Source organism: Microcaecilia unicolor, chromosome 8 (genome assembly GCF_901765095.1).
Source record: "Microcaecilia unicolor chromosome 8, aMicUni1.1, whole genome shotgun sequence".
NCBI classification, from domain to species: Eukaryota; Metazoa; Chordata; class Amphibia; order Gymnophiona; family Siphonopidae; genus Microcaecilia; species Microcaecilia unicolor.
In genome coordinates, this window is record NC_044038.1 from 225,587,043 (window position 1) to 225,722,325 (window position 135,283).

At 43.9% G+C, this 135,283-nt stretch overlaps 1 protein-coding gene and 1 long non-coding RNA gene across 2 annotated transcripts; one reads left to right on the plus strand and one right to left on the minus strand.

Annotated features, from left to right (window-relative positions):
- Window positions 1–35,457: 35,457 nt before the first annotated feature.
- LOC115476402 lies at window positions 35,458–39,546 on the minus strand. Its single transcript, XR_003943174.1, has 2 exons — window positions 39,490–39,546; window positions 35,458–35,917 (listed from the first exon to the last, which is right to left on the minus strand). It is a non-coding gene; the product is annotated as an uncharacterized LOC115476402 (long non-coding RNA).
- A 147-nt stretch (window positions 39,547–39,693) lies between these two features.
- ZNF335 (zinc finger protein 335) lies at window positions 39,694–110,205 on the plus strand. The gene is given in 31 exon segments (XM_030211343.1): window positions 39,694–39,758; window positions 47,442–47,655; window positions 57,477–57,723; window positions 62,300–62,570; window positions 62,681–62,758; window positions 65,590–65,946; window positions 68,830–68,976; window positions 69,058–69,210; window positions 70,745–71,003; window positions 71,271–71,448; window positions 74,447–74,559; window positions 74,954–74,972; window positions 76,393–76,509; window positions 76,617–76,693; window positions 82,163–82,323; window positions 84,292–84,521; window positions 84,768–84,876; window positions 86,944–87,038; window positions 87,874–88,151; window positions 95,006–95,141; window positions 95,472–95,672; window positions 97,500–97,642; window positions 101,757–101,893; window positions 102,899–102,999; window positions 103,784–103,861; window positions 105,240–105,323; window positions 107,485–107,550; window positions 109,659–109,724; window positions 109,726–109,741; window positions 110,009–110,046; window positions 110,048–110,205. Coding segments are annotated over 29 exon segments (4,002 nt in total). The 5' UTR covers window positions 39,694–39,758; window positions 47,442–47,655; window positions 57,477–57,507; the 3' UTR covers window positions 110,126–110,205.
- Window positions 110,206–135,283: the final 25,078 nt, after the last annotated feature.

Genomic DNA, 135,283 nt, shown 5'->3' on the forward strand with positions numbered 1-135,283 from the left:
ACTGTAGACTAGTCTCATAAAGATCTTGAAAAATTAGATGTATGAACAAGAAAACTCCTCCATACCCACCAGGTAATCTTTAAGACAGGGGCGTAGCCAGACACCCAATTTTGGGTGGGCCTGGGCCCAAGATGGGTGGGCAGAAGAACCCCACCCAGTCCTACAGGTGATTTGGTCTCTCCTTCTCTAGTCTGCATGCCATATTGTCTCAAACATCCCCCCCTCTCCCGCATACCTTTTAAATAGCAGATTTTCACTGGCAGTGAGAAGCAACTAATACATACTGGCCATGTTGGCCCTACAGCCTTCCCACTGCTGCAACTTCCTGTTTCCGCATAGGCGGGAATACATCAGAGAAAAGGCTAGGGGCCGGTGTGAGCAGTATGTATCAGTCGCTGCTTGCTGCAGGTGAAGATCTGCTGTTTACAAGGTATGCAAGAGGGACAGTTGTTGGGAGTTTTCAGCTAGTGGGGCTTCGGAATCCCTGCCAACCACATCATGGATGTGCTGCTACTGGGTGGGCCTGAGTCCAAAGGGGGTGGGCCTAGGCCCACCCAAGCCCACCCTTGGCTACGCCACTGCTTTAAGAACCAGGGCATACTGCAGTTGTACAATGCAAGAGCTGAAGCTAGTATGAGCTTTAAAGAAATAAATTAGACATTTAGGGGGGGGGGATTCTATATATAGCGCCTAAAAAATCCATGCAGAAAACATTGCCACCTAAGCAGGGGCGTAGCTACGGGTGGGCCTGGGTGGGCCCAGGCCCACCCAATTCCAGCCCAGGCCCGCCCAGCGCCAGCTCCCATTGCCGCGGCGCGCAGCGCTACAAAAAGAAGAAGCGCTCAGCTGACTGAGCTGAGCGCCAACGCATCGCTAAGGAAAAGAAAAAATGTTTTTAAAAAAATGCGGCACCGCAGGCAGCCTCGAAGCATTGGCTGCTGGCTCTGTGCAGGCTCCTCCCGTCTCTTACATCACTGCCCCTGTAGCGAAGCAGGGGCAGTGACGTAAGAGATGGAAGGAGCCTGCAGAGCCAGCAGCCAATGCTTCGAGGCTGCCTGCAGTGCCGCGTTTTTTTTTAAACATTTTTTCTCGTCAGGTTAACGACGCGTTGGCGCTCAGCTCAGTCAGCTGAGCGCTTCTTCTTTTTGTAGCGCCGGCCCTGCTGCTCATCAGGAAAAGCAGCAGTGGCCGGCAATGGGAGCTGGGGCTGGTGGGCCTGAATGGGAGAGGGAAAATGGATGGCAGGATGGGGAGAAAGAGGAAAAATGGAAGGATGGGGAGAGAAAGAGGGAAAACAGATGGGAGGATGGCAGAGAAAGAGGGAAAATGGAAGGATGGGGAGAGAAAGAGGGAAAACAGATGGCAGGATGGGGAGAAAGAGGGAAAATGGAAGGGTGGGGAGAGAAAGAGGGAAAACAGATGGCAGGATGGGGAGAAGAGGGAAAATGGAAGGATGGGGAGAGAAAGAGGGAAAACAGATGGCAGGATGGGGAGAAAGAGGAAAAATGGAAGGATGGGGAGAGAAAGAGGGAAAACAGATGGGAGGATTGCAGAGAAAGAGGGAAAATGGAAGGATGGGGAGAGAAAGAGGGAAAACAGATGGCAGGATGGGGAGAAAGAGGGAAAATGGAAGGATGGGGAGAGAAAGAGGGAAAACAGATGGCAGGATGGGGGAGAAAGAGGGAAAATGGAAGGATGGGGAGAGAAAGAGGGAAAACAGATGGAAGAATGGCAGAGAGAGGGAAAATGGAAGGATGGGGAGAGAAAGAGGGAAAACAGATGGGAGGATGGCAGAGAAAGAGGGAAAATGGAAGGATGGGGAGAGAAAGAGGGAAAACAGATGGCAGGATGGGGAGAAAGAGGGAAAATGGAAGGATGGGGAGAGAGAGGGAAAATGGAAGGATGGGGAGAGAGAGGGAAAATGGAAGGATGGGGAGAGAAAGAGGGAAAACAGATGGGAGGATGGCAGAGAAAGAGGGAAAATGGAAGGATGGGGAGAGAAAGAGGGAAAACAGATGGCAGGATGGGGAGAAAGAGGGAAAATGGAAGGATGGGAGAGAGAGGGAAAATGGAAGGATGGGGAGAGAGAGGGAAAATGGAAGGATGGGGAGAGAGAGGGAAAATGGAAGGATGGGGAGAGAAAGAGGGAAAACAGATGGGAGGATGGCAGAGAAAGAGGGAAATGGAAGGATGGGGAGAGAAAGAGGGAAAACAGATGGAAGAATGGCAGAGAGAGGGAAAATGGAAGGATGGGGAGAGAAAGAGGGAAAACAGATGGGAGGATGGCAGAGAAAGAGGGGAAAATGGAAGGATGGGGAGAGAAAGAGGGAAAACAGATGGTAGGATGGGGAGAAAGAGGGAAAATGGAAGGATGGGGAGAGAAAGAGGGAAAACAGATGGCAGGATGGCAGAGAAAGAGGGAAAATGGAAGGATGGGGAGGAGAAAGAGGGGAAACAGATGGCAGGATGGGGAGAAAGAGGGAAATGGAAGGATGGGGAGAGAAAGAGGGGAAACAGATGGGAGGATGGCAGAGAAAGAGGGAAAATGGAAGGATGGGGAGAGAAAGAGGGAAAACAGATGGGAGGATGGCAGAGAAAGAGGGAAAAGGGAAGGATGGGGAGAGAAAGAGGGAAAACAGATGGAAGAATGGGGAGAAAGAGGGGAAATGGAAGGATGGGGAGAGAAAGAGGGAAAACAGATGGCAGGATGGGGAGAAAGAGGGAAAATGGAAGGATGGGGAGAGAAAGAGGGAAAACAGATGGGAGGATGGCAGAGAAAGAGGGAAAATGGAAGGATGGGGAGAGAAAGAGGGAAAACAGATGGCAGGATGGGGAGAAAGAGGGAAATGGAAGGATGGGGAGAGAAAGAGGGAAAACAGATGGCAGGATGGGAGAAAGAGGGAACAATGGAAGGATGGGGGGAGGAAAGAGGGAAAACAGATGGGAGGATGGCAGAGAAAGCGGGAAAAGGAAGGATGGGGAGAGGAAAGAGGGAAAACAGATGGCAGGATGGGGAGAAAGAGGAAAATGGAAAGGATGGGAGAGAGAGGGGAAAATGGAAGGATGGGGAGAGAGAGGGAAAATGGAAGGATGGGGAGATGAGAGGAAAATGGAAAGGATGGGCGAGAGAAAGAGGGAAAAAGATGGGAGGGATGGCAGAGAGAAGAGGGAAAATGGAAGGATGGGGAGAGAAAGAGGGAAAACAGATGGCAGAGAAAGAGGGAAAACGGAAGGATGGGGAGAGAAAGAGGGAAAACAGATGGGAGGATGGCAGAGAAAGAGGGGAGATGGATGAAAGGATGCAGAGAAAAAGGGGAGAGTGGAAGGATGTGGAGAGAGAAGGGACACTGAACAGAAAAGGGTAGATAGATAGACACTGGTTAGAAGGAGGAAGAGAGACATTAGATGGAAGGATCAGGAGAGAGGGTAGATGGGTGGAAGGATGGGGAGAGAAAGAGGGAAGACGCTGGATGGAAGGGTAGGGAGAAAGTGGTGACACTGGATGGAAGGATGCAGAAAGAAAGAGGGGAGACTATTGGAAGGATGGGGAGAGAGAGGGGAGACACTGGAAGGATGGGGAGAGAAAGAGGAGAGCTGCTGCATGGAAAGGGGGAGTAGTGAAAGATTGGAGAATAAGAGGAAGGGCATGGGGAGAACAAGGGTGAGAAAAGATGAAAAGCCATAAGTAGATGAAGGAAATTAAAGAATGGATAGTAAGAATGAATTAAATCTGGACACAGAGAGAGGCAGAAAAATATTGAAGAAAGCAAAGAAAAAGGAGAGAAAAATGACAAATGGCCAGGAAACCCTGGCAGAAGAGTCAAGCGAAAACGAAGGAAAGCAGAATCTAGAGACTGGGAGCAACACAATGAGAAAAAGTAAATGGCCATACAAGAAAGGTAAAGAAAATAATTTTATTTTTAATTTAGGATAAAGTAATATGGTGTTAATAAAGTTTCAGAGACCAATACTTCCTTCCTTAGGTCAGGAGAGGATACCGTAACAGCATTATACTGACCTGAGGCAGGAGCTCACTGAAAAGGGTGTTAAGGCTATTAAATAAATTGTCTGAAATCTGATGCACTGAAAAGCAGCACTTTACCCTGTGTGACAAATGCATCTGAGTGTGACTACATTTTGCTGAGGGGGGGGGGGGGGTAGAGAGAAAATTTTGTGCCCACCCACTTTGGGTTCAGGCCCACCCAAAATTGGCAGTCTGGCTACGCCACTGCACCTAAGTGTATTCTTTGCGATGCCTAGATTTAGGCGTGGTATATAGAATACACGTAGTTGGTATCTGGAGCTGGTGAGGAGAGTCCAGATAGCAGGAAGTTTCCCTCAGCTTCTGAGCACATTGGCAGTGACACATCAGACTCTCAAAACAATATCTCATCTGTGGGAGGGAATAAAAGAGCCGGAAATGAGGAGTTTCTTCTCCTGATTAGATCGTAAGCTCTGTCAAGCAGGGACTGTCTCTTCATGTTCAAGTGTACAGCGCTGCGTACGTCTAGTAGCGCTTTAGAAATGATAAGTAGTAGTAGTAGCAGACTGTGGGATTCTGGAATCTTGCTACTCTTTGAGATTCCACACAGAATCTTGCTACTGTGGGATTCTGGAATCTTGCTACTCTTTGGGATTCCACACGGAATCTTGCTACTGTGGGATTCTGGAATCTTGCTACTCTTTGGGTTCTACACGGAATCTTGCTACTCTTTGTCCTTATCCCTCATTTGTCCTGTTTGTTTGTCCTAATTAGATCGTAAGCTCTGTCAAGCAGGTACTTTCTCTTCATGTTCAAATGTACAGCACTGCGAACGTCTAGTAGCGCTTTAGAAATTATAGTCCACTGGAGGGAGAGGTCAGGCATATGGTTCTTTATGGAAGCTGTTTGAGGTACTGTATTCTGCAAAGAAGGAATCTCCAGGAGCGGGGAGGGGGGTGGGGGTTAGACGGGTATAAACTAAAACGTTAGAGGGAAGGGCAGAGGAGATATATTTATGTTTAAAATGGCCTCATTTTGAAAGTTGTATTATGTTAAGGTTATACAATAAGGTTTGTTAGCTGACACATGTAGTCAATGTATTCATTGTATTCATAGGTTATTATCGGCTGCTAGATATTGGAAATATTGGAAATAGTTGGCTTCATTGAGCCGGAATGTGATGCTCAAATGTTACTTGTCTTTTCTTCTAATAATAAAGATATTTAAAAAAAAAAAAAAGAAATTATAAGTAGTAGTTATTATTATACAGACTACCCTTTAAGTAGTAAACATCTCAAGTTGGTGGGGTTGAGGCAGAGGTATAGCCAGACTCAGTATTTTGGATGGGCCCAGAGGTAAATTGGATGAGCCCTTCCACGTGCACATGCCCCTTCTACCCCCCTCCCCCCTAATCACACACCACAAATATCTTCCTGGAGATATTTTTTAAGAATATCAGAGGGTTTTTTTCACCTACCACACATCTTCTCCCTCTCCTCTGCAGCGTCCTGGCATCTGCGCTCCCGTCTCTGAACTCCGTCCCTTCCCAAAGTTGGTACAGGCGTCCTCGGCGCCTGCAGCGATTCATTCTCGCTACTTGCGCGGGCCCCACAGGCCTCCATCTGCCATATCCTGCCCTCGCTGATGTCATTGCCTGTTTCCTGTCTGGCGGAATGCAGCAGATGGAAGCCTGCGGGGCCGCCGCAAGCACAAGAACGAATCACTGCAGGCGCTGAGGACACCTCTACTGACACCGGGGAGGGAATGGGTTCAGAGACCAGAGCGCAGATGCCGGGACGCCGCAGAGAAGAGGGTGGAAGAGAGCAGTGTGGCACTGCAGCTGAGCGGGCCTGAGCCAAGATTGGGTGGACATGTGCCCACCCAGACCCACCCGTATCTACGCCGTGCATGCTCTCATTTTAATGAAATTGAGCATGCTCGCGCATGTTCAGTTTCATTAAAATGAGCGTGCCGTGCACGGCGCACTGAAAACAGGAGAGGAAGCAAGTGCGAGACCAGCGCGGGACAGATAAATGCTTCAGCTGGTGGGGGTTTGGACCCCCACCAGGAAAAGTACCTTGCAGCGGCAGCAGGGGGGGGGGTCGGAATTGGCAGCGGCAGGGGGGGTCAGAAGCGGTGGCGGTGGTGGCAGGGGGGTCAGAAGTGGCAGGGGAGGGGCAGCAGCTGGGAGAGGCAGGCTAAAATGTGCCCCCCACCTTGGGCTCTGGCCCCCTTCCACCAAGGTCTGGCTACGCCCCTGAGATGGACAGATAGGGAGAGGGATCTTGGGTTGATAGTATCTGAGGATCTGAAGGCGATGAAACAGTGTGACAAAGCGGTGGCTGTAGCCAGAAGGATGCTAGGCTGTATAGAGAGAGGTGTGACCCAGTGGCGATCCTAGGTCGGCTGCCACCCAGGGCGGATCGCCACTGCGAACTCCCCCCCCCCCCCCCGGTGCACCGCTGTCCATCCCCCCAGGGTGCAGCACGACACACACACACCCCAGCGCAATGACACCCCTCCCCCGGCGCATCAAGTCCCCTCCCCCCCCCCCCCCCGGGTGCATTCTTGGCTGCTGGAGGGTGCAGAGAGCAGCCGCGCACCTGTCGGCTCCACTGGCTCCCTGCTCCCTCTGCCCCGGAACAGGAAGTAACCTGTTCCGGGGCAGAGGAAGCAGGGAACCAACGGAGCTGACAGGCACGTGGCTGCTCTCTGCACCCTCCAGCAGCGTGCACTCGGGGTGGACCTCCCCCACCGCCCCGCCCTTGCTATGCCACTGGTGTGACCAGCAAAAGAAAGGAGGTGTTGATGCCCCTGTACAAGTTGTTGGTGAGGCCCTACCTGGAGTATTGTGTTCAGTGTTGAAGACCATATTTTGCTAAAGATGTAAGAAGATTTGAAACAGTCAAGAGGAAGGTGACAAAAATTATATGGGGTTTGTGGCAAAAGACATATGAGAAGAGACTGGAAGACCTGAAAATTGTATATCCAAGTAGAGAGGCGGGACAGGGGAGATATGACACAGATGTTTACATACTTGAAAGGTATTAATAGAGAAACAAATATTTTCCAGAGAAGGGAAAATGGTAAAACTAGAGGACATGAATTGAGGTTGCAGGGTGGTAAATTTAGGAGTAATCTCAGAAAATTATTTTTCATGCAGAGGGTGGTTGATGTCTGGAATGCTCTCCCGAGGGTGGAGAAAAAAAACTGGCAGAATTCAAAAAGGCGTGGGATGAACACAGAGGATCTGTAATTAGAAAATGAATGGTATAAAAAAACAAAACTTAAAGGGTTGCATATGTTTTTGCATGTCAAGTGGTGCTTAGATGGCAGCTCTGGCTGTATCAACTAAGGCTGGTGCTGGGCTGGTTTGTACCATCTGAGTCCCACATATAGCAATCTGGTTTAGGATGGGTTGGAGAGAGCTTCAATGGAAACTCAAGTAACTTGGAAAGCGAGGACAATGCCAGGCAGACTTTTATGGTCTGTGTCCCACAAATGACAAGATGGATTCGGATAGGCTGCGATGGGTTTTGACAGCAAATCCAGTAGTTAGAATATAAGGACAGAGCTGGGCGGACATCCTGTCCCAGAAACAACAAAGAAAGACCATGATCAAGCAGAGGCGTTTCTGAACTGCGGCGGTAGGGGGGGGCCAGAGCCAGAATGAGGGGGCACATTATAGCCCCCCCCCCTGCCGCCGTCACCTACCTTTGCTGGCGGGGCACCCCAACCCCCGCCAGCCGAGGTCCTCTTCCTCCTGCCGCTGCCTATAAAAATATTCCTTCAGCTGGCGGGGGACCCCAACCCCCGCCAGCCGAGCCGAGGTCTTTGAAGTTCTTCTTCGTCCTCGTCTGACGTCCTGCACATACAACGTGCTGCGACGTCAGACTCCGAAACTGGATTCAGCAGCTTTGAACAGGGGTTGACGGCGGTAGGGGGGTCCAGGGCAAAATCTGCGGGGGCCCAGGCCCCTGTGGCCCCCACACAGATACGCCCCTGTGATCAAGTACAGTAATACCTCGGTTTTCGTTGACTTTGGTTCTGGTCGGTTTCGGTTTTCATCGATTTTTTCCGCGAAAAATTTGTCTCGGATTTCGTCGGCGTACCCACGTGACCTCGCTGCTAATTTTGCGAAAACAAAGGGCGACCCACGCGTTCTCCTGCTCATTGATTCATATGGAAATAATTGCCTCGGTTTTCGTCGGTTTCGGATTTCGCCAATTGTTTTCGGACAGACTATCGACGAAAACCGAGGTATCATTGTATATAATATCACATTCATTGTTGATTTAATCTTGAATTGATAATGAATGTGACTGTTGGGCAGACTGGATGGCCTATTCAGGTCTTTATCTGCCGTCACTTACTGTGTTACTCTGTTATTATGTAACTATTTCACTTTGTTCTTATGGACTGCTTACCTCATTGTTTTTCTATCCATTCTTTTGTATAAATTTGCACAGTTTGGAGACCTCCAAACTTGATTCTTCTGTACCTAAATATGAGCCTCGCAAAATTGCTTACGCGTTAACATTTTTGCAAAGTTCGTGTTTAGGCGCAGAGCAAGCACCGATGTGTGCTTTCACTTTACGTTTCGTTCTGACACGCGCCCATGTTTGTTACTTTCCATCCAGACTTACTGGATAATGCAGAGTTAGTGCAGGAGCACTTAGGACCAAATTCTATAAATGGCGACTTAAAAATCAGCGCTGAAAACCCACACGCTTAGTGCGGTTCTATAAACTACGCCTACAGTTAGGCTCAGTTTATACAACATACTCATGTGCTGTTTTTGCGGCTAAAATTTAGGTGCACCTATTTAGGCCACCAAAAATCCAGGCCTAAATACCTGTGCCTAACGCGCATATCGGGAGTATTCCACAGAAGTGCGCATAGTTTTTTGAAACACCCACAACCCACCCATTCCACGCCCATGACCTTGCCTCCTTTTCAGCTGTGCACATTATTTACACTTGCCACATTATAGACTATACCAGGGGAATAGCTACATGGGGCCACGGGGGCATGGACCACCATAGATTTGGCCCTTGCCCCCCCCCCGCCGCCAACCCTCTCGACCCCCCTCCTGCCTCCAACACTCCCCCACCGCCGCCGTTGCTGTCAGGTACCTTTGCTGGCGGGGGTCACCCCGCCAGCCAAAGTCCTCTTCTCCAGCACAGCCGCATTGCTGATCTGTACGTGCAGGACGTCAGACTCACAGAAACAGAAGCCTTGCTTGCAGATCAGCAACGTGGCCGCGCCGGAGAAGAGGACTTCGGCTGGTGGGGGGTTGGGGATCCCCGCCAGCAAAGATACCCGATGGCGGCGGCGGGGGAGGGTTGGCAGCGGCGGGAAGGGGGGGTCGAAAGGGTTGACGCGGGGGGTCAAAGGTGGTGGTGGCGGGGGGGATCAAAAATGGCAGGGGGGGGTCGGCGGCACCAGAGGGGGCTAAAATGTGCCCCCTCACCTCGGGCTTTGGACCCCCCTCCCGCTGAAGTCTGGAATACGCCAAGAAAGTTGTGAATGTAAATTCTAATTAAAGCCAATTAATGCTGCTAATTGGTTGTTCAGTACCAATTATCGGTGCTGATTGGCTTGTTAATCAATTAAGTTTTGAGTGAAATTTGGCCAAGTGGCCGAACTATCGCGCACAATTTAAGGCACCATTTATAGAATTTGGGGACTAGTACAGCCTAAATAGGATGCAGGAAGTGCTCCCGTGTTATTATTATTATTATTATTTTAATTGCAAGTCCTGCACACTAATGGCAATATGAACGCAGGACCTGCCGTAAACAAATTGGAAAAATCTTTCATCTACTGTCGTGGTGAATCTGGGCTTAGCGAGTGGGAAAGTCCTGCGTTGGATGCGCTAGTCTGCTGCACGACTAATATTCTGTCAGTGTCGTTATGCTCATATTAGCCCTCTCCTCATATCACTTCACTGGCTTCCTATCCGTTTCCGCATACAGTTCAAACTCCTCTTATCGACCTATAAGTGCATTCACTCTGCAGCTCCTCAGTACCTCTTCACTCTCATCTCCCTACATTCCTCCCCGAGAACTCCGTTCACTGGGTAAATCTCTCTTATCTGCACCCTTCTCCTCCACTGCTAACTCCAGACTCCGTTCCTTTTATCTTGCTGCACCATATGCCTGGAATAGACTTCCTGAGCCGGTACGTCAAGCTCCATCTCTGGCTGTCTTCAAATCTAAGCTAAAAGCCCACCTTTTTGATGCTGCTTTTAACTCCTAACCCTTGTTCACTTACTACTACTACTACTACTACTACTACTACTACTACTTAACATTTCTAAAGCGCTACTAGGGTTACGCAGCACTGTACAATTTAACATGGAAGGACAGTCCCTGCTCAAGGAGCTTACAATCTAAAAGACAGGTGTACATTCTAAAGACAAGTGTACAATCTAAGAGACAAGTGTAGAGTCGATCTGATAGGGCATACTATATTTCTCGAAAGGTTAGGTGTCGAATGCAGCATTGAAGAGGTGAGTTTTAAGCAGAGATTTGAAGATGGGTAGGGAGGGGGCTTGGCGTAGGGGTTGAGGAAGATTGTTCCAAGCGTAGGGTGAGGCAAGGCAGAATGAGCGGAGCCTGGAGTTGGCAGTGGTGGAGAAGGGAACTGAAAGGAGGGATTTGTCTTGTGAGCGGAGGTTACGGGCGGGAACATAGGGGGAGATGAGGGTAGAGAGGTAGTGAGGAGCCGCAGACAGGGTGCATTTGTAGGTAAGGAGGAGAATTTTGAATTGTATGTGGTATCTGATTGGAAGCCAGTGAAGTGACCTGAGGAGAGGGGTGATATGAGTATGTCGGTTCTGGCAGAATATAAGACGTGCGGCAGCATTCTGAATGGATTGAAGGGGGGATATATGGCTAAGTGGGAGGCTGGTGAGGAGTAAGTTGCAGTAGTCAAGGCGAGAGGTAATGAGAGCGTGGACGAGAGTTTGAGTGGTGTGCTCAGAGAGGAAAGGGTAAATTTTGCTGATGTTGAAGAGGAAGAAGCGATGTTGTTCAGAACCCTTATTTTATCACTTTAATATTCCCTTATCTCTTATTTGTCCTGTTTGTCTGTCCTAATTAGATTGTAAGCTCTGTCGAGCAGGGACTGTCTCTTCATGTTCAAGTGTACAGCGCTGCGTACGTCTAGTAGCGCTTTAGAAATGATAAGTAGTAGTAGTAGTAGTAGATTTTGCTGTGACTTATTAAAAGAGCCCTAAACTTAACTGAAAGAAATCAAGAGAAAGCCAGGGGTATCTGAGGCTACAGGTGCTATGAGAATCTTTTCTTTGGATTCTTAGTCATGGGGGGGTTGCCAGACTGGAGAAGTACCTCTCTCTCCTTCCCCCAAACGGTCTATGGCACTACAGATACAGCCACAAACCCATTCATGTCAGCAAATACTTAATTTCCTCAATAAATACACACCCAGCCACCCACATTCACCCCGGAAGGTCACGTATACTCACTCAGTGTATCTGTATGTATTACTCATTTCTCATAGATTTGAAGTTTATTGCCTTTTGTGTGACCAACCAAACCCTAGATAATCAGCAACAAAGCTTAAGCTGAGAGAGGCCATTAGCCCTTTCATTGACATAGGCATCCTGGTGACCTGATTGTTCATGTCTGACTCAGCAGCCAAACAACAGTTATGCCAGTCATTGAGCTCCCAGACACAACAAGCCAGCTTTCGGCTTTCAAGCGAGGCGTAGTGCCTGGCGGTGCACGGAGCCAAACATAACATGGCGCCGTGCCCCAACGGGCCTGCGCAAGAGAACCCAGCAGGGGGGGAGGAGGAGGAGGGGCCGAGCAAAAGGGGGAAAGGTTTCCCGCCGACACCGGGTACCCCGCTGGGATGGGAGGAGACAGGGCAAGGGAGTTGATAACTTCCGGGCCAAGCCCGGACACCATAGTTTCTCGGCGTCCGGGCACCAGCATGCACCCGCCCACCCTCCCTAATGATAGATACGAACACCCATGTATTTATGTCGCAGCTTTGGCAGGTACCCAAGCCTGATGGAGTAAGCTAGGCAGCTAGGACAGCTGTGCTTACGGTTGAGCTCCCTTGCTGTGCGGCGGGGAGCTCTGTATATGGTTGGTCAGTCTTGCTAATGGCGGCGGACTGTGTGGGCTGTTAAGCTGGAAGGTTTCGGTTGGCTTGAATATACCTAGTGCAAATTTTGATGGTATGAAAATAAAATAAAGCTGCAGCCAAGTTGTGCCATGATAATAAACGCATTGTCTCCTGAATTTATTGCATCATCACGATTACTCAGCAGGCACGAGGGGTCTCGGCTGCCTATGTCATGAGGTTTTAGCTTCTGAGGGCACAAGGAAAAGAAGCAGAACAGAAATGGGCTGTTGTTAGCAGTTCTTTGAGAACTGAACCAAAGTTTCAAACATAAACAGCTGATCCTAATTACCTGACTATTTTTCTATGTGCCCCTCCTCTCCTTATGTGGGTGAGTTTATCCTTATGGACTAGACCAGCATACTGCACTGGACGGTCTATAATGCAGCTGGACCATCTTTCAAAGAACGGATAACCTATAACCTTTTATATGAAGGAAATGATAAGATACTGACAGGAGAGCTTTACATTGTATATAGTGCATTGTCGTGTGAATGTTGTGATACCTCATTTCAGTTTTACTGGACTGTGAGCAATTTTTGATATGATAAACTTCACACCAAATATGCAACTTTGCTACTTAAAATGCTAAATTTGTATTGGAAGCTATTTTTCATACTCACTTGTTTTGGATACCGATAGAAGTGTGTGTTGCTTTCATTTTTCTACTTTGTGGCATATGTTGAAATCTCAACGTTAGGAAATTCTTAGTAGATGCAGGAAAACAACCCTCTGCCCACTATTTATTGTATGAATTCTTTATTATAACTTTGCAGAATAATCCTTGTGGCTCTGGGCAAGTCACTTAACCCTTCTTTGCCCCAGGTACAAAATAAGTACCTGTATACAATATGTAAACTATTTTGATTGTAACCACAGAAAGGCGGTAAATCAAGTCCCAGCCCCCCTTTTTTGGTGACCCTGTAGGAATCCATGGACGCTACCGTACATACTGTCACAGTGTCATGCAGCCATGTCATCACTTTCTCTGTAATATGTCATGTAGAGTCTTCTACACCATAGTATGTAGTGCTTGCAACATGCATCTCTTTCGATATGGCATGCCACACAGTGAGGCAGATCCAAGGAGGATAACAAATAGTCTTTATTGGAAACAGCTAAAAGACAACCCGACACGGCCGTGTTTCGGCCCGAAGGCCTGCCTCAGGGGTCTGATGTTATGGCGGAAATGCTTAACAACGAGAGTATAATAAAAGTCCTGGCTGTAAAATCCTTGTGATATCCTCAATTTGACGAAAGCGCTGAATTGCCGTGGCCGTCCAACCGGAGTGCTGTTCTATATCATGCCATGACGCTGCAATTCAGCGCTTTCGTCAAATTGAGGATATCAGAAGGATTTTACAGCCAGGGCTTTTATTATACTCTCATTGTTAAGCATTTCCGCCATGACATCAGACCCCTGAGGCAGGTCTTCGGGGCGAAACACGGCCGTGTCAGGTCGCCTTTTAGCTGTTTCCAATAAAGACTATTTGTTATCCTCCTCGGATCTACCTCACTGTTTTGACTTTTTGTTTGATGCTACACAGTGCCCATCTTTCCCTCTATATCATGCCATGAAGTTCTCACCTCTGTTCCTACACAATGCACAAACTGCCTACTTCTCTCCCTCCACTGTGTCATACTGTGGTGCTCATTTTCAAAGCACATAGACATTTCAAAATAGCAAAAAAAAAAAAATTCCCATCTCCTGAAAACTTCTAAATCTTGATTTTCAAAATGCAAAATTAGGACCTTTTTCACTGCGGTTCATCTCCAAATAATAAGGGGGGCGTGTTGGAAATGTCTTTTGGGTGGTACTAGGGCAGGCCCAAAGTTTAGACATCTTTCAGCGTAACGGAACAGGAAGAAAAGTCCAAGGCAAGAAAAAAGGACATTTTTATCTAGACCTATTTCAATCACATCTAACTCTGACTGACTAGCGTAAGGATTAATGCCTGATCCCTCCTTAATCTCCCAGTGGATGCTGTTTCCCCCTCCCCCCCCCTAAGAAGTGAAACTGAAAGAGGATACCAAGCAGTATGACAGCTGCAGGTATTATGGGCGTACCCAAACAGAGCAAAAAGCAGCTTCCAGGCAAGGTTGCCAATTGGGCGGTTTTCCGCGACCCGCAGGGCTGGTTTTTTGTTTTTTTCGGTGGTTTTTGTGCGGTTTTTTGGGTCGTTTTGGGCGGGGCTAGTGACGTTTTGGGCAGGGCTAGTGACGTTTTGGGCGGGGCCTGTGACAGAGGAGGTGGGGCCGATGACGGAAGAGGCGGAGTCGATGACAGTGGAGGCGGAGTCGATGATGGCGGGGTGGGGTTGATGACGGCGGGGGTGGGGGTGTGAACTTTTTGGGCGGGTTTCGGGGCCGAGTACCTGGCAACACTGCTTCCAGGAGAAGCCTAGTGGTCAGTGCAGTAGACTGTGAGCAAGGGGATCCAGGTCCAAATCCCACTCTACCTAGTACATTTGTGGTGGAAATCGTGAGCTCTCCAAAACCACCAAATTCCCTACTGTCCCTAAATATAGGAGACACCTGCAGGATGGAAGGTGATTTTAACAGTGTACAATTAGATACCGTAGGTTTTATTCTTTTCCTGGAGGGCTTACAATACAAAATAAAAGAGTTATGGTGGAAATCATACCTGGGTGCCATTGTTTAAAGTCCACTGCACAGACCACTAGGCTGCACCTCTCATCTGCAGGGACTGTGTGGCCATTTCTCTCAAAATGATGCCAGACAGACCTTCTTGTTCCTGTTTTGTTAGTGTTCATAAGTTGGATGTTTCAGTTTGGAAAATGGCTCTTATTTTTGAAACATCTTCTGTGCAAAAACATCCATCTCTGAGCTATTTTCGAAAGGGAGACTGATATTTTAAAAATGGCTCTAAGATGGACTTTTTTTTTTGGACGTAATGAGGAAAATGTCCCAATTCAGACTTATTGAACATGCATTTCCCAGCTGTCTTGCCTCATGTGCCCTGTCTTCCTCCCTTTATGATACCGAGGTACCAAGAGTAAGGGCTCAAAATTATAAAATCATCTTTGGGAACATGCATTTCAGATGTTCCCTTTGAAGATCTTTACAGTATATTATGTTCGGGGATACTGCTGACTGTGTAATACAAGCAGCTCTTGTGAAAAATACTCTACTGTACTTCCTGTAGTACTGGCTGTTTTGTTCAGTGTTTTACAGAATGTCCTGATATATAATGTTAGCTTTGCAGGCATATGAGATGAGAATTAACTTTTTCTGTCTGCATAGTGGTCGATTATTCATGAGAATGCTCAGGCCTCCTGTCACAAGTTTCCTTTGGGGACAGTGTCTCCAAATGAGTTAGTTTTGAACATCCAAAAACCAGTGCATTTTTTCTAGCAAAAAAAGGTGCCAGTACTCAAATGCTAGGCCACCCTTCAGGGGTGAGGTGATCACTGAGGGACCTACTCCACAATAGCCAGGCCCCCTGCAACCAGTCACAGAATCTATGACAAGGCAGAATTGGTGTGTAGAGCCTGAGCTCTTTCATTAAAACTTGGGGACCATGGGTCAAATTTAGCAGACAATAGAAAAGGTGCCAGTGGTGCCGGTACTCATTACCCCCAAGCACCCCCTCAAAAAAAGCCCTGCTAAAGAGTGACAAGATTCCATGCAGAATTTCAGAGTAGCAGCATTCCATATAGAACCCCAAAGAATAGCAAGATTCCATGAAGAATCTCAAAGAGTATCAACATTCCATATAGAACCCCAAAGAATAGCAAGATTCTGGAATGTTAAAGAAAAGTATGTTTTTTTTTTCTAGCGAAAAAGGTGCCGGTACTCAAATGCTAGGCCACCCTTCAGGGGTGGGGTAATCACTGAGGGACCCACCCCACAATAGCCAGGTCCCCTGCAACCAGTCAAAGAATCTATGACAAGGCAGAATTGGTGTGTAGAGCCTGAGCTCTTTCATTAAAACTTGGGGTCCAATAGGTCAATCTTAGCAGACAATGCACAAGGTGCCAGTACTCAGTATCCCCAAGTACCCCTTCAAAAAAAGCCCTGCCAAAAACACATTGTTGCTAAATACAAAGATCACATGAGTGTCCTGTGGAGAGCAATACCTGCTGTACTGTATAAGATAGAGAAAAAAGCCTCAACTTAAGTAGCAGGCCACTAGACTGATAGTACCGATGACAGCTTAATTCTATCACAGGCAAAAAAAACAAACTCCATCTATCACAATTAAGCAGTTCAAGCTCACCCATGGTCAACAATGAGGATCATGCACCTTGGTATGAACAGAATGCACTTATCTGCAAAATTCCTTGAATCAAGTGCCCTGAATACATCACTTCAATATGGCAGGTACCGAGGCGAGCCATTCTTCCATTTGAGTCAGACGCCAATGCAAACATTATTTCACAGTCCCGACAAAGATCTCTGTTTCGCTGGGTGAACTGGATCAAGCTTTGATGTTATCCCCTGGATTAGCCAGCTGAGCTGGCGAAACAGAGATCTTTGTCGGGACTGTAAAATAACGTTGTTTACATTGGTGTCCAAAGTTAATGTTGTATGAACAGCCCATAACAGTGTGCTTAGAAATTGCTTTTAATGAAGCCTATGGCACCCAATACAATGGAAAATATTTCGGTATCTTTCTGCCACAACATTGACCAGAGATGAGGGTCAGTCCAGCAAAGGGGGGGGGGGGAAGTTACTAGATAATTTGGGTGGGGTAGGGAAGATATTGGACACCTTGCACAGTAGGCTAGGGGAGATGCTGGATATAAGGGGGGAAGGGAATTGGAACACATGCCTGAAGATTCACTAGAGCATCAAATACCTTGGGATGGCCCTGGGAATGAGCAATTTACTTTTTACTTCTCCACTACTCACTCATGAGTTATTCATACCACATGTATATGGATTTTCTTACTCTTCCTGTCACCTTTTATACCTGCAGCAGCAGCTGACATCTGAAATCTCTGATAGGCATTCATCTTCAATGGAGCATTGACCATGTCTTAAGATGGATTCATTGTCTATCAGTCTTCCGAGCTCTCCTGGGACAGAAAAATACCTAATGTATCTGAATGTACACCACTCTGATGGCTTTGCAGGCAGTGTATAAGAAATTAAAATAAATATGCAGTATTTTGTCCTATATCCTTTCAATGTCATCAGGATCTTTAAAAGATTTTTTTTTAAAGGATCAGGATTTTTTTTTTTGTTAAACCATACTTGGTATACATGCTACATGCCAACAACAAAAAGCTCTGGGAGCACTTGACAGCATAAAGTGGGAGGTATGTATCCTAATCTATTGAAATGTGTTGAAAGAAGGAGGAGACAATAGTCAAAGGGAAATTTGTGAGCTGGAAGACCTCCTCAGTCCTCTACATGGAAGTTCTGTAATTCCTTTGGCGCCCTCTGGTGGATTTGTTGTCAGAAGCTCAAAGAGAAGTACTCATGTCTCTCTCAAAGCTACCTGCTGGTTTTGAACGCGCTAATTAGGAACATGTGCAGGTCTTGCTTTGAAAGGTCGTCCATCCATCACAAGATTTCCTGCTTATTTAAAATCAACAGGCATCTTCCTTGGCGATGGTACGGACAATTTCAGTCTTTTCCCCTTTTTGTCACACCTTTCTTCATGTTCCTTAGTTTGCAAGTCACAGGGTTCTATTTGTGCCCTGGAAAAAGAACTCTACCTGTTTTTAGACACAAAGCTATTAGGCCAAGTAAATGGTTTTTTTTTTTTTAATTGATCTCAAAATTGCCCACTGTCCATGCTGTTAAAACTACATGTGGTGTTCCAGAGCACATGTATTATTAGGTGCATTAGAGAATGGTAGTCCTGGCAGAAAAATAACCCCAGGCAGTAGATTGCATTTTTTTAAATCTCCAAGCATTATTTTCATGAGATAAGTATTCTCAGGACAGGCAGGTGCAATGGTTTGCAAATATTTTGCAGATTTGAAACTTGGTGGAAAGCCTGGGGCTAAACAGCCAGATTCTTGCCCCTTGGGGGTTTAAAGTGAGCATTACTTCTATTAGAACTAGGAGATTCCCACCTAAAACCCAAAATACAACGGAAGTTCTATTTAATATGGGGAAAATATATTAATATTCTGGCTCCCCGAGCTCACAGTTCTATTATTAACCAGTTGGGGAAGATTTAGAGGACGAGGTTATCAGATGGAGTAGGGTTAATTAGGGTCTCAGTGTATCATTATAGCAGGACACAGAGTGAAGATTTGGGGGGGGATGAGGGGATGGGGAGTATCAATAGAGGGAGGAAGGGGTGAATGGGAGGGGGAACAGGGTAAAAGGGAGAACAAGAGTTGGGAGGAGGGCTCGGTGGGAGGGGGTGGGGGGAATAGGAGATGGCTTGGGGGAGTAATTAGACTCTGTTAGTCATTATAGACAAAACCTATTTGATGTTCATAAGGTCCTATAAGGACACTGTATGTACATTATCTGTATGGATGTGTGCTGAAGGAGCAGTTGTATTGATTATTTGAACATCAATACAATTGTTGAAAAGTGAACATAGTACATAGGGCTCATATTCCAAAAGTGTCCTTGTAATTCACAAAGAGACATTTTACAGTTCTCAAGATCTTTTAACTTGAAATGATGAAGTCCAATAGAAGCATAGGTTATGCTAGTGATAATATCTCATCTAAACTCTGCCATATAATGATGTTGCTGGATTTTCTTTGCAGAAACATTTCTTTTCTGTTATCTTTGCAATTTGACTTACTATTTTATTTGACTTTATCATGTCAAAATTCCCATTTCCATTTTTGTATTTTTAAGACCTTAGAGTCTAATCAATATAATTAAACTGATAAACTGCATCCCTCACAATCATCAAAACAAAAGCACATTCAATAATCTTGTTATTTATTAATATTTTAAGAAAGCTATAATATCTAGGGCCCTGTTTACTAAACCTCTAGCACGCGCTAGGAATTAGCATGCGCTAACCGTGTAGATGCTCATAATATTCCAACAGGTGTCTACATGGTTAGTGAACACTAATTTTTAGCATGCACTACAAACACTAGCGCAGCTTAGTAAACAGGGTCCTTAGGTAGGAAAGGAACCATTGCATTGCAAGCCTGGACAATCTGAAACGCTAGACTCTGTACACCCTGATAGAGGCTGCTGGATAAAATAAGTGGGCCTTAGTTATCATCTACCATCACATAAATTTAGACACAAGATTCTCTTGTAATGACCCTCAATGACAGATGCTCATTCATTATTGCACAGTCTCGTGCCTGTGCAGTTATTCGGCTGATCTGGAACGCTCTGCCCTGAAGGGAGCATTCAGAAGCAAAACAAATCACAGGGATCATTTTGTTGCTTCTCACAGCAAAATCAAGTTCCTGACTGTGGCAGAAGCTATCATATTCACTGCTTATTTCTAGGATAAACAGCATAAAATCTGTTTTATTGTTTTGGGATATTGCCAGCTCCTTTTGACCTGGATTGGCCACTGTTGGAGACAGGATGCTGGGCCTTGATGGACCTTCGGTCTGTCCCAGTATGGCAATGCTTATGTTTATGTAACATTACCCAAGGAAGAGAGAATAAAGAGAACATAGAAGCATGTGTCAATGAAAGACACAAACATAGTAACATAGTAACATAGTAGATGACGGCAGAAAAAGACCTGCACGTTCCATCCAGTCTGCCCAACAAGATAAACTCACATGTGCTACTTTTTGTGTATACCTTACCTTGATTTGTACCTGTCCTTTTCAGGGCACAGACCATATAAGTCTGCCCAGCACTATCCCCGCCTCCCAACCACAAGCCCCGCCTCCCACCACCGGCTCTGGCACAGACCGTATAAGTCTGCCCAGCACTATCCCCACCTCCCAACCACAAGCCCCGCCTCCCACCACCGGCTCTGGCACAGACCGTATAAGTCTGCCCAGCACTATCCCCACCTCCCGGGCTAAGTTCCTTAGGATCTATTCCTTCTGAACAGGATTCCTTTATGTTTATCCCACGCATTTTTGAATTCCGTTACCATTTTTGTTTCCACCACCTCCCGCGGGAGGGCATTCCAAGCATCCACTACTCTCGCCGTGAAAAAATACTTTCTGACATTTTTCTTAAGTCTGCCCCCCCCCCCCCCCCCTTCAATCTCATTTCATGTCCTCTCGTTCTACTGCCTTCGCATCTCTGGAAAAGGTTAGTTTGCAGATTAATACCTTTCAAATATTTGAACGTCTGTATTATATCACCCCTGTTTCTCCTTTCCTAACAATCAAAAATCAGATCACTGTCAAAGAAGCATCACTAATATGTCTTTAGGCTTATGAAACAATAGGACATGTGAAGAGTATGAGGACGTGGAGTGGGAAATGGCCAGGGAAGGGGAGAGAAGGGCTCCTTCGGGGTGGCCTGAGTCCGCCCGTAGGGGTGGTCGCCATAGATTCCGGTCCCCAAGGATCCAGCATGTTAGGGACAGCCGTTGGTCTCCTTCCTCAGAGGAAATAGTGAGAGCCAGGGACTACCCTTCCCAGCAGCCCCTGAGGGAGACACAGAGTAGAGCAAGTAAGAATTATTCACACTACCAGTCCCAGAGGGCTAAGGGGAAGTAGGAGACAATGAGTAAATTCAATCAGGGGAATGAAGAGCAGCTGGGAGAGGGCCAGGTAGAAGAACCCATGGATTGGCAATCAGGGGACGGTGGGGAGAAAGAGAGAGAGGAGAACCTGGAAGAGGAACCCATGGATATCTCAGCTCTTGCCAAAGCTAAAGGTAGAGAGTTAAGAGGGCAGATGGTAACCTGGTTCTCATGTCTTGATGCAGGGGTCAGAAGGTGGCTGCATCAGAAGTGGGATTAAGGAACGAATGTTCCAACCCGGGTCAAGTGGGAGGTTGTCGGAAGTTGGTGCTGACAGTGAAAGGGCGGGACCCTTACATTCCCCTGGCCTGGTAATAGGTGGACAGGGGGGAAAAGGTTGAAGTGGAAAAGTGAACTGTTTAAATTGGGGTTTGTGCTGCAACACTGACTCCCTAATCAGGAAACTTGAAGGAACCTGAGAGAAAAGGGGGGGAGAAGGGAGCGCACAGAGACTCTCCTTCCCTTCCGTAGGAAAGGAGAAGGGCGAGAGAGAGGGATTGTTTCAGTGGGAGTTTAGAGCTGAGTGGGGGAAGTGGAGGTGGAATCTGGGACGCACTGGGGGGGCACACCCACCTAGGAGTCTTAGTCTCAAGCAGGGGTCAGCTAAGGGGGAAACCTCCAGACTGTAAAAGCGAAGAGGTTGAACAGGATAGCCCTGACTGTGGATTACAATATAGCTCTCCCTGTGGTCCGGTGGATTGCAAAGGACCTTGTGGAATTCCAAACCCCCAGAACGTGGAGGGTAAAAAAAAAACTTCCAGACTGTAAAAGTGCAGGGATCGAGCAGGGCAGGACATAGGCTGTGGGAGCCTTATCATGCTCCTCCATGGTTGGGAATTTTACAGCGGACATCTTAGCATTAATAAGCATAGTAAATATATAACATAGTAAATGATGGCAGATAAAGACTTATACGGTCCAACAAGATAAACTCATCTTACATGGTATGTGATACTTTATATCTGAGTTTGATTTGTCCTTGCCATTCTCAGGGCACAGACCATAGAAGTCTGCCCAGTGCTGTTCTTGTACTAAGTTCTGAAGCTAACGTCAAAGCCCCTTAAAATTTACACTCCAGCCCATCCCTATCTATTCAGTCACGATCAGGGCGTAGACCGTAGAAGTCTGCCCAGCTCCCATTTTGTTTCCAATTACCGGCATCACCACCCAATCACTGCTAAGATTCCATGGAACCATTCCTTCTAAACAGGATTCCTTTGTGTTTATCCCACGCATGTTTGAATTCCATTACCGTTTTCATCTCCGCCACCTCCCACAGGAGGGCATTCCAAATATCCCCCACCCTCTCCGTGAAAAAATATTTCCTGACATTAGTCCTGAGTCTGCCCCCCTCAACCTCAATTAATGTCCTCTAGTTCTACCGCCTTCCCGTCTCTGGAAAAGATTCGTTTGCGGATTAATACCTTTCAAATATTTGAATGTCTGTATCATATCACCCCTGTTTCTCCTTTCCTCCAAGGTATACATACATGTTCAGGTCAGCAAGTCTCTCCTCGTATGGTTTGCAACGCAAATCCCATACCATTTTTGTAGCTTTTCTTTGCACCGCTTCCAGTCTTTTTACATCTTTAGCAAGCTACGGCCTCCAAAACTGAACACAATACTCCAAGTGGGGCCTCACCAATGAATTGTAGAGGGGCATCAACACCTCCTTTCTTCTGCTGGTTATGCCCCTCTCTATGCAGCCTAGCATCCTTCTGGTCATGGCCGTCGTCGCCTTGTTGCATTGTTTCTTCACCTTCAGATCCTCCAACAGCAACACCCCAAGGGCTCTCTCCTGAGTCGAGCTTACTAAACTCTCCCCTCCTATCCGGTATCTCTCTTTTGGATTTCTGCACCCCAAGTGCATCACACTACACTTCTTGGCATTACATTTTAACTAAAATAATACTGGGGTAAATACTAGCATCCTGGTTTCCAAAACAATGTGCTTCTTGACCTAAACTACAACTGCCGATCTCCGAAACTTTAAAAATCCTAGGAGTCACAATCGACCGCCACCTAACACTTGAGACTCACGCAAACAACACAACCAAAAAGATGTTCTACTCCATGTGGAAACTGAAAAGAATAAGACCATTCTTTCCGAGATCTGTCTTCCGCAGCCTAGTGCAATCACTCGTACTCAGTCATCTGGACTACTGCAACTCACTATACGCAGGCTGCAAAGAACAAATACTGAGGAAACTTCAAACAGCCCAGAATACAGCAGCCAGACTCATCTTCGGAAAACCAAAATACGAAAGCGCAAAACCCTTACGTGAGAAGCTGCACTGGCTCCCACTCAAGGAACGTATCACCTTTAAAGTATGCACCTTAGTCCACTTGTGAGGCATATTTTCAAAGCACTTTGGGAGGCTAAGTTCCATAGGTTTCTATGGAACTTTGGGAGGCTAAGTGCTTTGAAAATATGCCTCACTAAAGTCATCCACGGTGAAGCCCCTGCATACATGTCTGATTTAATAGACCTACCACCCAGAAATGCTAAAAGATCATCCAGAACCTTCCTCAATCTCCACTTCCCTAACTGCAAAGGCATAAAATACACGCATCAACCTTCTCTTATATGAGCACGCAACTCTGGAACACACTACCACGCAACCTGAAAATGATCTACGAACTGACCGACTTCCGCAAACGATTAAAGACTCATCTCTTTGAGAAAATTTATTGCAAGGATCAAAACACATGAAGTCCATGCACACTAACAGAAATGCATCAATACACTTTCTTCTATATTCCCTTACCCCGAATACTCCACCCACATATAAAATTGCTATACCTTAAGGTTTTCGTGCCATTGTTCTATCGCCCTATCTTTTCCCCATTGTAACATTCCATAGTTTCTACGCTCCAAATGTTGTTCTGACTTGACTTTGTCTTCCCATAACCCCTCATAATGTAACCCATAATTGTACTGTAACACATTGTATTTCCATCATTCACAATGTATTGTAAGCCACACTGAACCCGCAAATAGGTGGGAAAATGTGGGATACAAATGCAATAAATAAATAAAAAAATACACAGAGAAACCGTTGTATTATTCTATTAACATATTTTTTAATTTTTATAATTGCTCTGAAACTTGCATCAAAAAACTCAAGTTCCTCAGTTCCCCAGGACCAAAGTCCACCACCCTAACCACTAGGCCACTCCTCCACTGTTGCTACTATTTGAGATTCTACATGGAATGTTGCTATTCCACTAGCAACATTCCATGTAGAAGTCGGCCCTTGCAGATCACCAATGTGGCCGCGCAGGCTTCTGCTTCTGTGAGTCTGACGTCCTGCACGTACGTGCAGGACGTCAGACTCACAGAAACAGAAGCCTGCGCAGCCTTCTACATGGAATGTTGCTAGTGGAATAGCAACATTCCATGTAGACTCTCCAATAGTAGCAACATTCCATGTATGTAGAATCTCCAATAGTATCTATTTTATTTTTGTTACATTTGTACCCCGCGCTTTCCCACTCATGGCAGGCTCAATGCGGCTTACATGGGGTAAAGGAGGGTTAAGTGACTTGCCCAGAGTCAGAAGGAGCTGCCTGTGCCTGAAATGGGAATCCAACTCAGTTCCTCAGTTCCCCAGGACCAAAGTCCACCACCCTAACCACTAGGCCACTCCTCCACATGTTGTTAAGAGTGCTCAGTATAAACATGCTCCTACAGCTGGGCTACTAGAGAGCAGACATAAAGAAATCCAGACATCGTTGCACTCTTGCACCAAAAAATAATAAAAGTACTTGGAAGTTCTTTACACTCAAGCATATATTAAATCAGTGCTTCAAAATATACAGATGATTTTCACTTAACTTAGGTTTGTGTGGAGTCGAGCAGGAATTAATATTATGTTCATCAATAGTGCCACAGCTCTCACTGACGTGTTCCGTGCTTGTGCCCTTTTACTAAGCCGCATAAGCGCCTATGATTGCCCAACGCGCCAAAATGGAGTTACCGCCTGGCTACGGCGTGGCTCTTGCGGTGATGTCATTTTTGGCACGCGTCTGATACGCGCAGCCAAAGAAAAAAAACAATTTTTATTTTCGGACGCGCGCCAAGTGACATTTGACTCGCGTAGGTAATTACCACCCGGTTACCGTCTGAGACTTTACTGCTAGGTCAACGGCTGGCGGTAAGGCCGCAGACCCAAAATGGACGCACGGCAATTTTGATTTTGCCACGCATCCATTTTCGGCAACGTTTTTTTTTTAAAGGCCTTTTTTTTTTTACAGGTGCGCTGAGAAATGGATCGGCGCGCACCCAAAACCCGCGCCTACACTACCGCAAGCCGTTTTTCAGCACGCCTTAGTAAAAGGACCCCATAGATCAGCTACATCAGCTGCCTCTGAAGACTTTAGAAAATGCACCGGCAAAACATCCCTGGGAGGTTTAATGAGAATCCACATCCCTTCTCTCCAGAACAAAAATATACAATTTTTGAACGATCCTTGCATTTAAAGCCCTGTCTTCAGGCTGTCAGGTGAGAGTACATGCTGCCAGCTAATTCAGATCAAATGTTATGCTCATAAAAGGCCTTTATTAAAATGCTCATTAAGCTAGGCCACTGCTACCATGTTTCTCTGTCAGTAATGGTTCACTTGGTTAAGACCTTTATTGTTCATTTCAGCTCAGTTAAAAGCATACAGCGACTCAGGCGACTCATGCCCTGTGTTAACAATGCACAGCTTCCAAAATATTACAATAGTAACGCAGGCAATAATTTTATATCTTTCTAACACACTGAACAGATGATATCTCAAAGATATGACATATTATTCTGTTAAAAGAAAGTGAAGTGGTACTGTAGGTAACTTGCTGTCCCTGGTGGGCTCACAATCTCAGCTCATTCCTGAGGCAACGGAGGGTTAAATGACTTGCCTGAGATCACAAGTAGCAACAGTGGGGTTTGGACTGGGTTCCCCTGGTTCTCAGCCCATTGCTTTAATCATCAGGCTATTCCTCCACTCTGTTACTACAGCTGTAACTCTAAAGTTTAGTTTACTTGACTGAGGGGGTCTTTTACAAAGGCACGCTAGCATTATTAGCACGTACTAAATGCTAAAGATGCCCATAGGAATATATGGATGTCTCTAATTTTTAGCGTATGCTTATTTTTACGTTTAAATTATTTATTGAGTTTTTTATAACAAGCAAAAACAAAATTTCTCTTGTACAGAAACACAGAGCCACATTATTACAAGAATTAATATAGCAATTAAATATTCTCTCTTCCTTAGACCACAACCTTGGTTGGGGGGGCGATAGGTAACAAAGGAGATTTTATAAGCATCAATTAAACAGAAAACTCGGCTTAACCTGATAACCGTATACTATTTATAACTGAAAGTTGTTATTTCTCTAACGGACTGCTTAGTTTTTTCTGGTCCAAGAACAGCTGTAGCTGCGATGGCTCTAGGAAAATATACTTATTCGCCAAATATGTGATCTTACATTTACAGGGATATGCCAACATAAATGTAGCTCCCAAATTTTTTAACTCATTGCGCAAGCTCAAAAACATCTTTCTTCTATCTTGAGTAGACCTAGAAACATCCGGGTATACCCAAACTTTTTGTTAGCGTATGGTTATTTTTTAATTTGGTTCCCAGGATGAAAGTCTGCTGCATTAACCACTAGGCTACTCTTCCATTAGCAACATTCTGTGTAGAATCTCAAATAGGGAAAGGGAAGGAGACAATATACCACCCAGGGGCGTAGCCAGATGGTCAAATTTGGGTGGGCCTGAGCCCAAGGTGGGTGGGCATGGAATTCACACCCCCCCCCCCCAATCCCCCTCTGGTTTGCTCCTCTCTCCATCCTTCCCTGCCCACAGACTCCAAATATTAAATACTTGAGCAGGCGGGGAGGATCCCCAAACCCTGCTTCCTGAAGATTTCCTCCGCCTCCTTGAGGCAGCCGGCAGCACTTGCCTCAAACTGATGCTGCTGCTACCGGCTTGTCGTGCGTGCTCAGTGCTTATGCATGTGCGAAAACTGAGCATGTGCAGAAGGGCCGGTCTCCAGGCAAGTGCCGCTGGCTGACATTTGGAAGAGCACTGGTGCCCAAGGAGAGAAAATCTTCAGCTGGCAAGTTTTGGGGATCCCCACCAGCCACAGCAAGAGTGTCACAATTTTGGGTGGGCCTGAGTCCAAAGTGGGTGGGCCCTGGCCCACCTGTGGCTACGCCACTGATACCACCTTTCTGTGTTTACTTTCAAAGCGGTTTATGTAGACACAGGAAACAGACCTGTGTCTAAATTTGTGGTAAATACACGCCTTGATACAGCGATTTTTTGCGAAACTGAGGCCTGAGTGGGTGTGTTTGGAACGCATGACACTTCTTTATCTATACCTGCATGCTTAAAAGTTAAGTTCAACTTGTTATTATTAGTTCTTTTGATATGGATCCCCTCCTTTTTTGATTTTGTGGATTCTTTTAGTATCCTTTACCTTTTGAAACACAAGGGTTTTTCTGTCTGTGATGAGAACCCCCTCCGATGTTAGAACACTACGGCTCTCAATGTGAAGCCTTATATATATATATAGGTTGGAGGTTGGGGAATTCTGAGGCTTTTCCCTTGTTGTATTTTCAAAATTAGAACAGATAACACTCCACAGAATCTTTAGTGGGATAGATTCAAGTACTTTTTTCTGTGCCACAGCTATTTTGAGAGCTTTTTTTCTTTTTTTTGATTACTTGGTAGTATTGCTCTCTTTCGCTTTTGTGATGTATACAGGTACTTCTACGTACAAAGCAGTTTACATAGTGTACAGGTACTTATTTGTACCTGGGATGATGGAGGGTTGGGTGACTTGCCCAGAGTCACAAGGAGCTGCAGTGGGAATTGAACCCAATTCCCCAGGATCAAAGTCCACTGCACTAACCACTAGGCTACTCCTCCACTAGCAACATGCTATGTAGAATCTCAAATAGTAGCAACATTCCAGAATCTCAAATAGTAGCAACATTCCATGTAGAATCTCAAATACGGAAAGGGAATTGGGACTTGATATACTGCCTTTCTGAGGTTTTTGCAACTGCATTCAAAGCAGTTTACATATATTCAGGTACTTGTTTTGTAGCAGGGGCAATGGAGGGTTAAGTGACTTGCCCAGAGTCACAAGGAGCTGCAGTGGGAACTGAACCCAGTTTCCCAGGATCAAAATCCACTGCACTAACCACTAGGGTACTCCTCCACTCCACTTGAGTTTTAGATCGGCAGGTCCTGGCTCTGACATATGGGACTCCAGACACTGATGCAAGATAAACGTTTAAGTGCTGGTTTGTGCATGTGTCAAACACAAATGGGGCTTGAAAAATGAAGGTCACGCGCGTGTACTCAGCAATGGACGAGACCAGTAAAATTCACGGCATATAAAACCACAAATGAGACAAAGCCTCAGAACTTTTCTTTTAAATTTGGTTGTTCTTGCATCTCCTTCATTTCCATAACAATCGCTAATGCGTATTTTCTTACACTTTACTTCTGGATTGAGTTACTATGGCAGCAACTACGTGTGGTTTTCCATATAGGTCAGTAAACCTCAATCAGCAGCATCAACGGGAGGGAGGAAGATCCTGCTGTTCACCGTTCTTTCGACATGGTTTTTTTTTTTTAATGCCTCTCATGAGCTGTTTTGTTATTTCTTTTCATTTACCCTTTCTCTGTTGTTTTCATTTGCTTTGTTTTCCAATTTATTTTATTTTCCATGAAAGTCAATGGGAAAAGCCATTTTTACTATTGCTAACACTAGAGTGAGAAGAAATGGCATGAAGAATGACTTGAACACCCCCCATGAAACAGTAAGAGGGGCAAAGTGACAATACTGGCAAAGATGCTCCACTGTACAATGAGGAGTGGCCTAGTGGTTAGGGTGATGGACTTTGGTCCTGGGGAACTGAGTTGGATTCCCACTTCAGGCACAGGCAGCTCCTTGTGACTCTGGGCAAGTCACTTAACCCTCCATTGCCCCATGTAAGCCGCATTGAGCCTGCCATGAGTGGGAAAGCGCAGGGTACAAATGTAACAAAAATAAAATAGATACTATTGGAGATTCTACATGGAATGTTGCTATTCCACTAGCAACATTCCAAGTAGAAGGCTGCGCAGGCTTCTGTTTCTGTGAGTCTGATGTCCTGCACGTCAGTCTCACAGAAGCAGAAGCCTGTGTGGCCACATTGGTGATCTGCAAGGACCGACTTCTACATGGAATGTTGCTAGTGGAATCTCAAATAGTAGCAACAGTGGAGGAGTGGCCTAGTGGTTAGGGTGGTGGACTTTGGTCCTGGGGAACTAAGGAACTGAGTTCGATTCCCACTTCAGGCACAGGCAGCTCCTTGTGACTCTGGGAAAGTCACTTAACCCTCCATTGCCCCATGTAAGCCGCATTTAGCCTGCCATGAGTGGGAAAGCGCGGGGCACAAATGTAACAAAAATAAAACAACACACCAAGCCACCAAAAGACATGCAATACTGTAACACCAGCTGCAGGAAGGCCCCATGGCATTGAGAGGGGGACAAAGCAGGATAGCAATATGACTGCCTCTTTGCAGATGATACCAAAATCTACAATAGGGTAGACACTCCTGATGGTGTGGATAAGACAAGGAAGGACTTAACAAAGTTAGAGGAATAGTCTGGAATTTGGCAGCTTAGATTTAATCCTAAAATAAATGCAGGGTCATGCATTTGGGCTGCAAAAACCCGAGGGAACAGTACAGTTTTAGGGGATGAAGAACTTTAGTGCACGAAAGAGAAGCGAGATAGGTGTGATCATACGCAGGGCTTTTATTTTGAGGGGGTACTGAATACCGGCACCTTTTCCATTGCCTGATAAAAATTGACCCATGTCCCCAAGTTTTAATGAAAGAGCTCAGGCTGTACACACCTATTCTGCCTTGTCATAGAGTCTGTGACTGGTTGCAGGGGCCTGGTTATTGTGGGGCGAGTCCCTCGGTGATCACCCCACCCCTGAAGGGTGGCCTGGCATTTGAGTACCGGCACCTTTTTTGTTAGAAAAAACGCACTGATCATACGTAAGATCTTAAGGTGGCCAAACAGATTGAAAAGGCAACAACGAAAGCTAGAAGGCTTCTTGGGTGCACAGGGAGAGGAATGGTCAGTAGGAAAAAGGAGGTAATGATGCCCCTTCTATGAGATTCTGATGAGGGACCTCATTTAGAATAGAGTGGAGGAGTGGCCTAGTGGTTAGCGTGGTGGACTTTGGTCCTGGGGAACTGGGTTCAATTCCCACTGCAGGCACAGGCAGCTCCTTGTGACTCTGGGCAAGTCACTTAACCCTCCATTGCCCCATGTAAGCCGCATTGAGCCTGCCATGAGTGGGAAAGTGCGGGGTACAAATGTAACAAAAATAAAATAGATACTATTGGACATTCTACATGGAATGTTGCTACTATTGGAGATTCTACATGGAATGTTGCTATTCCACTAGCAACATTCCATGTAGAAGGCTGCGCAGGCTTCTGTTTCTGTGAGTCTGACGTCCTGTAGGACGTCAGACTCACAGAAGCAGAAGCAGAAGCCTGCGCGACCACATTGGTGATCCGCAAGGGCCGACTTCTTAGTGGTCTAGTGGTTAGGGTGGTGGACTTTGGTCTTGGGGAACTGAGGAACTGAGTTCGATTCCCACTTCAGGCACAGGCAGCTCCTTGTGACTCTGGGCAAGTCACTTAACCCTCCATTGCCCCAGGTACAAATAAGTACCTAAGCCGCATTGAGCCTGCCATGAGTGGGAAAGCGCGGGGTACAAATTAAAAAAATATATATTGTGTACAATTCTGGAGACAGCACCTTCAAAAAGATATAAACAGGATGGAGTCAATCCAGAGGGCAGCTACTAAAATGGTCAGTAGTCTTCATCATAAAGCGAATGAGGCCAGATTTAAAGATCTCAATATGCATACTTTAGAAAAAAGGCGGGGAGATACGATAGAGGCATTTAAGTATTTATGTGGCATAAATGCACAGGAGACGCGTCTTTTTCAATTGAAAGGAAGCTGTGGAATGAAGGGTCATAGGATGAAAGTGAAAGGGGACACACTCAGAAGTAACCTGAGCAAATACTTCTTCATGGAAAGGGTGGCAAATTCATGGAACAGCCACCCAATGGAAGTGGTGGAGATGAAAACAGTATCTGAATTCGAGAGATTTTGTGACAAGTACATAGGATCTCTAAGGGAGTGATAGGGAGAGTAGACGGGCAGACTGGATAGGCCATATGCTCAATATTTGCCTACATTTTTCTATGTTTCTAATGAGCGGTAAAGTGGCATCAACAGCTCAGGCAGCACACAGAGTGGCATGAGCAGCCCAAATTCCGAGGCAACATGAGAGAGGCAAAGTAGCATAAAGAGTGACAGGAGCAGCCAGAGATCCCAAAGCAATACGAGAGAAGCACAAGCTGGAAACAGTACACTGCTCAGGCTAGCACTCCGGCGCAAGGCCTCTCCCTAAATGCTCGATGCCCAAACCATGATGTCACAGAAGGGGCGAGACTCACGTTAGTCCGGGGAGAGCAACCCTGAAGGTTCACCTGCTGGAGAAGTACACCCATTCTGGTAGCTACTGTTACTGTGCAGCTATACAAATATGCTAGTTCCCTAGTATAAACTACAATAAAATGATTGCCTATTTGCAGTCAGATAAACCACACACTATACAGTGGCGTGACTAATTATTGTTGTGGTACTCGCAGAGAAGAGAAGACCTCAGAGACCTTTATCGGGTCTGACTGCACATGCAATGGCAGGGCTGGTGTGTTGGCAACAAAAAAAAGAGAACGGTAACGGTGGCTCTAAAAAAATCAAGTCAGACAAAATATTGAAGGCAAGATATATATCACTACTCTTGCTGAAACGAGGAAAAGACCTCAATACACCCGAACACCGACTTAGATTCTAGCGTCTTTCACTGGGGTTGTGGTGATCATTGGTCTAAAACCCTCGTCGTATATTTTTTCAATTCGTTTTTATTAAATGTTAGTCCTTAATTTAAAACATATACTTGTTTCTTATATATGTTTCAAATTTTCTTTTACTGAAAATAGCTTTAATTTATTGTTTATTTCATAATCACTTTATATTGAATTTATTTCTAAAAGAAAAAAGTCGAGCACTTAGCTAACACCGATGATGATCACCACAACCCCAGTGAAAGACGCTAGAGTTTAATTCGGCGTTTGGGTGTATTGAGGTCTTTTCCTCGTTTCAGCAGGAGTAGTGATATATATACTGTATTGCATTAATACTGGACTCGTCAATATTTTGTCAGTGCTGGTGTGTTACTATAGGCAGCCAACTTTTTAATCACTGGTCACAAAAAACTCATTTTTTAAATTTTGTTTTTTCTTGCTAAGCGTCAACAACTTGATTGAGGGACACCTGAACAGTGCAGCACTTATCTTAATGTAAGCCCGACGGGGCCACCGTTTCACTCCCTTATCAGCTTCATCAGGGGCAGTGCCGATGGCTGCAGTGTCATGGGAGTAAACAGGTACGCCACTCCTGTTCTCAATATGGCATCCGTGTTACAAGCTGGAAACGGCACACTGCTCAGGCTAGCACTCAAGAAGAGTGTTTGAAACATTACCCCACAGCCGTATGAGCAAAATTACGCACACGTATCTTTATGACATAAAGGAGAGAAATAAAACACAATCTGGCTGATATTTAAAACTATTTAACAGGCCAAGAATGGCTACTTAACCAGCTATTGCCAGTTATTACTTAGCAGATAGGCGGTTATATCACACGATATAACCAGCTATCCACTGATATTCAGCGCATTGCCTGCTAAGTCTGGCTGCCAAGATAGAAGATATATCTTTGGTCAATTTAAACTTAACCGGCCAGTGCTGTTCAGCTTACCCAGTTAAATTTAAACCAGCCAAAATACACTTGGATATCCAGTGCCGGTCACCAAAAACACCCTGGCATTGAAAATCCAGGCTCAATGCCGACCACAGGAGGCAGCCCAGCTACCTCTCGCAGTCTGAATAAAAGGAAGATGCGGCAAACCTTTTTTTTTGAAGGAGAAATGTTTTATTTGTATTTTCTTATATACCACCTACAAGCCTGAAAGCTATCGAAGCAGTTTACAATCAGGTACAGTATCTTTCTGTCCCTAGAGGGCTTACAATTTGAGTTTGTACCTGAGGCAATGGAAGATTAAGTAACTTACCCAAGAGCACAAGGCGCTGCAGTGGGATTCTGAACGGTGTTCCCCTGCTTCTCAGTTACTGGACTTCAATATCACTCATGATGGTGAACCTCATTTTTGGGGATTAGGCCACCCTAAGTGTCTGCTGCTGTTCTCAGGTTTTATGAAACTACTAAGTAGAGGAAACTACTTATCATTTCTATAGCGCTACAAGGCATAAGCAGCGCTGTACACCAAACATGAAAAGACAGTCCCTGCTCAAAAAGCTCACAATCTAAAAAGGACAGACAAACAGAACAACTAAGAGGTAAAGGAATTAAAGAGGTGGGGATAAAAGGGTACATGGCAAGTGAGTAGTGGTTAGGAGTCAAAAGCAGTGTCAAAGAGGTGGGCTTTTAGCCTGGATTTGAAAACGGCCAAAGACGACGCTAGACATACAATCTCGGGAAGTCTATTCCAGGCGTGAGGTACAGCGAGATAAAAGGAACGGAGTCTGGAATTAGCAGTAAAGGAGAAGAGAACAGACAAGAGAGATTTATCCACAGAATTCATCATATGTACAGATTACTTCACAGATGGAATACATGAGAGGCACCCAGTTGTATTGGGTCTTATTTATCTACTTTTGTCTTTACTCCTTTTCTTGCAGTGGGCTAAGCTGGAGGATTATCTTCTCTGAGGTATAGCCTCAGCACCAGAGTATTCGCCGAGACCTTCCCTCCCAGTATGACTTCTTCCCGCACCCCCAGCTTAAGAACCCCTGATCTAAGTAGTTTACACTTCTACCAAAAGGAGGGAAAAGAGAAAAAAAAAAAACACCCAGATCCAAATGGCTGGGCAGGGGTTCCAAACACAGAACTGTTATGCCAAAGCTCACAACAGTCTAACCAGAGCCAGGCACTGGCCCCCGTTTTATTCAGATCTGAAGGTAGGGCAGCCAAGTTATATAGGGCAGGACTCGAACCTGTGAAACAGCTGCCATGTTCCTCCAGATTATGTGAGAGAAAAACTGGAAAACAACATTAGCTTTCAGAGATATTTTCTGTCCAGGGAAAAGGTCTGAAGAGGAGCCTCAAGTGATACTAAAAGCTGCTGGCACTGGAACAGAGATTTTTTTAAAATATTAAGGGCTCTGTAACAGGAGGAGCAGCAACTAAAATCAATAGGCTTTGTGAAACAGCAGTGGTGTGCAAAGGATATGGTACATAAGGTCCTATAATATAAAGTTTTTATAATTCACTACAGTTCAGACATATAAGACTGAAGGATACCTGTCAACAAGTAAAAAAACATAGTAACATAGTAGATGACGGCAGAAAAAGACCTGCACGGTCCACCCAGTCTGCCCAACAAGATAAACTCATATGTGTATACCTTACCTTGATTTGTACCTGTCTTTTTCAGGGCACAGACCATATGTAAGTCTGCCCAGCACTATCCCCTCCTCCCAACCACCAGCCCCGCCTCCCACCACCGGCTCTGGCACAGATCATATAGGTCTGCCCAGCACTATTCCCCGCCTCCCAACCACCAGTCCTGCCTCCCACCACCGGCTCTGGCACAGACCACGTAAGTCTGCCCAGCACTATCCTCACCTCTCAACCACCAGCCCTGCCTCCCACCGCTGGCTAAGCTTCTGGGGATCCCTTCCAGTTTACAGACCTTGAGTAGACAGCTGCAACTATCAGAAATATCTGTCTCATTTGTGACTTAAGGAAGGATGAGTTCTAAACATAAAAGATCCAAGTCAGAAGTTTACAGACTTAAAATACGATGTCCTCTCAAGTGAGAACTGCTCTATCCATTCCAGATGGCTACACAGTACCTGTGTAATTAGCCGTAGCTGGTGTAATTACAAAAGCTTCCCAAAAGCTGGTAAAGGGCCACAGTAACCAGCTGTACCTAGAGAATCCTCCCTGTAGTGATGATAAATGTGCCATGTGAATCTAACTTGATAGAAGATTCTGTAGCAGTGTAGCCAGGAATCTAAGAGTGGAAGCCTCTCCCGCACCCCCTCGGTACCTTAAAATCACCTCCAATCTTTGCCTGGACAGCGGCACTCATAGGCTGTCTGCAGCCTGCACCAGGACGCTCTCTCAATAGTCCTGCCCTTCACAAAACAGAAGTTGCGTCACAAGGGGCGAGATGTTCAGACAGAAAGTCCCAGTGCAGGCAGCCTATGAGTACCACTGCCCAGGCAAAGACTGAAGCAGAGATGATTCAAGGCACAGGCAGGGAGGCCGGGTCTGACAGGGGGTGTGTATGCACATTGAATAAATACGCCACTGAGATTTTACACAAGGCTCAGCATCCTTTAAACGTCTGTCAAAACCATTGTACAATTGCCATGTATGTGTGTACTCAAAATACCGTTCTGTGGAATATATTTTCAAACTTCCAGTCACCTTTATTACTAGTAGAGAGAGCTTTGAGTGTAGGTCCTGTATAAGATTTATGTCTGTTGTAAATCTGGAATATAGTGCTTTTTAGCTACTTTTTGTTAGTTAATCATTGACTTACTTCTTAATTTTCTGTCCTTGTCTTTCTCCTATTCTGGGCTTGGTATATGCTACTGTGGTACTTCGATTTCTTTATTATGTGTAATTTCGTTTAATGATAGTTTATATCTTTAGCATTTTTCAGTACAAGTTTAAATTGTAATGCTTGTAAATAACAAATATAAAATTAAATTTAAAAAAGGTAAAAAAAAACACAACACGTTGTCCAACTCTGACAATTGGTATCCATCACTTCCAGAATGTTGATCTTTTCACCAAGTTTCTCCCCCACTTTTTCCTGTCCTATCTGCTGCTCTTGCTCATTGGCCAAGTTCACCACATTGACCTTGATGGTCCACACCACCCAAGGGATGCACTCATCTCTGAGAAAGGCCAACACATTTAGGGATATCTATCCTAGTCCATCACTTCCAACATCCCACAGGGCATCCTGGAAAAGAAAGAAAAATAGGTCTTAGTATAAACATTGCTAAATTTCTAGTTAACTACATTAAAAAAAACCTACAAAATAATCAAAACATTGTCATCAAATCTGCAGACAAAGGAGATTCTGTAGTGATTATGGACACACAAAAATATATTGAAGGACACAGACAGTTCTCAGACAACACATATGATAGGAAACTGACTGAGGAACACACACAGGATTATGCAAAACTAGGGCTGTACCATTGATTAAAGTTTGTAATCACATGATTAATCGCATAAAGCGCCCCCTCACATTTTCTCCTGTATAGTGCAAGATATTGACAGCAGATGTAAATTCTCAAAACTGACATATTTCAATTACTACACTAAAAATAAAATAATTTATCTTACCTTTGATGTCTGGTGACTATCTTTCTGATCATCTTGTTCCCTGTCTCTGGTTCCTCTTTCCTGTGCTCGGGGCTTCCTGTCTATTTACTATTTCTTTTTTCCTCCTCTGTCATTTTCTGCCCTATACCCATTTTTCTTTCTCCATCTCAAATCCATCTCTTCTCTCCCCTTGCCCTCCTCTCCATTACACTGTCACCATCTCCCCTATTTCCAGCATCTGTCCTTCTCAAACAACTGCCTCCCCATCCGCATCTCTCCCTCATGGCATCTCTTCCCGCACCCCTGAACCCTCCCTCCCCTCCCCCCAGTCTACATATATCTCTCTTTCTTTCACCTAGCACCTCTTTCTGCATTCCTGAAACACCCCTTTCCCTCCACCGTGGTCCACATCTCTCTGCTGGCACCTTTTTCTGACCCTCTGCCCCCTCCCACCCACCTTTCTCCTTCTGACCTGCAGGTGAAGCATGCTAATTCTCTCCAAGTCTCTCTGTAGCGTCCTGCCCAGAAACAGGAAGTTCTGTCAGAGAAGGTGGGACACTACAGAGAAAGGCCTGGAGTGGGTGAGAGAAGCAGATTGCCTTCAATGCTACAGCGGGCGAGAGAAACTGCAGAAATTTTTTGTACAGTGGGGGAGTTAAACAGAGCAATAGTGGATGAAGGTGAGACCTGCCCCGCTAACATGTGTTAAAATTTTTAATGCACATTAAACATTTAACACATTAATTGTTTTATTAGGATTTATTTACCGCTTTAAGTTTACAGTCCTATACAAAAAGAAAAATCTTATCATAACACTCCCAAAGCAAGTACAACCACAGCTAAACTAACTCATACCAAACCACTCTTCTGTGTGCACATTTTACATGCTACTTAAAATCCACAAAACCTGGAAACCCTGGCAGACCAATCATACCTAGTACTGGCATACTTACAGAGGAAATATCTGGTCTTATAGAAGGGATTCTTAAACCTTTCGTGCACAAGACAAACAGCTTCATACCAGACACCACAGACTTTCTGAACAAATTAATCAACATCAAGCAGCTACCACAGGTTGCTCTTCTGGACACAATGGATGTAGAATCAGAGACATTTTGCCCAGTGGAAGAATATCCTTTATATATTCAGATAACTTTATAGCTAATAAAAAAAAATCAACCCACACTACTGTTTATAAAGACAAGCTATGTGTTTAGCTACCTTTATACAAGGAGTTACTACAATAATGTCCCCACACAAATGCAACACCTGTTTAAAGGACAGTGCAACTGTGTGCATGTACTCCAATGTAGGAGGCATGGCTATTTTATAAAATAAAATCTGCAGGAATACAACAGCTCCACCCAAATACAACTTTCAAGAACACAAGCTCCATATGGTTACACATACAAATATCCATCCACACAATTTCCACACATACAAAATGCCAGACTCACACACAGAAGATACTTTATGAAGTTGCATTCAAAGTGGTTAAAAGGTTTTTTCAAAATCACAACAACACTAAAAGAAAACTACAGGGCATAGAAAGGTCCCGCATTTACAGATGCAAAGGCAGAAGTGTGAGAACGCACAGTGCATACGCAAGTCCATGCAAGCGCGCGTAAACTTCAGTGCAACACAAGAGCCCACGAGACACTCTGCAAGCTCCTACTACTACTAATCATTTCTATAGCGCTACTAGACTTACGCAGCCCTGTACACTTGAACATGAAGAGACAGTCCCTGCTCGACAGAGCTTACAATCTAATTAGGACAGACAAACAAGAGATAAGGGAATGTTAAAGTTAAACAGGGCCTTTAAAAACAAAAGGGAACACAGTTCTTTCATTAAAATATCCTTTAATAATAGACTTTGATTGAAGAGAGACCCGACACGGGCCGTGTTTCGGACCTACCGCACCTGCGTCAGGGCCGGGGTCTGCATTAAACACATTACAATAAACAATCAAAAAATAATGAATAAACATAAACAAATAAAATATTTAAAAAATCACTTTTGATAGGAACCAAAGAAACATTCATATAAATGAAATTATTTTGTAAAACACTAGATGCATATAAAAATAAAATATTATGCTAATACTAACACATTACTAAGAAAATTGAGTCATATATAAATTGCGCAAGGCCGGTGTCAAACTGCGATTCCATACGCCAGGCCCCTTCCCTGCCCATCTTTAAATCCCTGCTAAAAGCCCATCTCTTCAATGTCGCCTTCGGCACCTAACCACTATTCAAGAAATCCAGACTACCCCAACTTGTCATTTCGTCCTTTAGATTAAGTAGAGGAGTGTGGTAGCCGTGTTATATTGGAGAAACAGGCCAGATGCTTAAGACAAGATTCAATTTACATAGACATCACATGAACAATACTGGTGCCAGTAGGGTTCCCACGCCTGTTGGTCAACATTTTACAGGACCAGGACACTGTACCAGTGACTTCACAGCGAGAATCCTGAAAGATAACTTTAAAACCATACAAGAACGTAAGACCTTTGAAGTCAGAATGATTGAATATTTTAACACCCAACAGAAAGGACTTAACAAGGATCTGGGGTTCCTAGCCCATTATAAACCATAAAGCTGTATGTCTCTGTTGATCACCCCACCCCTCACCTATCCACACCCATCCTGTTAGAATATCAATGATATGCTTTGATGTCCCCATGCATACCTCCGACCCACCCCCATCCTCCCACCCTGTCAGACTGTCATAGTAATGCTTGAATGTTTTCACTTATATACACTGTCAGCTAGCACATTTGCTTATTTCCGATCTGACGAAGAAGGGCGACCTTTGAAAGCTAATCAAGAAATGTATTAAGTTATGTCCAATAAAAAAGGTATCATCTTATTTTCTTTTCCATGTTTTATTTTGTTTGATTTCTATTGTCCTTTAGATTGTAAGCTCCTTTGAGCAGGAACTGCCCCCCCCCCTTTTTTTTGTTAAATTGTACAGCGCTGCGTAACCCTAGTGGCGCTATAGAAATGTCAAGTAGTAGTAATAGTAGATTCCGGGCAGAACGGGAGCTCTCGCCTCAGGGATTCTCCAAGGACATCTGCTGCTGCACCCAACTTCCGCACGATCCCAACACAGAGACGTCAACGAGGCCGACCCGATGCATCGATATCTCATTCGCCAAGTACAGTGAGAGGCAAAACGGAGGCAGCAGCACATACTCAAAGTCCCTCTGCTCTATCCAGTACGTCTGACGTCTCCTTGTCTTTCAAGCCCCGGCCGGAAGGAACTTTCCTTCTCCAGCGTCCCGCCCACCGCTGACGTCACGCCTTTCCCTCGGCAGTGTCTCGCTCTGCCGGAAACAGGAAGTCGCGCTGGAGGGAGTGTGGGAGGCGGTCGATGGGAAAAGAAGTTGCGTCAGAGGGGGCGGGACGGAGGAGAAGGAAAGTTCCGGGGCCGGTCGCTGGCGACCTCAAAGGCAAGTTTAAAGGTAGGGAGCGGGGAGTTTAAGCCTGAGGGAGAAATGTTGGAGCGCTGGCGGCGGGCTAGAGGAGTAGAGGGAGAGATGCTGAGCCGCGGACGGGGAGGAGAGGTGGGGGAGACAGGCTGGACTGGGGGGAGGGCGGAAGACAGAAGGTGAGATGCCATATCGCGGGGGAGGGGAGGAGAGAAGAGAAGGTGTCCCGGGTCCCCGAATGCGTGAGACTTGATATCTCTGTATTGACACGCACCCATATTATTTTGTATGTGTGTGTATTTGCATACATACTTGCACAGGCACATATAGACAGACAGACATGGAGCTTGATACATGTGTACCCAGACGTGCAGACATTGACACACCCGTATATATAGACACACAGATGGACACAAATTCGTGTAGTCTGATTTTTAAGCACATGCTTTTGTTCAGTTATGTAACAGCAAATGTTCAGCGTATTAAAATTCTATTAACTTTGTATTTCAAATTACTATGTAAGGCGCATTGAGCCTGCATTATGTGGGAAAGCGCGGGGTACAAGTGTAATAATAATAATAATAATAATTTAAGGACATGTTTTTTGTTCAAATATGTAACAGCAAATGCTCAGAGTATTAAAATTCAATTAACTTTGTATTTCAAATTACTATGTAAGCCGCATTGAGCCTGCATTATGTGGGAAAGCGTGGGGTACAAGTGTAATAATAATTTAAGGACACGCTTTTGTTCAATTATGTAACAGCAAATGTTGAGCGTATTAAAATTCTATTAACTTTGTATTTCAAATTACTATGTAAGCCGCATTGAGCCTGCATTATATGGGAAAGCGCGGGGTACAAGTGTAATAATAATAGTAATTTAAGGACATGCTTTTGTTCAATTATGTAACAGCAAATGCTCAGCGTATTAAAATTCTATTAACTTTGTATTTCAAATTACTATGTAACCCGCATTGAGCCTGCATTATGTGGGAAAGCGCGGGGTACAAGTGTAATAATAATTTAAGGACATGCTTTTGTTCAATTACGTAACAGCAAATGCTCAGAGTATTAAAATTCTATTAACTTTGTATTTCAAATTACTATGTAAGCCGCATTGAGCCTGCATTATGTGGGAAAGTGCGGGGTACAAGTGTAATAATAATAATTGATAGAATTGAAAAATGAACATGCAGAACTATTGTTAATAATATGTAATTTCTCTTTAAAATTGAGCATGGTACCCGAAGATTGGAGGGTGGCCAATATAATGCCGATTTTTAAAAAAGGGTTCCAGAGGTGATCCGGGAAATTACAGACCGGTGAGCCTGATGTTGGTGCCAGGCAAAATGGTAGAGACTATTATAAAGAACAAAAGCATGGATTAATGAGACAAAGCCAACATGGATTTAGTGAAGGGCCTCACCAATCTACTACGTTTCTTTGAAAGGGTGAACGAACATGTGGATAAAGGTGAGCCGGTCGATATTGTGTATCTGGATTTTCAAACGGTGTTTGACAAAGTACCTCTTGAAAGACTACAGAGGAAACTGGAAAGTCATGGGATAGGAGGTAGTGTTCTATTGGGGATTAAAAACTAGTTAAAGAATAGAAAACAGAGTAGGGTTAAATGGTCAGTATTCTCAATGGAGAAGGGTAGTGGGGTTCCCCAGGGGTCTGTGCTGGGACCGCTGCTTTTTAACATATTTATAAATGATCTAGATAAGGGAATAACTACTGAGGTTATTCAAAGTTGTTAAATCGCAAGAGGATTGTGAAAAATTGCAAAATGACCTTACGAGACTGGGAGACTGGGCATCCAAATGGCAGATGATGTGTAATGTGAGAGTGCCAAGTGATGCATGTGGGAAAGAGGAACCCGAACTATAGCTACGTGATGCAAGGTTCCACGTTAGGATTCACGGACCAGGAAAAGGATCTAGGAGTCATCGTTGACTATACTTTGAAACTCTCTGCTCAGCGTGCAGTGGCGGCAAAGAAAGCAAATAGAATGTTAGGTATTATTAGGAAAGGAATGGAAAATAAAAACAATGATGTTATAATGCCTTTGTATCGCTCCATGGTGTGACTGTACCTTGAATACTGTGTGCAATTCTGGTCGCTGCATCTCTCAAAAGATATAGTGGAATTAGAAAAGGTTCAGAGAAGGGTGACAAAAATTATAAAGGGGATGGGACGACTTTCCTATGATGAAAGGCTGAAATGGCTTGGGCTCTTCAGCTTGGAGAAAAGACAGCTGAGGGGAGATATGATAGAGGTATATAAAATACTGAGTGGAGTGGAATGGGTAGATGTGAATTGCTTGTTTACGCTTTCCAAAAATATTAGGACTAGGGGGCACACAATGAAGTTAGAAAGTGCATCTCTCAGATGCAAATGTGCACACAATGATCAGTTCAAGCAATCCTTCAGTTTTGTGCAGTTTAAAGAAACGTGCTTCTCTTGCAAAGGATCAAAACAAAAGATCGCGTGATCGTTGTGTACAAATTTGCATTTGAGAGATTGCAGACCACTGATACAGGCGACACATGTCAAAACACGGTTGTGTCGGGTCTTTTATATTCCAGACCTGTTGATAGTTTACAATAAAACTTTGGACTGATATTGTCCAATAGATCTGGTATATAAGAGACCTGACATGACCGTGTTTTGATTGGGATTTTTAATAGGAGTCATTTGATGAAGTTCCTCATGAGAGACTCTTCAGAAAATTACAAATTCATGAGTTGGGAAGAAGTATGTTATGGACTGATAACTGGTTAAATGGAAACGAGTACAACTGAATGGTCAGCTTTCCCAGTGGAAATCTGTCCCTAGGGAACATGGATTTGATATATTGCCTTTCTGTGGTACAAAGTAGTTTACATTTATTATTATATACAGGTATTTTGTCTGTCTCTAGTAGCCTCACAACCTAAGTTGTTTTTTTTTGGGTGGGGGGGGGGCATTGTACCTGGGGCAATGGAGGATTAAACATTTTGCCCAGGGTCACAAGGAGCCACAGTGGAAATTGAACCCAGTTCCCCAGGTTCTCAGCCCATTGGGCTGCTACTCCACTCCAGTCCAAGAGGTCCTTTTACTAAAGTTTGGTGTGTGCACTGACGGACATTAGCATGTGCTAAGTTCCACGTGACCCATAGGTATAAAATAGGACATGCAGCATTTAGTATGCACTAATGTCTATTAGCACATGATAAACTTTCGTGAAGGGGCCCTCTAGTTTCTGTATTGGGGCTTGTGCTATTTAATTTATTCATAAATTATCTGCAGAAAGGAGCAATGCATGAGGGTTTTGGGAGATTGGGCATCTAAATGGCAGATGAAATTCATTGTGGACAGTTTCAAAATGACACATAAAGGAAAAAAAATAATCCCAGCTGTAGGTATAAAATGCTGGATTTGGAATGAGGTGACACCAACCAAGAAAAAGATCTTGGAATCATTGTGGGCAATGTGTTTGGGATTATCTGAAAAAACAAATCTAGAATTTCATTATATCTCTAAATAGACCATTCCTTGAGTATTGTGTGCATTCCCCATCTTAAAAAAAAAAAAAAAAAAAGGATATAGCAGAAGTAGAAAAGGGGTGGAGCACTTCTTCTCAAACAGGATAGAGAGAGTTCATCTTGAAAAAGAGATAACATAAGGATAGTCACACTAGCCCATCTAGCCCAATAGTCTACTTCCAACAGTGACCAATCCAGGTCAAAAGTACCTGGCAGAAACCCAAATAGTAGTACGATTCTATGCTACCAATCCAGGGATAAGTAGTGGCTTTCCCCATGTCTACCTTAATAGCCCTTTATAGACTTTTCCTCCAGGAACTTGTCTAAACCTTTTTTAAACCTAGATATGCTTACAACTGTTACCGTGTCCTTTGGCAACAAATTCCAGAGTTTAACTATTTCTTGAGTGAGAAAGTATTTCCACCTATTACCGTGTGTCCCCTGGTCCAGTGTTTCCCAAGTCTGTACCTTAAGTACCCCTTGCCAGTTGACAATGAATATGCATGAAAGAGATTTGCATATAATAGAAGCAGTGTATGCAAATCAGGTTTATGCATATTCATGTGGATATCTTGAAAATCTGATTGGCAAGGGGAACTCCAGGACTGAACTTGGGAAACACTGCTCTAGTCTTTGTACTTTTTGAAAGAGTAGACAATTGATTCATGTATACCTCTTGTACTCCACTCAGGATTTTGTAGACTTCTGTCATATCTCTCCTTTGCTGTCTCTTCTCCAAGTTGAAGAGCCCTAAGCCTTTCCTCATATAGGAGTTCCATCCCCCTTAATAATTTTGTTTGTCCTTCTTTGAAGCTTTGCTAATTCCACTGTATGTTTTTTGAGTATTGTGTGCAATTCTGTTCGCCGTATCTCAAGATGAGGTTGCACCATAGAGCAATACAGAGATTTTATTCTTTATCTTATTTTCTATCCCTTTCTTAATAATTCCAAACATTGTTTGCTTTTTTTGTCCACTGTCACACATTGAACAGAAGATTTCATCATATTGTCAACAATGACACCTAGATTTTTCCTGGGTGGTGACTCCTAATGTGGGACCTAACATCAAGTAGCTATAATTTGGATTACTTTTCCCAATGTGCATCACTTTGCATTTGTCCACATTACACATTTCATCTGCTGTTTGGATGTCCGGTCTTCAAATTTCTTAAGGTTGTCCTCCAATTTCTCATAGTCCACGTGCAATTTAACAACTTTGAATATTTTTGTGTCATCTCATTTCCAGAGAATTTATAAATAGGTTAAAAAAGCCCCCGTCCCAGTATAGATTCCTGTGGCCTATTCTATTATGTAGCTTCCCACTATTCCAGCACCTGTGGACATCAACTAGCAGGTGGAAATATAGAACTGAAAACTGAGCTGAGACATATCTCTTTTGGCATCCAGTCCTCCATATTGTTTTCTATCTCCAGTAGGTGGATGGACACACTTTTCAGCCTCTGGTTCTGAATGCTTTGCTTCTAGTCCAGTTGGTCAGCTGGTCCCCAGTTGAGCTTTGCGGGTGGCTTGAGTCTGCAGAGTCATATCTGGAGGTCTTTAGAGCCCTGTCTCTGATTCTCCATGCATTTCCTTCTTCCCTCCCGTCAACTCTCCCCTGTTTCCTATGGAGCTCTTCTTTTCCAGCTGTGACAACGGACGCCAGCAAGTTAGGTTGGGGAGCTCATTACAAGTTCCATCTGGCACAAGGCACCTGGGCAGAACAGGAGTCTCAGTGGTTGATAAATCGCTTGGAGCTCAAGGCAGTGTGGAATGCCTTACACGACTTTACTGTCTTTCTAGCGGAGGCCCTAGTCCGAGTTTTCACTGACAATGCGATGGCTGTGGCTTATATCATCAAGCAAGGTGGAACCTGCAGTCTGATAGTGGTGGAAAGAGCCTTTCCTCATGAATTGGGTGGAGAAAAATCTTCTCTGCTTGTTGGGAGGGTCCTTGAATGTGGAGGCGGATTTTCTCAGCTTGCACTCCAAGAAACTGGGAGAATGGAATCTATTCAGCCTGGAGTTTCAGCTGATAGTGGACCAATGGGGTTCTGTGCTTCTGGACGATGGAGATGAAAGGGAATGTTAAAGTGCCCAAGATCTTCTGCCGTTAGAAAGAACCGTGCTTGATGGGGATCATTGCCCTGTTGCTGCCCTGGCTGGAGACAGATCTACTGTATGTCTTCTGTACTTGACCCATCATAGGCTGCATGTTGAAAAAGATCATATTACACTGGGGTTGAGTAATTAGTTTAGCCTCGGATTTGACATGGAGGCCTTGGTGTGCGCACCTGATTCGCCTGCTAGACAGGGGTCGTCTCCGTCTTCCACAGGTACACAACCAACTGTGCCCCTTTGGTCTTATGGCTTGCCATTGAAAGGGCTCAGTTGAGAAGGTTACCTGATTTGGTCGTTGCTTCCTTGCTTCAGGCTCAGAAAGGCTGTACATCCATGGCGTATGTGAGAGTGTGGAAGATGTTCAGTGCCTGGTGTATCTCTTCTGTGCTCATATCGCGCACATCTTAACATTTCTCCAAGCAAGTCTTCAGAAAGGATTGATGTTGGGTTCTCCAAAAGTTCAGGTTGCGGTTTTGGCCTGTTTCAGCGGCCAACTACAGTAGATGTCTCTTGTTCCTTGCCTGGATATCATCCAATTCTTGCAGGGAGTGGGCTGCTTGCGGCTTCTCTTTCTTACTCTGTGCCCAGAGTGCAACCTTAATTTAGTCCTTTGGGCTCTTCAGAAGCCTCCTTTTGAGCCACTCCAGAAGGCCTCCTTGAAAGATTTTATGCTTAAGACAACGTTCTTGGTGGCTGTTGTGTAGGCACGTAGGGTTTCAGAGCTTCAAACTCTCATGTCGGGATCCCTTTCTTTGCTTTTCAGTGGTGGGGGTCTTCCTGTGCACAGTTCCTTCCTTTCTTCTGAAAGTGGTATCAGCATTTTGTCTCAACCAATCTATGGAACTTCCCTCCTTTTTGCAAAGAGGACGCTCAGTACGCACATATGGAAGTTACGAATGAGTTTCGCAAATCGGGCATACTTTGTGCTTTTTGGTAAACAGAGGCTTTGGCCTCAATGTCTTCCAAGTCCACAATTGCTAGATAGCTGAAGGAGACTATCGCGTCCACTTATTTGCTTGCAGGGAAGCAGGCTCAGGCCTTGCGGACTCATTCTGTGAGGCGTACAGCGACATCCTGGGTGGGATGTCGCTGTACGCCTGTCTCTGGCAGATATTTGCAAGGCAGTGGCGTGGTGAACCCTGTATACCTTTGCCAAGCACTACAGGGTGGACTTTGTGGTCTGCTCAGAAAACAGTTATGGGGCTTCGGTCCTCAGGTTGGCGGGGCCAGGATCCCACAGGTTCTGGAATAATGGGAAGCTTTGTAATGGAAAGAAAAATTAGGTCTTACTTGATCATTTCCTTTCCATTAGTCCTTCCCACTATTCCAGAGGCCTGTGCAAGGCTTCTGAGATGTTTAGTGAACATGAAGTAATGGGTCAAATATTGACTGTCACCTTGCATGGTACTTCCTGTATATCTCTTGTTCTCTATAAGAGATGAGAGAGAGTCTACATGTTTGCTTGTCTGGTTAATGGTAGGTAAGTGATTTGTTTAAGGTTGTTGTATTTATTCTGAGTTTCTCCGTATTGCTTGTCTAAGTAAATATTGAGGATCTGGACTTTTTGCCAAGAGAGATGTCTCAGCTGAGTTTCTAGTTCTCTGTTTTCACCCGCTGGTTGATGGATACAGCTATTCCACAGGTTCTGGAATAGTGGGAAAGACTAATGGATAGAAAATAATCAGGTAAGACCAAATTTCTCCTTTATCCTGTTTTCTATTTTTTTAAACCAGTTTCCAATCCACAATAGAACACTTCCTCCTATCCCATGGCCTTTTAATTTTCTTAGGAGTTTCTCATGAGGGACTTTGTCGAAAGCTTTCTAAAAAAATAAATCTAGGCACACCTTGATTAAGTTGCCTGTCCATATTACATCTTATGAACTGCAGACGGAAACTCTCTTTGGTGCAATGCAAGCAGTTAATTTGGAAGACTGAGAGCATAGTCCACATAACCTAGTTTAGGATTTACTTTCACTACTGTCATGGTATGCACAAAACTAACCCGTTGCAGACACTGCCCCAGGAAAAGATATTGTAGAAAGTATTTATTATTTTTTTTTTCATGCAGCACATAAGTAAGCTGTGGAATCTGTTGCTGGAAGATGACTAACCTAGTGGGATTGAAAAGAGGTTTGGATAAGTTCCTGGAGGACAAGTCCATAAAATATTGTTAGCCAGGAAGACTTGAGAAAGCCATCACTTACTCCTTGAAATAAGCTATGAGAAACTGATCTACTTGGGATCTGCCGGGTACCTGTGACCCGAACTGACCACTGTTGGAGGTAGGATACTGTGCTTGATGGACCCTGGTTTGAATCGGCATGGCTTCTCTTATGTTCTTATGTGTCTCTTTATGCCAATAAACAGTGGAATCCACTTTCCACCAAATAAATGTTAAGCAAGTCACCAAACGTGGAAGGATCAAATGATCTACCACACCATTTTTTTTTTTTACATTTGTACCCCGCGCTTTTCCCACTCATGGCAGGCTCTATGCGGTGGGCAATGGAGGGTTAAGTGACTTGCCCAGAATCACAAGGAGCTGCCTGTGCCGGGAATCGAACTCAGTTCCTCAGTTCCCCAGGACCAAAGTCCACCATCCTAACCACTAGGCCACTCCTCCACTCCTGTATGTATCCTGTATGTATATACATTATGTTTATTTTTGTTTTTATATGGAAAAGGAGGGGAAAAGGCCTCAGCAGTCAAAGGTTTTGCTGTAGCATTCACTTGCTGCTTGCTCAACAACAGCTCCTTCTGTCTTGGACCAATCATTGGCCAAAAGAACTCCAATTTTTGTGTATATTAATGCTTACATTACTCTACCACATGCTTTATGATTATTTACAAGGGGTAAATTTTTTTTGTCACCCTCCAAATCTTCTGCCCACTTTTCTTATAAAAATGAATTGTGCAGCGGGAAAACAAACGGAAGCACTTGGCTCTCTCTCTCGGAGTTCCCGTCAGGGGACTTCTTCAAAACTGAAATTTGTTAGTGATCTGCTTTACTTCACGTACCCCACTCATGCCGACATCTGCGGGATATGTGATTTAAAGCGGAGCAGTAACAAATTTTAAAGAATTCCCCTGATGAAGCCCGTGGTGAAACAGGTTCTTGGGATACCCGAGAGAGAGAGAGAGACAAGTGCTTCCACTTTTCCCACTGCATGATTAATTTTTATAAGAAAAGTGGGCAGAAGATTTGGAGGCTGACAATAATAAATAATAGTAAATAATCATAAAGCACGTAGTAGAGTGATGTAAGCATTTATACACACAAAAATTGGAGGTTTTTTGGCCAATGATTGGTCCTAGTCAGAAGGAGCTGCTGTTGAACACGCAGCAAGTGACTGCTGCAACTAAAACCTTTTGACATGAGACTTTTTTTTCCTCTGTATAAAAGCAAAATAAATGGAATAGTGTATATACTAGCCGTTGAACCCGTAAAACGGGCTAGTAAAGGAAGGGGGGGTTTGAAAGCCCCCCCTCCCCCGGAGTCCCCTCCGCCACCCGTCCACCCGGGCCAAGTACCTGGCTTCACTGTTCAAACCGCCGGAACGCAGCACACAGCTCATCTGAGCTGCCGTCGGCCTTCCTTCCTTCTCTGCATGTGTTCCGCCCTCGTGTGACTTAACGTCGGCGAGGGCGGGAGACAGGCAGGTAAGGAAGGCCAACGGCAGCTCAGATGAGCTGTGTGCTGCATTCCGGCGGTTTGAATAGTGAAGCCAGATACTCGGGCCGGGTGGAGGTGGGTGGCGGCGGTGACTCCGGGTGGGTGGGGGGAGTGAAGCGGCACCCCTGGGGGGGGAGCGGTGGCGATGGCGGTTCCCTCACTCGCAGGTGCGCAGGTTCCCTCTCTGTCACGCCCCCGTCATCACGTATTGACGCGGGGGCGGGACAGAGAGGGTCTCTACTGCGCATTTGCGAGTGAGTACGCCTCTTGCCATTTATGTGTTTGATACTGGACACATATTGATAAAGTGAAATGGTGTGGTAGAGTGTTTGATCCTTCCACATTTAGTGACTTGCTTATGTATATCTAAACCATACTTACCTCCCTTCTCAGAGTTGCCCCTCCCCAAACTCGCACGCTTTTATTCTTTGTCCAGGCAATGACTGATTTATCCTATGTTCCGCTATGTTATGACATGACAAGGTTCACATGATTAATCTCGAGTTCTCCATCATAACATTTCCTTTTCCTTTCCTTTATTCCCTGCCACCCTCTATACCAGTGTTTTCCAAACAGTGTGGCATCAAATCTAAAGTCACCATTTTCTGATGCTGAGGTTCAGACCATCATCTGTGCTGTGCTGTCAGCACACTCCAGCCACAAGAGTCACCAGTGGTGCTCTTAAAATGTGCAATGGCTGCTGTGTGAGCTCATGCATAGTCACACATGCCTCTCTCTTTCCTGTATACTATGGGGCTCATTTTCAAAGCACTTAGACTTACAAACTTCTATAGGTTACTATGGAACTTTGTAAGTCTAAGTGCTTTGAAAATACACCTCCACGAGTCCCAGGATGTGGAAATTAACAGGTAGCATGCAGCACATAACTGCATATCCTCCTGTGAGTCCTTTCAGCATTACCTGACGCCACAGAGGTGGGCTACATTTTTTTTGCTAATGTAGGTTTGCCGGTGCCTTGGACTTCAAAAAGGCAACAACCAATCTATGTTTTCCTAAAATAACAAAGAAGAAAGTTATTCCCCCAAACTTATTTATTTATTTCTTTGTTGTATTTGTACCCCACATTTTCCCACCTATTTGCAGGCTCAGTGTGGCTTACATAGTACCGTCAAAGGCGTTTGCCCTGTCGGTTGATAACAAATACAAGGTTGAATAGTGATCGAATGAGATATATGTGGGGGGTCGGAAGGGATGAGGGTTGCATGTTGTCCAGTACGATCATAGTCATGCTGTGTTTCCGGGTGAAGAGATTTACGTGGGGTCATTGGAGTAGGCCTTTTTGAACAGGTTGGTTTTTAGTGATTTCCTGAAGTTCAGGTGGTCATGGATTGTTTTCACAGCTTTTGGGAGGCCATTTCATAGTTGTGCACTTATGTAGGAGAAGCTGGATGCATATGTTGATTTGTATTTCAGTCCTTTGCAGTTTGGGTAGTGTAGGTTTAGTTATAATCTTGACGATCTGACTCTGTTTCTTATTCGCAGATCTATAAGTTCTGTCATGTATCCTGGGTCTATGCCGTATATGATTTTGTGGATTAAGGTGCAGATTTTGAATATAATCCGTTTTTTGATTGGGAGCCAATGCAACTTTTCTCAAAGGGGTTTGGCACTTTCGAAGCGTGTTTTGCTGAATATCAGCCTGGCTGCTGTATTTTGGGCGGTCTGGAGTTTTTTTGTGAGTTGTTCTTTTAACCCACGTAGATTCCACTGCAATGGTCTGCATGACTTAGGACCGTTGATTGTATTAGGTTTCGAAAGGTTGCTCTTGGGAAGAAAGGTTTTAATCATTTGAGCTTCCACATTGAATAGAACATTTTCTTTGTTACAGAATTTACTTGGCTCTCGAGAGTAAGGTTTCTTATTTATTTAGTTATTTGTAGCATTTATACACCGCTGTTTCCCGCTCGATGGAAGGCTCAGTGCGGCTTACAATAAATGGGAACAAAGTGTGACAGAGATGACATAGGTTCAGTGCGGCTTACAATAAAAGGGAATAAGGTGTATCAGAGATATCAAAAGATATAGACACATCATTTTACAGAGATACAAATTGTGTGGGGAATGAGAAGACGAAGGGATATGGGGGCAGGATGAGGTGTGGTTAATGCTAGTGGTTTGGTTTAGAGATGTGGTTTAGGTAATTAGATTAAGTTGGGTCATCCGAATAGGCTCGTTTGAAGAGGTATGTTTTCAGCAACTTTTGGAAGGGTAGAAGTTTGTTGGTTGTTCTAATGAGTCTCGGTATGGCGTTCCAGAGTTGACTGCCTATCACTCTTGTTTCTCTGAGTCCATTTCCACCCATTTCCTCAGTTGGTTCTCCCTTGCAGGCATCCATTCTGTCATTTATAAGCTCAGTCATCACTTTCTACTGCAGACAATTCCTGCTGCCTATTTCACTGGACTTTACTTGCCCTGCTATCATCCCATTCCCTTTCTCCTATTCAAGCTCACCTTTTACCTCGTCTGCCTTGACTTTCTTACATTCAGAGCAATTCTTGATTTCTTCAAGTTTAGCTTCTGGGCGAAGCCTGCAGGTAAAAAGTACTGTGGACTTTTCCAAAATGTACAGTTTGAAAATTATGCTGTCGAGGAGCAATGTTCAAACTGGATTGGCACAATCTCTCCATATGATTTTACTTGAAGACCACATATATTTTTCCTTTGAAAGTTCCTGCAAGACCGACATACCTACTGCAGATGGATTTTTTGCAAATTCCATTTAGAAACACATTTCCTTTTTTTTTACCTAAACATACTCCCAGGGAACACCTCTTATTAATATGGGTAAAGGTAGATGTGCTTTAGAATATCATGTGAAACTTTAGTCATACTCAGGGAGGACAGTTTTCAGACAGTCAATTTTGTTTGAAAATTGCCCTTTTAGAGGATCATTTTCAAGTGCTTTGTATGGGTAATCTGCTGTTTTATCTTCATAAAACAAAATACAGAAAATTACCCCTGCCACCAGTACAGGTAAAAGTACCCAAACTGTGGGGTCAGGATCCCAAATGGAGGTCACAAAAGCTACATTTGGGGACTCTCCATGGGTGTATTATTGTTCTGACCCTCCGGGGGTCACAAAGACATTTTCTTTTTTTTGTTGCTATCAAAGGGTCACAGCCACATAAAGATTGACAAGCTCTGGACTAGGTACTTTTTACTTGTGTCAAAAAGTTAGGAACAGGGAAGGGTCTGTGAGAGGTGATAGAACAGAAATTACATAAAGGACTTTAATTTTGAAATCCTTGTGCGTACTTTACATTCGCACCTGCTCCGTTGTACCTTCCCATGCACCGCTGGCTGAATTTTCAACGGGAAACCCCATGTGGTGTTGTCTTTGAGAATGTGCTTGAAGTCTACCCTCAGGATTGCAAAGCCCCTGTCCTATTAAAAATTGTTCTCTTAATACGTAAGGAAATATTATATTCATAATGGTGGGTGCCTTCAAAACCATTTCAGTTTGTAAATGACTTATGGCACATCTCTGCTGATTTGATCAGAATCCTATGAAAACATCACGCTGATAACATGGAAGTTATGAACAGCCAAAGAGTGGGTGCGGGTATAACTCGAAAGCAGAGAAGAAGGCCATGATTTTATTTTCAAAAGGCTCAAAATATAGTAGGACAGCATAGGATTAAGACAGAAGCACCGCCCTAAATAATAAGTTGATATTTTGATGAGTCTGGATATTGCTTTGAATATGGAGTAGGAACGAGTGATCTCAGAAGATTAGGGATGTAGCTTGTGTCTTTATTCAGTTGTGACTCAAGGTGAGTTGTTCAGGTACAGCAGGTATTTTCATGTTCTTGGAGGACTTAACGATCTATGGGCTCCTTTTACCAATGTGCGCTAATGGATTTAGCACGTACATAAGTACATAAGTACATAAGTAGTGCCATACTGGGAAAGACAAAGGTCCATCTAGCCCAGCATCCTGTCACCGACAGTGGCCAATCCAGGTCAAGGGCACCTGGCACGCTCCCCAAACGTAAAAACATTCCAGACAAGTTATACCTAAAAATGCGGAATTTTTCCAAGTCCATTTAATAGCGGTCTATGGACTTGTCCTTTAGGAATCTATCTAACCCCTTTTTAAACTCCATCAAGCTAACCGCCCGTACCACGTTCTCCGGCAACGAATTCCAGAGTCTAATTACACGTTGGGTGAAGAAAAATTTTCTCCGATTCGTTTTAAATTTACCACACTGTAGCTTCAACTCATGCCCTCTAGTCCTAGTATTTTTGGATAGCGTGAACAGTCGCTTCACATCCACCCGATCCATTCCACTCATTATTTTATACACTTCTATCATATCTCCCCTCAGCCGTCTCTTCTCCAAGCTGAAAAGCCCTAGCCTTCTCAGCCTCTCTTCATAGGAAAGTCGTCCCATCCCCACTATGATTAGCTTGCGCAGAATGCTAAGAAGCCTATTCCTGTGGGCTTCTTAGCATTTAGCGCATGCGAAATCCATTAACACACCTTAGTCAAAGGAGCCCTTAATTGTTAGACAACATAAGAGTTATGAGGTGAGATTTTTTGCATCTTGTGATAGGTCACTGGTAGCCTGTCAATGTGTCTCTTATTGATTATATGAAATGCGGAATGTTTTATTTTCTAATTAGATATTGAAATCCCTTATTATGAAGACAAGATCCCAACTTTTAGTGATTTGATCCCAGAATTTGAGTAGCACAACAGATTTTGCTCACTATTTTTAATAGCATTTTGCATATTAGAAAATCACCATTTTTATATTAGCTGTGTGCACAAATTGTTAGTTCTTCATACTTGTAGTTGAATTACAGTAGAAAAACTTTTCTAATAAATCTTTATTGTGTATTATTGTCTTTAAAACATAATGCAATGATGGCTTTTTTAAATTTCCCTACTGTGTACATTGAACTTAACTCATTTTGTTTTATGAAATGGATTGCATTATTGGTATTCATTGTGGACAGTATTTTGAAATAACGCTTAAAAAATGTAAAGATAATGCTAGAAATTATTTGAAAAGAAATTGAAAACAAAATAGGGGATATTATGATGCCGTTTTATCAGTCCTTGGTGCAACTAAACTTGGAGTATTGAATTGCAGTTCAGGTTGCCCTGTTTCAAGATGTAATAGAACTAGGCAAGGTGCACAGAAGGGCGATGACAAATATGATTAAGGGGATAGAACTGCTCCCTATTGATAGGTTAGTCCTCTTTAGCTTGGTGGAAAGATGACATGATAGAAGTTTATAAAATCATGAATAGTGTGACACAAGTTGATTGGGAATGGTTGTTTACTCTTTGCAATAGTACTAGAAGTAGAGAACAACACCCAGTGAAACTAAATATTATGTTTTTTTTTTTTATTTTATATACCACCTTTCTTTAAAAAAAAAAAAAAAAAAAAAGACTTCACAAAAGAGAGAAACATAAAAAGAAAGGAACTCCATTTTATATAAGGCAGAAAAATGGAAAAGGAATTAAATAAGTATAAGAAGATTAACCTGTGTTATCAGCTACTCTCAGACTCTGCGCCCAAATGCCAAAGTAAAGAGTAACCCACCCTTTTACAAAGCCGCGCAGCAATGCTGACACGTCCCGTTCATTTTGAATGGGCTGTGTCGGCACTACTGCACTGGCAGCTGCTAGTGCGGCTTTGTAAAAGGGGTGGGGAGGGGGTAAATCTTTTAATGCAGCCTTGAACTGGGGGAAAGCAGATTCAAGTTGTAGCTTTTTGGGTAGAGAGTTCCAAAGGAATGAGCCTAAAAAAAGGAAGGTTAGTAGTGAATTCTAAGTGAGCTATAGAAACTGGTGGAAGAACCAAACATTACTTGGTAGATGAATGCAAGAAATAAGGGGTTGCAAAAGGAAATATGAGTGAGACCAGATATGGAGGACAACCTCAGTATAAGGTCTTATGCATCAAAGAACAGACTTTAAACTGAATACAGTAGGAAACCTTAAGCCAGTGATGATAGATGGGCAAGGGGGTTACATAGTCAAATCTTCTAGCGTAAGAGACTAAGCGGATGACCTTGTTTTGTACTGCCTGAAGGCGCTCAAGAAAATATGATGGGATGCCAGCATAGATCACATTAGCAGGATAAAACTGTAGCATAGAGAAAAGTAACCTGAGCTGAGTCCAGGACACTGTGAATGGATCGAAATTGATGCAGTGCCCAGAAACAGTGCTGGACAACATCACTCTCCGGAAGATCAAAAGATAATCATTGGTTGATAATAATGCCCAGATATTTAAAGGAATCCTCTAAAGGTATAGCTAAACCTGCTAGAAGAGGAGCACACAGGGTCCTATCATAATGACCAGTGATCTAGCATGCAATGGACTTCGAGGGGTTGAGGACCAACTGATTGGTCTGCAACCATGTGGAGATGTTATCTAAGCAGGTTTGTAGAGAGGCGAGATCAAGGGATAAAGGGTGAGAAGGAGCAATAGGAAGGATGTCGTCAGCATAATAAGCTGAGGTACCATGTGTTTGGACTAATGTTAAAGGATTTAAGAAAATATTGAAAAGAGGAGACAGCACTAAGCCCTGTGGAATACCACAGTGAAGTGGTAAAGGTAAAGATTATGAAAATTGTATTTAACATGGTCATTTATAGGCCGTTTAACCAACCAAGCTCAAGTCGATTTACAAAAGAGAAATAAATCCAGTTTACAATTTCCCATCTAGAGTAGATACAATAAAGCATTGATTTCAATACAGTTTAAAACAGATATTTATGAAAAGCCAAGGCACGTCTAAAAAGAGAATAACTTCCCAAAGTTCTCATTTCAATATGTAAAGCATTCCATTGAGTACATACTGAAAAGGAGCAATGATGAAAAGACTCAGACCATTTTAGAACTGTTCCAGAAAGTCTATGTTGTGAGATGAGAAAGAATGGTCCACAAGATCAAAAGCGGAGGAAAGCTCTAGAGATACTACCAAAACATAGTTACCCCCATCAATAATACTATGAAATTCACTGAGACCAGCCATGAGTGTTTCAGTTCTAAGACTTGGGTGGAATCTAGATTGTTGGGGATGAAGAAAATTTGTGTTCCATATGTTGTAGCAGTTGAGAAAAAAACTATTTGTTCCAAGATTTGGAAGCATAGGAATCATTTGAAGCAGGACTATAATTAGAATGAATAGAACTATTCAGATTGGGTTTTTTAAGAATCTTCTTAAAAAAGAGGGTGAACAAGAGCATCTTTCCATAGAGTGGGCATCTCCCCTGAGGTTAAACTATGATAAAAAAAAATAGAATGAAGAATGGGAAGGAGTCCCAGATTGGAAAGCCAGGCAGATGGAAAATGATCCAAGGAGAATGTAGTAGCTCCAGAGGAAGTCAGAAGTTGAGTGAGTGAAGAAGAAGAGGTAATGCTGTTAAAAGCAGACCAGGAGTGACCCAGGCAGATAAGGGGAGCAGGTGAAGATACCAGATTAAAATCGGTAGTAAGTGCTGGGGAAGGAGGAAAAATCAATAGCATCCTGATTGGGAATAAACCCGATAGTAGCACTGGAGAGGGATGGGGAATCAAATTGTTTTCAGTGATCAAGAATTTTAGAGCTAAAACATTGAGCGAATAAGTTGGTGTCCAGAGAATGGGGAATGCTATCATCCTGCCTAGAGTATAAAGATGATATAATGGAGAAAAGTCTATTAGGACTATTAGGTGCAGAAGTAACAAACTGAGTAATAAGACTTCCGAGCTTTAGTGACTTCAGTGTAATAGAACCGTTGAGCCTTTTTACATTGTAGATTTTACGCTTAAGCAGATGAAGGCTCCAATGATACCAGGAGTGTGAGTGGTGAGAAAAATTGTTAACAGGCCGCAAAAGGGCAATAGTATCAATAGTGCTACCAAGGGTATTACTCCAAAATTCAACGTGTTCAGATTAAAATTAATTTTGTAAAGCATGTTCCCTCTTAATGTATAATTAAGTTACAGAAATTGCTACCAGTGAGTGTGGTCAAGGCCAGTAATATATCTGAGTTTTTAAAAGCTTTGTGTTTCCATTGGACAGACCCATTCTAGCCAGATAACCTTAGCAAGTTCTCCTTTGCCTGCCAGGAGGGGACATCATTGAAAGGGCTTTCCTATTTGGGATCTGACTGGTACTTCTAAGAGACTGGCCGTTGTCAGAGATAAGATCATGGGCTTGATGGAGCATTGGTCTGACTCAGCCATGGCACATCTTATGTTCTAACCATACACTAAGCCATTTTCAATCACTTTAAACTTCTTAAATCCCATGCATTAGTATTCTCTGAGCCACAGTTATGATGTCACAGTAGAATACACTAGAACAGGAATCTACAATATTCTGGGCTTGATGAGTGTCCTAATCTTTGTATTCTCTGGTCATTTGAGATTCCGCTTTACCATCCCTGCTTTCCTTCAGGTGAAGACTGGGATTCCCTGCAAAACTCGTCATGGAAGTGGAGGAGAATGAAGTGGAGAGCAGCAGTGATGCGGCGCCTCGTGTGGAGCAGGAGGAACCGTCGGAGAGCGGAATTGGGGTGGAAACTTCAGAGGCTATGCTAGCAGACAGTAGTGATGCGGCAACAGCCACAGGTCCATCTGAAGCAGATAATGGCTCCGTGCATATGGATTCGGGGGTGGGGCAGAGTTCAGACCATGGCATGATGGTAAGTTTTTCTCCCTCTCCCCTTACTTTTAACCTATGCTCAACTCGTATTCCTGATTTCCTCTCGTGCCCATGGCTTCCCTTCTCCATTTCAGTTTTTTTTCTTGAATTTGTCACCTTTCTTTGATTTATTTTTTTTAATTCATTATTAGGTGCTCTCTTGATTATGTTCTAGCACCTTAGGAGGAGGTGCAAGTTCACCTGTAATTAGTATGAATGTATGAGCATTAAGTATTTTTCTGCTGTTCAGTAGAGGAAGGTGAAAATAAAACAGCTGATCAAAAGAGAACAGAAACCAATTGACTACTTTTCCTACTATTTTTTGTAAAGCCCCGCTAGTGATTCCTGTGTAGTAAACGAGAGGAAGCCCATTCAGTTTTCCTACAGACGCCTACACGGTTAGCTAGTAACCTAGTATGCTTACAGTTCTTGAGGACTGAACTTGAACAAGCCTGATGTTACCTATAGTGTTTAGCAAAAGTATGGCAAGAAGACCATGTGCTGTTTCCCTGCCAGAATGTAAGCTGAGGAAATGGAATCTTTCAGCTTACGAGCAATAGTGGCTTTAGAAGCCGCATGGGACCAGAAAAGAGAACAAAAAGACATCTGAAGTCATTGGTGGTCTCCAAGTATTGTAGAAGGGTTCTACGAACATTGAGGAATTTTAATGAATCTTAGTCTACCTATAGTCCCCCCTTTGAAAGGTTTGGAGATAAATCAGTTGATTCAAATGGAAAGAGGAAACTGCTTTTGGAAGAAAAGAAGGAACCATCCTAACTGTAGCACCAGCTCCTGTGAAACAAAGAAAGGAGCCTCTGCAAGTAAAGGCTTGGAACTCAGATACTCTTCTAGCTGATGCAGTCACTACAAGAAAAACTGCCTTAATGGTGAGATCTTTCAAAGTGACCTTTTAAAGAGACTCAAATGGAGACTTGAGGACCAGGTTTAAGTTCACTCTGGGCAAATTCTTCACCACAAAGACTGTAACCTATTGATTTTTGTTAGGAAACAGAAAATACTGGATGTATTGCTAGGGAAGTATTCTGAAGAAGTCAGCTAAAGCACACAAGAGCCACTACCTGCGCTTTTAAGGGAAGTTAGAGCTAAACCATTTTTTAAAACCTTCTGCGAGAATATGAGTTAGAGAGGATTGAGAGGGTTGACTATCTCTCTTGGAACACCAAAATTCAAAGGTCCTCCACACTCTAGTATATGCCACCGAAGTCAGTCTTTTTCAAACCTATTTCCTTAGCCTGGACCTTTAAAGAGCCAGGCTGTAAGACCAAAGGGAGACAGATCCTCCAGTTGATTGGACTTTGGGCCATCAGATCCTTGTGAGAAGGTAGACAAATAGCTTTGAGACGAATGAGATCCACATACCAAGGTTTCCTGGACCAGTCAGGAGCAATGAACCCCGCGTGTCCTTCATGATGAGTGATTCACCTCTGCCTGTCATTGGCCAAGGAGAAACAAAACATACAGAAGAGAATTGACTGACCAAGGCTGAAGAAGAGCGTCTAGACCTAAACTCCTTCCAGTAGTTGTAGAATCTGGGAGCTTTGGCATTGATCCTCATGGCCATTAGGTCCAGCACTGGGGGATCCCTCTTCAATGAAATCATGGGAAACACTTCCCTTAATAGTTCCCATTCCCTTGGGTGCAAGGAGTTCCTGCTGAGGTGATTTGCCTTGATGTTCGAGTTCCCACTATGTATGCTGCCAACATCAGAGGAACGTGTCTCTCCACACACTAGAAAAGTAGGTCTGCCTCTTGGGCTAATTGAACAGTCTTCATGCCCCCTTGTCTGTTGACATAAGAAAATATTGTTGTATTGTCAGAATGCACACTGGTTTTCCCTGGACCAAGCTGACAAACCAACCTCATAAAAACGATGAAAAGATAATAAATAAATAACATAAACAGTCACCTCTGAACATAAACAGAAGGCAAACTGTTTATGAAAACAAGAGTTAACATAAACAGTTTGCCTTCTGTTTAGGTTCAGATGCATTCTGTATTATGATGTCCATTTACTTTTTATATATAGTTTTTATGATTTGTGTTATATTTATTGTAACTTGATGGTGACCTACCAGTGATCATTAACATCTTAAAAGAACGTGATTTTAAAATATTTCAGAGCTCCTCCTGCTTAGCTACCCTCACCACAATATTGTAAGTAAATTGGGGAGCTATTGTAACAAACTTCGTAAGAACCTTTTGCATTTGTCACATTGATTCATTTAAAAAAAAGGAGCAGATACAACTGAAAAACAGATTAGGGGAAGAGATTTTTATTTCATTTTTATTACACTTAAAACCTGTCTCCGTGCAAGGAACAACATACTTTTACAATGCAAATATGTCTTAAAATATCATGTTGTAGACGTACAACATAGAATATGTCAAATACAATAAATGACAAAAGCTTAGATTTCGAAAATAAAAACAACCTGAGGGAGGAAAAATCAAGGCCATATAACCATCCTCTCATTCAAATGCCTTGATAAATAACTAGGTCTTTTTTTTGTTACATTTGTACCCCGCGCTTTCCCACTCATGGCAGGCTCAATGTGGCTTACATGGGGCAATGGAGGGTTAAGTGACTTGCCCAGAGTCACAAGGAGTTGCCTGTGCCGGGAATCGAACTCAGTTCCCCAGGACCAAAGTCCACCACCCTAACCACTAGGCCACTCCTCCACTCTAGGCCACTCCTCCACTCTTCACAGTCTTGCAAAAGTACAGATAATTTTGAGCCCAAACTACATGCCAGGCATGCCTGTATGCAAATCTCATAAAAGAAAGGTGTGTTCTAGCCATGTACCTACTTTTTAAACACACACATGGTCATATTTTTTTTTTATTGCATTTGTATCCCACCTCTTTGCAGGCTCAATCTTGTAAGTGCCCTTTGGACATGAAAAACATGCTTGACACGTGGAAAATGCTTTTATTAAATTACTCCATCCCCCCTCATTTTATAAACTTGTGTGCCTAACTTGTCGCTTAGCGTGCAAAGTTGTGCACCCAAGTTACCTGTGTAACTTAATAGAATAATTAGATGCTAATTGGCTTTGACAAGCAATTATTGTTAATAATTTATAGTATTTGTATCCCCTGCATTATCTCAAACAAGTTCAGGTTCAGTGTTGCTTACATCAAACCTTTAAAGCAAAATTATAATAAGAGAACAATAATGAACATACAAAGCAGTAATAGGTGAAAACATCCAAGGAGTAAGATGACTCATTTTGAAATAAATTAATTGATGTTAATTGACAGTTACACATGTAAGTGCCCTTAATATTCTGCAAAACGTGTGCACCTTAATCTGCACCTCCCCCAACTGCAAAGGTATTAAGTACAAATCCTTCTATGCATCCAATTTTTCCTTTTCAGGTAGCCAGATTTGGAATGCTCTACCAAGACCCATCCACACCATTAACTGCCTTTTGCCCTTCAAAAAAGCACTGAAGACCCATCTCTTCAAGATAGCCTACCCTAACGATTCAACCTAACCAATGCCTGCCCACATGATTCTTATTGACGATTGTTATACATTGTCCATGTTCCCACTATCCTTATTGCTACCCCATATCCATTCCTCTCCATCTTCCTACGCCTACCTCCTTACGCTTATTTCCTTCTGCACCCAGTTCCTCCCATGCTCAATTTACTTATCCGTTAACCCCATTAATATTGCGTTTACTACAAATTGTATATTCTTCTTACGACTTTGTAATTCATTATATTGTTACTATGTAAGCCGCATTGAGCCTGCCATGTGTGGGAAAGCGCGGGGTACAAATGTAATAAATAAATAGGGTCATGTCCCTCTTGCAGTTGCATGCTATCTTATAGAATACTTGCAATTATTCACCTAACTGCCTACAGTTAGCACAAGCATTTATACCATCCATTGAACTAGCATAAATGCTCGTGCCTAGAGTTAGGTGTGTAACTGCAGTCTTAGGCGAGTGTGTCTCCTCTTGTACAGATGAGAAACCAAATGCTGTCTAGGAAATGAGGCACAAACTCTTTCATTCATTTTCATTTCAGTATTTATATACCACTTAGACCTAAGCAGTTTACAGTTTCATTTTGCAGGTACTGGGTCTGTCCCTAGTTGGCTCACAATCTAAGTAGTACATTGTAATACTATTGTATCTGGGGTAACAGAGGGTTAAGTGACTTACATAGGGTCACATGGAGCTGCAGAAGGAATTGAAATTGGTTCCCCTGGATCTCAACCCACTTCCGACTATTAGGCAGCAACGGGAATCAAACCTAGTTTCCTAGGTCCGCAACCTGCTGCACTAACCATTAGGCCACTCCTGTTGGATAGCCGATGATGTTTGCAGTTTATTTGCAATGTATGAAAGCAGGTATCCACATAGCTGCATTGTTTAGGATGTTGGTGTGGGTGGTACTGCTGTCTCATATTTTCAGACTCAAATACAGTCTTAAATTGTGTTAAAGGCAAGTAAACAAAGGTCTACATAAAAAAAGAAAGAGTGAGTCAACTTGAAGTACTTGTTAGACTAACAATGAAAGAGACCATTTCCTTTGCTTTCCAGGAAGAAGTATCTGAGAGTAGTTCAAGCACAGATGCCGTTCCCAGGGTTTACCTCCCAGATTCCTCCTCTATTGCTCAGTCTTCTGTTTCTAGCATCTGCACAGTGAGCCGGTCTATCATGGTATCAGATTCTCCGCAGGTCTCGGTTCATTCCAGTGTGATTTCTGATGGTCCCATGATAGTCTCTGATTCAACAGCATCGACCTCCACGGACCTTGGCTCTGCCATTGACAAAATCATCGAATCAACGATTGGTCCAGATATGGTCCAGGGTGAGTGTTTCCCTATGATCTCTTTTTCATGGCTGTTAGCAGAGTGAGCTCAATCGTGCAAGCTTCCTACTGTCTTTTGAGAACTTGCTTCCTTGTCTCCTGTTTCTAAGGCTGCATTGAAGTGACAAGTGCTGAGGATGGAGGTGCTGAGACAACCCAGTATCTCATTCTGCAGGGTCCTGATGATGGTAAGTATCAACAAACTCCACAGGTTTTCTACAGTAATTCCTTCAGAAGATTGACTTACTGACTTTTTTTTTTCTGCCAGTTTCTCTACCTCTCCAAGTACCTTTGTAGGCTTGGACCTCACATGTTGTATATCTGCCTTTGGGAGCATCATTTTAGCTTGACTTGTTACATTAAAGTTGACAATTGTGGAAGATGATAATAGAATGACTTGATATTTACTCTGTTAATGGGTGGTTTATCTTTTTTTAAATAGATTTTAGACTTGTTTTGCTTAAGTGATAATGCCTGTTGAGGAGGGTCCATCTGTATACATCTGTTTGTTTGAGCATGCAGATGCGTAGGGCTTCATGTCAGGTATGTAAAGAGCGGGCATGTGGTTCAGAGTGCAAGGGAATGAAAATGCAGCCATTGTGGTAGGGAGGTCAGGAGTCACTTGAAGAAGGAAGAAAGATCCACAGGTAATGGGGAGGTCAGATCCCACCACCCAAAGGAGGAAATAGCCTACAGTGAAAGAAGAAAGAATCCAGAGAGAGCAAGCCCACTACTCCAAGGAGGAGGAAAGAGGAGGCAGCAGGGTGAAGCCACAGGTAGGGGAGAAGGAAAAGGAGCCAGCTGCAAAGTAAAGATAGCTGCAGGTGGTGGTGAGGTCAGGCTCCACCCAAAGTTAATAGAGTACAGCACGAGCCCCCCTATGAAGACTAGATGGGCTTCAGAGAAGGAGCGTTTCTATTTAAAGAAAAAAAAGAGAGAGAGAGAGAAATGATGGGTGGAGAATATGGGATGGGCTGGGGTTAGAGTTTACAAGTTTATTCAACATTTGATTTACTGCCCATTCTGGGGTCCATGCTGAGGGGTTTACAATAAAATAATAAGTCAGAAAGGAAAAGTAAAAGGAAATTACATCACAAATAGTAACAGAGAGAAGGAAGAGGTGCAGTCAAACAGTACCAGTGACCTAACCATCCCTCCGGAGGCAGGTGAGAGCAGAAAGAAACCAAGAGGCTAGTAGCTATAAGAGTGATAGATTTAGATGTAATGGCAGAGCATTCCAGAGGGTACGACCACAACATTAGGAGGGTGACGGCAGAGCATAAGGGAAGGGGCATATTTAGAGAAGAGAAGGGAAAAGAGGGTGAGAGGGCAGAACATAAGGGAAAGTGTGGGATTAGGAGGCGAAGGGAGATGAAGGGTGGAACATAAGGGAAGGGTTGGTGTTAAAGGAGGAGAGAGGTGGGTGAGGAAGGCAGAGCATAGTGAAAGATGGAGATAGAAGGAATGGAAGGAGAAGAGCAGGGTGAGGGGTAAAGCATCAGAGAAAGGGTGGGGTTGGAGAGGGGAGGAGCAGAGCACAAGGGAAAAGATGTTAAAGGAGGAGGAGAGGGAGTGAGGGTTGAAGTATAAGGGAAGGAGTGGGATTAGAGAAGAGATAAGCTAAGGGAAGCAGAGTGTAATGAAACAGGTGTAGGGGAGCATAAGGGAAAGGGGAGAATTGCAAGGAAAGAAAGAGTTGAGAGGGAGGAGAAGGATTGGGAGAGTGCGTGGGAGCAGGAAAGGTTCGGAGAGGAGAATGGAAGGGAGGAGTGAAAAGGAGTGGCAGAGAAGGAGAAGGACTGATGTGAGAGGACGGAGTTTGTGGAGGAGGGCAGGGGAAAGTGCAAGGCACAGAAAAACCTTAAATGCTCACAGCTGCATGCTCACTTACACTAGGCCCAACATGCACTGCTCACAACAAACACATATACCACATACACACTGCCCCAACACACACTGCCCCCATGCACACTCACCTTCAAAGATAAATAACAAATCTAGCTCTATATAGCTAGATTTGGAGGAGGAGGCCTAGTGGTTAGAGTGGTGGACTTTGGTCCTGGGGAACTGAGGAACTGAGTTCAATTCCCACTTCAGGCACAGGCAGCTCCTTGTGACTCTGGGCAAGTCACTTAACCTTCCATTGCCCCATGTAAGCCGCATTGAGCCTGCCATGAGTGGGAAAGCGCGGGGTACAAATGTAACAAATAAAAAAAAATATATATATACCCATCATATTCATGTCACTGATGTACACAGATCTCACATTCACCTTCAGTCACTACTCACACCCCTACCCAACATCCGTAATAACCCATGCATCCTCTGCTGCGTTATTGAGATACACTTTGTTCTGGCAGTTTCAACCCTGTCCCTTGTGTCTGCGAATGGAGGAAAGTGGAAACTCACCATTTGTCATGCTTTTCAACTTGTTAGGTTTAGTGTTATCCACTTTGGCATTCTTTTTGATTAAAAGCAGACAATCGGATGTGAATAAATACATTGTGTGTATCTTATTATTATTAGCATTTGTATAGCGCTACCAGACGCACGCAGCGCTGAACACCTGATACAAAGAGACAATCCCTGCTCAAAAGAGCTTACAATCTAAATAATACAGACAGACAAGACATCTTAGAAGTATGTACAACCTATCTGTGCGTATTATATGAGAAAGTGTTGTTCAGCACCAGTATTAATACCTTTGGTGCCTCTTGGGATCTTCCCTTAGGGAAAAATGTGGTATTAGAAGCAGCGGTTCTCTCACAGCCACAGACCTTTCTTCTCTTTTCAAGAGTTTCAGTAGGGGCCAGTGCCTTGAAGGGAGTTCAGAATTGCTTGAGTCCCAATATAGTAATTAGAAGTGTATTTGCTGGCACAAGGGCTCCACTGCATTGTTTGTAGGTGCATGCAGAGTTCTTGTATCCCCTTTTCTTTTTTTCTTTCTTTGCTCTAAAGTGGAAAGATGGATTGCCATCTTCAGAAACACCTAACTTTGAATTCCCTCCGTCTGTTTTAGGAGCTCTCATTGGCTCTTCTGCACTGACAATAGAAGGTGTAGCTGATGGACCAACATCTACCTGCTTGGATCACCCAGACCACCTAGAAGAACCAGGGCCTTCTGAGCCATCTGAAATACCAAACCATTCCTTCCCTGCTCACCCAGATCAACCCCTTTACAACTCTGAGGACCAAAATGTTCCAGATCAGGCAAACACTGGTGACACAGAGGATCCAGACCAGCCAGATCTGGAGAGCATGGAAGGCATGATTGAGGTGGTGGTAGTACAGCAGTACAAGTGCAAGATGTGTTGTTATAAAAGTATCTCGAAGAAAACCTTCTTCAGGCACATGAAGGAGCGGCATTTCAAATCAGGTGAGACTTCTGACACCTTGCTGGTGCCTAACCTTTGTAGGACTAGTAACAAATTACTGTTTTACCTTCCTGACCCCAGTTCAATCACTTTCAGCTGCATAAATCCATTTGCTTTTTCCAATCCACCAATTACGTACCAGCTGGGGAGCGGGTGCTCTTGACTGGACTTTTGTTTTTCACCTCCTGGCATCTGCTTACTGCTTGCAACTGTCATCAAGCGTATGGAGAAGGCAGGTTGGACTAGTTGAAAGTCCTCCATTGATTTTATTTATTTATTTTTTGTTTTAATCATTTTATTACAAGAATTGTCAAATGACATAAGAACAACATTAGAGTGTGTACAGTAGTCCCACCAAAACTAAGTCTTTTAACTCACTGTGAAATATATTGATCCAGTTTTTCCCATATTATTACTCTCTTAGATGACAAACATTTATAGGCATCCGTTGCTTCATATTTCCTGCATAAAATAGTTTGTTCCACCTGTAATTGACATCAGTTTCTGTGACAAAACAGTGGATTTTAAGCCTGTAAAACTGTATTATTTATTTATTGAAGTGTATTTCTCTAGTTTGGTCAGCAGGTGGTGTATATTTATGTTTAAAGTTGCTATAGAGAACTGACTGTTAACACAAATAAGAGGTAACCTGCAATGATGTGGCCAGCTATTTTTTTTTAAACTTGTTGTTCTGGGCTCTGATTGGCCCAGGAGCTCAAAATTCAGCTAGGATGTACTGGCTTTTTCTCCAGTCTTAGCCAGGGAGAAAAGAGAGAAGGATCTCTTTGCGGAGGCCCTGTGATCAGTTATATTTGATAACCTGTGAGCAGCTAGATGTCCTGATTTCCCTAGGTACTATTTAGATAGTAAACAAATGTTTAGTTAGTTTTATAATTGATCCATTTTTCAGTTACCTGGTATTGTTTTGCTGATTACACCTTTTCTGTTCATTGTTCTAATTTTTTGTGACAATAAACATTTCTTGTTTATTGCCTCTCCTTGTCTGGACTGACTAGGAATCCCGGTGGTTTGTGTGTTGGGTCTGTGAGTGCTTTCTGGGAACTGTGGGACCACTGGAAGTGTGGCCACCCAGTAACCTAGAAATCACTGGGGATAATTTGAGAGCGGGAGACTCACCCAGAGGCGGTTGAGACCCAGTTGGTGGGAGAAAGGTGCTAGTATAGAGCACAAGTGGCAGGTACAGGTGGACCTGAGCTGTACTGGATCAGACCCTCTAAGTGACTGCGAAGTAGCCCCAGGTGGGTGGCTAGGCATTTTGTGACAGTTTCCAAAACACTTTTCCAATGATTAACAAATTCTAATAAGGGGCCATCAGCCTTTGCTAACTTGTTAAGGGACAACAACTTCCATATAATGAGTTGGTATGAAATCTGTTCATTTAAATGTACAATTTGGAAGATTTTACACCAAATTGCGGCCGTATACGATTTGGCCAGTAGATAGTAATATACCACACAGCCCCTCTAGAAACTGTTTCCATTACCAGTGTCATAAATTCTATGAATAAAGAAAATAATAGACTGTGTTTTTGAAGCAGATAGAGAACATTTGTTCAATATTTTCCCCCATTGTTTGGGAAAAGTACAAAATCTTCTTCCTACAGTCTTTGAACCCCCCACCGTCTGATGATTGGGTGGTCTAAGATTTTATAAAAATGGGAGCTCACTTTGGCATATGTTACTGGCCGCAATATCAGCTCTAAATTCTAGTCCTCATCTAATTCTACCAATGAAAGACCACACTTGGCAAGGGAATGTTTTATCTGAAACCATTAAAATAAATTGTGAACTAGGGACTTCAGACTCTGTCAGTAACTCCTGAAAAGCCTTTACCACTAACAATTATATGCTCAAAAGTCCATATCCCTCTAGAACAGGGGTTCTCGACCCATTCCTCGGGAGACACCTAGCCAATCTGGTTTTCCCGATATCTGCAATGAATATGCGTGAGAGAAATTTGCATGTACTGCCTCCATTGTGTGCAAATCTATCACGCATATTCATTTTTAGATATCCTGAAAACCTGACTGGGTTGAGAATCCCTGTTCTAGAATACCAGAGGAGTCAGAAAATCGATGTGTACCTGCAATATGGACTTGGGCGGAGTGGAGGAGTAGCCTAGTGGTTAGTGCAGTGGACTTTGAGCCTGGGGAACTGGGTTCAATTCCCACTGCAGCTCCTTGTGACTCTGGGCAAGTCACTTAACCCTCCATTGCCCTGGTACAAAATAAGTACTTGTATATATGTAAACTGCTTTAAATGTAGTTGCAAAAACCTCAGAAAGGCAGTATATCAAGTGTCATTAACAAGATTCCATGCACAATAATGTGAATACAAAGATAAGAGTGCTTTATTCACATTATCAAGTCAAGTGATGCCGTAAATGTAATAGTTTAGCAATTAAGAATCATACTTCTAGTTAAAGCAAAATAATTATGCTAACACATAAGGCAGTTTAATGTTTGAAAAAAATCTTTAAAAATTATTTTGTGGAGTTTTTTCATACCCAGTGATAGAATCTGGGCGTGTGTTACTCTTGCTATCAGTAACCTCGCTCCAAACCTGCGACAGTTTGTCCCAGGTTTCTGAGGGTTTTTCTCCACTCTTATGCACTTTCTTTGATATTTTCAAAGCACTTAGCCTTCCAAAGTTCCATAGGTTTCTATGGAACTTTGGAAGGCTAAGTGCTTTGAAAATATGCCTCTTTGTCATTTCCATTCCCTCACTGCAGAGGGTGAGATTCTACATCATATTTTCTCAAACAAAAGTTTACACAAGTAAGAGTTTGCTTGTGCAAAAGCCTGTGATTAGACCTGTGAAATGGCAATAGAATGCAGTCTTAATACCAGTTTTTTTTCCTTTCAGCTACTAACGCTCATAACAAGCTCAATCCACTTAAGGGAGTCTCACCCCGCAAGAGAAACGAGTGTGAGGTAGAGGTAGAAGTAGAAGTGGAATTGGAAGAGGAAGAGGATGATATCGTGGATGCTGGCGCCATTGATGATCCTAATGGTGAATATTCATTAATACTCCTCTCTTTGTCTGTCCCTGTTTACATTGCCGGTGCTAATAATCTCCTTTTCGGCTGCACAGATGACAGCGACTACAACCCAGCAGAAGATGAAACACGCGGACGGCAGCCAAACCTTCAAAGGATTGTTACCACATCAACAGAAGAGAGACCACGTCGACAGAGGGGAAGACCCCGCAAATTCCCACGCTTAGGGAATCTGCCACACCGTGAGGGTGAGGCAGCTCTCGGAATAAAGAGTGCATTTGTATTGTCAGTCTGAAACCTGTTCCTAACGTAGACAACCTGGGATTCAGAGTCATTTGATGGGTGACTTTCTCAGGATTCGAGCTACACATTCAGTTTCCTTACAAATGTATACATGCTGCTTTGGTGTTCAGTATTTAACTGAGACAGGATTTAGTAACCATGTGATGTGTTTCAGGCAATAGCAAGTTAATATTTTATTGGCAATTATAAGTTTTGTTCCTCATAGTCGTGATAGGCTATTTTGTTTGATGGGCAGTCAAGGAAATTTTTATTAATAAATACATTTTATGAGTAATATCCAATGATGCAGAACACACAAACTGAAATTTTGATACCAAACTGATAGGGGTAATCATAGCTATTGTCCCTGCCACCAGGTGAAGATAGAAATAAGCCAACGTTTCTAGGCTGATAGTAAAGTTTACAGAAAATTAGTGTATAAAACTGGCAATAACAAAGACATATCACAAAGACCAATACATATGAAATCCCCACATATATCTAGCAAGCAATGTTAAGAACGCCATACATTATACCATCATCATGTTTTCTATTACCATGCAACCCAAAATACTTCTGTCATACTAAGTTTCAATTCTCTTTTCATTTCCACTAGCCACGATTTATTATAAGCCACATTGAGCCTGCAAAGAGGTGGGAAAATGTGGGATACAAATGTAATAAATATTCTGCGGCAAGGCTGCCATCTATAATTTAGAATTATACATATTTTCAGTGGTGCTAAATTGAAAATTCAGTAATTTTTTTTTTTGTTACATTTGTACCCCGCGCTTTCCCACTCATGGCAGGCTCAATGCGGCTTACATATTGTATACAGGTACTTATTTGTACCTGGGGCAATGGAGGGTTAAGTGACTTGCCCAGAGTCACAAGGAGCTGCCTGTGCCTGAAGTGGGAATTGAACTCAGTACCTCAGTTCCCCAGGACCAAAGTCCACCACCCTAACCACTAGGCCACTCCTCCACTCCTATTCAGTTATAACTTTAAATGCATACTTATCCATTTGAAGTTGGTCCTGCTGTTTATCTGGTGCCATTTAGACTGATGTTATACATTCTGCAGTTCAATTTCACCACTCAATATATGTATGTAAATTTTGTAAACTGCTGAGAAATTTTGGATTGTACGGTATAGAAATGATTGATTGAATAAATAAACACCTGCCCACCCTAGATTCCCATTTTTCAAATGCATATATTTGGCCATTTTATAGTTAAAATGGCAAATTTATACTGATACCTGTCGCAAATTTGTAATAAAACACCTGTGGTTGTCACCACTGTCAATCAAATAAGTGCTTCTGAATATTGGCATGAACGTTTATACTTTCTGGTGATACATAAAGGCATATTTTCAAAGCACTTAGACTTACAGAGTTACATAGTAACCTATGGAACTTTGTAAGTCTTTGAAAATGAGCCCCGTAGTGTAATAGGCCAGATTTTGAATATCCATAACGTTCTTTGTGCTTCCGTATAGCAGGAGCAGAGATGGAAGCTCTGGTCACATCACAAACAAATCCAGGATCTGAGGCAGCCAGCCCCGTGGGACTGGATAGTGGAGCCACATCAACAGGCAATGAAAGTTTAGCTGAACCCAGCATCAGCCAGTCTGATTCAGAGAACAAAGATCCATCATCCAATACTGGACCGGAGGATGTGGAAATAGTTTCGCGGAGGCGCAGACATCCATCCAAACGTTTCCGTGCCAGGAAGTACCGAAAATATAAGGGCCATAGGTAAATAATCTATTGCATCCCACCTGCCACATCTCGAGACCCCTACCCGGCGTGGAGAGAGCACTAGAATGTGAAGTAACAATGGACGCTCTCCAGTCCGCATTGATACCAAAGTAATCGATATGAGTGTATAGAGAATTCTGTAGAACAGGAACTACGTTTTTGAGTGTTTCAGAGAATATGTTGAAGGAGGGAATGGGATTTGACAGTAAGTGTAACCAGAAACCAAGCTCTGTAGAATGAATGTTATGTTGTTGGCTGTTACAGGTATTACTACAAGTCAAACAAGCCCTTGCTCAGACCCTTTCTCTGCAAGATCTGTGGTTCTCGTTTCCTCACCCATGAAGATTTCAATTTTCACGTCAGCTCCCATGAGGGGACAAACCCACAGCTGTTTAAATGTTTGCAGTGCAATTACCACTGCCGCCGCTGGTCCTCCCTGAAGGTGAGAGCTAGGGAGGAATGAGGGGAAGGGTGGGAACAAGCATAGATTTGTGCCACGATCGTAGCATCTGCTGCAATTCTTTGGAAGTGAGAGGAGATGGCTTTCAGATTCCTGAATGCTTTCTGCAGTTCCTGAGGGAAATGAGATGGGGGGGGGGGGGGGGGGGGGCTTGAGCTAAGAGCTCAATCACTACAGTTCAGTGAGAATCCATTTTTACCTGAAAATATTGGCCCTTCGGTCAGTGAGAGAAGAGAGAGCTGCTGCATTAAGGAAAAATGTTAAAACATCTGTTGCTTAGGAGTTTAAGCTTAAGAAGAGACAAGTCCTATATAATAAAACTCACCCTCAACGTTCTGAGGACACTGACGTCACTGTCAGTTCCTCTGGGCACTTCCTTCCGGTTCGAAGGGTTCGTGGTGGTGAAGCCACCGAAATCACTGTGTTGGGGCCCCGCCCTCGTGTCAAACGTGATGACGTCGAGGGCGGAGCAGTGGCGTCAGTGGCTTCACAACCAACGACTCAGCACATTGAAGGTGGCGTTGGCGTGCGTTGACGAGGTCCACAACAATGGCGGTCAGTGCCTTCACAACGCCGAAGGGGAGAGCAGGGGGGGGGGGGTTGGGAGGAAAACCTTGCTAGTGCCCGTTTCATTTGTGCCTGAAACGGGTATGTTTTACTAGTCTTCTAATATTAACTGGATGCTTAACTGAGTACATCTGTTTTTCTCACCTTTGCTAGTTTAGCTAAAGAATTCTTACATATTGAGATGTGACTTGAAGACAGCCATTCCCAACCCAGTCCCCCTCAGGGCGCACACCTTGTCCACAATGAATATGCATGAGAGAGAATTTGCCTGCACTTCTTCAATTGCATACAGATATAACTCATGAATATTCATTGTGAGTATCATGAAAACCCGATGAGAAAAAGTGTGCCCCGAGGACTGGGTTGGGAATGGCTGCTCTAAGAACTGGTTTGGCTCAGTCTACTATAGAATGGGAGTCTTAGTGTTTGCCCTGGACTGCTTCTCTCCCTTTTGTGGCTGTCTAGGGTTCTTTGTGGCTGTTAAAGCCGCTTTCCTCTCCCTGAGACTGAAATCATTACCTCTAATTACATAAGTACATAAGTACATAAGTAATGCCATACTGGGAAAAGACCAAGGGTCCATCGAGCCCAGCATCCTGTCCACGACAGCGGCCAATCCAGGCCAAGGGCACCTGGCAAACTTCCCAAACGTACAAACATTCTATACATGTTATTCCTGGAATTTTGGATTTTTCCAAGTCCGTTTAGTAGCGGTTTATGGACTTGTCCTTTAGGAATCCGTCCAACCCCTTTTTAAACTCTGCTAAGCTAACCGCCTTCACCACTTTCTCCGGCAACGAATTCCAGAGTTTAATTACACATTGGGTGAAGAAAAATTTTCTCCGATTTGTTTTAAATTTACTATACTGTAGTTTCATCGCATGCCCCCTAGTCCTAGTATTTTTGGAAAGCGTGAACAGATGCTTCACATCCACCTGTTCCACTCCACTCATTATTTTATATACCTCTATCATGTCTCCCCTCAGCCGTCTCTTCTCCAAGCTGTATAGCCCTAGCCTCCTTAGTCTTTCTTCATAGGGAAGTCGTCCCATCCCCACTATCATTTTAGTCGCCCTTCGCTGCACCTTTTCCAATTCTACTATATCTTTCTTGAGATGCGGCGACCAGAATTGAACACAATACTCAAGGTGCGGTCGCACCATGGAGCGATACAACGGCATTATAACATCCTCACACCTGTTTTCCATACCTTTCCTAATAATACCCAACATTCTATTCGCTTTCTTAGCCGCAGCAGCACACTGAGCAGAAGGTTTCAGTGTGTTATCGACGACGACACCCAGATCCCTTTCTTGGTCCGTAACTCCTAACATGGAACCTTGCATGACGTAGCTATAATTCGGGTTCTTTTTTCCCACATGCATCACCTTGCACTTGCTCACATTAAACATCATCTGCCATTTAGCCGCCCAGTCTCCCAGTCTCGTAAGGTCCTCTTGTAATTTTTCACAATCCTGTCGCGATTTAACGACTTTGAATAACTTTGTGTCATCAGCAAATTTAATTACCTCGCTAGTTACTCCCATCTAAATCATTTATAAATATATTAAAAAGCAGCGGTCCTAGCACGGACCCCTGAGGAACCCCACTAACTACCCTTCTCCATTGTGAATACTGCCCATTTAACCCCACTCTCTGTTTCCTATCCTTCAACCAGTTTTTAATCCACAATAGGACATTTCCTCCTATCCCATGACCCTCCAATTTCCTCTGTAGCCTTTCATGAGGTACCTTGTCAAACGCCTTTTGAAAATCCAGATACATAATATCAACCGACTCCCCTTTGTCCACATGTTTGTTCACTCCTTCAAAGAATTGAAGTAAATTGGTCAGGCAAGATTTCCCCACACACCTCTGTGAGACTGCCAGTCCCAGTGATTCAGAGGTTGCTCCTGGACCTGGATTCCTCTCCATGTGAGACACTATTATGTAATCATGGCAACACGGAGCTGAATTTGGGCAGCGGTTCTTAAGGATTATCACTTCAAATTGAGCACCACCAGTGCTGGAACACAGAAAGTTAGAAATTAAACAGCTCACTAATTCCTGGCCCATTCAGAAATTAGTTCAGCCCTGCAGACTTTGTTACTAAAAGGATTGGGAGGCTGGCACTGGGGCTGAGGCACCATGGATAACAATTTAATGCCATTAAGGTCTTTCACCTTATTTCCTTCCTCTTCCTGCTCTTATGATGGTAGCTATTCTTGGAGTAACCAGTAGGTGTTGCCGTTGAGCAGACCTAAATGCTCCTTCCCTTCCAGTGTAATGACAGGCAAAACAAGAAGGGGGTATCTCTCCCATTAAAAAAAAAACAAAAATCAGGCAAGTGGGTAGCTGCTCATAGGCAAGGTTCAGCTTTACTTCCTTTTGAAACTCCTTATTTCTTATTTAGGAGCATATGTTCAACCATGTGGGGAAGAAACCATACAAATGTGAGGAGTGTGACTATACAAGCGTTTACAAGAAAGATGTCACCCGGCACTCTACCATTCACAACAGGGACCGGTGAGAAGAGGGAAGGGAGTGAAAAAAAAAAGGTGTGGAGGGGCGAAGGTGGGAAGGAGCAAGAACAGGTATATGCTAGACTTTGAATGTAGAAACTGGTGGGTGGATTCAGACTGGACACTCATCCAAAGTTTCCTTGTACCCTTTGAACAAAGTATGTACACATCTAGGCCGGGGGGGGGGGGGGGGGTATGTTTGTGCATGCATACAGTTGAGTGCGTTATTATGTAAATGTATGTGTAGCTGCTGCATAGAGCAGTATACAGAAGTGTATGAAAAGGCAGTACTTTGCTTGGTGAAGTGGTACAGAAGAAAACAGGGGAATATATAAGTTGAGCTCAATATGTCTCCAGAGAAGTTACTGACACATTTTTTGTCCCTTGTTTTTCTTCAGGAAGAAGAAGGCTGAGCCGGTGAGTCTTCACTGTGAAAGTTGTTAGGACAGGGGGATTCTGGAATACAGGATGACAAGATGGGGGCTCTGATACAGATGGATTTTCAAATATTGGGTAGTGCAGTTTGTAGCAGAATGATGGGCTTTGGAGTTGCACGAGGAAAAGTTAGAACATGATACTTAAGAAATTTTTTACAACTGAAACAGGAAACTTTGCAACTTGGAGCAACTTTTTATTTAAAGTATCCTTGCAAGTGCTTGGTCTTGTATCAAACTGAAAAATATATTTATTTTGAGCCTTCTCAATTATCCTCTTTTATTATATCAAAAAAGGTTTCTCAAGAAGTTGTTGTATCTAGCTTGTAAACGCTTCTGACTTGATCTAAGTTTGTTAAAATATTTTCCTTTCTGTTCTCCCTAGTTGGGTTATTGAACTCCAGAACTTGTGGACTTTTATGATGTTAATGAGGAATTTATTACCTATAAGTGAAAATTTTTTCTCTTTTTTTTTATTTTTCTTTCCTTGCGATAACATAGCCATTTGCATTATTTTTCTGCCAAGTGTTGAAACTTGTAAAGTATATATATAAATGATAAATAAAAAAATTTAAAAAAAGAACATGATACTTATGAGAGATACTTATGAATTTCCCTTTCCAAAACTGCCTCGCCTCCTTTTGCAGGTGCAAAGTGTGCAGAGATAATGAAAGTACCTGTATGTAGTATGTAAACCACTTTGGTTGCACCTCAGAAAAGTGGCATATATAAGCATAAATGCAAACAAGGAGGTGGGCTCAGGAATTTGAAAGAAGTCTCCATGTGTACTTCTTGGTCCACCTCCTAGTGCTCCCCATGTTCCCTGAAGAGGGCCCAGGAAAATTTTCAGAAGAAGGTTTTTCTATGTATCAGCACCTGTTGACCTATAAGTACATAAGCACCGCCATACTGGAAGAAGACCAAGGGTCCATCAAGCCCAGCATCCTGTCTCCGACAGTGGCTAATCAAGGCTTCAAGAACCCGGCAACCCCCCCCCCCCCCCCCCACACACACACACCCAAAAAAAAATTAATAATGTTCAATGGACTTTTCCCTCAGGAATCTGTCCAAACCCCCTTTAAATTCCGTAAGGCCAGCTGCTGCCACTACATTCTCTGGAAACGAGTTCCAGAGTCTAACTACACGCTGAGTAAAGAAAAATTTTCTCCTATTTGTTTTAAATCTACCATATTCTAGCTTCATCTTGTGTCCCCTGGTTTTGTTGTAATCTCCTTTTCAAAATTGTCCCCAGTATTGTGATATTGATCATAATTAGTGCTTGGGTCCTCACTGGGACAAGTCTGTGTTATAGCAGAGCCCGTACAAGGATAGGAAAATGTATGTTTTGCTTATTTTAAGGTCCAACTGGTGTATTGCTAATTCTCCTGGGTTTTCTCCTACAGCCCCCAAAGCTGAGCTCCTTTCCATGTCCCGTGTGCAACCGCGTTTATCCTATGCAAAAAAGACTTACACAGCACATGAAGACGCATAGTACCGAGAAACCCCATATGTGTGACAAGGTGAGGCTCCTTAGGTGTCATGGTGAGAGTGTAAAGTGACGTGCCTAGCTGGGGTTTAGTGGCTGTGTGATTGTACTAAGGTAGGTGTTTTGCTTTGTTTACTGCAGTGTGGAAAGTCCTTTAAGAAGCGGTATACCTTTAAGATGCACTTGCTGACTCACATTCAAACTGTTGGCAACAACAGGTAGGATCCTTCTTGACTTTTCCCTCTTCCTGTGTACACACTGTACCCTGCATAGCAGAGAAAGCTCACTGCAATGATAACAAAACAGTGTTGTCTCCTTTTCCCATCTGTATGAATATTGTCTCTTTCTTACTCTCATTGTTATGGGGATAATTCTAGAACAGTGCCTCTATCCTATAAAGGAAAGTAAAGGCCTACTTCATAGCCTCGCAGATGAAATATGTGGCTATCATTTAAGCTAAATGTCATAACAGCTCTTTCTCCCTCCTCTGCTCCTTCCTATCCAATCCCTGTTTGTTCCCCACTTTTAAATCTGGTTGGTTCTCAACACCCCCCCCCCCCCCCCCAAATCTCCTTGTCCCTCTCCTTCTGGAACCATTGAATGATTGACGTATTGTATGTGAACTTTACTTTCCTGTCATTATGATTTGGAGTTCTTTCATTTTTCTTTTTTCTTGCTACCTTTGAAAACCATTCTGGTTTGTGCTCAATACGAGCGGTATAGCAAATGTTAAATAAACGATAAGCACTTCTGCCATCCGGAAAGCCAGAGTAAGTGCTTGCATTTAAATGTTGGTGATAACAGTTAGCATATAATAGTCGTGTGTGTGATTCTGACCTGTGTTCTGCCCAGGCTCTGTATATGTGTACCTGTAAGATATGCACATAGCTATGGAATATCACTTGCACATATTTTCGGCATTTCCACATACATGCGTATACGCCAGTATTGTAAACATTTACACTTTATAGAATAACTTCCAATGTTTTTCTGATCTCTCTTACACTACTCAGCCTTCCACAGTCCCTTAACCCCTAATTCTATATAGTGCGCCAAAGTTATGCATCAAACTAATGGTGTACACACGTAACTGCACTTAGGTGTTATTCTGAAACTTGGCACCTAAGCACTCTAGTGCATAACTGCAAAGAGGAGCATTCACATGGACATAAGAATAGCCACACTGGGTCAGACCAATGGTCCATCTAGCCCAGTATCCTGTTTCCAACAGTGGCCAATCCAGGTCACAAGTACCTGGCAGAAACCCAAATAGTAGTAACATTCCATGTTACCAATCCTAGGGCAGGCAGTCTTTTCCCCATGTCCATCTCAAGCAGACTGGACTTTTCCTTCAGGAACTTGTCCAAACCATTTTTAAACCCAGATAAGCTAACTGCTGTTAATACATCCTCCAACAAAGAGTTCCAGAACTTAACTATTCATTGAGTGAAAAAATAATTATCTCTTATTGTTTTAAAAGTATTTCCGTGTAACTTCATAGGGTGTCCCCTTAGTCTTTATACTTTTTGAAAGAGTAAAAAATCGATTCACTTGTGTTCTTTTACACCACTCAGGATTTTGTAGACCTCGATCATATCTCCCCTCATCCAACTCTTTTCCAAGCTGAAGAGCCCTAACCTCCTTTCCTCATATGAGAGGAGTTCTATTCCCTTTATCATTCCGCTATATCTTTTTTGAGATACTGTGACCAGAACTGAACACAATATTCAAGGTGTGGTCGCACCATGGAACGACATCGAGGCATTATAGTATTCTTGGCCTTATTTACCATCCCTTTCCTAATAATTCCTAGCATTCTGTTTGCTTTTTTGGCCGCCGCCACACACTGGGCAGAAGATTTCAGCGTATTATCTACAGCGACACCTAGATCTTTTTCTTTGGAGCTGCCCCCCCCCCCCCCCCCGGTGGACCCTAGCATCGGGTAAATATGATTCGGATTATTCTTCCCAATGTGCACCACTTTGCATTTGTCCACGTTAAATTTCATCTGCCATTTGGATGCCCAGTTTTCCAATTTGCTAAGGACGGGTCGTAGGTGATCCAACCATTCTTGTACGCGCTTTATTCCACACATATGGTGTCACATTTAGCTGTGAACATTTACACCTGCCATAGAGTAGGTATATAACAGTTCAAAACATATCCCAAACACTCTTCAATTTCATGTAGTTATAATTCATGTCTATCACAGCGATCTTTAACCTTACTAGTAGTTGCACATTTTCCTTAAAAGGAGATCCTCAGATTATTTCACCAACTCCACCATGTGGGGACAGCCCCAGTCTTGAAGTGGTGACACCCACTTCTTCATTGATCAACCCGTTTTTTTGAAATTTTTGTTTTCTTTTTTCTTTGTTTTCTTTAAATAATTCAATTCAATAATTCAAATTCATAATATTATTCTTCTTAAAGTAGTAATCCAACTTCTTCCCAAAACTTGTATACAACCAATATTGTTATACTACTTAGCTTTTTAGATAACTTGCAGCAACGATGTTTCTCCCAGACCAAACCTCTGCCAACATGGCCAGGTTTCAATAATCTTCTTCAGGGAAGAGGCATGCTGAGGAGAAGAATATAGTACCTTTTAGTTGTACATATAACGTTACCAATTTATTCATAATAGTCTGTCACGCCATGATCTTACTGTCACTGAATATACTCCAACATACAGAGAAAAATCGCTGCGGCGTCCTACGCCAATATTAGCATTTAAATAAGCTACAGCTGATTGTAAAACTCTGAATCTGATAGGGCAACGTATCTCTTACTCCAACCAATCAGATGAGAAGCCACCAGTCTACCTCTAAGTTCAGTCCGTGAGGTTGCAATGTATTAAGTTTAAAGATCCATCTCTGTTCCTTGTAATTTAATAACGATGCAGCATTACCACCCTCCCAACCCAGCTGTACATGATCTAGAATACGCCACCTCATATCTTCTATTTGGTGATTCTCATCCAGCCAATGTTGTACTATCGGGGCAGATAAAAAAAAATCTTGTTCTTGATTTGTGACTTATGTTCGTTCAGTCTAATTTTAATCGGGCAGCTAGAACGCCCTATATATAACTTCAGGCAGGGGCATATTATAACATATACAATATTGAAAGAGTTACAAGTAGTCCGTGATCGTGCCATAATCGGGCGAGGGGATCCAGGCGGTGAAGTTGGATTACTACTTTAAGAAGAATAATATTATGAATTTGAATTATTGAATTGAATTATTTAAAGAAAACAAAGAAAAAAGAAAACAAAAATTTTAAAAAAAACGGGTTGATCAATGAAGAAGTGGGTGTCACCACTACGAGACTGGGGCTGTCCTCACATGGTGGAGTTGGTGAAATAATCTGAGGATCCCCGTTTAAGGAAAATGTGCAACTACTAGTAAGGTTAAAGATCGCTGTGATAGACATGAATTATAACTACATGAATTTTTTTTTTTTTGTTACATTTGTACCCCGCACTTTCCCACTCATGGCAGGCTCAATGTGGCTTACATGGGGCAATGGAGAGTTAAGTGACTTGCCCAGAGTCACAAGGAGCTGCCTGTGCCGGGAATCGAACTCAGTTCCTCAGCTTCCCAGGACCAAAGTCCACCACCCTAACCACTAGGCCACTCATTGAAGAGTGTTTGGGATATGTTTTGAACTGTTGATTAAGTTAATCCCCACACTATAAGACAAGGGTCTTTTGAATTTGATAGAGTAGGTATAAGCATTCACGCCTAAATTTAAGGATGTCATTGTCAACTTACTCCACTCCTTCGCTCTGAATACTGGTTTTGTCTGTCTTCACACATTCATTTCAAACTCTTGGCCCTCACCTACAAAGAACACTTTCCCTGTTCCTCTGACTACATACGTTGTCTTCTCATTCCGTACACTCCTGCCCCCACCTGCACACTCCAGTCCTCTAATGCTGGTATCCTCTCCTTTCCTCCTCCTCCTCCTGTTATTTTTTTAGATACCACTCGGGTTTCTGCTTTCAGCTGTATTGGTCCTATGCTCTGGAACTTGCTGCCTTCCCCAGATCCACTTTAAACCTCATTCACTCCAAACCACGTATTCAAATTTGCTTTCCAATCTCTTATTTAGTCTTCTTATTGCCTCTTTTCCCTTATTTCGTTTGTGTTTTTCATCTATTTACCTTTAGTTATCCATTGTTTTTTGCTTAGATGCCATTGTTTTTGGTCCCTTGCAATATATCAGACCGATAAATGATGATGAAAGTTGCCGTTACAGAATGCTAGCTTAGCACTCAGATTAGAGAGTTCAGCATTCTCCGAACCCACCATTGGGGATTGTACGTGTAAACTTGAATGTACAACAAAATCTTTTTTGGTTGTTCTCCCCCCCCCCCCTCCCCTTCTCCCTCCCTCCCCCTAAGATCTCCCATCTAATCATGCCTAAACATCCATTCCAAACGCTTCCATTCCTCTGCTTCAGAGTTTATCCTTATGTGTCCTTCTGTCTGTCCTTCCCTTATCCTTTTTGGTCCTGTCTGTTTGTCCTGATTTAGATTGTAAGCTCTTTTGAGCAGGGACTGTCTTTCTTCTTCATGTTCAATTCTAAAGCACTGCGTATGACTGGTAGCGCTATAAAAGTGATTTATAGTAGTAGTAGGGACAATGGGGATACCACGAGGATGGATCGGGGTCCACGGGGATCCCGCAGGGATGGATCTGGTTCCCGTTGGGTTCCCGCGGAACCACACAATTGAACCAGTCTATGCTTTCCCTCCCCGCGCATACCTGAAGTCACCCTGGTGGTCTAGTGGCTTGCTTCGGGACAGAAAATATATCAACTTTTTCCTGCCCGCTGCCACTGATCCATCTCGCTGCTGCCGCTTGTTTAAATGGCTGCTGAAACTTCAGCTTCAAAAATTATTGCTGGTAGAAACAGTACTAATAAAGGCTGTTTTGTGCTTATTTTTCTACACTGTTCTATACAATACAGTAATACATGGCCAAATTTCAGTGAGGATATCCTGTTTTCTGATGGGTTCATCTTAATAGTTGTCTTAATCTGCCATGGGAAGTCTGATGTTATAAAGATTGTAGGCTCCTTTGAGCAGGGACTGTCCTTCTTTGTTAATTGTACAGTGCTGCGCAACCCTGATAGCGCTTTACAAATATTTAAATAGTAGTAGTAGTAAAATTAAACTCTCCTTTCATTGGGGTAGATGGAATCGCATCTTCACCTCATCCCTTTTATACAAATGGATTATTCTGTTTTGAGCATGTTTCAGGGACAAGTGGTTTTCATAAGTCAAGATAATAAAAATAAATATTTCATGTAGCTCTTTCTTTGGGGTGGAGGGAGCAAGGTGACTGCGGCTGGGTGGGTAGGGGGTTGGGATGGAGATTACTTGCGGCTGGGATGAGTTAGATTCCCCACCGGGACAGGCGGGGATGGGTGGGGACAGGTTGGATTTCTGTCCCCGTGCAACTCTCTAACTCAGATTTTTGACACTTTTATAGATTTGTCCCCTTCGTGTATTGTGCGGTATCCTTTCAGTGCTTCAGTGTAGTCTTCTCTTTCACGTTCCTGGCCACTTCTAAGTATAATCCAGCACCCCCCCCCCCTTGCAATACCTCGATGTAATGTATATTTAGCACCCCTTCTTAGCGCAGTATGAGCTCAGATTTATTTTTTCTGTTTTGCAGGTTTAAATGTGAATTTTGTGAATACATTTGTTATGATAAGAAGCTTTTACTAAATCACCAAATCACCCACATGAACGACAAGCCTTTCAAATGCAGTTTCTGCAAGTACTCCACCTTTCGAGAGGACTTCCTTGTGTCACACCTGGCTGTGAAACACACAGGTAATAGACGTTCTGAGCATATTTAAGTTTCCTGCTTCACTTCGGTATTATATAAATATCTAGGTAACTCGGATCCTCCTGTGAAGAGTACAGGATATGCCCATGTGTGCATACACTAACTGGATAATGTTACAGGCATGTTGCCAATCATGCTTAGGCAGAGCATGTTATTGTAAAATATAGATGATGTCATGGCCAGATGCACTAAACCTAACGAGCCAGCAATGTAGTTTTTAAACCAGTTCTAGCCAGTTTAGCGAGCAAGTAGTAAAACGAGACATGCACAAAAGGGTTCTCCGAGCCATTTTCCTGTCATGGTAGCAGCTAACGAAAACGGAAGCTGTTATAATGTACATGCAAGGCAATGCACAGCCATTTTCCAACCCCATGCACAAAAGCAGTCCCTACCTTTACCGTGGAAAACCTAACCACCTCTCGTTAATGCCTAGCTGGAGCTGCTGTTGCTGGTCCAAGGAAGTTGTTGATCTGCCAATTATTGTTCCTCCCGATGGCCATCATCTATCAGATTATACTTTGGTTTTGCTGCGCATGACAGCAGCTCAGAAGCTGTTGCTTTTCCTGCTTTTTCAGCAGTCATACAGAATTGTGCAGCAGAGGGAGAGAGAGAGAACTTTCCCCCTTGTACGCAGAGGTAGAGAGAGAGCAAAAATCCGAGAGAGACCCAGGTCTCTCTCAGCCAATCACAGTGTGTTTAGCTGACACCAGTGACAGCTAAACACACTGTGATTGGCAGGCACTTCTGCTTTTTTTTTTTTTTAATGTAGAAAGCATAACAGGCACTTCTGTGGCAATTTATTGGAGGATGTAGACGGCTGTTATACACGCAGCTTGTCTGTGTGTATGACATCATCTTTGGCATACGCAGAGCAGCCACACTTAACACTTGACTGCTATCCGAATGTTCAGCTGACCGACTGGCTCCCCCCCCCCCCCCCCACCCAGGAAGGAACTCTCATGCAACTGAGCTAATAGCGAGCAGCTCATTTGCACGCGATTTCCTTCATGCATGCCCATTTTTCTTTCAGACTCGCTAAGCAGCAACTGGGGATCGGTAAGGAAGGGCTTTTTCCGTGGAGTTAGTGCATCTGGGCCTCCGTCTTTTGGACTGCTACTACTTTTTATTTATTTATTTATTTATTTGTTACATTTGCATCCTACATTTTCCCGCCTATTTGCAGGCTCAATGTGGCTTACATAGTACTGTAACGGCGTTCCTCGGTTCCGGTATGAACCAGGGGCGTAGCCAGCCTTCCGTGGGTGAGGGGTCCAGAGCCCGGGGGAGGGGGCACATTTTAGCCCTCCCCCCGGCGCCGCCCCCCCCCCTCCCGCCGCGAACCCGCCGCCGCTGCAGCCTACCTTTACTTTTGCTGGCGGGGGATCCCACTCCCCGCCAGCCGACGTCTTCTTCTCAGTCGCTTCCTGCTCTTCAATTTGTTTGCTGACGTGCAGGACGTCCAGAACTGTTCTCTGAGTCTGACGTCCTGCACGTACAATTACGTGCAGGACGTCAGCAAACAAATTGAAGAGCAGGAAGCGACTGAGAAGAAGACGTCGGCTGGCGGGGAGTGGGATCCCCCGCCAGCAAAAGTAAAGGTAGGCGGCGGCGGGGGCGGGTTCGCCGGGAGGGGGGTCCTGGGATGAATCTGCCCCCACGTAGCTACGCCACTGGTATGAACAAATACAAGGTGTTATTGTGGTAGAAGAAGGTTCATATGTAGTAGATACATTGGGGGAACTTAGAGAGGAAAGGAGGAGAGTTAGGGCATGTCCATTACTTCCAAAAAAAGAGGGAATTCATATTATGCTACATTTGAGCTCTTTATTCCTCTGTTGTCTTCATTCGTGTTTGTGTGTCCCCCATGTTTATTCCACTTCTTGGGCTTCTGCTTTGCTTCACTGCTGTCCTGCCTGCCTTCACTTTCCTTCTTTTGCTTCTCCCTTTCCCAGGTGGAAAGCCCTTTGCATGTGATTACTGCCATTTCATGACCAAGCACAAAAAGAACCTCCGCCTCCATGTGCAGTGCCGCCATGCAACCAAATTCCAGGAATGGGCGAGAACGCACCCAGAAGAGCCACCCTGCCGCCGGCGCCCTTTCTTCACACTACAGCAGATCGAGGAGCTGAAACAGCAGCACACACAGGTGCAGATGTCAGAAGAGACCACCTGCAACCCCACGGTACAGCCTTACGCCACCTTCTCTGGGCTTTTTGGAGTCTCATGCATCCTTCTTTGATCCCAGCTGTATCTTTTTTTTTTTTTTTTGGTTACTACTTTCCCATCCTGTTTCTTCTTTTGTTTTGGGTTTTGTTTGGTTTCTCTATCTCCACTTCTTACTTTTTCCGTGTTCCTCGGTGTGTATTAATTATTTAGTGTTTTGCATTTACGTACTTTGAGAGTTTTCTTTCTTATACTGATTATGTAGGTAACGTCTGAAACTATACCATGTCACACTGTCCAAGCATTACCACCGGAAGAAAATCCAGGGGGAAAACGGGATGCTCTAGGAACTCAAACTATTATTTATGAACAAGGTGAGTTTATCACGTTATGCAGTTGAGTAGTGGAATAAGTTTATTGAGGTGATGAAAGAAGAGGGTTCTTCTCTTGTTTGTTCGCTTTGGTTTTTTTTTTTTCAAGAAAAGGTCTAAATCAGTTTCTGTTTCCATCTGCTTAAATGTTTGTTACTGTATTATTATTGCTGTGTTTCTTAAATGCATTTATGCAGACTATCTTGACTGGCATTCCAAGAAAAAGGTACACAAACTTTGTAAATAGAATAAGAATCCATTCTCTCTTACAGGAGGACATTTTTCCTGTATGTACAGTGAAGGCATTTTTCATGGCTGTGTGAGCAGTTGAAAAGCCACATGTACTTCTGATAGATTTTGCACCCGTTCTCAAGGGGAGTGTACAGCCATACTTTCCCCTTTTGAAAATTGCCCTAGCAGTACATACCAACAGACATTGTAACACTTTGTGGATTTTTTTTTCCCGGTAGATCTGTGTAGTATTGAAAATGCCAGGCTATGTATATTGTTGCTTTTCTGGACCTAACCTAACCTCCACCTCCCTCAGGCATGCTTCCAAGAAAGCTTGGGTAAAGATACACACGTGTTTTTTTTTTTTTTTACCCACATGCAGGGTGGGCAATTTTCAGAGACTTCTTCACCTGGGAAAATGGCTTTTGGAAATTGTCCTTCCTCAGTGTTAAGGAGATGTCAATGAAAGATGGGATTCAAAGTGCATGGATGTCAAATTATAAGCTTAAATTGAACCCTGAGAAAACCAAGTTTTTTACTTTTGAATAATAACCCTGATCCGTTGATTGATCACTTATTTATAGATCAAATTAAGTATTCTCTTTCTCCTGTAATGAACATTTTGGGTATCTTTTTGGACCAGTTTCATTCCCTTGAACCACAGGTCAATTCTTTGATTAAATGTTCTTTATTTCTGATGTGAAAATTTAAGAAGAATTAGTTTGATGTCAAACAATTCAGATTGCTTGTTCAATCTCTGCTTTTGTCAAAGCTAGATTATTCTAACATGATATATTTCAGTGCCCCTAGATATATTCGTCAACGATTGTAAACAATCCAAAATGCTGCAGTTAGATTGATTTTTCTCTTTGTGTAAGCATGAAGTTTATATAGAGCTTCACTGGCTCGCGATTGAGACCAGGATTTTGTTTCGATTTTCCTATATTTTGTACATAGTTCACAATGGTGACTGTCCTGAATACTTATTGTCTCGTTTTGAATTTTCAGTTCCTTCTAGAAGTAGAAGGACTATTATCTACTCTCCTTTTGCTTTCCCTTCAGTTAAGGAGGTTTTTTTTAAATTATGTTTTCGAATATCAATACAGTGAAAAGAGATGGTCGTAGTAACATACATAACAGCTTAATCATATAAAGGTGTCCAACAAATTGTGACCACACGCACCATAAAAGTATAACAAAGAAAGTACATCTCCCCATTGACTTTTGTGGTACAAATAATACAGCCTAACAAACCTTTCAACAATACCAAAAATCACACGAGTGTGATAGTGAATGCCTGGTGTGATTTTTTTTTTTTCTTTTATTAAGGGTTTTAAACTATTTAAGGTTTGTGATAGACTTCTTGCTTATCAAGCACCCAAAATTTGGCATGAGTGTGTTTCATGTGTTATCAATAACCCTGGGTACACTTATTTTAGGAATATGTTAAAAGCATCACTTTTTAAGAATTTTCTTGTTAATCAAGAATGAGGTTTTGGGGCATTTGTTTTTAATTTTATTTCTCACGTGATTGTCTTGATCTTTTTTTTCTTATTGTAAACCGCTTTAAACCTTTGGTGCTAGCAGTATATAAGTATAAATAAAAATTGTAAATTGCTGGCCAGTGGTTTTAAGGATCGAGGGATACCTGGCAAGTGGGATCATAACTGACTATAGGTTTGGGATCATAACTGACTATAGGTTTGTTTGGAAGATAATGAAATCTATAGTAAGTGATATTGTGGTCTGAGATGGGTGACTGTAAGGATGACGATCTCTAGTGGGCAATAAAGTATGCTTGGCAGGTGTGAAGATTTTAATGCTGTTTTTCTCCCACAGCAGCGGGAGAGTCAGCAGACCTTGCCACACAGACCGCATTGGATCTCTTGTTGAACATGAGAGTGCAGAGAGAGCTGACAACTGGGTCACTGCAGGTAATTTCCTCAGAAGCTAATAAGACCCCATGAGAAAACATAGCACCTAAGAAATGAGCAAGACAAAACTGAAATTAACTAGAGGTCTATAAAATAATGAGTGGCTTGGAACAGGTGGGCGTGAATTGCTTGTTTACTCTTTCCAAAAATACTAGGACTAGGGGGCACCAATTAAGCTACAAAGTAGTAAATTTACAAAGAATCAGAGAAAACTTTTCTTCACTCAACTTGTAATTAAATTGTGGAATTCGTTGCCAGAGAATGTTGTAAAGGCGGTTAGCTTAGCGGGATTTAAAAAAGGTTTGGATGGCTTCCTAAAGGAAAAGTCCATAGACCATTATTCAAATGGACTTTGGGAAAATCCACTGCTTATTTCTGGGATAAGCAGCATAAAATGTATTGTGCTTTTTTGGGATCTTGCCAGGTACTTGTGACCTGGATTGGCCACTGTTGGAAACAGGATGCTGGGCTTGATGGACCTTCGGTCTGTCCCAGTATGGCAATACTTATGTACTTATGTAGCTGTGGGATAGCTGTGTACTCCTTTCTTGGCCACAGGAAGGCACTGTTGTACATAACATGGAAACAGTGAGTATGTCTTCTTACAGTTCAGAGCTGTACTGGAAAGTAAGAAAAGAAGCTATTTAGGAATGATTAAATTTAATGAGTGCCTTCCTTTCCTCTTCCTAATAAATAGCAAATGATCATCAGATGGAATATTGGCATATAAAGTTATTTATATGATGAAATGTCTAATCAGTATAAAGAGAACAGTAGATGGATTACATGAGATACTGTCCTTCCCCATCACATCTGAGCTGACATCCCTCTGCAGGTGGCTGTAGTAAAATCAAACCAGTTAAGTGAAGCCCATGTATCAGAAGTAACCACGAGCCCCCAGGAGCACCTGAAATCCACCCTGCAACACCAGAAGGTGGTCACGCTGCATGTGGACGAGCATGGAGGTGCTGTGGTTCAGGAGGAAGCCTTTGAGGGGACCATTGGCAGCGCTGAGATGCAGCAGATCACTATCAATCCTTTTGGATCTGCAGCTGAATACAGCATCATCACCCCAGGAGCCGAGGAGATCCAGACGACGACAGCCCTGTACAGGTCAGGGGGAGGGGAAGCAATCCAGACATTCCTTGGCATCTGCAGCAGATGAATCCAGAGACTTGTGGATTATGACTATCTACCAGCAGGTGGAGATAGAGAACACTGAACTGAACTCAGTCTTATAGGACGGTATGCTCCTTGGTCAATCAGTATATCTCTATCTCCAGCAGGCGGTGGACGGTCTCTCTCAAGCTCCTGGTCTCATCTTTACCACAGTTCCTGTTCCAGGTTTCATGGTTCAGTAGAACTTGAGGGTGTCTCGGCTGAGCGGTGCCAGCTTTAGGGGGTACACTTGGTGTTGCCAGGTCTCTCCCCCACCTCTGTTCCCCTATCTGGCCACTTTGTCTATTCTTCCTCACAGGTTTAAAAAAAAAAAAAAAATTCATCCAAAAGGGGAAAAAAAGACACTAAGTGCAGGTTTCCTGCTCAGTGGCATCATTTTGGAAAGGGTGTTGATTTATCTGGTTGTCAGCATTTGCTCTCACAGAGAAGTGACTACTTTGCTACAAAGGGGTGAGTGTTGCTTTAAATTCTCTTTGAGTGGCGGGGTTAACTCGCGTTTTTGGGGGGGGGGGGGGGGTTCTTTCTCTTTGCTCCAATGGCTGCAGAAGAGGTTGAACGCTTCCCTGGCTGTGGGAAGCGAAGAGCAGCGTTGGGGCTGTCTGTCTGAGCCTGTGTCTATCCTGCCAAACTGTTGCTTTCCCACAGAGGTGATTCTTTGCCTCGTTATCGCAACCATTTTAAGTGAGTATGATTCTGCTTCCCAGTCTTTAGCATTGTCGATGCTGAGTTTCCAGTTTTTCCTTACCTTCCGCTTCAGCTGCTGCCAATTTGAGGGTTCTGGAACTTTTTTCTTCAGCATTAGTATTTTTATTACATCGAACTTACTTGCTTAAATGATCTCATCGGACTTCGGATTCTTCTGATCTGTTGCCTCAGCAGCACTCAACTCACTCTGGATCACTGCAAGCTTCTCAGCCTCTGCAGGTGGATCCTTCAGGAAAAAGATGTGTGGAAGAGGTTTCTGAGGTGGATTCAATGGCCCCGCCATCCCTTCTTCGCTCTGAAGGAGGCTATTCAGTAGCTTCTCTATGTTCTCATGTTCCTGAGCTTCTGGAAGAAGGTGAGATTGTTATTGAGATGGACATGGGGGATGCCACTACTTGCCTCGGGATTGGCAGCATGGAATGTTGCTACTGATTGGGTTTCTGCCAAGTACTTGTGACTTGGATTGACCACTGTTGGAAGCAGGATACTGGGCTAGATGGACCATTCGTCTGACCCAGTATGGCTATTCTTATGTTGTTAATGATGAGGCGGATGATCCCACTGCTGTACGGATTTTTCACAGAGAGGAATTGTCATCTTTTATCACCAGGGCTTTGGAAGTTCTGAACATTTCTAGCCCTGAAGCTCTGGCTCTGTTTCTAATCTTAAGATGGCTAGTACCAGGATACTTCCAAAAGTGTTCCCAGTACATGAGGCTATGCAGGAACTCATATCTGCACAGTGGTCCACTCCAGATGCTAGCCTTAGAGTGACCAGATCCATGGTTTACCTCTTTTCTGTTTCTTAGGAGGAACTGGAGAAGTTCAGGTTGCCCAAAGTGGATCCTTTAGTGTCAGCGGTTACCAAGAAAACCACCTTATCTGTGGAAGATGGTATCACCTTGAAAGATGTGCAAGATAGGCAGCTGAAGTATTCCTTGAAACTGTCCTTCGAGGTTTCCGCTCTTTCCCTGTTCTTATGCTACTTGGGCTTGCCTTAGCTGGGTTCAGCAAGCAGCGGACGCAGTGACGGGCTCGGAGTCTCCTATTCCCTGTGAGTTTTCTAACATGGACTCACTTATTTAGCGGATTCGCTGTATGATCTTGTTTGAACTTCGGCCAAGCAGATGGCACTGGCAATCACTGCCCGCCTGTTTGTTGTGGCTGTGTCACTGGTCTGTGGATGCTGCCTCCAAGCAGCGCCATATGAAATTACCTTTTAGAGGTAAACTTCTTTTCAGGGAGGATCTTGAAAAGTTGAAGGACTTGGGCAACTCTAAGACTCAGCCAGAGGACAAACCAAAGTCCTCCTTCAGGTCTGCTCAATCTCACCATAGGCTAAAAGACATCAAGTGCTAGTCCACTCTTCTTCCTTTCAGAAATCTCGATATCAGCATAAACAGTCCTTTCACTCTGACAAGTGATCTTCCAGCCAGAATTCCGGATCTTCTTCCAGTGCCAGACACTCATATGATGGTGTCCTGTCCACTCCTCAGCTCAAGCAGTAGGGGGATGGCTGGCCCACTTTTACAGGGAGTAGGCCAATATCGCTATGGCCCAGTGGGTCCTAAAATTATCAGGGAAGAGTACACGTTAGAATTCTCCTCTCTCATCACAGATTTTTTTCTTGATGTCCCTGTGCAGAGCCTTTTCAAAACAAGCGGCGGTCCTTTCCTCTCTGCGCTCCTTAAGAGTTTGGAGCCATGGTTCCGTTTCACGAGAGGGGTCAGGGATGCTATTCCATTTATTCGTGGTGCCAAAGAAAGGGGGACTCCACCGCCCCATTCTAGACCTCAAGAAGGTAAACAAGTTTCTGAAAGCCAAGCATTTTCACATGGAAGTCTTGTATTCCATGCTGGCTGCGGTTCAGCTGGGGGAGTTTTCTCAAGGCTCTGGATCAAGTCTGCCTTTCTTGTTGTGATCTCATCGGTGCGCAGGTTTTCTGGGTTACAGGCTTTGTCCTGCAGCTCTTTTTCTTCCTTCTTTTAAGGCGGAGGAATACAAAACAGATTATCATTCTCTGCGTTACTTTGATGTTCGTCGAGTCCATCTTCAATATTAGTAGGCTATAGATACTTGGATCATTTCTTTATTTTCTTTTTGGGTCTGAATCCTGGTACTGCAACTTCCAAAACAACCATTGTTCATTGGATTAAAGAGGCTATTGCCTCTGCTCATCTCCTGGGGGGGGTTGACAGCTTCCCAGCTCGCTGCGTGCACATTCTACTTGGGGCATGGCAACATCCTGGGTGGAATCTCAGAATTTCTCTCTTGAGGAAATATGTAGTGCAGCAGCTTGGTCCTCTTTGCATTCCTTTTCCAGGCATTAGCGCTTGGATGTCGTAGCTCGTACAGAATCTTCCATTGGTGCATCAGTTCTTGCTGTGACCAAGTCGGCACCCCACCCTATTTAGGGACTGCTTTGCTATATCCCAAAAGTCTCTGGATTCATCTGGTGCAGATGCCAAAGAAGGAAAAAAGGCTTACCTGAACATTTTCTTTCCTTGAATTGCAGCAGGTGAATCCAGGGTCCCACCCTTTGTCAGCACTACTCTTTTAATTCATAGTCCATTCTCTGTTTAGGGTTTTTGCTGTTATACCAGTTATCAAGAGTTTCTACTGGTGTGTTTATGCCTGTGAGGAAAGGGAAATGTTGTGCCTAATTGTTCCTTCTGTTTTGTTATGAGAAATACTAACTGACCAAGTCCTATAAGACTGAGTGCAGTTCAGTGCTCTCTGTCTCCACCTGCTGGTAGATGGTCATAACCCACAAGTCTCTGGATTCATCTGCTGTGATTAAAGGAAAGAAAATTTATCAGGTAAGACTATAATTTTCCATAACTGCACAAGACAGGGAGACGGGAGTATACAGCATCGTCAGTCTCCAGTCAGTTAACAGAATTATACTTATATTGCCCATTATCTAACACTTAAACAATGCATGCTTGTAAAATAATAATCAATAACCGTTTAACCACTTATTGGATTTTAGAGGATAAAGTCAGAGATCCCATTACTATTTCTCTTTCCCTTCTACATAGTCTTGATATGGGTGTCACATATTAAATAACACAGAAAGTTTTATCTTTGTGCAAATATTCAACTAATTCCATTTATCAAATTGCACTAGCCCCAGGGAGTAGAATAGATGGCTTTTCACACTTTTCTGTGGATTTAGAGTTTAACAGTTCTGGACAAGTCAATGCCAAGTGCTATCACCAGCTGGGAAGGGTGGGAAGGGCCCACCCAAAATGGCAGGTCTGCCTATGCCCCTGCCACAACATGTGCAAAGAATTAGAATTTGAAAATATTAGAGGAAGAACAAGATTGATTTTCCTAATGCTAAGAGGAAATTGCAGCTTTGAATTAGAATGATAAAAGATACTCAAGGTTCCATATTGAACGACACTGAGAAGATTAAAAAAAAAAAAAGTGGAAAGCATATACCACGTCATTATACCAAAAAGATGAAGTGGATCAACAGCTTTTTCAGTCTGTATGCTACGATCAGGAGCCGTGATGATGAAAGAAATTGAAGTGGCATTGAAAGCCTTAGCAAAGAACAAAGCACCAGGTATTGATGGCATTCCCATTAAAATATTACAGCAGTTAGACCCCGCTGTTATACTACTTATAAGGCTCTGCCAGGAAATTTGGAAGACGACATCATGGCCAACTGATCGGAAAAGGACTGTGTTCCAATGCTGAAGAAAGTTGATCCAATTGACTAGAAATTATTGTACAATTGCTCTGATCCCACATGCCAGCAAAATTCTACTCGAGATAATTCAGTGGAGACTACAGATGTACCAGGGACAAAAATGGCCCAAAGTGCAAGCAGTGTACAGGAAAGGGTGAAGTACAAGAGACATAATCACAGATATGAGATTGATCCTTGAAAAGACAAAAGAAACACCAAAAGAATATCTATGTGTTTCATTGACTATAGCAAGGTGTTTGCATAAATCATGAATAACCCTGGGCCACATTAAGAAACATTGGCATACTAGAACACTTGATAGGTCTCGTGCAACCTTTACATTGATCAAAGGTTCAACAAGGCTGCTTACATATGCCCATTAACCTGTTCAATTTGTACACAGAGTAAATCATCAGAGAAGCAAAACTATATGATGGCATTTTATGCCAATTTTTGCACCTTGATTTTCAACAACCTTTATTGTGCCAATGATACTATGGTATTGGCCGAAAGTGAAGATGACTAGAAACATCTGTTTATCAAGCTCAAATAACATGGTATCAAAATGGACTTCTATCTTAACACGAAGAAGAGCAAGATCGTGGAAAGCTATGAAAGACCTAGACAAAATTTTCAATAACATCACATCTTTGAAAGTTGAACAATGAAGAAGCACATCCATGAAGTAAGTTGGTGCCTTTTGAATTATGGTGCTATCAAAGAATACTGCATATACCAAGGACTGCCTGAATCAGTCCGTATTGCAGAAGATCAAATCTAAACTTTTCTAGAGAGTTCAAATGACAAAATCTACAATTTTCATTCTTCAGACACAACACGTGAAGAGAGATTATTAGAGAACAACATTTATGCTTATTAAGGTTGAAGGTGGAGGGCGGCAAAAAATCATGGCTCGGGTTCAGCTGAAATTGGCCTCGCCACCAAACAGTAGCAGCCTTTATGCCCTCCTTCTGATCAGTAGCAACCTCCACTCCCTTCTCCCCCCTTCCACCCCAAATAGATGCAGTCAATGGATCTACCTTAGAGTCCCTTGTTGTCTAGTGGTGGGCATTTGGGGATCATTCCTACTCAGACTATGCCATTAGATCACCAGTGACTTTAAGGTACGCTGGGGGAGTGGGGCAGTTACTGGTGGGAGTGAGGGCGTGGGGGTTGATCCTTTTTTGGGAGGGGAGGGGGAGAGTCAATCTGATCCAAATCAGCGGGAAGGGAGGAAGAGGGTGAAGCCTGCACCTGATCGGAAAAGGGAGAGCACTATGGGGACACAGCTCTAAGTTTCGGTTTTGCCTGAAAATGCACTGGCATTTTTGGTTGAAGCCAAAACGTGGCCGAATACCCTAGTTGAAAGCCAACTCAAAACAGGAAGAATGGCAATGCGACACATTGATACAGTAACAGCCATGAACTCCACTGTAAAACGCAGTTCAGGACAACTATCCACAGAGTTACCATGAATCAACATCAACTTGATGGAACTTAATAACAGCAACAACTAGAAAAACATTCCATTTGGACATGGCAGCTCCAACATAGTACTCCATCCTTCTGTACTGGAAATGTCTCCAGAAGAGCATTCCCTTTCTTTTTCTTCCTTGCCAAGCCTCCTCTCATCTATGCTCAGCATCATTATCATCTTCCCCCATGTCCCTCTTTTTTTTCTCCTTCCTACATAACATGGCACATGCCCCAAAAGCTAGCCCCAACTATTTCTGAAAAGCTAGAAGGAAAGGAAGGAGCAGGTTATAAAATAGTTAAAACCCATACAATTTTGCAAGTGAAGGATCTCTATGCTGTAACCCAGAGAGGTCAGTTCTGATTAAGGCAGAAACCCAAAGGAAAAGGAGAAAACTGCTAGACTGGGCAAAAAATTATAACACATCTAGGCATGTGTTGAAAAGGCTGGAAAAATAGGATGAGTTATAAGCATTCCTTGACTCTGTCCACTCTTCTCCTAGTATTTTCATGACTTTGCCTGTTCAGGATTTCTATGGGAGAGCAAAATATTATGGTTGCCATGTAATACTACCTGAGCCCATAGAAATAAAACTGATGCAACAAACTGTAGATGAGACCTTTCTATTGGAATAAAATTGAATACATCTGGGGCTAGCTCTTATCAGATCAGTGAAGTAACTCGGTGTAGCTGCATTGTGTGTTTGCTGACCTAATGAAGGGGGGAGGGGTGTTTAGCTCTTGAAAGAGATGTAGGTGAGAATATCTTGGACTAACTCAGCCCAACTTGTTGATTGACCTTTATTGCTGTGAGTAAGTAGATTTGTAAGGTCTGTGTCCCAGGATTTTCAGTATAGTCAGCAGTCGTCCTGGCTCAACAGTACCAATATATGAGTATTCTTTCTTTGTAGTAGGGCTGATGGCACAATGGAGACCCCAGACTCGGTAGTGGTGAGTGATGGCATGGTGACAGAGGGTCTAAAGGAGCATAAGAACCACTACATCATGGCGCCCAGCATCCAAGATACGCAGTTGCACCATGTTGAGGTAAAAGAGGTGACATTTGCACCAATCCCAGTGGTCAGTTATTCAGTCAAGGGCTGGGTCCTGCACTTCCATCCAGCTGCTGCAGTACTCAGCCCTCCAATAGGAAAGGGCTTTTAAGAAAAGGGTACAGTGCTGTGTGCTGGTACCCTTGTGAGATCCAGATAGACATGAGTCAAGAGAGAGGCCTTGTAACGAAAGGTTAAAAACACAAAAGAAGAAATGTCTAGTGCTTTATATTGTGTCATGCACTGTGCTGAATGCAAGCCACAACCTCCATCAACACAGCAGCTTGTGGCTCTACATTTCCTCCTTTATGTTATCTTCTTGCAGCTTAGTGGGGACCCTACCTTTTGCCCATCAACAGGAAGCTCAAATCCTCAGTCTGCTGCCAAGAAGTTCTCCTGTAAGATTTGCAACGCACCATTCACAGGCCGAGCAGAAATGGAGACCCACAAGAGAGCGCATACTGGGCCAAATACATTCAAGTGTCCAGACTGTACTTTCATGGCTATGTCTTGGCCAGAGGTCAGGGTAGGTATGATTTGCAAACTAGAAGAAGCCATGGATGGGAAAGAGTAATGCAGCTCAATGCCCAGAATTCTGACCCTTGGGGAGAGGGAAGAGTAATGCATCCCTGGATGCAGGCGTGGATTTAGGCATAGGCAACAGCCTAGGGCACCAAATAGCCAGGTTAAAGAGGAGCATGCTCCCACTTATTGTAGGACCATGTGCATGTGTGCCACTATGGCCTTCCTCTGCTGGCTCTTCAATCTTTGGAATCTCTTGACACCTCACCTCCCTACTCCCACACACCTCGTTTTCTGGGATCTGCTCTCTGGTCTTGCCTATGGATTCCAAAACTTTAAATCCAGCCCTGCGTGGATGGGGAAGAGTTGTGCATCTCTGTTCTAGGATGCTGACTCATGAGGGAAGAGGATGCCCTGGATGGGGGAGGGTAGTGCACAAGTCACTAACTCTTGGGAAAAAGAAAGTTAATATACTCCTGGATAGGGGAAATTCTGAAATGCAGCCCTATGTATGGTTCACTGACATTTGGGGGAGAGATTGTAGAGGTATTGAAGCCCTTGGTGTGGGAGAATAATGGGATATTGACTCTTTTGAGGGTGGGGGGAGAGATTGTAATGCAGCCTTGGAAATGAGACACTGACTCTTGTGAGGTTGAGGAAGGCTAACACAATCCTGTGTATGGAACATTGGCCAGGCAAGAGAAAGTGTTGAAGTCCTATATATGGTGAATAGCACTTGTAGTATGTGAAACACTACAGGATAAAATGTAGAAAGCATTTAAGGTTTCTCCTCAACCCTCCAGACCGGTCAAGACGCTTGGGTTATGCTCGCCTACCAGCAGAGGGAGACTGAGAACACTAACTTCAAACTATGTACCGTATTTTTCGGACTATAAGACGCACCGGACCATAAGACGCACCTAGGTTTTAGAGGAGGGAAAGAGGAAAAAAAAAATTTTCCTCTTTCCCTCCTCTAAAACCTAGGTGCTCCGGTGCGTCTTGTCCGAATTTTTGACCTCCGTTTTGTACTTACAGGATTCCGTGTTCCCTGGTGGTCTAGTGACGTTGGGGCAGGAAAGAGCCCCCTCTTTCCTGCCCATCGCGCTGCTCTCCCTGCTTCTCAATGGTTTCCGACGGTCTCGGCGAGATTCAAAATGGCCGCCGAGATTCTCGGCGGCCATTTTGAATCTCGCCGAGACCGTCGGAAACCATTGAGAAGCAGGGAGAGCAGCGCGATGGGCAGGAAAGAGGGGGCTCTTTCCTGCCCCAACGTCACTAGACCACCAGGGAACACGGAATCCTGTAAGTACAAAACGGAGGTCAAAAACCGCTACCTTCGGACTATAAGACGCACCCCCCATTTTCCTCCCAAATTTTGGGGGAAAAAAGTGCGTCTTATAGTCCGAAAAATACGGTACATATAACCTGTGGCCATCCCACAACAGCCAGTATTTTCTCAGTCTCAGCAGAGGGTAGACAGGCAACCTGTGCAGCTTGTCCGGTCTGGTAGGATTCAGAGGTTATTTAGGAGCTTCTTTTGGTCTGTTTTTAGCTCTTATCCCTGTGCCTGGAAGACTTTAGTGTGCTGGGGGTTGGTGGGGCCGGTGGGGCCTGCCATTGTCCCCTTTGGGGTGTAGATGGGGTAGCAGAGGAAAGACCATAAAAATCATAAAAAAATTGTTTTCCACTTTGGGAGTCCACATGGCTCATTTCTTTTTTGTTTTTGTTTTTAATGGGGTACAGGGTTCTAGTGCTGTTTGATAACAGAGGATAAACTTCTGATTGTGGCTAAGGGAATGATTTGATACCTGGTATGGTCTCTGTGTGACAGACTCACATGACCCAGCATGCCAACCTTCGACCCCATAAATGCAGCCAATGCAGCTTCGCTTCCAAGAACAAGAAGGACCTGCGCAGGCACATGCTGACCCACACCAATGAGAAGCCCTTTGTCTGCCAGATCTGCGGACAGAGGTTGGTGTTTGCTGTTGGGGGGTGGGGGGTGGATGTGCTTGAGATAAAAAAAAACAGTCTGATGCATCTTTAAGTCTTTAGAGACTTGCAGTTGTTGCTATTTGCAGGACCTCTCCTGTGAGATTAAAACCCAGAGGCATAATCAAGATAACATGGAACAATCACAGATAATGCCTAATTGTGAAGAAGTGAGGGGGAAAGACTGCACTAGAAATGAAACTGTGCAAACTAGTTCAGCTTAATAGTCCTTATCTGCCCAGATATTTCCACAGTGGCATTCACAAGAAGAGCTGTGAGGCCTGAGCTCATACGCTAGGGAAGCGGTCTTTACTCCCAGTCCTTTAAGGCTGCAAACAGATCATCTTTTCAGAGTATCCCTAATGAATATTCCCGACAGAGATTGATATATAGTGGAGGGTACTAGGCATGCAAATGTCTCTTGCATATTCATTATCTTTCTCTTTAGTAACTACCAAATCTTTTTATCAAATCAATGATGGCCTGAACATCTTGGACTCTTGGGCAAACTCATTCCAACTGAACACTGAAAAAAACACACTGCCTTATCCTCTCATTTCAACATAACAGCTACAAACCAGCTACCATAAACACCCCAGGACACGCACCCCCTATTTCAGACAGCCTAAAAATACTCGGAGTCACAATCGACCGCAAGCTCACTCTCGAGAGCCAAGTAAAAACCGTAATAAAGAAAATGTTCTACTCCAATGTGGAAACTCAAACGAATAAAACCTTTCTTCCCGAGGAATACCTTTCTTAAACTAATACAATCAATGGTCCTAAGCCATGCAGATTACTGCAACGGAATCTATGCGGGATGTAAAGAACAACTCACAAAAAAACTCCAGAGTGCCAAAAACACAGCAGCCAGACTGATATATGGTAAAACACGATTTGAAAGCGCTAAACCCCTTCAAGAAAAAGCTGTATTGGTTCCCATTCAAAGAACGGATCATCTTCAAAATCTGCACATTGGTCCACAAAATCATCTACGACATAGTCCCACGATGCATGACAGACCTCATAGATCTACCAACTAGAAACAGACTTGGATCAGCACGATCATACCTAAACCTACATTACCCAAAATGCAAAGGGCTAAAATACAAAACAACTTATGCATCTCGCTTCTCCTACATAAGCGCGCAACTATGGAATGGACTCCCGTATGCAGTGAAAACAACACGTGATCACCTAAACTTCAGAAAATCATTAAAAACCCACGTCTTCAAAAAAGCTTATCCCACCGATCCAACATAAATTCCCACACCTAGCAACACAACATAATCAGTGATCGTACTATCCTCTTTCCCCTCGACCCCGTGACACCTGACTCACTTCTACCTCATTTGACCACAACACAATCTTGTATTTGTTATCAACCGAAATGGCAAACGCCTTTACGGTACTTTGTAAGCCACATTGAGTCTGCAAATAGGTGGTGAAATGTGGGGTATAAATGTAACAAATTATCAAAACATCTTTATTCAACATCTTTTCTATTATAACACAATTATTTAAATACCTTATAAAACCCACGTAATCATCCCTCACTTGTACCACATTCTAACCACAATCTTACATAGACCCAACTCCCAGGTATAACATTTACTCTTGCAGTGGAGGAGTGGCCTAGTGGTTAGGGTGGTGGACTTTGGTCCTGGGGAACTAAGTTTGATTCCCACTTCAGGCACAGGCAGCTCCTTGTGACTCTGGGCAAGTCACTTAACCCTCCATTGCCCCATGTAAGCCGCATTGAGCCTACCATGAGTGGGAAAGCGCAGGGTACAAATGTAACAAAAATAAAAAAAAATAAATATAATTAGTTTGCACAATATTTCCACAATCTGCTATTGATGTGCCCTCATACAATGCTATTGCCCTGCATGCAACTTTCTTCAAGCAAACAGTGATAGTCAATATTAAGTTCTTGATGTAAGTGAACTTTAATCCTTGTAAACCTTGTTTAAAAGAGTATTTAAATAATTGTGTTATGATATAATATAAAAGATGTTTTGATAATTTGATAAAAAGATTTGTTAGTTACTAAAGAGGAGGATATACAAGGTTTAGTAACTTGACTAATTAGTGGACACTCATTGATAATCAGATTGCATATTCATTAGGGATCTCCATTGGCAGCCCTTGAGAACTGGAAAGGGAGTACTGAGGCATTAGAATCATCAAAACTCAAGTACAGACTGATTAAAGAGAGGAACAGAGGTGCTTGTTGTGATGTCTCAGTCTCTAGCCATTTGTGTGAAAAAATGCTATCTCATTTTATAGAAAATATATTTATTTGGGGGGAGGGGGGGGCTTTTAAGCCACCCACTGAAACGCAAAGTCCATGTGTCCCAAGATCTGATATTAATAGGTAAACCATGCACATAGTTTATTTTGAACATTTGGCCATGCCTAGAAACAGTGGCGTTCCTGGCCTGGATGGCACCTGGGGCGGAGCGCCAATGCGCGCCCCCCACCCCCACCCCCACCCCCCGCTATATGACACCTTTGCTGCCCCCCCCCCAGGTGCACGCCGCTGGGGGGGGGGGGGGGTGCTGTGGCGCACGCCTGCTCCGAGTTCGCTAAACTTCGCTTCGCTGCAGCTCCCTCTGCCCCGGAACAGGAAGTAACCTGTTCCAGGGCAGAGGGAGCGACGAAGTTTAGCGAACTCGGAGCAGGCTCGCGCTGCGGCACCCCCCAGCGGCGTGCACCCAGGGCGGACCGCCCCCCCCCCCCTCCCCCCCCCCCCCCCCGGTACGCCACTGCCTAGAAAGGACTTGTACACTTGAACCTGATTTTCTTCAGGAAGGCTTTTGCTGGGAAAAGAAACCTCATAGATTTAGAAATCTCAGTCTTCGATTTACTGACAAATTTCCAGCTCTGCCTTAAAAGGAGCCCTGAGAAAACAAAGTAAGCATGCTGTGAAACCCCACACTTTCATTTTAACCAGATTTCACAAGAGTCACTTCTCAGGCAGTTTTATCTGGGTAAATGGCCAGAAAAATATTGTAGAATTGAATTGGAACTGTTGGCTAAAGCTAGTAAATCTGGATTGTGTTAATTTTAAAAATGAACTGAGTTCAAATCTTATGCATTAACATTTTCACCCGTCTTTCTATATACAGTATGCTCAGACCTTCACATGAGGTAGAGAGCTAGGAAATCAAAACTTGCAACTGTTAGAAACAGTACCAATTTTTGTAGGTCCAGAATCCAAGTCCTTACTTTACTTTTTTATGGGAAACACACATGAGCTGCTGGACATTCTCTTTTATGGTTCACTGCAAGAAAGATTGTACTATAGTTTTTGACTGTGAAGACAAACCTGAGAAGAGAAAATAAGACCCTCTGCCTTGCCATTCATTTTTTATCTTTGTTTCAGTTGTTTGTGCAGGCTGGTGACAGGGTGTTAATAGGGAGGAGAGAGATATGAACTCTCAAGTTGCTGTAGATGGGTTTCTTCTATACTGATTCAGTGACAGGAGCTGCTCTTTTAGCTCAGCTGCGGAATCTCTGGTTTTTGAAGCCAGAAGCCTGCAGGTACCAAATGCCACAGTAAGGGGGGCAGTACTGAAAGCAGTTTTCCACCTGTTTTACTCACAGAGAATACCCCTTTCAGGACAGTGCGCCCCCCTCCCTTTAATGTGGGGGAAAAGAGGAGGGATGAAGGGGAAAGCAGCACAAATGGAGACTTTTATTTTAACTGTCCACACCTATTAATAAGGCTTTTATACATGCAAACTTAGGTTGCCAAAGGCCCTGTCAGGGAAGACATTTCAAAGGGAAACTCCTTGGGAGTTTTCCTTATAAAAATGAATGTGTAGGTCCTTGGGTACAAACTACCCATGGGTCTGTGACCTCTCCATGGGTTTAATTAAATTTGACCCTAAGTGCAAACCAACCACAGTTGGGTTTGAATTACTAAGTTCTGTCTCCCCCCATCCCCTTATACACAGAATTTATGACATTAGCAGCAATGCATAGCAGAGGTGCTCCAAGTACTGTGGCAGAGTGAACAGTTTTTCATGATGTCTCCATCGCTCGTGTATCTTCTTGTGCATCCCTTTACTCCTTCGATTTTTCTTGACAGATTTAATCGAAATGGACACCTCAAGTTCCACATTGAGCGGCTGCACAGCTCAGAGGGGAAGAAATCTCTGCGGCCAGTGACGTCTGCACAGCGTATTGTCCTGAACAGTGACGAGGATGCACTGGCCACACTTCAGTGTAAGGGACTTTTATCTTGTTAAAACTCTCCCAAAGGAGTTGAGCTCACTGGCTTGAACGAACAATGGTAGCTAAAGAAGACCTAGGGGGAAGGGTGCACTCTATATTTGCCATTATTGAGATGCGGAGAAGGGTAGTAGTGAAAGTCCTGAGGGGCCTTTAGGAGTGTTTTCTTAAATGGGGGTTCCTAAATCTTGTATCAAAGGATGAGTTTAGTTTAGACATAATTACGATCAATAATATATTTAAGTGTAGTACAAAACCCATCTACCTGACATATACTGAAGAGAAAACGACATTGACCCAGACTCTATCTCCCACCTTACCTTCCTCTCTCTATTACCTGTCTCTACCTACCCATCCATCCTATTATTATGTTATACTTAATTTCCTATTTTACATAACAAAATTCTGTGTTACCTATTACTATGCAAGCCGCATTGAGCCTGCTTTTAGTGGGAAAGTGCGAAATACAAATATAATAAATAAACATTTCCGTATAAAATACATTATACATACAAATAACACACTACATTTTAATCCTTAAATCTAATTGGCTAAAGATTACCACATCTCCAAGATTTCCTAAAAGTCAAATAATGGTGCTCAGCTCATAACTCGGCAAGAATCCAATTCCAAAGCTTAAGTTCCAGATAGGAAAATGCCAGGTGGTTGGATTACCTACAACTTTACAGCCAGAGGAGGAGGAATCCAGAGCAGAGCTTGTTGCTACAGCCACAGTTGTCTTGCTGGGCATAGTACGTAGTGGCATAGTATATACCTCAAATGATATGGCCTGGATTGTTTAAAGCACAAAACAACACACACAGTTTTAAACTTAATCCTTTTCAAAACTGAGTTTAAATTGATATGAATGACTGAGATGAAGTTATCAGAATCATGGATTGTAGGACGTGATGAAATAGGTCAAGCGATGTGTGTGCGTCAGATGGCAGGCACCCTGAAATTATTTCTGTTTTTAGCAAGCTATCTCTTGTTTTTCAGCTGCGCTGCAGTCAGGCCAAGCCGTGCTGTCTGAGGGCCTGCAGCAAGCTCTGGGACAGGACCACATCATCGTTGCACAGGAGCAGACTTTATCGAATGAAGTAAGAAAGCCTCCTCTATCAAATCTAGAACGGATAAGTGATCCAAAGGGCATTAACTTAGCAGTGCCAATGTTCTTAAATGGTTGTATGAGGAAAAGATTCTCTTGCACTGCCACCTTCAGTCCCAAGCTATAGTACAAAATATGAACAAGTCTCCAGTTAAAAGTAAACTGATCAGTGCCGGGCGTTTTTAAGGTTAGGAGTGTCTTTCCAAATTATTAGGAGACAGGGGTGGAGCAATGCTGCCCTGCGCCCAGAGCCACATTGCATCCCCCCCCCCCCCCCCCCCCCTTTTCAAAGGTTACAGTGCCATTAGAAACCTTGGACCAACAGGTAGATCAGTTTCTCCAGGCCAGATGGAGGGATCAGCTTAGATTTTTTTTTCCCATTTGCCCTTAAGTTCCTGATCTTATACAGGGATGCCTGTGAGAGAAATGCAAAAAAGCACCTGTTTTATCAGGGCAACATAGGCGCCTGTGTGTCTTTTCCAGGACACACATTTACACCTGTTTCAGAGCAGGTGTAACTGTATGCATGTACTCGCATATTTTATAAATTCTATACGTACCTAGCACCTCTGCCCCTGCTCCTCCCAGAATCTGCCCTCGAAAACACTTTTGCACTGTGTGTACACCAGAAAAGGCCTTTATGGTATTAAAAACCTTGCAACACAGCTGCCTTTGTCAGCGCTCTCCGTGTCTCTGCTGGAACGGAAGTTCAGAAGAACCCTCTGAGCACAGCTCTGCAGTCTGTCTCAGTAGCACTTTGCTTTTCACCGATGCAGGGGGAGACTGCTTACATCCAAGAGATCAGAACAGCCGATGGACAGACTGTGCAGCACTTAGTAACTGCCGATAACCAGGTACTGGACAATTACTAACGAGCAAACATATATATTACGGTGAGTGGTTAATCTGGGGGCTAATCCAAAAGGCTAGTTACCCTGAGGTACATTAAACCTAAATGTTCCACCCAACCTTCACAAACTGATCCCAATCTAACATTTAAAGGGCAATTCATAATCTAGGTGCTCACATTTATGCACGTGCTGTGCGGGTAAATGTTTAGAGTACAAGCACTTGCATGTGGTTTTTTTATTACACGTACCTGCATAAGTGTTAGCAGGGCAGCATCCGCTTAACTTAGCGCATATTTGCAAGGGGAATATACAGGGGAGGAGCATGGGCAGGATGCAGGCAGAGCTCCACTGTTCCCTCTAAGCTGAGTGGGAGTCCTCCACCTATAGTCCTGCCACTAGGGGGAGCTTTTTCACCATAACATTTTCAGTACTGAGGGACAGGCAAGCTCTGCAGGACTCCAGAGAACCTGCCTATCCCTAGCAATTGAAAACACAATATTGAAGCACTGCCCCCCTCTGACAGCAGTGCAGTTGGAGGACTCCCGCTCAGCTTAGAGGCAGAGGCGTATCTGGACTCCAGCGGTAGGGGGGGGGGGCAGAGCCAGAGGGCACATTTTAACCCCCCCCCCCCCCCCCCACCGCTGCCGTCGCTTACCTTTGCTGGCGGGGGACCCCAACCCCCCCCACCAGCCGTGGTCCTCTCTTCTGTTGCAGGCTGCAAGTTGCAAAGCGTCCTGTTCTTCTGAGTCTGACGTCCTGCACGTCCTCTCTTCTGTTGCAGGCTGCAAGTTGCAAAGCGTCCTGTTCTTCTGAGTCTGACGTCCTGCACGTACAACAAGCAGGACGTCAGACTGTTTCAAATTCTGAGTCTGACGTCGTGCAGGACGTCAGACTCAGAAGAACAGGAAGCTTTGCAACTTGCAACCTGCTGCAACGGAAGAGAGGTCCTCGGCTGGCGGGGGTTGGGGTCCCCCACCAGCAAAGATCGGCGACAGGTTTCCGGCGGTAGGGGGGTCCAGGCCAAAATCTGCGGGGGCCCAGGCCCCTGTGGCCCCACGCAGATACACCCCTGCTTAGAGGGAACAGAGCAGAGATCACACGTAATATGTGTAATGTAGTATCTAGACACCTGTACTTAAACCGGTTCTAGAACTGGTATAACTTCAGGCACCTAAACATTAGTCACTTTGATACTGGGTTATGCTACTATTCTAGAACAAAGCCTAGGCTAAATGGAGGTGCGCACTTACAGAATTATCTCCTTATCATTCATTTACTCTGATTTGTGATATTTCATGAAGAATGTTGCTGTTCTTTGTTTAACTTTGTAACGATGATTTGACGGTTCTAAACGTTGCATTATTTTTGTCCTACCGTGCAGGTGCAGTACATTATCTCTCAGGACGGAGTCCCGCACCTGATTCCACAAGAATATGTTGTTGTCCCTGAGGGACATCACATCCAGGCAAGAGTCGTTTCTATCGAGCACCAAAACCTGTCCTGAGGACTCCACAGCCAGCCAGATTTTGTGGAAACTCGCAATAAATACGCATGAGATAAACACATTTGTTTAATGCGTATTTGTGAATATTCTGAAAACCTGACTGGCTGTGGGATTCCCAGAACATAGAGAAAGAAGCAGAAAAAGTCCTGGTGCTTCAGCACATAATCTGTCCAGCTGGCTGTGCAGACTGCCCCATACACAAGATAGCACGAGATCAAGAAGAGCTGATTCAGCATCAATCAAGGTGGTTTGGAGTGGGACCTTCCCTTCTTTCATCTAGTCTATGCACATTGGGATCAATTTAAAAATTTAAAACACACTCATTGCTTCACTTAGGAAGCCAAAACCTTTCCAGCTGAACTTGGGTGCCTCCTAAATCTAGGTGGACAGACGTCATTTGCTTAACTTTTGGTACCTAAGTTAATGCCTAGTACTAAAAATCAGTGCCAAGTGTCTATTGCTTAGCGTCCCTCCGGACCGGACCAGGATTGGACTGATGGGATTTTTACTGAGCAAGCGCAGCTGTTTAAAAAAAAAACAAAAAAAAAAAACTAAACAAAACCCAGCCGGCTAACGAGCAGGCAGCTCTGTGCTATTTTATTTCTTTTCAGCACCTTTCTATTTTTTAGCTCAGCTGTTTAAAAAAAAAAAAAAGAAATTTAATAAGATAATACTGTCTGGGGCCTTCCGAGCCATTTTCTTCTCAGAATTCTTTTCTTCATTTTTTTTTCCTCGCGTTTTGGGCAGCGAGCGGCGATTTCTTTTTTAAAAAAAAAAAGGCACGAAGCGTTGGTCCTCGGCCGCAAAAAGCTCCGCCATGCAGGGGAGGCTCAAGCATGTTTTTGTCAGCGCCAGAGTATTCTTTTCTACGGAGTTACGGGTTCCTTTGGGGCCTTTTTGTCGGGTGGAGTCAGCGTTTTTTCTTGCTTCGTCGTTTGCCCGATCCGCGAGGAAAAAAAAATGAAGAAAAGAATTCTGAGAGGAAAATGGCTCGGAAGGCCCCAGACAGTATTATCTTATTAAGTTTCTTTTTTTTTTTTTTTTTAAACAGCTGAGCTAAAAAATAGAAAGGTGCTGAAAAGAAATAAAATAGCACAGAGCTGCCTGCTCGTTAGCAGTCTGGGTTTTGTTTAGTTTTTTGTTTTTTTTAAACAGTTGCACTTGCTCAGTAAAAATCCCATCAGTCCAATCCTGGTCCAGTCCGGAGAGGACTAAAGGAAAGCAAATTAGCAGGTAAGATCTAATTTCTCCATTTACTACCCTGCCCTCCCTTTGGCCACCTAAATTTAGGTGCCTTGACCAACAAGGTTCAAGTGTAGGAATTCAGTCTGATTTACTACTACTACTACTTATCATTTCTAGTTTTCAGATGGCCTGATCTAGCCACCTTAGTTTAGGAGCAAGACAGCTAAACCTCTGAAAATTGACACCACAGTATTTAGCTGAAGTTAAATCCCAGGAACATGTCTGATGGCAACAGCTTCTCCTGGCTCCAGAACAAGTAGTCCAACTCTGAACGCTGCAGCAGGGCATAGCAGACACCCAATTTTGGGTGGGCCTGGGCCCCAAGATGGGTGGGCAGAAGAACCTCGCCCCCGTCCCACACGTGATTTGGTCTCTCCTTCTCTTGCCTGCATGCCATGCTGAGGCATATTTCATAGCACAAGAAACCTATGGAACTTTGAAGGCTAAGTGTTTTGAAAATATGCCTCATTGGTCTCTCAAACATCTCCCCTCTCCCACATACCTTTTAAATAGCAGATTTTCACCAGCAGCAAGCAGCAACTAATACACACTGCTCCATGTTGGCCCCCACACCTTCCCTCTGATGCAACTTCCTGTTTCCGCCTAGGCAGAAATACATCAGAGGGAAGGCTGTGGGGGCCGGTGCAAGCAGTATGTATGTCACTGCTACTTACAAGGTATGCAGGAGGGACACTTGTTGGGAGTTTTCGGCTGGTGGGGCTTGGGGAATCCCTGCCCAGCCACATCATAGGTATACTGCTACTGGGTGGGCCTGAACCCAAAGTGGGTGGGCCTGGGCCCACCCAAGCCCACCCTTGGCTACGCCACTGCGCTGCAGACAGGTATTGTGACTAGTGTTTTGTGTTTCTTCTTACAGGTGCAAGATGGCCAAATAACCCACATCCAGTATGAGCAGGGAAACCAGTTTCTTCAGGAGTCACAGGTATGCTGTCCAACAATTATTCTTTGTCTAATACTTCCCACTTGACTCTCTACATGTGCACGCTGACTACGTACAATGAAAAATTGTTCCCTGCTTCTTACTGTGCTCAGGTTATGAAAGGTTTTGAGTCATGTACTTTTATTGTTCTTTAGTTCCTGTATTTCACTCCTGGTTCTGGATAGAGTTATTTATTTTATTAAGATTTTGCTCACACCTTTTTTAGTAGTAACTCAAGGTGAGTTACATTCAGGTACACCTGGCATTTCTCTGTCCCTGGAGGGCTTACAATCTTAAGTTTGTACCCGAGGCAATGGAGGGTTAAATGACTTGCCCAAGACCACAAGGAGCAGCAGTGGGATTTGAACTGGGCACTTCTGGATGTCAAGACCGGTGCTCTAACCACTAGGCTACTCCTCCGCTAGCCCCAGATATTCAATACTGGATATGTCCAGGCACTGGCATTGAATATCCAGGGCTAATTGAGATTACAGTGGCCGCCGGAGGTTAGATGGGTCCTGGCTGATATTCATACAGGGCCCTCATAAGACAGTTCTATCGGCCTTCATTAAATATCGGCTAGAACCTGCATAACATAACAGAGATGCCTCAGCCCCTCCAGTCCAGAATGAACCCCCAACTCCCCCCCCCCCCCCCCCACGTGTACATTAACTGTCTGGTGGTCCAGCAGGGCATTGGGGTCATGAGTGACGGGTTCGCTCCTGCCCCCATCGCTCCACTGGACCACCAGGGGAAGTTTAGGTAGGGCCAGAGGGTTGCGGGGCACTGGAAAGGGGGTCTTGCCTTGTTAGGGTGGTGGGAGAGGGGTCTTAACCTCGCCGGGGTGGGAGTGGAGGGCATTGGAAGTGTGCCGGCCAGTACCATAAGTTATGTGATGCCAGCAACCACATAGCTAACGAGGTGAATTTAGTATCACTACATGCCCAGTTAACTATGCGGTTGCCGGCATTGAATATTGCCTCCCTCCCTGTAACGCCCCTGTGTGGCCCAGCTGCAGAATGGCCATTTTGTGGTGATATTCAGTGGTACTGCCTGGTTAAGTGCTGATGCATATCTGCGCTTGAATCACTTTGGATATTGACCGGATTGAATTCTTAGGTTCAGATTCAGGTTTATTACATTTGATTAACTGCCCAAAGCAAAAATCCCATCAAGGCGGCGTACATACAAGTATAATAGAGATAACACATCAACATAAAGGAACTCCAACATCATGACAGGATAGAGAAGAAAGAATACTGACTAAACATGCTTCCAAACCCCGTTCCACAGTCCCCCCCCACCCCCACCCCTAGCCGATCCAGCTGAGCCTACAAACCAACAGTTAATGGATCAACATGAAAAGCTTCCCAGAAAAATGTGTGGGTTTTTTTTTAAGCAATTTCTTAAATGAGGTAAAGACGCTTCTGAATGCAAAGACAAGGCAAGTCATTGTACCTTCCAGTTCATCAGGTTCAAAGTTATGGGGCAATTCTTTAAATTGGCACCTCAGTTTAGGCACCAGAATGCCATGTGCTTAGCGCTAAGATTTAGTTATAAAACACTAGCGTAATGTCAGCATTGACATGCCTATATTTAGGCATATCCTCGTACGCCATGTCAATGGTAGGCATGCCAAGTGACGGGTTAATATTCTATAAACTATGCATGTGACTGGGAGACATGCCTGTGGCCTGCTCAAGTTCTGCCCATGTTTCGCCTCCCCCCCCCCCCCCCCCCCCCCCCCTTTGCAGTTAGACGCTATGGAACGTAGGTGCTATTTTATAGAAAGCACGTAGGCACCTGTCAATTGATTGCATATTTAACATACATAAGTGCAAGGTTGCAAACTGGATCCAGATTCTCAGGACAGGGTTGATCCGTTCCTGGGTTTACTCCATTGTATGCAGGGACTTGTTCATAACCAGTGTTCCTGAATGTAACTAGACTTGAACTACTACTGATAACGGTGTGAACTAAATCCAAAATCCCTCCCCCTTCTAATCAGATTTTTATTATGCTTCAGTAAACTGATGTCAGCACATAGCCCTGCTTTGCTGAGTTTGGATCTCCATCCACTTGTCTTGTTAATTTTGTTTTGTTCTTTCTAGATTCAGTATGTGCCAGTGTCGCCAGATCAGCAGATTGTCACTCAGGAACAGTTGGAGGCGGCAGCAACACTCGGCAGTTACTGGTGCGTGCCATGGTTTCTGATTTGCAGATTTTACAAGAAAAATGGAAACGGTCTTAATTTTTGTAATTTTCGTTTTGAGATTTCAACCCAAGGTTTCCACCCATTGCCCAGTTCTTTATAATACTGAAGTATATTTCCTGTGGGGGCCACAATGGCATTCTGCTCAAAGATATTACTGAATCACGGGTTGGGGGGGGGGGTATGGAAGGAACCTGTGTTACTATTTTTACTATGCGGGGTACACTAATCGTTTTCTTGTCTCTGTAGCAGTGGCAGATGCAGCCATGGCCCAGGCAGTGTTCACCCACAGAGGCAACTGCAGAGCATCTCCAACAGTTACAGCATCAAGGGATCCAATATGATGTCATCACCTTGCAGGAATAACACCCCAATTGGTCAAGAGATGTTGTACAGTCACAGAAGTGGCGTGCTCCGCTCACTTCTGTTTATTTTTCCAAGAAACTTTATTCTCTTGTGAGTCTTTATCAAGGTGCTGTGATGTCTTGAGGCGACTCAGAAACTGTCTTCTGCTAGGGATACAATCAATGCATCCTGTGCTCCTTGCAGACAAAATGATTTAGAAACTTTGTTGGTGTGGATGGATCCTCGACAATCATCTGTGGTGCTACATCCGGTGTAAAAGAGAGAGCTGATCCCCAAAATCGATCCACTGTCAAACATATGACTTCCCAGCTCCCCTTTGGATCTTATTTATTACATTTTCCTGAATTACCGAGAGTCTGTGTGCTTAATGGAATGGGTAATACAGTCAAAAGATTAGTCCGGTGGATATATGAGGTGCAGTAGATCTGTCGTTTGATTTTTGGTGACCTCTGCTCTCTCACCATGAAGGTACATGAGGAGACCTGAGTGCGTATGATAATCAGCCATCTCCATATTGGTCCATCATACATCAGCATTCAACTCCATATTGTTGCCAAGCCAAATCCTGTTAATAGTTCAACTACACAGGGAGCTAACGCCAGCGTTCAAAGGCAATTGGTTACTGTCGGACAACATGCCCTACCTGAAAATGGGGTCAGAATGAAAAGCCTTTATAGTAGCACAACTCATCACCCAGCTACTGCACTGTCTTCCTTTTGGTTGGTCTGCACATACGTTCTATATTCAGACATTTTCAAATGATGAATTCCATACTAAGAAGAACCACCAACAAATATAGAACTTTATAAGTGCATATGTTTTCTTATAGTATTGGCAGTCTGCCTCGGACTCATTTGTAAATATGTTTGTGTGTGTGTGTGTATGTGTATAAATATATATATATATATATATATATATATATATATATATAAATGTACACACACATGCATATATGTACAGGGGAGAGGTCGGTGGAATTGTACGGTTCTCAAGAACTGCAGATCTTTGCCCAATAAAATGGGTTCCAAAATCTCTCGTTTTGATTTGTATCATTAGGTCAGCTGCAGCGCAGCAGCTTAATTTTGTGGTGTATTGGACTTAGAAGTGTGTCCTTAGCGCCAACACCAACGCACCTAGCAGGCTGAGGAAATTAATGTGATAGAGCAGGGATAGGCAACTCCAGTCCTCGAGTACCACAGGTAGGTTAGGTTTCAGATTTGCAAACAATGGAGGCCATGCATACAAATTTATCTCGTGCATATTCATTGTGGATAATCTGAAAACATGCACTACCTGTGGCCACTTGACCGTTGCCTGTCCCTGCTAAGGGGGAAGGGCACCAGTGCAGAAACTACTTCAAAGGATGTCTTATCAGTAGGATGAGATGCAGTCACAGAGGGAGGACAGCAAAGATCTGCCTACATCCCTCAAGAACATGCACAGTGCAGAGAATGGAAATACTGTATTTTATTCATGTTAATATAAAATTCAATGACGTGATTGTTTATCTTTCCGCAGCTCCTGTCACGTCTGGAGCTATTTTCAGCAACTGCCTTTATACCATTACAAAGGCTGCAGGCCACTTTTACTCACAAACTTTGCCTCAGTTTTCAAAGAAGAGTACAAGTATACTCTCCCCTTGCAAATGGGTTAGGGAAAATGTTTCTGCACAGATTTGCACCTTTTTTGTTTTGTGTGTGGGGTGGGGGGGTCCCCTCTGTGCAACACAATGCATATTTGGAAAATGCAGAACTCTTCCCCAAGTGTGTATGCGTTTTGTCTGGGGAAAAATACATGCAGCATTTTCCCCACATGTCCTGGAGAATGGGTGGGCCAATCTTCAGACCCCCAGCTTACCCAGGAAATTAATAGCTATTAATTGGGTAAATGGCTTCTAAAAATCACCCTGTTAAGCATTCATATGAAACTGAATTGATTTTATTAGTCTTCAGCAACACTTGAGTAGCTACAAGGTATGAGATTAATATTCAAAAGATGGCTATCTGGTTAAAGTTAATAAGGTGTTTTTGAAACAAACAAATGTAATTAAGGGGTCCTTTTACTAAGGTGTGCTAACACATTTAGCGCATGCTAAATCCATTAGCACACCTTAGTAAAAAGGACCTCTAAATTTGTGCAATTACTTTGAGGACAAACCTTTTGCATAAAACTACTTGTGGGGTTTGCAGAATCATGGATAGTTTATCAACCTCTTAACAAACAAAAACGAATGTTCACTAGTATCACATAATTGTGACCAGATCCAATGTACCCATGAGTGACTTAAGTCCAACAACAGATTCTAGCGGATGCAGCAGTTGTGACTCGTTCAAGAGTGGTGCAGAGGTGAAATCATATCACCAACAACAAATTAAGAGGACCAGACAAGTAGTTCTCCAAGCAAAATTTTACATGGGCCCATGGCGAGGGGAAAGGGATTCTGTCCCCATCCTAGACGTCACCCCTTTTCTTCTTCTTCCCCATGCTAGATAAAGCCTCTAAGGCTGACAGGAGGTAAACATTGAACAATGTTGCTGTGCTGCTTCCCAACCACCTCCTATAATAATTATTATTAAAACAATTATTCTTGGGCTACTTCCATCAGACCCAGCAGCAGGGGACAAGTGTCACAGTAAGAGCCGCAGATTTACACATCTCTTATTATGAGATGGCTCTGCAGCAGCAGAATATCATGTGCATAAGCATTTCTGCTGCTGAGCCCATTGAGGTAATTAAGGAACATATTTATTTATTTAGATTTTGCTCACACCTTTTTCAGTAGTAGTTCAAGGTGAGTAACATTCAGGTACACTGGATATTTATCTGTCCTAGGAGGGTTCACAATCTAAGTTTGTACCTGAGGCAATGGAGGGTTAAGTGACTTGTCCAAGATCACAAGGAGCAGCAGTGGGATTTGAACTGGCCACCTCTGGACTGCAAGACTGGTGCTCTAACCACTAGGCCACTCCTCCACATAGTTGGGAGCGGAGTTGCCAGGGTTGCGGTCTTCCCGCAACACTGGGCGGCTTCTCTTGCAGCAGTTGCGGCAAAATTTTGGCGGCCTGCGGGGGTGCGGGTTTGGGCTCTTCTCTGTGGCCGCTGTGTGCTTTTTTTTCCGGGGCTTCAATTGGTCCAATTTGGTCCAATAGAAGCTTTCCATGGGCTTCTATTGGTCCAATTTGGTCCAATAGAAGCTTTTCAGGGGCGTGTCGATGTCAGGGGTGACGCGGAAGGCGGGGTTTGTGGCGCGGGAGGCGGGTTTTCTGACGTGAGAGGCGGGGTTTGATTTTGGGCGTTTTTTGGGCGGGTTTTAGGCTGATTTTGGGCTGGGAAAATTTTTCCCATCTGGCAACCTTGGTTGGGAGGTGGTGTAGCAATCCTGTTAAGCAAAGTGCAGTACGAGCCATGCTCTGCCTCTACCACAGCAGTTTGTGGGCTGTTGTCCCCCCTCCCAAATCCCTTGCAGCACAGGCAGTATTTAGGCCATTGAACCAGATATACATAAAGATAGATGATGGCAGATGAAGTCCAGTTGGCCTACCCAGTCTGCTCCTGCTTGTTGTTGAAGCTTGACCACTTACAGGAAATCACTCCATATCCACATCAGTTTTTGTTGTCTTCCTCTGGTTCTCTGCCATCTGGGTAGATAAGCATATGCTAACTATTTTCACATATATAATATGTGCGTCATATACGTTTTTGCAAACATGCACTATATGCGTAAGCATGGTCTGTACGGATTCGTTTTACACATCCAGTCGAATCTCTCCCTCCCCCCCCCCCCCCCCCCCCCCCCCCCAGTTCTTAAGCAAGGTACCATAGCATGGAGGCCTGGCGCAGGGAAACCCTCCTGCTTGTGACCTGAAGTTGTTAATCTAATTCAGTAAATACTTATTTTATCTTCCCCCCCTCCCCTGGCATCCTGTATACCCTTCCTCTCCTCCACACAGTCCTTTGTGTGTTCTGCATCTCTCCCTTTCTCTTCCTCTCCTCACTGTCTTTTGATGGTCAAAAGTTGAGGGGGCAGGTAGTTGGTAGAAAGCTTCTTAGGATTTTGTAAAAGCCCATTATTGTGTTTAAAAAGTCTCAAATGTCCATGTGCTCCTGATTTAACTGACAGACTGGGTAAAACCAACTGTAAATCATGGTGGAGACTTAATTTTGTTAGCAAGTATTTATTTTAGTTACATTTGTATCCTGTGCTTTCCCACTCATGGCAGGCTCAATGCGGCTTACATATACAGGTACTTATTTGTACCTGGGGCAATGGAGGGTTAAGTGACTTGCCCAGAGTCACAAGGAGCTGTGCCTGAAGTGGGAATCGAACTAAGTTCCCTAGTTCCCCAGGACCAGAGTCCACCACCCTAACCACTAGGCCACTCCTCCACTCAGTATGCAACAAAATCACTGCAGTTCAGTTTCAAATGGGCAGGCTGATTCTGTTGCATGGGCTGCAATAATCCCTTTATTAAGCTGAATAAGTACTTGGTTGAATTGGTAGCCTGTTTAATGCATTGAGAAGTAGTGTTTGTTGGCTGCTGTTAAGGCTTGGTGATATGTTGTTATGTGTTAGCCTGTTCTCATCCAGAAATTCACATCATCATCTTTTTCAGTTTCCGTCCTTCGTACTTAAGGGTCCAGAGTTCCAGAGATGATAAAGGTAAGCATTTGTGAGTCATAAGCCCCCGTTTTAGGGTTACTATGAGGCATATTTTCAAAGCACTTTGGGAGGCTAAGTTCCATAGGTTTCTATGGAACTTTGGGAGGCTAAGTGCTTTGAAAATGAGCCTCACTATGTCCTCCAGGATTTTTAATTGTTAGGGAGCTGTCCTCTTTTTCTTTTATGGGCCTATGACCAACACACGTACTCACATGATGAGAGAAATCATTTCTGGCCTATTAGTCTGGACACATGAGAGTGGTAGAGAGAGAAAAGCATTGCTGATCTCCAGTCACTGTTCCCATGCTGGGTGAGTTATTCTGCACAATAAAACTCCTTTAAGCAGTGGTGTTCCTAGGGGCGCCGACACCCGGGGCAGATCGCCGATGCGCCCCGCCCCCCCGGCGAAATAACCCCCCCCCCCCCCCCCCCCCCCCCCCCCCCCCCCCCCCCCCCCAGGTGCAGCGCGACCTCCCTGGCAAAGACTTTCACAGGTATCACAGAATGCAGCCAGAGTTGTTGAGAAATATGAACTCTTTTGATAAGTACACTTGGACTCAGACTCAGTCAAACTCAAATCCAGAAGTTTTTGAAAAGTAGATCGTCTACTGCTGTACTATAAATCAGTCACCGTTTGATGTGTGTTAACTAAAGGCTATGATTAAATATTGCTTTAGCAAAAGGTAGCAACCATTTTTATTTTTTTCTGCCCTCTTTTCTGTCTTTGCAACTTATGGTAACCCTATGCGGTTTTCTCTAGGGCCTTATTCCAACACCATAATTGTCTTTTCATCCACATGAGGATAGTCCAAGGCCTCTGGAAAATTCTCAGCAGTCAGCTTTTTCTTGTCTCTGATTTCCTTCCAAAGTCTAGAAGGTGCTATTTGTTTAAGGTGCTTACTTGGAGAAAATTTGATTAGACAGTGGTCTGCTCCTGATAAAGGGATTATTCTAACACTACTATCCTGGTGTTCAGGGATACTGACCCCCTTGAAGAACACCATGTCTAGTTGGAGAATTGATCATCTATGTGAATCCTGGTGCTGTCATCGTGTCAAGGAAGACCGCTGTGGTGGTAGCTGGATGTTGAGAGCTTAGAAGTCGCCTCCTTGGGTCTTTCAGCGGGTGTCGCCCGAGTCTTGCTTGCTTCCAGAAAAGATTCTACAAAGAGGTGTTACTCTTTTAAATGGAGGAGGTTTGCCGTCTGGTGTGACAGCGAGGCCCTTGCGACACAACGTAACCAAAGACCATAATGGACATATCCTAACTCTTCCTCTCTAAGCTCTCCCCAATTGTCTTTACCATTCATGTACCTCATTCTACTATAACATCACCTTGATATTGTTCACCCCGGAATCGGTTAACGCTGTTTACGGTACTATGTAAGCCACATTGAGCCTGCAAAGAGGTGGGAAAATGTGGGATACAAATGAAAGGTAACAAGAACCTTTGGGAACAACTCCACTAGATTATATGAAATAACAACCTACAGAAATAGCGGGCGATAATTATACATTGTGAGATAAATTGTTAAATAACGGAGGGGAAGAAGACCTCAGACCCGTGACAATTTTTTGATCAATGAGATCACACCACTATGGTCACTTCTGTGTAATCACTGGTCTTTCTACCAACCTTCTCCCTGGATGTACAATTCGTGCACTTTAACATATATAAATATTCTGTATCAAAATCAAAAAATAAACCACAGCTACTTAGCTTATAGTTGCTTGCTTAAGGGTCTCCCCAACGGTCCCGTTTCGCCACCTAGGGCTTCATCAGGGAGAGAGAACCCCTCAACGTCAAACTGTGGAAAAAACCTCTTTTGTCTGGCTTAGGGGGTTAAAAGCGCATGTTTCGCCCACCCATGGGCTGTCTCAAGGACTTTCCCCTTTAGTCTTGGTGTTTCCTGTTTCTAAGACTCTCAAGGATACAAATGCAATAAATAAATAATAATAAATAGCCGGGGTTTTGACATGTAATTGGGTTTGCGTTTGACTCTGCTCCATGACCATCAGCCTAGGGAAACAAAGGGTTTACCTCTGTGATCAGATTAAAAAGTTCTTGTATAGATGAAGTGTTATCAGGGGTTCAGTGTATCAGGATCAGCCAGTTTGGTTTCTCTTGTTCCAGCTAGATTAAAAAGGATTCTAATTCACTTAAATCAGGGGAGGGCAGTTTATGTCCTGAGTCAGGACTGCTACCCCTTCCACCTCATCTCCCTGGTCTATGTCTTTCTACCAAGCTTTATAATAACCTAAGGTAATATTTCTCAGCCTTCTCCTGGAAGCACACTTAACCAGTTCTGTTTTCAAGATTACCACAATGAATATGAATGAGATGAATGGGCCTCCAATGCATGTAACATTTTATGCAAATCTCTCGCATGTAGTAATCTTGAAAACCTGTCTGGCTAGGCATGCCTCCAAAAGAGAGTTGAGAAGCACTGATTTAAAGATAATATATGAAGATGATGGTTGTGGACAGGAGTATCAAGGGCCAGTAATGACAGCAATGCTTGTCACACCATCTACTGGGAAGCAGAGAATGCAACTTTGCATTGTCAGTCTTCTGTAACGTGTTGGGCCTATTTCTTCAAGGCTATATTGGATTTGGTCAAGACTATGAGATAATAGTGCAACATTCGTTTAGTGACATATAAGAATACTAGGCAAATCTCATCACTTGTGCAAACACCAGCCACTCTCTGAAACCAACACTGCTGCAGTGTCAAATTCAAATGACAACAGCTACTTGGAAAATAAGATGCAGCCAGGATATGTTACGACTCATGGAGCAATTGGCATTTGTCAGATGCTGAGCATATTTCCATGCTGTCGGGGAAAAAAAAACAGCAGAGACCGTACAAAAATAGCTGGCAGCCTTCTGGCTGGACAGTTCCTCTGGAAGATAAAGATGTGCTGCAACTTTTACCAGTGCTTCCCTTGAGCTTGAGAAGTGATATTTCCTAAAGTCCCTTGTTTTATTCTGTATCTGAAAAGGCTAGCCAAGTGGCTGCCCTGGTGATTCAATGTCATTGCGGAGCACTGTTCCGTCAAGGACTTTGTTTCAATGCCCAGACCAGGTCTTTCAATCTCTGGTTTAATTGGGGCTGGAACAGTGGTTCTCAACCCAGGCTTCAGGACACACCTACCCAGTCAGGTTTTCAGGATATCCACACTATGCATTGAGTGAAGATAGTACATGTAAATTTAGCTCGTGCATATTCATTGTGGATATCCTGAAAACCTGACTAGATAGGTGTGCCCTAAAGACTGGGATGAGTACTCCTGGCCTGGAGACAGTGTGGTTCTTGAGTCACTGTACAGTAGGGGTGGGTAACCCATTTAGGCTTTCAGGATTTCCCCAATGACTATGCATGATATCTATTTATTATTATTATTCTCCGAGGACAAGCAGGCTGCTTGTTCTCACTGATGGGTGACGTCCACGGCAGCCCCTCCAATCGGAAACTTCTCTAGCAAAGTCCTTTGCTAGTCCTCGCGCGCATGCGCGGCCGTCTTCCCGCCCGAAACCGGCTCGAGCCGGCCAGTCTTCTTTTGTCCGCACTCGGTACGGTCGTGTTTTGCCGTGTCGAGCCCCGGAAAGTCGACCTCGCGCGTCCAAATTTATTTTTGACGTGTTTTTTCTTCGGAAAAGTCTTAAAAGTGTCGGGAAGTGCTCCGGAACCCCCCCCCCCCCCCCCCCCCCCCCGGGTTTCATGTCAACCCCTTCCCGTACTTCCAGCTTTTTGCCCCGATAAGTTTTCTTTCGTCGTCGGGGTAGGCCTCTTTTCGGCCTCGGTCGAGATTTTCTTTTTCCGTCATTTCGGATTTTGACTTCGCCGGCGTGATTTTTCCGCCCATGACATCGAAGCCTTCCAGCGGCTTCAAGAAGTGCACCCAGTGCGCCCGGATAATCTCGCTCACTGATCGACACTCGTCGTGTCTTCAGTGTCTGGGGGCCGAGCACCGCCCTCAGAACTGTAGTCTGTGTTCCCTGCTTCAAAGGCGGACTCAGGTAGCGAGATTAGCCCAGTGGAACGTGTTGTTCTCGGGCTCTTCGTCGGCATCGGGATCTTCGAGTGCATCGACGTCGTCAGCGTCCAGACCATCTTCCTCGGCCGCCACTGCATCGAGTGCATCGAGGCATCGGGCCTCTGCATCGGCGCCAAGGTATCGGGCGACTGCATCGACGTCGGTGGTTACCGGGACCTGTCTGCTGATGTCGTCGGACGGTGGTGCATCGTCAGGAGTGCAGGTGAGGGCTGTCCATTCCCTGCTGGTGGCGGTGAGCCTTCGGGTGGGTCTCCTCCTACCCTGAGGGCTCCTGCGGTACAGCCCCCCCCGAGACCGACCTCCTCGGCCTCGGCCCGAGGAAGCGACGGCCTGGATTCTACGTCCTCCTCGTCGGTGCCGGGGAGCTCCGGTGACATGCTTCGGAAGAAGTCGAAGAAGCATCGACACCGGTCGCCTCCCCGCGTCGGCCACGAGAGCTCTGGGTCGCCGAGGGAGTCGGCACCCAGCAGGCATCGGCACGAGAGGACCGCTCACCCTCTGTTCAGGAGGTGTCGATGCGCTCCACTTGGACAGCCCGGAACAGCCTCCTCGCCCGGAACAGGTTCTGACGTCGACGCCTGCATCGACCTCTTTGCCTTTCTCTGCAGCCGCTCTGAACGAGAGCCTCCGGGCCGTTCTCCCAGAGATTCTGGGAGAGCTGTTGCGCCCTACCCCTCCGGTACCGGCGAGCGTGGCGCCGGCTGGCCCATCGCCCGGGGTGAGGTCCCCGACGTCGGTACCGCGTGCGGTGCAGACTGCGGCCACCTCCCAGGAAGGCTCCCCGACTACGTCGGCGGAGGGAGCTTCGCCGATGCGGGCGAGGGAGTCTACCTCTCGACGCCCCCATCGTGGACGTGGCTCCACTGAGTCGAGCCGGGCGAGGTTGCAGACATAGGTTCGTGAACTTGTGTCTGACACCGAGGGTGAGGCCTCGTGGGAGGAAGAGGAAGACCCCAGATATTTCTCTGACGAGGAGTCTGAGGGTCTTCCTTCTGATCCCACTCCCTCTCCTGAAAGACAGCTTTCTCCTCCTGAGAGTCTGTCTTTTGCTTCCTTTGTCCGGGAGATGTCTACGGCCATCCCCTTCCCGGTGGTTGTGGAGGACGAGCCCAGGGCTGAAATGTTTGAGCTCCTGGACTATCCTTCTCCACCTAAGGAAGCGTCCACTGTTCCCTTGCACCATGTCCTAAAAAAGACATTGCTTGCGAACTGGACCAAGCCACTAAGTAATCCCCACATTCCCAAGAAGATCGAGTCCCAGTACCGGATCCATGGGGACCCAGAGCTGATGCGCACCCAGTTGCCTCATGACTCTGGAGTTGTGGATTTGGCCCTAAAGAAGGCTAAGAGTTCTAGGGAGCATGCTTCAGCGCCCCCGGGCAAAGACTCTAGAACCTTAGACTCCTTTGGGAGGAAGGCCTACCATTCTTCTATGCTCGTGGCCAAAATCCAGTCTTACCAGCTCTACATGAGCATACACATGCGGAACAATGTGCGGCAGTTGGCGGGCTTGGTTGATGCTCTTCCCCCTGAGCAAGCCAAGCCTTTTCAGGAGGTGGTCATGCAGCTGAAGGCGTGCAGAAAATTCCTGGCCAGAGGGGTGTATGACACCTTTGATGTTGCGTCCAGGGCCGCTGCTCAAGGTGTGGTGATGCGCAGGCTCTCATGGCTGCGTGCCTCCGACCTGGAGAATAGACTCCAGCAGCGGATTGCGGACTCGCCTTGCCGTGCGGACAATATTTTTGGAGAGAAGGTCGAGCAGGTGGTAGAGCATCTCCACCAGCGGGACACCGCATTCGACAAGTTCTCCCGCCGGCAGCCTTCAGCCTCTACCTCTACAGGTAGAAGATTTTTTGGGGGAAGGAGGACTGTTCCCTACTCTTCTGGCAAGCGTAGGTACAATCCCCCTTCTCGACAGCCTGCGGCCCAGGCTAAGCCCCAGCGCGCTCGCTCTCGTCAGCAGCGTGCGCCTCAGCAAGGCCCCGCGGCTCCCCAGCAAAAGCAAGGGGCGAGCTTTTGACTGGCTCCAGCAGAGCATAGCCGACATCCAAGTATCAGTGCCGGGCGACCTGCCGGTCGGGGGGAGGTTGAAAGCTTTTCACCAAAGGTGGCCTCTCATAACCTCCAATCAGTGGGTTCTGCAAATAGTCCGGCAAGGATACACCCTCAATTTGGCTTCAAAACCTCCAAATTGTCCACCGGGAGCTCAATCTTACAGCTTCCAGCACAAGCAAGTACTTGCAGAGGAACTCTCCGCCCTTCTCAGCGCCAATGCAGTCGAGCCCGTGCCATCCGGGCAAGAAGGGCTGGGATTCTATTCCAGGTACTTCCTTGTGGAAAAGAAAACAGGGGGGATGCGTCCCATCCTAGACCTAAGGGCCCTCAACAAATATCTGGTCAAAGAAAAGTTCAGGATGCTTTCCCTGGGCACCCTACTTCCCATGATTCAGGAAAACGATTGGCTATGCTCTCTGGACTTGAAGGATGCCTACACACACATCCCGATACTGCCAGCTCACAGACAGTATCTGCGATTTCAGCTGGGCACACGTCACTTCCAGTACTGTGTGCTACCCTTTGGGCTCGCCTCTGCGCCCAGGGTGTTCACAAAGTGCCTGGCTGTAGTAGCAGCGGCACTTCGCAGGCTGGGGGTACACGTGTTCCCATATCTCGACGATTGGCTGGTGAAGAACACGTCCGAGGCAGGAGCCCTGCAGTCCATGCAGATGACTATTCGCCTCTTGGAGCTACTGGGGTTTGTGATAAATTACCCAAAGTCCCATCTTCTACCATCACAGAGGCTCGAATTCATAGGAGCTCTGCTGGATTCTTGGACGGCTCGCGCCTATCTCCCAGAAGCGAGAGCCAACAACTTGTTGTCCCTCGTCTCGCGGGTGCGAGCGTCCCAGCAGATCACAGCTCGGCAGATGTTGAGATTGCTGGGCCACATGGCCTCCACAGTTCATGTGACTCCCATGGCCCGCCTTCACATGAGATCTGCTCAATGGACCCTAGCTTCCCAGTGGTTTCAGGCTGCTGGGGATCTAGAAGACGTAATCCACCTGTCCACGAGTTTTTCTCAAAATCCCTGTATTGGTGGACGATTTGGTCCAATCTGACTCTGGGACGTCCCTTCCAAATTCCTCAGCCACAAAAAGTGCTGACCACGGATGCGTCTCTCCTGGGATGGGGAGCTCATGTCGATGGGCTTCACACCCAAGGAAGCTGGTCCCTCCAGGAACGCAGTCTACAGATCAATCTCCTGGAGTTGCGAGCGATCTGGAACGCTCTGAAGGCTTTCAGAGATCGGCTGTCCCACCAAATTATCCAAATTCAGACAGACAACCAGGTTGCCATGTACTATGTCAACAAGCAGGGGGGCACCGGATCTCGCCCCCTGTGTCAGGAAGCCGTCAGCATGTGGCTCTGGGCTCGCCGTCTCGGCATGGTGCTCCAAGCCACATATCTGGCAGGCGTAAACAACAGTCTGGCCGACAGACTGAGCAGGATTATGCAACCTCACGAGTGGTCGCTCAACTCCCGAGTGGTGCGCCAGATCTTCCAAGTGTGGGGCACCCCCTTGGTGGATCTCTTCGCATCTCGAGCGAACCACAAAGTCCCTCAGTTCTGTTCCAGGCTTCAGGCCCACGGCCCCTTTTTAAACTCTGCTAAGCTAACTGCCTTCACCACGTTCTCCGGCAACGAATTCCAGAGTTTAATTACGCGTTGGGTGAAGAAAAGGTTTCTCTGATTTGTTTTAAATTTACTACATTGTAGTTTCATCGCATGCCCCCTAGTCCTAGTATTTTTGGAAAGCGTGAACAGACGCTTCACATCCACCTGTTCCACTCCACTCATTATTTTATATACCTCTATCATGTTTCATGTCTCCCCTCAGCCGTCTCTTCTCCAAGCTGAAAAGCCCTAGCCTCCATAGTCTTTCTTCATAGGGAAGTCGGCCCATCCCCGCTATCATTTTAGTCGCCCTTCGCTGCACCTTTTCCAATTCTACTATATCTTTCTTGAGATGCAGCGACCAGAATTGAACACAATACTCAAGGTGCAGTCGCACCATGGAGCGATACAATGGCATTATAACATCCTCACACCTGTTTTCCATACCTTTCCTAATAATAACCAACATTCTATTCGCTTTCCTAGCCGCAGCAGCACACTGAGCAGAAGGTTTTCAGTGTATTATCGACAACAACACCCAGATCCCTTTCTTGGTCCATAACTCCTAACGTGGAATCTTGCATGACGTAGCTATAATTCGGGTTCTTTTTTCCCATGTGCATCACCTTGCACTTGCTCACATTAAACGTCATCTGCCATTTAGCCGCCCAATCTCCCAGTCTCGTAAGGTCCTTCTGTAATTTTTCACAATCCTGTCGCGAGTTAATACAACAGGATAAAAATGTTCCAGTTAAAAAAAAAAAAAAAAAAAAAAGTTACAATGTTGTGAGCTTGTGCCTTTTTCGCTTCATTTGTCAAGTTTGAGTGGTTTTGATTAATTCAGTTGGTTGGTTAGGTTGGTTCCTTGTGGATGTGTTTTTTTGGCTAGGCCTTTAGGTGTTTTCGGAAGGTTAATTAATTGTCTTTTAATTTTGGAATGCATGCACTTCTCCACTGTATTTACATAGATTCAATTTAGGTCTTATTTACCACTAATATCCCTGTTTAGGGTTCAGTGTGGTTTACATCATCAGTGGGCCAGAGGTTGGTGCAATATTATGAGTAGGACATTGGGTGAATACAGTCTTGTTGGTTACATACAATTGGTACAGTATTGTAAGTGGGACATTAGGTGAATACAATCTTGTTGGTTAGATACAATTGGTACAGTATTGTAAGTGGGACATTGGGTGAATACAGTCTTGTTGGTTAGATACAATTGGTACAGTATTGTAAGTGGGACATTGGGTGAATACAGTCTTGTTGGTTACATACAATTGGTACAGTATTGTAAGTGGGACATTAGGTGAATACAATCTTGTTGGTTAGATACAATTGGTACAGTATTGTAAGTGGGACATTGGGTGAATACAGTCTTGTTGGTTAGATACAATTGGTACAGTATTGTAAGTGGGACATTGGGTGAATACAGTCTTGTTGGTTAGATACCATGTTATCTAAACTACACTTTAACACTATAGGGAGAGAGGGAGTAGTTGTTTCATTTAATAGTTCATCGGGGACCAGAAGTAATGATTGTTATGCAGCAGTCTTTGGGAAGAGTTAAGATTTTAGCCTCTTCCGGAAGCTGAGGTAGTTAGTCTGAAATCTCATGGCCAGAGGGAGTGAGTTCCATAATGAAATTCCTGAAACCAGGAAGAGTGAGTTAAAAATCTTCTGAATTCAAATTCCCTTGTAGAACAGTGGGGATAAGATCAATTGTTCTTTCAGTCTGTTTGCGTGGACGATGCAAACAGATGAGATGTTGATTAATAGGTCAGAGGTAGCGCCTTGCGGAATCTGAAATGCTAGACAGGCAGCTTTAAACCTAAGTTTTTCAACTATGGGTAACCACTGCAGTTTAGTTAGATATAACTTTGACGTTACTGTATCTATTTAGTTTGTAAATTAATCTTGCTGCTGTGTTCTGTATGATTTGTTTTTCTAGATATTGTATTCTAATGCCAAAAAATAAGATGTTGCAGTAGTCCAGGTGTGGTAGGATCAGCATTTGGACCAGAAGGGCCCCAATGCCTTTTGATCAAAATGTTCTGGTCAGGCATAGTTGTCCCATTTTAAACATTGTTTTCCTCCATAGTTGGTTGATATGGGATAAGAATGAGCGGGAGGAGTCTAAAAGGACCCCAAGCACTCTAGCTTCTGATTCGACTGGGAAGGTTCTATCATTGGATAGCGTTATTGACGTTGGAGCCTCAACTCCTTGATTTTGGAACCCAAAGGACCTTAGTCTTTTGTGCATTTAGTTTCAGTTTATTTGCCAAAGCCCAGGCCTGAATAGTGTTCACCCCAGTTGTTACCGATCAGATTGGATCTTGGTGTGAAGATGTCAGCGATAGAAGGATCTCATGCATAATCATTGGTGAAATCCTGAAAGCCCAAATGGGGTTGCCCAGCCCTGCTGTACAACATCTAAGATGGGGGCTGTAACAGGGGTTTGGATGTGGAACACCATGCTGCCTCAGCCAGCATCAGACACCACATCTGCTCTTGTGCCACCAGCAGTCTACCCATGTCGGTGGTCTGCCTCCCCTTTTATCACCCTTCATTTCCTCCCAGATTGCTATAATGGGAGTGGAAAAAGTATCTATCACGTCACTGAAAGGGCCCCCACTCAAATATTGTTATGTGCACGAATAGTCCTGCACGTAAAGTGACTGGATTTATGACCCATGACTTCAGGGGTTACAGAAGGCACCATATAACATGCCCCCCCCCCCCCTATCAAGAACTTATCACGGCTGAGTAATGGAGGGGGGAGTAGTAAAAGGTGGCAAAGCCCTCAGCTTAGTAGCAGATGAAGTTGTTAAGATAAGTGCTCAGTGAGTTAGATTTCCCCCAGCTGTAACCACCTAGCGTCCATTATCTTTGCCCTCTTTCCTATCAGGTTCTTTGACTAGCTCTCATCAGAGGTGCTCACAGAGGTTGGGAGATAAAGCAGGGGTTAAAGAGAATAGACAGTGGGGTGATTACATTTGAGGAAACCTAATTCACTAATCACTTATTTTAACAACTGTAGGCCAGCAGCAGGAGTGTTTTCCTGCTCCAGGGTTCTACGTATCTTTCTGGCACTATACAAACCAGCTTCAAATTTCTATCTATCTACTTATCATTTCTATAGCGCTACAAGGCATACGCAAATTTGAAATCAGACTTTTTCCTGGGTCCTGGTCTTCTGGAAACTTGACATCTGTGAAAGAAAATGGAAAAAGAAAGATGAGGATGAGACAAGAAAGATTTTTAAAAAAACAGTCTGTGACAAAAGGCTGGTTCGGGCATTTTTATGAAATCTTTTTTTTTTTTTGACAATTTTTTTATTAATGAATAGTTGCAGATCACAAATGACAACCAAAATCTTTAGCTCCAATACAACTTAGCCAACAGTATATACAGTTTGGTAAAAAAACATCAATTTCTTTTTTCCTTAGTACAGAAATAAACGCTCTTCAATATAATGTGCTAATCATTACAGAAATAGAACATAGTTATTCCAAACATCCAATTACCTCAGTTACTTTTTAATCCCCTGGTCTTCCCTTATCCCCCCTCCCCCCCCCCATCATCGGTTCATGTCATAGCCTCATTAAATTCCCTTCCATTGTTCATACTCTTGCCATATTTTTTGGAATTGTTGTATTTGCCCTTTACGGATAGCTGTCAACTTTGACATTTGATAAAGATGGTGCAGTCTACCTTTTATTATCTGCATTTTGGGGACTTCCTTCTGTCTCCAGGCTTGAGCTAGCGCTATTTTAGCTGCTCCCAGGAGATGGATAACCAGCTTATGGCAATGTATAGGGCTCTTCCCTGGGCGTGTATTCAGTAGGCAGTATTGGGCTTGAGCCGGGTATGTTATCTTTATCATGTCATATATCATGTCTAAAATCTCGGTCTAAAACCCCTGAACCCGGGGACAATCCCACCAGATGTGCCAAAATGTCCCTCGTCCCCCACATTCTCTCCAGCAGTCTGTTGTAAGCTGCGGATAGATTTTATGTAGCCGCACCGGGGTATAATACCATCTATACAAAATTTTATATCCGTTTTCTGCCAATGGCTGGGCAACGGCCGGCTTCAACAGATGTCTATACCCAGCCGTCCATCATTCCTCTGAATACTGTGTCTGGAGGTCTTCCTCCCATCGTCTCGTATAAAAGCCTTGGGGCGACGAGAGGAGGAGCAGCGCTCTATATAGGCGTGTTATGCTACTGACGGAGGTTAAATACACTACCTTTCCCATCCCCCCCTCTCATCGCTTGCTCCAACCCTGTCTCAGTCAGTTCTAGTTCATCCCTGGCCCGTCTCAAAAATTTTTATGAAATCTTGAAGCACGTGCAGGGATTGCATTGTGGATCACTGAATTTAGATATCAGGACATGGAAATTTTTTTTAATAGAACTTGCAGTTGGCTCCCAGTTTGGCCGAGCACATCCAGTTGCAGGAACTCCACTTTAAATTCCTCCTGGGTATGTACATTCACCCTTCCCAAGCTAGGACGTTGAGCCCTGTATTAAATGCGGCACAGGGGAGGCCTCAGAGAAGTAGTGTGTTTGGGACTGTTCCTTTATTTCCAGCTTTTGGGTGACATCTCCTCTTTTATATATGACACTACTTGGTCACCTAATCCACAAGCCGAGCTGCTGGACAATATACAAATGATATAGGAGGGCACCTGGTCTCTTTCTCGGCAAGGCATTTCTTATTGCAAAGCGGTGTCTGCTATTACAGTGGATTTCCCCAATCTTGGCACACGGGCGTGTACAAATGCAGGAGCGCATGTCAGTGGTTTCGAGAGGCCCACAGGCCAAATGGTGCTTTTCTGAAACTATGGCCCCCATTCATGTTTATTTTAATTTGATTGTATGCTGCTGTAGACCCGATTTTTGGTGGTTTACATGCCTGAGTTGGGGGGGGGGGGGGGGGGGGGAGGGTTTGGAGATGTCTATGAGTAGGCAGTTGCCTTGTTTTTGAGAATCCATACTCAGTGTTGTTTTTCTCTATGGGCCGACACTTTAACAAACATATTTCAATTAAAAAAAGAACAGTCTAGCCTGCTGGAACTAAGTAGAGAAGCTCAAGAAAAGCTTTGGAGATGAACCATATGATTTTAAAGAAGACACTGGTAAATCTACAGCCAGCTGCCATGTACTGTACATCCCTTGAGATACAGAGATTCCTAGAATTTTCAGGACGAACTCGCGCTCCTGAATTACTAGTGGAGGGAGACACCAGCAAGACCAAGAGATGGTGGCACCAGAGCTGCCTGAGTTCAGAGGGGCCACCAGTGTTCTCCTGATAGAAGATGCGGTTAGCTTAGTGGGGTTTAAAATAGGTCTGGACGGCTTCCTAAAGGAAAAGTCCATAGAACGTTATTAAATTGACTTGGGGAAAATCCACTGCTTATTTCTGGGATAAGCAGCATAAAATGTATTGGAAACAGGATGCTGGGCTTGAGGGACCTTTGGTCAGTCCCAGTGTGGCAATACTTATGTAATTAGACCAGTCAAAGCTCCTGTGGGACCCTGATAAGACTTTTCATTTATTTATTTACAATAGCCTAAACGAGCCATTCCAATTGACATGGAAGCCTACAGAAATGGGAGGAATTTAACTTCTGGGCAATTAAAATAAAAATGTTAAGCTGCACTGAGAGGACTGAACCTTAGCAGGCACTCTGCATTCTCAGAAGTAACATTTTCTCATCAGAGCCACTGCATTCCTGAGCTTCTCAGTAGATGGAGGAACTTGGAAAAAATACAACAGTAGGATCCAGAATGCCACACAAATTCTCTCTCCCACAGCACTGTATATATAAATAAATAAATAAATAAATAAATGGGAGACAGACCACTAGGCCAAAGGAGCAGCTATATTTAGAATGGGCTATAACATGAGTGTAAGAAAGAACTAAGGAGATGTCCTACAGGGACAAAGCTGATTTATTCCAATTTATATCCTATTTTTCAATAATTCTCAAAACCAGGTTTACAGAGTTAACATTCAGGTCACCATGAATATGACATAACATACATATAACAAAAACACTACATAAATACGAACAGGGCTGGAAAAAATGTTATCAACTCTGACTCCAGTTTCAAAATAAAACATTAGAGTACATGGTAAACTTATCATTTTATTAAATATCTTTGTCCTGAATCTAAACTTATATTTATTTTGGATGTAAAACAAAAAATTCAAAGCCTAATAGCACTAGGAGCTGGACTTGGACAGTAGTCAAATAGAGGATTCGAAGGTTTGGTGTGCCACAGGCCCTGCTCACTAACATGAGACCAAACTTCCATGCGATCAGAACTGCAGGCAATAAAGAGCTTTCTTTTAGCCTCATCCATGACCAGCCCAAATTATTTGCTGGTAACAAGGCCATGTTTTCACATCGCAATTCCATCATGTTGTTTGATAGACAAACAGTTCATGGAAGATCATTGCAAATATGTGGGGGCTTTACGCAAAAATGCTCGTTCTCTTGGCACAGTAGACTAATGCCCATTAATGAACCCATATACATCATTTTCAAAACATGTAGAAGGGGCAAAATCCAAAGAAATTATCCCTGGTAATGGGGAGGGAGGGATGCACTGTACATCGGAACAATAGGACATTCAGAAAAAGGGTCTGTTTTTACACGTAAGAACATAAAAACTGCCATACTGGGCCTGGGGAGGGCTTTTGGGTGGTGGGAGGTTGGATAGCTGGCCCTCTTCTGGATGGGAGGAGGGGTTGAGGCGGTGGCTGGCCCGGGAGGACCCATGAAGTACTGGATTCGGTTCTGGCCGAAACGAAGTGGTAGATTTCGGCCACAGATTCCGTTTCAGTCAGCCTCTAGATTATAAGCCCTCGGGGGACAGGGACACTTCTACTGAAAATTGCCCAAACAGAGGAGACAGTCCCTGAGCTTTACGTGGGAGAACAAATCACCCCAGACCACACCCTCCCTATCTCAGACAGCCTGAAAATACTCGGCATCACAATCGACCGCAACCTCACATTCGAGAGTCAAGTGAACTTCCACTCAAATGTGGAAACTTAAACGCGTAAAACCGAGATCCAAGATGGCCGCCGTGTAAGACGGACGCGTTTTTGAGTCTCTCTGCGATTCCACTAAACTACAGATGCCGAAAAGGAGAGGCCGGGCCGCTACTCCACAACAAAGAAAATGTTCCACTCAATGTGAAAACTTAAACGCGTAAAACCGAGATCCAAGATGGCTGCCTTGTAAGACGGATGCATTTTTGAGTCTCTCTGCGATTCCACTAAACTACAGATGCCGAAAAGGAGAGGCTGGGCCGCTACTCCACAACAAAGAAAATGTTCCACTCAATGTGAAAACTTAAACGCGTAAAACCGAGATCCAAGATGGCTGCCTTGTAAGACGGATGCATTTTTGAGTCTCTCTGCGATTCCACTAAACTACAGATGCCGAAAAGGAGAGGCTGGGCCGCTACTCCACAACAAAGAAAATGTTCCACTCAATGTGGAAACTTAAACGCGTAAAACCGAGATCCAAGATGGCCGCCATGTAAGACGGACGCGTTTTTGAATCTCTCTGCGATTCCACTAAACTACAGATGCCGAAAAGGAGAGGCCGGGCCGCTACTCCCCAGCGGCAGAACTTACCAGTTCATCCCGTGTCCATTCTTCCTTATTTGCAAAGGCCTCCAGATTTTCATGTCGGCTGGCAGCCCGCTTGTTCCATCTGGGGCGAATGGAGGCCCCGAGCGGAACCAAGGGCTGGAAGTCACCTTAAGCCCCGACACTAGAGTTCCACCACAACAGCCACGAGGAAGCAGCTCACCTATAGCGGCGTCTTCACCCCTGAATGTTATAGGGGACGAAAGACGGGAGGTATGACAAGAACAGCCAGGTGAGACTGCAGAGCTGGCATCATTAACAGACTATCAAGCTTCGAACCAAGAAGGGGAAAATTCCTCTCAACAGTCTGAGGTAATGATCACCCAACTTGCTTTTTTCTCTAAAAGGCCTAGTGAAGTGACTTCAGATAGTCTTTGGACTTTAATTGCTGATTTTGCGAAAGTATTATGCCCCCAGGTTTAAAAAAATGTCAGAAGAATTATTAATTTTAAAGGGAAATTTAACAGAAACAGAAAGTGGACTGAAAACATTGAACCAACAGGTTCTTAAACAAGAAAAGGATATTCAGCATACTCAACAAATACAAAATAATATCCTTAAAGATTTAACTAATCTCAGAAGAAAAACTGAACAATTTGAGAATTATTCTAGGTTATCAATAGAAATCAAACAAAATAAAACATGGAAAAGAAAATAAGATGATACCTTTTTTATTGGACATAACTTAATACATTTCTTGATTAGCTTTCGAAGGATACCCTTCTTCGTCAGATCGGAAATAAGCAAATGTGGTAGCAGATAGTACATATAAGAGAAACTTAGAATTATTCTAGAAATAATAATCTAAGGTTTATTAATTTTCCTCAGCAACGTTCAATTTCTCCTCGGGAAATGTTAAAAACTTACCTTAAAGAAGTTTGGAGATTGGGGAAGATAATATCCCCCCATTCTCACAGGTTTATTATATCCCCATTAAAAATGGAGAAAAGCAACAACAAAAACAGAATGATTTGGCCCTAGACGTATCAGCATTGCTGGAAACATCAGACTTTGAACAATCAACAACAACAACTCTGGTGGCTACAGTTGCCTTAACGCCAGATAAAATTTGGATTTTGAGACTGTTTTTTCAACATAAGGATAAGACATTTAAAGGTTCTAAAGTCCGAATTTATCCGGATGTCTCCAGGGATAAGCAAAAAAAGATGTCAGCAATTTCTTCAATTGAAATCACAAACACTTCAACTAGGAGCAACATTTTTCCTCAAATACCCTTGCAAGTGTTTGATTGGTTACCAATCTCAGAAATATGTTTTCTATGACCCTCCTGAGCTCGTCGCCTTTATTTCATCTAGACAGTCTGTGGGCAATGTTACCATCTAAGAATAACTCTTAATAATAATTTAATCTGTTTACCCGTTCAGATTTCCTAACATTTATTTTTGATGTTTTTCTCCATTTATTAGGAATCTTGGATCTCTGCTTGTAGACTCTTGTGAAGTTAAAAATAGATATACTTTCCTTTTTATTTATTATATTATATTAATTTTTGTTATTAACTGAACTTTCATGTACAAGTATTATTGCTTGTTAATCATTTAAATTTAATAATAATAAAAAACAAACAAAAAAACCCACGTAAAACCTTTCTTCCTGCGGGAAATATTTCGCAACCTAATACAATCAATGGTACTAAGCCATGCAGACTATTGCAACAGAATCTATGTGGGATGCAAAGAACAACTCACAAAGAAACTCCAGACCGCTCAAAATACAGCAGCCAGGCTGATATTTGGTAAATCGTGATTCGAAAGTGCCAAACCCCTCCGAGAAAAACTGCATTGGCTTCCACTCAAAGAACGTATTACCGTCAAAACCTGCACCCTGGTCCACAAAATTATCTACGGCCAAGCCCCAGGATACATGACAAACCTACCAATTAGAAACATAACCAGATCATCTTGAACATACCTAAACCTCCACTACCCAAACTGCAAAGGCCTTAAATGCAAAGCAACCTTTGCATCCAGCTTCTCTATATAAGCACACAACTATGGAATGCACTGCCAAAAGATGTGAAAACAACCTACGACCACCTAAACTTTAGAAAAACCACTAAAAACCAACCTGTTCAAAAAGGCATACCCCACCAATTCAACATAAATACCTACACTCTGCAACGCAGCAAAACCAAAGCTCGTAATGGTCACTATATAACCTTACCCCTCCTCAACCCCCTTTGTACCTGAAACACATGTACCTTTATCCGACCACAATATCACCTTGTATTTGTTTCTCTACCGGACTTGGCGAATGCCTTTACGGTACTATGTAAGCCACACTGAGCCTGCAAATAGGTGGGAAAATGTGGGATACAAATGTAACAAATAAATAAATATACGTATATTTTATTTTCAAATATACATATGTATTCAAACTTTATGCCCAAATAAAAAGTAGCTGGAAGTCTCTTCATACTTTCCCTTTGAAAACTGGTGTAAAATACCACAGACACTGCACCAGTGTGAGCAGTTTCAAAAATGTCCTGGACCACGTAGGCCTGTGACACGATGTGAGGACAAATTTACCTTCTGATTTCAGCTTAAACTAACTAGAACTATGTCTGAAATGACTGGTGCAGTGCAAACTTGTGACTATTTTGGGACTATACACAATGTTTTTCCTCTCGCTCTGTTAGCAGGAATCCAGGAAGCGATTGCCGGGCTTGGTCCAGCGTGAGTAGCCATGCATTTCCTGTGTTGCTGCAGTTCAAGAACTCATCCAGCAGATGTGTGGTTTCCCTGTTATTCCACTTAAATCCTTAGAAATAAAGGTCAACAAACAAGCTATAAACTTGCTTGTCGGCCTGTACTTCTCCAACAGATTAAAAAAACAAATCTGGGACAGTTTTCCCAAACAGTGTAGTGGTAGATTATGTTTCCACATATAAGCAGATGCAACCCTTTGCAAGTGGAAAATGGTCATTTCTTAAACATGCAGTCCTATAAAAACAAGTGAGGTAAACTCCCTTTGAGGGACTGGGGGCCTACGATGTAAAGCATAGTCTCCTTATAAATAAATATTCTGTTCTACACACAGTGTTTATCACTCTACAGACATTGGGTATGGGTGGGAGGGTTGGGTCTGGGTGGTGGGAGGACGGGGTACATTATATCAACAGTGGTAGTGATGATTTGATGGGGATCTTAGTTGCTCCCAGCTTGATGACTGTATAAGTCAGTTCAATTGCATGTTTGGCATCGATTAATGATACTTTGCATCTCTTTATCGTTTGTACAATCTACTATGGGTGGGGGGGTTAAAGGATAGTAACCACAAATATTTTGGATGGGGTGGGATACTATATTTGATGACTGATTATTTCCCCTTTTTTGTTTCTGCTGTATGTTCCTCATGTGTATCTTTGAATATACATTTGATTTGATGTACTCTTTCATATGGTCATCAATAAAAAAAATAAATAAATAAAAAGTGAGCTAAATTCTACATGGAAGTTAAAAGGCAAGAGAATGCAACAAGACGTTTACATCTCATTCAACACAACTTTCCATCTGGGGCAAAATCCGTGAATTGCTAGGGAAAAGGGTGACCACTTTTCATTTACCCCAAGTAGGTAACAGCTATTAACCAGGTAAATTGCTTCTCAAAATCACCCTAAGGATAAGAACATAAACGTTGCCATGCTGGGACAGACCGAAGCTCCATCAAGCCTGGTATCCTATTTCCAACAGTTAGCCAATCCAGGTCACAAGCATCATCTGAAAACAAAGGGTTCCATACCTGGCAGCTTTGGGGTCAATACTCAGGGTAGTTTAAGCAGGCAAGAGAGGCTCGTGCCCTCTTGAACCATGCTGAGCAAACCAAGAGCTGATTAGCAGCACTTAAGAAGAAAGTGCTGAGTCAGTAGCAGGGAGGAGCTGGGAGTTATGTGGGCATCGGCAATATTCAGTGTCAATGATAACCAAGCAAGTGCACTGTACAGAAGGCAGTCCTAGCTTTGCCTGGTTAGCCGTGTGATGAAGATGCTGAATATCAGCCACACCCCCCATAATTTCCAGATATTCAGTGCCATTGCCCGAACATGGCCTGGTACTGAATATTTATTTTATTTTATTTATTGCATTTGTATCCCACATTCCGCCACCTATTTGCAGGCTCAATGTGGCTTACATAGATTTGATAACATTGTCATAATCTCAATCTAATTTAACCAGCGGCAGTCAGCGTTTAAAGAAATGCTGACTGCTGCTGATTCTACATCAGAATATAAGAATACCCATACTGGGTCAGCCCAATGGTCCATCTAGCCCAGTATCCTGCTTCCAACAGTGGCCAATCCAGGTCACAAGTACCTGGCAGAATACCAAAGAGTAGCAACATTCCATGTAGAATCTCAAATAATATTTATTTAATATATTAGGATTTATTTACTGCCTTTTTGAAGGAATTCACTCAAGGCGGTGTACAATAAGAATAAATCGAACATGAGCAATAGACAATTACAGCAGTAAAACTATTCAAATAACAATACCAAGTAGTCAAAGAAAACTTAAAGCAAGATTCCATGCTATCAATCCCAGGGCAAAGCAGTAGCTTCCCCATGTCTGTCAATAGCAGACTATAGACTTTTCCTCCAGGAACTTGTCCAAACTTTTTTTAAACCCAGATACGCTAACCGCTGTTACCACATCCTCCGGGAAGTTCCACAGCTTAACTATTCGCTGAGTGAAAAAAAATATTTCTTAATTTGTTTTTAAAGTATTTACATGTAACTTCATTGAGTGCCCCTTAATCTTTGTACTTTTTGATGGAGTAAAAAATTGATTCACTTCTATCTGGTTCTACACCACTCAGATTTTGTAGAGCAGACCTCTATCGTATCTTCCCCTCAGCTACTATCTCTTTTCTAAGCTGAAGAACCCTAACCTCTTTTGCTTTTCCTCATATGACAGGAGTTCCATCCTCTTTATCATTTTGGTAAACATTAATCCATTTATGTTTACAATAAGTGCAGGTTATAATCCTGGAGCTTCTGGGTATTTTTATAGCCAGAAATTCATCTCTCCCAATAAAACTATAGTATTTCAGCTCCTACACATTTCTTATCAGCAA